Genomic DNA, 123,748 nt, shown 5'->3' on the forward strand with positions numbered 1-123,748 from the left:
TGAATCACAGTGCAGGGCCTTAGGATTTTGAAGCAAAATCTTGCTATCCTCTTGTTAACGCTCTCTTTTTGACAGCTTTTGGCTGCCACCAGACCTTAGTAGAGACTAAATGCTTAACCACGGGCCACCCAGTTACCACATGACCCAACCTGCCTATGCACTGGGGAAAGAGAAATACAGCCAGACCTTTTGGAAGTTACTGGACACAGGCTCTGCACACTGACAATGATTCCATCATGGACCAGGTACTAACACACCAGGTCCCAAAACCAGGCATACACAGCAACCCTCCATCATCAAATGGAAGTGGTAAGTTATATGATCAAGCCTCACCGGGCACTGAAGGCACAAGCGGTACATAAAGAAGGGGCCCAAATGTCCATGCTCCCACTTCTGCGACACTGCCTTCTCCCTCCCAGCCACACCTGTGGCCTCATGGCAAGTTGTCTATGATCGACTGATGGAGGAAGAGAACACTTGGCTGGGGCTTACAGATGGTTCTGCATGAATGGCAGAAACTGCTCCAAAGTAGACAGCTGTAGCACTGCAGCTGGAACAATCCTAATGGACAGAGGTGAAGGGAAATTCTCTCAGTGGGCAGAGCTTTGGGAAATGTACCTGGCTGCTCATTTTGCTTGGAAGGAGAAATGGCCTGATGTAGGATTATATTCCGATTCATGGGCTGTGACCAATGATTTGGCTAGATGGCCAGGGATTTGGAAGTATCGTGGTTGGAAAATCGGTGACAAGGAAGTCTGGGGAAAAGGTATGTGGATAGAGTTTCCTGAATGCTCGCCATGCACTTCAGTACAGGAGGATTTTAATACTTATGTGGATAGGTGACCTGTTCTGTGGCTGTCAGTCAGCCAGCCTCTTTCACTAGCCAAGCTGTGATTGCCTGGTGGGCTCATGAGCAAAGTGGCCATGGCAGGGGTAGAGATATGCATGGGCTCAGCCATATGAACATCCACTCACCAAGGCCAACCTAGCTAAGGTCACTGCTCAGTGCATGATCCACCAGCTCAGAGACTAATGCTGCACCCCTGATATGGCACCATTCCCTGGGGCCTGACACATCACAGATACCCAGGAAATACTCCTTCAGTGCATGAGGGAAACCACACAGTGGACTCCAGACAGCTCCCTGCTGGCAGGCTGATTACACTGGACCACTTCTACCAGGGAGGGAGCACTGTTTTGTTCTTATTGGATAGCCACTCAATCTGGATACAGATTTGCCTTCCCTACACTCAAAGCTCTTGACAAAACTACCATCCATGGATTCACAGAATGCCTTATCGACTGTCACATATTCCACACAGCACTGCTTCTGATCAAGGGACTCACTTCAGAGCAAATAAAATGCAACAATGTGCGTGCTCACTCATTGTACAATTCTGAAGCAGCTGTCCTGATAGAAAAGTGGAATTGCTCTTTTGGGCACTCAGTTACAGCACCAGCAAGGGCTGGAGACAGGAACTCCAGGAGGCTGTACCTGCTCTGAATCTGTATGCAGTCTGTGCTGTTTCTCCCCAGCCAGGGTTCTCGTGTCTACAAACTAAGGGGTAGAAATGGGAGTGACAGGGGGGTTCCCGGGTGGCCCAGCAGTTCAGCGCCTGCCCTCAGCCCAGGGCGTGATCCTGGAGACCTGGGATCAAGTCCCACATCGGGCTCCCTGCATGGAGCCTGCTTCTCCCTCTGCCTGTGTCTCTGCCTCTCTCTGTGTCTTTCATGAATGAATGAATGAATGAATGAATGAATGAATGAATAAATAAATAAAATATTAAAAAAAAAAAGAAAGAGGGGATCCCTGGGTGGCTCAGCGGTTTAGCACCTGCCTTTGGCCCAGGGCACGATCCTGGAGTCCCGGGATTGAGTCCCACGTTGGGCTCCCGGCATGGAGCCTGCTTCTCCCTCTGCCTGTGTCTCTGCCTCTCTCTCTGTCTACATCTATCATGAATAAATAAATATAAAAAAAGAAAAAGAAAGAAAGAAAGAAAGAAAGAAAGAAAGAAGAAAGAAAGAAAGAAAGAAAGAAAGAAAGAAAGAAAGAAAGAAAGAAAGAAAGAAAGAAAGAAATGGGAGTGACACCGCTCACTATACCTCTCGGGGTCCACTAGCAAACTGTTTCCTGTCCCTGTGACATTATGTGCTGCTGACCCAGAAGTGTTAGTTCCAAAGGGAGGAATACTTCTACCGGGAGCTACAGTAATGGTTCCACTGACACATCTCCCCAGGGTGTCCAGCACCTGGGAGAACCTGATCTCAGCTTCACCCCTCTTCCCTCACAAATGACAGCTAGTGGGCCCAGAGATCGTGAGGGGCCAGCACCACAGGAGCAGCTGCCTGGAACAGAAGCAGGTGGGGCCCCTGGCCAAGGCTAGCCACAGAGGCTCAAGCAGCATAGGACAGAAACGCCAGGGATGGGGGGGTGGGGAACATGGGCCTCAATGTGGGGTCCTCCTAGGTGCTGGTGAGACTGTGAATGTGAAGCCATCTCAGCATTGTGAGGCCCAGGAGGCCCAGGAGGCCCAGGTCCTGAAGAACAGGAGGGAAGCAGCTTCCATCTCACCCAGGGAAACAGAGAGGTGTGTGGTGCTATGTGTTCCCAGGGTCAAGGACTCTGTGCTGACGCCGGGTCCTGGGAGTTAGAAGAAAGTTGACTTGTCCATCCTCCTCCCTCTGCCCTCTTGACACAGACCTTCTCCTCCTGACACACTCAGCAGCCTGCTCCTCCTTCTTCTCCCCACAGACCCACCACCTAGCATTCCAGCCACACACCACTGCTGCCGAAGGGCACACGCAGTGTAACTTCCTAGAGACAACACACATTGATACACATTCCTAGAAATCTGAGTTTCATGACATTTTATTGAGGGAAGAGGCAGGGACAATGTACTTATAGTAACAGACACTGGGACTCACAGAGCTGGAATATGATGGAGCATGAACATGATATGTGATGCATGTGAAATGCCTACAGATGGACCTTGAAAGACATTCAGAATGGCTTGGCACAGGACTCTGCCTTCCACACTTCCCCCCATGTCCACCAGATGGGGGAAGAGCTCCCCCCGCAGGCCGGAGACTTCTTCAGGGTGCCCACAGCCCAGCAGGCTGACTCTCCTCAGCCTAATGCAGTCACCATCCTCCTGGCCCCCAGGCTCCCCCCAAAGCACTAGTCAGCCCCTCTGGCCAGCCAGGCCTCTGCCGCTGAGACTGGTTCCTCTATGGGCAGCTCATCCCTCCACAAACTCTGTCCTTCCAGGGGTGAAAGTCCACTCATGCTTCCTGCTTCGGCCAAAAGATCACTTTCCCAGGATTCTCCATTTGACCCTCCATCAGCTGAGACCCCTTCCATGCTCCAGACTCACCAGACTCTTTCTCTTCCTGGCCCTTCTCTCAACTATAATTGACTCCTAAGTGCCTGTGGTCCTGTTACAGGATAAACCCCAGGAGTCCAGGGCCCAATTCTGTCCTGTTGTCTGTGCAGTTCCCTGGACTCAGCCCAAGGCCAGACATGTCACAGTTACCCCGTAAATACTCTCTAAATGCAAGAGGGAAACCACACAATGGAAGCACGCTCCCCCAGGCAATAACTGGGCTCAGAGTCTGTTCCCTATAGACACAGGGAATCAAGATGAGGGGAGGCGAGCAGGTGCCCAAGATAGTGTGTTCGAGGCTGTGGGGCCTCTACCCCTCCTAGATTCAGGAGAGAGGACAGGGGCCTCCTGTAGTTACAGGCCAGACATCTATTCATTCCAGAACATTGACATTCCCTCCCATCTCCATCTTGTGAATGAGTCCTCTCCCCAGAGGGCCTGGGTGGGCAGCCTGTGTGTCCATTCTCTTCTCTCAGAGATCTGACCTGGCACAAATTCTAGATCACACCCCAGGTGGGCTTACCACCAGGGGAGGTCAGGTGGCAACTCCTCATCCTGAGGGCCTCTGGTCTGTGGGGACACCTGCTATGTCTCCCTAAAGATTTCTCAGAGGCCAAGGAGTCCTGGGGAGCAGGGGATGTTCCCACGCAGGTGACACAGGAGAATCCGGATTCTGCCTTTGTTTTCAGGGGCTGAGGGTCTCCTCCCCTCTCCAGAGGCAGCCCTGGGATCCCTCAGCTGAGTCTCTGTTCCAGTTCCCGATTTCTGTGGGGGAGGCCTAGACAGGAGGACAGACAGGAACACAGACAACTTGGAGGCAGTCCCTCCATCACCTGAGCTGTGATGGGGAGACAGGGCATTGTAGTGTCCAGCCTCCCAGGCAGCTATGGTTTCTCCAAAGTCTCAAGAGACGCCTGCTAGCTCTTTCATTGAAATCTTCAGGATTGATAGATCCTCCTGTGAAGCACATCCTTGAGTGGATAATTCTCCTGACACATGATCAGGACTCTTCTGGACAGTGCCTGTCCTCACCCCAGGCTCACCCTGCCCTGGGATGGACTCAGGCAGTCTAGGACCCACAGGGACCAGGACCCAGGCTAACCAGTCCTCACCTCTGCCCAGGGCTCAGGGCCACTCACATCCTTTGGAGCCTGGTCAGCATCCCAGATGCAGTCCCCGGCAGTGCCTCCAGGGGATGACATAGGAACATGCAGACAACATCCAGGAAACCAAACCCTAAAGCTGACTTGGCTAAGGAGGTGGAAGAGGAGCCTGATTTCCATCCCTTTCTCCAACAGACCCTCAGGTCCCTCCCACGTGCCTGCTCTGTCTAGGGCCCTAAGAGCACCCAATTTGTCAGCAGTCCCTATGTACCTCCCTATTGCTTGCCTGACTACACCCACGAGAGAACCAGGGTGAACACAGGAGGGTTCCCCAGGCAGATGACATGTGCTCCTGAGCTACCCAGGACACCCAGGAGCGAGTGGACAATCTCTGGGCCACAGTTCAGCCAAATCCTGAGAGGGAGGGTCTCCCCAAAACCTTCCCTTGGGATACAGGGACCCTCAAGTGACCCAATCATTATCTCTTCCCAGGACGTGCAGGAAGTCTTCTTCACACCTGGGAACTGAGCTACTCAGACACCTGGTCCAGGGTCTCTGTCCTTGGAACCAGGAGCCAGGCTGCTGACACCCAGGGATGGACACTGTCCCTCACCAGTCATCACCCAGCATACCCCTTTCTCACCCCCAGAGTCCTCTCTGTGACCTTGCTGCCAGGAGGAAATCCATCCTCCCCAGAGCAGGTGAGATCACTGGGGAGACCCGGGCCCAGCTGGGCTTCTCTGTTACCAAGGGAAACGATCCCCTGGACCTGGGGACCCTGGGCTGTGTGTGTGGTGCCCACAGACTCAAGGCCAGGACACAGCACAGGCCACTGAGGGAAGGGACAAGGGTCACCCTCTCAGGGAGCCGAGTCCCCCTCAGCCCGGCTCTTCAAAGCCTGCCCCCCGGGCCAGGAGGATCCGCGTCCCCTGGGAGCTGGTTAGATGCAGGCTCCGGGGTCCACACCACACCTGCCGAGTCAGATCTGCTTTTCCGCAGGATCTGCGGACCCTCCCTCCGTGGGCGCAGAGCAGAGGCGGCCCCGGCGCCACGTCCCGGGGTCTCAGCCTGGCTGCGCATCTGCTAAAGCAGCCTGTCCAGGGGTCACCTGGGCCTCCGCAGTCTTGATGACGTTCCCCAGGTGATCCCCAGGCCCGGTGGGGGTGACGTCCCGGGACAGGCTCTGGAGGCGGCCGCGGGCTCCCGCTCTGCAGGGGGAAGCCCCAGGGCCAGGAGGGAGGGCTGTGGGGGCGCGGACCCTGCACCTCGCCCCCAGCTGCGGGGCGCGCCCCGGACCCGACGCCCCGGGCTCGTGCTCGGGCCAAGCAGGCCGTGTGCGCGCGCTCGCGTCTGCCGGGAAATCCCCGCTGAAGACCGGAGGCCTCAGCAGCTGCGGGGACCCCCACGGGGACAGAGGAAGGGAACCCCGGGACCTGCCGTCGGGGAGGGGGGCCGGCGAGCCCCCGCCCGGCCCGCGTGACCCGGCCCCGCCCCCAGAGGCGGCCCCGCGCGGAGGGGGAAGGACGCGGCGCTGTCGGGCGGACCGCGGGGCCCGAGCGTCTGCGCGGCGGCAGCTGCTCTCACCCCGGCCGGACGGAGCGGGCAGCGGGCACCATGGAGCCCCCCTCGGCCTCTCCCCGAGCAGGGCGCGGCCCCTGGCAGGAGCTCCTGCTGGCCGGTGAGGGGGCCGATCCCCTGGGAGGGGCGGGAGGACCGGGGGAGCGGCGGCCTGGGGCCTGGGGCCTGGGGGGGCGGACGGGGCTCCGCGGGGGACGGGGCGGCGGGCGGGGCGGGGGAGCCGGCTCAGCGACGGGGCGGCCTCGGGATCTGCAAGTGGGGAGTGAGGGGCTGGGTCCCAAGGGCCTCCTCACCGGGGACTCAGTTTTGCAACCTGACGGGAACCACACCCAGGGATCCTAAACCCTGGCCTTGCCACCACCCTGGGGTCCTGACCGATAAGCGCCAGACTCAGAGGGCCCTGGGGACGCTCAGCCCTGGTATTTGCAGCCGGGCCACCCCGGGGGACAGCACAGAGCAGACCAGTCCCTGCTCCCTGAGCTCACTTCTCTGGGAGGAAGACAGACCCGCAGAGACATCTAGAAAGTCATGTCAGGTAAGGACAAGCCCCCTGAAGGGAACAGAGCAGGGAAAGGTCAGGACATTAAGACAGAAGGTCGTCAAGGAGGTGGTCAGGACAGGCTTCTCCCAAGAACCCCTGAGTGTGAGCAGGTATCTGAGGGCAGTCCGAGCCACAGACATCTGAGGGAGAGCATTCAAAACAGAGGAAATTACCTTCAGAGGCCAGGAATTAGCATAATCATTCCACTGACTTTGACCAGCAGGAGACATAAACAGTCACCCAGGTATGTGTGCATGTTTACACACCCACACCAAGAAGCTGGGGGATTAGAATCTGCTCCATGTCCAGGGCCCCAGCTCTCTATCCCAAAACACAGGTCCAAACACTGATCCGTCTCTTTCCTCCTAGTCTCACTCTTAGCCTTCTGGAACCCGCCCACCACTGCCCAAGTCACTGTGGAGTCCGTGCCTCCCAATGCTGCTGAAGGGAAGGATGCTCTTCTGCGGGTCCTCAATCTGCCTGGGGATACAGCAAGCCTTACCTGGTTCAAAGGGGAAACTGTATTGCCGACCCATAAAATTCTATTATATGTAATAGACACCAAAATCACTACCCCGGGGCCTGCATACAGCGGCAGAGAGACAATATACCCCAACGGATCCCTGCTATTCCAGAACATCACCCTGAACGACACTGGATCCTACATCCTACAAATCATAAACCAAAAATTTGAAACTGCACTAGTACGTGGACAGCTCCAAGTATTCCGTGAGTAATTCCTCTCTCACCTCTGGTGTCGGCTGGGGGGAATTCTACTTCACACACACAGGATTCACAGGCCTGCACTGGGCCTTCATCCCTCTCTGCTTTATGTCCGTGTAGTGAGTGGTTCAAGTATTTAGTGCAGGACACACAGTGGAGACACATTTCCAAAGATCAGAATTTGACTCCTGGATTCCAACCCAGCAGACATTCCCTGCAAAGAGAACAAGCCTGACAGGTGTAACTCAGCAAAGGGAGACAGATTCATCCAGCCCCTGGAGCTCCTCCCTGTGATCATGACTCTGAGAAAGACCGAGTGGGGCTCAGTTAGCACCAGGCCTAAGGGGTCTCCTGGGATCCTCAAGAGAAGCTCAGGCCAGAAAGCTCCTGTCTAGACCCGTTTTAGGACTTCTGACTCCTGTGACCAAGCTAGGGGAGTCTGTGCTAGGCTTGGGTTTTGGCTTCCTGGCAGGGCTGACTGGGAGCAATGATCTCCTGGTGCCTGAGTCCTGAGGTTCCTGAGCGGGTCACCCGCCAGGGCTCAGCATCTGGGGAGGGGCAGAGCCTGGTCCCTCACCTGAGAAGTGGGGCAGAAAGCAGTGATAGGCAAGGTTCCTGAGACACTGTCTGAGCGCCCTGGAGGACAGGAGACCCTAGAAGAAGGTCAGCACCCCCAGAGAGGAAGAGGAGAGAAGATGCTCCTGGTAGTAACTCCTGCACTTAGGATCCAGCCCAGGGAGCTGTGTCTCATGGAGGCAAATAACAGATGTTTATTTGGGCAGCTCCTCTATAGCCAGCCTTAGGTCAGGTAATTGTGAAAGATTTCAGGTTAATGACAGAGAACACAGCTAATCAAAAGCCATTACTTGATTTTGATTGAGGGGAAATGGAGGCAGAGGGCGATGCAGACACTGAATCAGAGTCACACAGACCAGAGCAGCAGACAGATCAAAATCCCACAGGGTCTGTCTGCAGCCACGGCCCCATCTCCTCCTCCTCCACCCAGGGGGCCTTATTAGGCATCTTGGACCCTGAGACCAGCTGGTGGATCAGATCTTTCTTCTTAGGGATCCACAGCTCAAGGCAGGTTTTCTGGTCTGGGAAGGGAGAGCAAATGGAGAATTCATGGTTTTACTCAAGAACTAAATTACCTTCATCAACGATCAGAGTCAGTGCGGGGAATGCCCAGGCCTCCCCTCAGTGGCCGATCCACAGCTCCTGCACTGGACCTGGACTCACTGTTTCCCGATGTGTTGGTGTGATCCCACGGGCGTGTAAGGGAAAGGACTCCGCCCTCTCCTCCTGACCATGTACCCTGAACCCGCACAGGGCCCAACATCTCAATTGCTCTTTCATGAAGGAGGAAAGGAATGAATGAATGATTCCCAATCTCTTCAGAGTCTGGACCCTGGATGCAGAGTCCTAGGAGGTCCTGGCCACACCTGTTCCCTGTCCATCCAGGGGCTGAGAGCCATGTTCTGTCCCTCTGACCAGCAGCCCCTGAGGCCACTCCCAGAGAAGAGTCTCCTGATGCCTGTGGTGTTGCTCAGCCATGGGAGGATTTGCAGGGGTGCCCTGGCCCTGCCCCTGGGTCAGCTGTTAGCTCTCCTGCCTGGAGTCTTTGAAGTCACTTGTAACCCCCCCTGCTCACAGCCTGGGACATTTCTGGCTCCCTGTTCCTTCCATGTCCTTCATCTTCCTCCCTCTCCTCCTCCTCCTCTTCAGCTGGGACTAGTCCTGCTCTGTGTAGCTCCCTCAACCCTTAAGCCTTCCCTGGATTCTTCTGCTAAGCCCTGTGACCAGGCCCACCCTCCCAGGCTATTGCCTGGAGGACACAGAAATCAGAGCAGCAGTGTCTGCTAGGTTCCGTGAGGAGCCAGCTTGCCCAGGTCACCAGGAGAATGAGCTTTCACTGTGCCCTCATCCAGGGCTCTTTCCCTCCGTGATGCTAACAAGTGGAACACACCTGACAGGGACATGTGATCCCTTGATCTACTCTCTACGTGACTCATCCAGGGAGTCTAACGCAGACCTCTGCAGATCCTCAATCCCCAAAAGCTCATGGGTCATTTCCTGCCTTTTACTCCTGACTCACAACATCATCCAGGTAAAATTCTTCCTTACCAGTGGTTCCCCTGCCTTCCCACCATGGGACTGGCCACACCCTATACCTTCTGGCTGCTTCACTGCCTATATTACACACACACACACACACACACACAGGTGCTTCTGAGGCCACCTTTACCATAGGGTGGGATCCTCTCACTCGGTGAGATCCATCAGTCACTGTCTTTTCAAACAGATGCTGCCCAATTTGGATACATTTGATCAAACTTGTGTTTCCTGAGGTCAAAAGAAAGCTACATGCAAGCACTCAGTTGCATGTCCCAGTTGTCCTGTCTGTAGAAATTGTTGGCAGGGACTTTCTTTCCTAAATTTGCTAACATAATGCATTTCTACTAATTTGGTATCATTCCTCCCTTTATATAATAACTGAGGCACCTCAGACTTTACCCCCAATTAATTCTCTTTCTTAACAGAACTCCTATGTTTTTCTCTAACCAGGGAGCCACTAATTTCAAACCCACTATAACACCTTCCTTCGATCATAATGTGATCCTGGTTGGACTGCAGAACTTGGTCTACAGCGTATAGTGCTCTCTAGAGAGATACTCCTCCAGAAACTGGTCTTAGGTTTCTCGGGTATTAATGCTGATTTTCACAAATGTACACAATTTAATTTCTTAAATTTCTATCTTACAACTGTGTTTACAAATGACCCACAAGGGCAGATACACCCAACCTGACCCAGCCTCCTCCCACAAGTCACCCTTTCCTTTTTAAAAAAAGATTTTATTTATTTATTTATTTATTTACTTATTTATTTAGAGAGCAGGAGACAAACAGAACAGGAGCAAGGGAGAGGAGTAGTAGGGGAAGCAGACTGCCCACTGAGCAGGGAGCCTAATGTAGGACTCCTTCCCAGGACCCTGGGATCATGACCTGAGCCAAAGGCCGACACTTAACCTAATGAGCCACCCAGACACCCCACTACCAGTCACCCCTTCTGCATTTGAAAACATCCATTTGTATTTCCGGAGAGACTAGCATGGTCCTCACTGGCCTCTGCAGTGGGAAAAGAAACTTTAAAGACTGAGGGCAGAGCACATAGTTCTCTGCCAAAGCCAGCCCTGCCCTGCCCATCCCCCTCACTCATTTCTGGATCATTTCTACCCTTGACTCTGCTCCACCCTGTGTGGAGTCATTGTCTCTTTTCACTCACCATGGAACACCTGGCAGATGCCCTACTTCGAGGCCTGAAGCCTGAGTGCTGTAGGTAGACTGGTGTAGGTCCGTACCGGAAAAAAGGCCTCAGCACCTGCACTTTCAAGTTGGTCTGATGGTCAGTTGGTCAGGGAAGAACCAGGAGAGATCTGTTCTGTGTCTTCTACAACCAAACCCTGATGCCTATTTGACCCTAGAAAGCCCATGCTTGCTCTCGGATACAGAGTGGGGGCCTGTGTTCTCTGAGCGCTCAGATCCTCTCACATTTGTCTTGAGATATATACCTGCCTTATTCTTTGAAGGATTCAGGTTGGCTGAGAGGTGAGAGATGCCAACTCTGATTAAAGATGTCTGCCGAGGAATCACAGATACCACACAGGGCAATGTTCTCTCTGTTGTCTGCACAGCGGAGTTACACAAACCCAGCATCACAAGCAACAACTCCAACCCCGTGGAGAATGTGGATTCTGTAGTGTTAACGTGTGAATCTCAGACTCAGAGCACAAGCTGCCTGTGGTCAGTAAACAGTAAGAGCCTCCCGGACAGTCCCAGGCTGGAGCTGTCCCTGGACAACAGGACTCTCACTGTACATGGTGTCACAAGGAATGACACAGGACCCTATGAGTGTGAAACTCGGAACCCAGTGAGTGCTGATCGTAGTGACCCATTCACCCTGAATGTTCTCTGTGAGTAATTTCCGTTCCTACCTGGCCCGGGCTGCCAGCTCAAGTCCACACAGCCAAAGGCCAAGCCACATCCCTCCTTCTGGGGTCCATGTCCATGACCCTCAGCTGGACACCCAGCCTGGCCATGGCTTCTTGTCCTGCGAATTTGGGCAGGCTCAGCCTAAACAAGAGTAGGAGGGGATGAGCTGCTCCTTCCTGAGAGGGTCAGCAGCCTGGGAGGGGAAACAGCTTCATGTCTCAGATCCAGGCTCAGTGAACACAGGGGGCTTCTGGTTGGGACATTTTATCATTCTGTTTTTTTAATTTAATTTTATTTATTTGAGAGAGAGAGACTAATTGAGCAGTGGGGAAGGGTAGAAGGAGAAGCAGACTCCCTGTTGAGCAGGGAGCACCACACGGGGCTTGATCTCAAAACCCTGGGATCATGACCTGAGCCAAAGGCAGATGCTTAACTGACTGAGCCACCCAGGCACCCTGGTTGGGACTTTTTAAAACAAGGTTGGGACCCAGAGGGACACTGTGGCCCTTATACAGGCAGGAGCTTCCGCTTCCCTGGGATTACATCACCTGTGGCTTTATTCTGTTTGCTCCAGATGGCCCGGACACACCCACCATTTCCCCCCCAGACTCCTATTACCGTCTAGGGGCAAACCTCAGTCTCTCCTGCCGCACAGCTTCTAACCCACCTGCACAGTATTCTTGGCTTATCAATGGGAGGCCCCAGCCATCCACACAGGAGCTCTTTATCCCCAACATCACTGCGAAAAATAGTGGATCCTATACCTGCTCCGTCTATAACAATGCCACCCGCCTCAATAAGACCACAGTCAAGACTATCACAGTCTCTGGTAAGTGCATCCCTGGAGCATCTGCACTGAGCACTGTGGTGAAGGTCTGTCTGCCTTTCAGAATAGAATCTAGAAGTTCTTTCCCAGTTTCTTGCCACAAGCATATCCCAGAACTGTCTCTCAACTCTTCCATTACATGTCTGCACCTCCTCCCCTTGCTCTCTGATTCATGGCCCTGTGGGTCCAGCCTGGAATGTGGGGAGAGGGTCTGTTAGCCCCAGGAAGCCCCATGTGGTGGAGGGACTCACAAAGGGAGAAAGAAGGTCCTTTTGTTCCTGGCTCGCCCTATGACTGACTGTTCTGCTGTCATCTGTGGTAGGACAGAAACATATGGAGAAGGTCCAGGAGAAGCCTGTCTTCAATCTGGCCAAACTATCCCACCAGTTGTACCAGAGCCTCCTTGTGGTGAAGCCACTGGGAAATGGGAAAGAATGAGCCCTAACTCAAACCCCCTGATTGTGTCCTGGCTCTGCAGTCTCCCAGTTCTCTAACACTGTGTGACCCCAGCACATGTAATCCACCACTGAGGAAAACACTGCATAATGGTGCCCAACTGCAAAATAGGTAGATGCCCCCATGACGTCCCTTCATGGCACAGAAGGAGCAATGCCAAAGTACATATTTATACCCACAACTAAGAATACCAGCCTTCTGTGAAAACTGTGACCACTACTCTAAAGATTTCCTCCTTGTAATAGTCAATCCACAGGCAGGAAGTAAAAGTCTTACTCAGATTGAGAAACCCTTTAGATTGGGACTTCTCGTCTAAAGCCACAAAGACTGGCTTGGCCATTCTCATTTTCTAATAAATTATTTCACAAAAGAGAAATGCTTTCCCTTTCTATGTAAAGCTATTATACTAGAGAAGGGGCCTGATCTTTTCAGAAAGCTCCAGGAAAGGGTCCCACAAAAACCACTGGGTATAAAATTCCCTCTGATGATGGGGATGCTGTAGATTTAGAAGAGGTTCCTGGTGCCGATACTACAGAGATGTCCAGGTAGAGAAGATGCATGATGGAGGGGAGGGACAGCCCTCCCCTTCTAGATTGTCACCTGAACAAAGACATTCATCCTTCTGCAGACAGCCGGGCCATCCTCAGGGACACCTTGACAGAGCTCCGTGGGGCCCTCCGAGAGGCCCAGATCTCAAAAGAGGGAGTGTGGCCCCAGGCCCCACTCTCATTCTGTCACCTCCTCTGTTTCTCCACAGAGCCAGTGTCCCAACCCCTTCTCACTGCCAGCAACACCACAGTCACAAAAGATGACTCTGTGGTCCTGACCTGCTCCTCAAATAACACCGGGGTCTCTATCCAGTGGTTCTTCAATGGCCAGATTCTAACGCTCACGGATAGAATGAAGCTGTCCCAGGACAACAGCACCCTCACCATAGACCCTGTCAGGAAGGAGGATGCCGGGAAATACCAGTGTGAGGTCTCCAACCCAGTCAGTTCCAACAAAAGTGACCCTGTAAGGCTGGATGTGGAAGGTAAATGACACCTTGCCCCATGTTACATCTTCCTGGGAAGATTACCAGTGGTGTGCAAAATGGATAGAAGTCCCAGAGGGCAGAAGAGCAGAATAGAATCAAGTGACCATTTCAGTAAACAGAATGGGAGTGTGGTGAAGACCTAAGTCTCTGAATCAAATACACTTAGTTTCTTAATTAGGTCTGGCATTTACTGTATGACCTTCCACAAGATTCCTTTTTTCCTCAGATACCATTTTTTGTGTGGTAAAATGTATATAAGTTTTATCATTTTAACCATTTTAGGTATACAGTTCAATGGTATTAGTATATTAGCATTTTTGCACAACCATCACCACCATCCATTAAACACTCCTGCCCCTAAGCCCAGTAACCAGCAACCTACTTGCTGTCTCATATGACTGTGACTATTCTAAGTACCTTGTATAAGTGGAATCCTAATAATATTTGTTTTGTGTGTGTGTCTGGATTTGTTCACTTAGCATAAGATCTTCAGGGTTCATCCATGTTGTAGTATGCGTCAGAATCTCACTTCTTTTAAGGCTGATTATTCCCTCGTGTGTATGTATCACATTTTGCTTATCATTTATCTGTCTATGGACTTTTGGGTTTTTCCACCTTTTGGCTGTTGTAAATAATGATGCTAGAAACATGGGTGTACAAATATCTATTGAAACACCTACTTTCAGTCCTTTGGGGGCAGAGACCCAGAAGTGGAGATGTTGCATCAAATGGTAATTCTTTGTTCAATTTTTTGATGTTCCGCTGTACCATTTCTACAGCAATTGCACCATTTTGTACTCCCACCAGCAAATGCAAGGAACTTCCAGCTTCTCCACATCCTTACTAACACTTGTTTTCTGTTTTGTTTTGTTTTGTTTTGTTTTAATAAGAGCCATCCTAAGGGGCATGAGGTGATATCTCATTGGGTTTTTATTTGCATTTCCCTGATGGTGAGTGATGTTGAGCATCTTTTCATGTGCCTGTTGGCCATCTGAATGTCTTCTTTGGAAAAATGTCTGTTCAAGTCCTCTGCCTATTTTTGATTAGGTTTTTTGTTGTTGAGTTTTAGTTCTCTATTATGGATATTAACCCTTATGGGATATATGATTTGTAAATATTTCCCCCTCTCTGTGGGTTGTCTTTTCACTTTGTTGATAGTACTCTTTGATATACAAAAGCTTTTCATTTTAACTGAAGCCCAATTTATCTTTTGTTGCCTCTGCTTTTAGATTCATATCCAAGAAGTCGTCGCGAAACCCAAAGTCATGAAGCTTCATCCTGTGTTTTCTTCTATGAGTTCTTATAGTTCTCTTACATGTAGGTCTCTGATCCACATTGAGTTAAATTTTTATCTATGGTGTTAAATAAGGATTCAGTTCCTTTACATGGACATCCAGTTTTCCCAACATCCATTTGCTAAAAAGACTGACTTTTCTCCATTATGAATGGTCTTGGCACCCCTGTCAAAAATGGTATGACCATGTATGTAAAGGTTATTTCTGGGATCTCTATTCTATTTCATTGGTCTATTTGTTTGTCTTATGCTAGTACCACACTGTTTTGATTACAGTAGCTTTGTAGTAAATTTTGAAATCAGGAAATAAGAGTCCTCCACCTTTGTTGTTTCTTAAGATTGCTTTGGATATTTGGGATCCCTTGACATTCCATATGAATTTGAGGATAGATTACTCTATTTCTGCCCCCAAAAAATGTCATTGGGATTTTGACCAAGATTGCACTGCATCTGCAGATCACTTTGGGTGATACCATCATCTTAACAATATTAAGTCTTCCAACCCATGAACATGGAATGTCTTTCCATTTATTTATGTCTTTAATTTCTTTCAGCAATTCCTTTGTAGTTTTCAGCGTCTAAGTCTTTTACCTCCTCAGTTAAATTAGTTCCTAAGTATATTATTCTTTTCAATGCTGTGGTAAATAGAATTTTCTTAATTTCGTTTTTGGACTATTCATTGTTAGTGTATAGAATTCTAACTGATTTTGCATGTCGAGTTAGTATCTTGCTACTTTGCTGAATGTATTAGTTATTATAGGGATTTTTTGAGGGGGTGGAATCTTTAGTGTTTTCTATGTGTAAGTTTATGTCATCTGTGAACAAAGATCATTTTCCTTCTTTCTAATCTGGATGCCTTTCATTTCTTTTTCTTGCCTAATTATTGCTCTGGCTAGGGCTTCCAATGCTATTCTGGATAAAAGTGGTAAAAACAGACATCTCTATCTTGTTCCTGATCTTAGAGGAAAAACTGGGTCTTTTAACATTAAGATGTTGGCTGTAGGTTTTTCATCTATGGCCGTTATATTGAGGCAGTTTCCTTCTATTCTTACTTTGAGGGGTTTTATCAGGAAAGGATGTTGACTTCTGTTGAATGTTTTTATTGATTCAATCTCCTTACTAGTTACAGGTTTCTTAATGTTTTCTATTTCTTCATGATTCCATCTTGGTTGGTTTTATGTTTCTAGGAATTTGTTATCCATTTCATTCTAGTTATACAATTTGTTGGCCTACAATTATTCATAGTACTTTTATAGTATTTATTATTTTTTAATATTTATTATTTCTGTAAAATTGATAGTGATTTCTCCCACTTTCAATTCTGATTTTAGTAATTTTAATCTTTTAAGTTAAAGATTTGTCAATTTTATTCATCTTTTTTTAAGAGTCAATTTTTGGTTTCATAAGATTTTCTCTATTGTTTTTCTACTCACTATTTTATTTATCCTCACTGTATTATTCTCTTCCTTCTGTTAGGTTTGGGTTTAGTTTGCTTTTCTTTTTCTAGTTCATTACAAAGTTAGGTTATTGATCTGAGATCTTCTCACAGATTTTTTTAAAAGATTTTATTTATTTATTTATTTGAGAGAGAGAATGAGTGAGAGAGCATGAGCAGTGTGAGGAGAGGCAGAGGGAAACAGACTCCTTCAGGAGCAAGGAGCCAGATGTGGGACTCGATCCCAGCACCCTGGGATCATGACCTGAGCTGAAGGTAGATACTTAACCAACTGAGCCACCCAAGCGCCCTACAATTACAGATTTCTTGCACAAGATTCTTAACTTCTCTGAGCCTCAAATTCCTCAACTGAAAATTGTAATAAGAGTACCTGCTTCATGATACCATTTTAAAGATTTAATGTAATAATCAATTAAACTCAGCAAAATGCTACACACAGAGGAAATGAAATGTTCCATAAGTGTTAGCTGCTATTATTACTATTATTATCATTAGCTTCTATGAAGTTGGGTAGTACTAGAGTCAAATCTCAGATCCACCTTTTACTGGCCATATGACTTTGGGTAAATTGTTCACTACTCTAATTGTTTTCATCTGTAAAATGGAAATAACGTCTATCTGAAAGGGTTATTATATGAATCGAATGAGATATATGTGAAGTATTTACCCCAGAGCTTAGTACATATTAAATACCCCATAACAGTAGCTAACATTAATACATCAGGCTTCAGTTAGCTGGTGAAAGCAACAGAAATAAAAAAGAAACAGATGGAAACAGTATTATATACAGGTGTGGAAGGCATTACACAAAAAGCCACTGGGACATAGTTATTGACTGAACACGAGAAAGGAAAAAAGGGAATAGAATGCAAAGCTTCAAGCCTAGTATGTTAGTTTTTATCCCCTGAGATGCAATCAAAGTGGAATTACTTATTTATTTATATTTATTGAGAAAAATCTTTATTTATTTATTGGGAAAAGTGCCTGTGAGGGAAAGTAGGACAGGAGTGGGAGGAGCCTGGGCGGTTCCTCAGACCATGGTATAGATGTGACAGAAAGAAGTTTTATTTTATTTTTTTTAATTTTTATTTATTTATGATAGTTACACAGAGAGAGAGAGAGAGGCGCAGAGACACAGGCAGAGGGAGAAGCAGGCTCCATGCACCGGGAGCCCGACGTGGGATTCGATCCCGGGTCTCCAGGATCACGCCCTGGGCCAAAGGCAGGCGCCAAACCGCTGCGCCACCCAGGGATCCCAGAAAGAAGTTTTAGATGGAAGTGCAGTTCTATGAGGGTGTTTGCAAGGGGTCCTCGGAGGACACCCATGAGAGGAAACAGTTTCTCAGAGTTAGGGTTATTTCATATCCTTGCTGGGAGTCTGTGGGCAGTGTGGTCTCTGTACAAAGGAGATGGTGAATTCAGAATGCAGTATCCAGGGGCCTTCCATCACTTAAATCCTCACCACAGAAGACTTGAGAGGCACATATTCATGGCTGCTGTGCCTGGCACACAGAAAAACATGTAACCATGAAAAGGTGGGAAGTTATAGAAAAATGGCAATCAGCCCTTCTCACATATCCAAAGCCTTCAAAAATATCTGAGTGCAGAAAGACCAACATGGTATTGAGGCAAATCTGATCAACAGCCTAAAAACTGAGAGAGAAAAACTGAAGGTTGAAGTCAACTAATCACTTCACAGCAAATTTCCCATAGAAAATGTATTCCTTGAAGGAACAAGTAGAGACTATTACATGTTCAGAGATGTCCTCCAGGAGACTCCCACCATAAAATAATGTCACCTTCATTCATTTTTCTCTCTGCTTTCCATGACAGATGATTCCACAGAACAAAGTTCTGGCCTTCCACCTGGGGCTATTGCCGGCATCGTGATTGGAGTTGTGGCTGGGGTTGCTGTGATAGCAGCCCTGGTGTACTTACTGTATTTCAGAAAAACTGGCGGGTATGATCAACTTTCCTCCAGTTCCACTTTTTCCAAGACTAACTGCCATGCTTGGGAGAGGGAAGGAGACTTTGCCCCAGTCTTTGCACCTGGATCTGCTCCTCTTTCTTTCTAAACTCCTGCTTCTCAGCACTAATTCCTGTGGATCTCTTCTTCATGCTGTCTGGACCTCACTCTCTCAGACATGGTTATTCCCGTCTCCATCTGGTTTAGAGGGACAGATCTCATTACGTTTCTGTCTCAAGTCAGTGAATCCAAGTTCCCAGAAGGAAACAAATGAGGAAATGAGAGAAAGAGCAGGAGAAAGTGAGTCGCTTGCTCTTTTGACAGGAGTAGGAGGGAGGGATAAGACAGGAAGAGAACCTAAGAAAAGGCAAAAACAACCAAAGCCTCTTGGGCAAATAAGTAAAGTGAGACAAAAACCAGCATCTGCCTATAAAAGGGGAAAGGTGTCAGGGTACAAGTAGGCTCAGATGTAACTGATAAACATTGGACCCAAATGTGAACACCCAGCAAACAGGAAAGGAGTAAAGCCTAGAGGAGATCATGAGTAGACTGAAGAAGGAGGCCCTAAGAGGAAAGGCAGTACCAACAACGTATAAGTGAACACTGAGGAGCCCCAAGGAATTGCCTGCTGACAATGTCCTTCCTAATTCAAGGAACAAAAGATCCTGTGCTTGGGAATAGCAGTCACAGTGTCTGATATTTATTTAGGGCAAGTGACCTGCGTGATGTCACAGAGCACAAACCCTCAGCCTCCAATCACAGTAAGTAAAGCCACTATCCCAGTGAGACTTGGTGTGTTCCACCATGTGTCCTGCCCTAGCAGGGAATCCTGGATTCCCAAGCTACTTCCTACCTTCTGAATTTTTGGAGGGGGATCTCCATTTTCCAACCTTAGGTTGCCATAGGGTCCTCATGCCTTTCTAGCCACAAAAGATGCCCCTCAGAGAGACATTCATTCCACCTGGGCCAGGCAGGCCTGAGCAAGATGGACCTGTTTCCAGGAGCCATTTCCTCACCTATACTTCCTCCCTCCTGCCTCTGTGATGGATGTGGGCATTCTCCTTTGGTGAGACTTTCCCTGTCTTGTGGTGCTCTGGGTACTGTGGGCCTAAATGTCCATCCTTGCCACTGAAGCCTGTTGCTGAGAAATATATCTGGGCAAAAATCAAAGCCTTGTGGACTAGACGAAATTGTCAGAAGTGGACTGAGGCCTCCTCTGGTACCAATGCCCAGGGTTTGGACCATAGACTCTGTGGAAAGTGAATTCCTCAAGCATTCACAGGCCACTTCTTTATCCATCCTCCCACTAACTGCCACCTCCTTCAGCTAGAAATCACAACAGCTTAGGACCCACCTCCCCACCCCCACTCTTACCCCCTAGTCCCTATTTTAAGGCCATAGAGCTTTGCCTTTTCATGGATTGGTAACTCTTCTTTTGTTTCACCAGGTCAGGACCAGTCTGACAATTTGTCTAACAAGGTAAGCATAGCCAGTTTCAATGGCTCATTTTCTCATGGAAATATTTCTGTGTAGAATGGGTTATTCTTGAAAATACAAACATGGGATCAAGTTTGGGTCAAAATTTCTCAGTGCAGCAACAAAGGAGTACTGGTTAATGACTGCCTCAGTCTACCTCATTGCAAGAATGTAGACTTTGGAATTAACACCATCCTGGGTTTAAATCCTGGCTGTGACTCTCAATAGCTCTGTGATGTTCGACAAGTAATTTAAGCTCTTTGAGCCATGGCTTTGTCATCTTTGTAAAATGGACATGCTGCCAAGTAAGAGAAGTTGAAGGAATTAAATGAGACAACAAATGGAAAGCACCCAGCACAATGCCCAGCATAAGGCACCAGATCATTCTCCTTTCTCCACCTTTACTGACCCTGCTCTTACCAACAAATGATGATGTCCTTCTAATAGTTCTGAGGTCTTGATTCCTTTACTTTATGATAATTTTACCAAATTTTTCTCAGCCTTTCAGTAGAATATACATATATACGAAAAAGTACTTAAAACATAAATATATTTTAACAATGTATAAATTTTCATGAGTTGAACAGACAAAAGGCATCCAGGTCAAGAAAACATGTCATCCCCACCCCCCAAAAAAACCCTCCAGTTACCTCCTTCCAAAGAGTAACCACTATCCTGACTTCCATTGCACTAGGTTACTTGTCTGTTTACGTTCTTACATAATGAAATACACAGTACATCCTTGTGTATATCTAGCTTCTTTCATTCAAAATTGTTTTGTGAGGTTCATCCATGTCCTTTTATGCATTTGTAGATTCTCCATTCTCATTGCTGTATCATTGTACTCCAGTATGAATAAATACTATAACCTATCTCTTGTAATGATCATTCAACAGGATGTTAGCAAACAGAGTAATCATGGCTAATAAAAGCCTTTCTCCAAAGCTAAAAGTTTCCAAGTGGTGATAGGATATGGTGCTGAATCAGAGCACACAGGTGAGGGTCTGTCCTATGACTCTGATTTAACTAACCACACAGCTCATACCTTTCAGATTGAAGAAGTTGCATATTCTTCCCTGAACTTCAATGTCCAGGAACCAAAGAAATCAACTTCAGCCTCCTCATCCCCAGCAGCCACAGAAACGGTGTATTCCGAAGTACAAAAGAAGTAATGCAACCTGTCCTGCTGGCTGTGCTACTCTTTCCAAGCTTCTCGTTCCTATCACTAGGAGATCCCTTTACCCTCAGAGAAAAGGGGAAGAAGCCTATTTCCCCACTTCCCTTCCTAAGGAGATACCTCCAGGATGTCTAGTCACAGCCCTTCCCTTCAGTGTCAATAGATAGAAAGATACATCTGGGATTCCTAGGGAACCCAACCTTCCTTGTCATTGAAATTTGGCAAAGCAGACCTTGAGATGTGCCACAACCTCTACCCCTCCTCCTTTTCTTGTTTTAACCTTACCTACTCAGAGCACAGTCATTCCTTCCTGCCCCCATCCTATCCTATTGGAGTCTAACTTGAATTTGCCATAACCTTCAGAGTCAGTTCCTGATCCACGACTGAAATGCATGTGCCAGAAAAGAAGAGAAAGAAGTAAAAGTAAAAGCTTCTATCTCTCCAAAGTCCAGTGTGAATCCCACCATGCACAGGAAAACAAATATGCTGAATGAGGATGCTGAACTGGGAAATTCTACACCTTTGTCCACTGTCAGAGTTGTCTACCAGGGCCTAAACTTTGCTGCTTAACTAGAAAGCCACCTAAGCCATTTGGCAAGCCTGTTTTCAGAGAACCCACTAGAAGCAATTCAGAAAATTATTCGTGGAGGCCCACAGGTGATTCCTAATATAAAGTGCAAAAAAATGCCCGTATGTTTCATAACTTTATGGGATTTTATTCAAGAAAATGCCCACAGAAGGATGGCTTACTGCTTCAGGAAGCAGTCAGCTCTTAGTAGAGACAATCAGCAGAGAATTTGGGAAAGAAGTCAGTCCCTTCAGAGATTATTTAAATAATTTTTAAGAATGCACAACTTGATGCATTGGCTTTTTTCCCCCTGAGATAGTCTGCCATTTTAGTTCTGCAGCTGCTTGTTTATGTGAAAGGGGCTCTTTTTATGTAGCTATGTAAGCCAGTCTGACTGCCTTAGGTAAAAGAAGCCCCAGAAATCCCTCTAGCCCTCTAGGCCAGGAGTTCCAAATGAAGAAGCAGCAACAGCAGTTGTCCTCTTTTGTAGCTAGAAATGGGTCCAAATCAGTTTCCCAGCATCTCAGGCCAGTCTTCAACCACCATCCCTTTCCATGTCTCTACTGTGCATGGTGTCTGCCCCACTCACTTTCTCAGGAGACCTGGCCTCTGCTAAGGTGTGATTGGTCCTTGAGAAATGGGGGTGCCCTGAGGGGAACACACTCACACCCCTGTTAACACTGCTTACACTCCAGAAAGCTACCCTGGTGCTGGTGCTCTCAGGGAACCACAGCCGTGAGGGAACAGGGGAGGGTAATAACTGGGCTGGAGGCTTCTTGAACCACCTCTGAAATGTTTTCTCCCATGGGGGTCTATGAGCCCCAGTGTGCAGAATAGAAAGGAAGAGTAGGAGAGGAGGAGGAGAGGCAATGTACTTCCCACCTAGCCTCGTTCTACATAGACAGAAACTCTTTGGGGCTGCTGAGAAGAGTTTTATTCTATATTATTTGATGTCATGCTGTGTCTAAGAGCCCCTCAAAGAGGGTGAGTTGGGGATTTTCTGTACTCAGGTACCTCTTTCCAGGGTTTTCTAACCCTGACACAGTAATATATACTTCCTCTCATCCATGCTATTCTGTGTTATTTAATTTTGCCTAGCTTGGGCCATTTCTGAATTATTTGTAAAATTTGCTCTATATTTATAATAAAAATTCTAAAGTGGACATGAATATACTGCCTCGTGGTTGGTGTTACTTTATTTTATTTTACTTTATTTAAATATTTTATTTATTTATTCATGAGAGACACAGAGAGAGAGAGGCAGAGACATTAGCAGAGGGAGAAGCAGACTCCCCCTGGGGAGCCTGATGTGGGACTCCATCCCAGGACCCTAGGATCATGACATGAGCCAAAGACAGATGCTCAACCACTGAGCCACCCAGGTGCCCCCGGTTGGTACTACTTCAGACAATATCTTCTTTACAGGCAGAAGAAAGAGAACTGGCTGAACTGGAAGTCACAGTAAGCCTAAGTCTACAGATATTTAACCCAGTGATCAGAAAGTTAGTTGAAGGGCAGGCCAGATGGCTCAGCAGTTTAGGGCCGCCTTCAGCCCAGGGCATGATCCTGGAGACCCAGGATAAGGTTCTACATCAGGCTTCCTGCATGGAGCTGGCTTCTCCCTCTGCCTGTGTCTCTGCCTCTCTCTGTGCATCTCTCATGAATAAATAAATGAAATCAGAAAGAAAGAAAGAAAGAAAGAAAGAAAGAAAGAAAGAAAGAAAGAGGAAAAAGAAAGAAAGAAAGAAAGAAAGAAAGAAAGAAGAAAGAAAGAAAGAAAGAAAGAAAGAAAGAAAGAAAGAAAGAAGAAAGAAAGAAAGAAAAGGAAGGAAGGAAGGAAGGAAGGAAGGAAGGAAGGAAGGAAGGAAGGAAAGAAGGAAGGAAGGAAGGAAGGAAGGAAGGAAGAAAGAGAAAAAGAAAGAAAGAGAAAGAAAGAAAGAAAGAAAGAAAGAAAGAAAGAGAAAGAAAGAAAGAAAAAAAGAAAGAAAGAAAGGAAGAAAGAAAAAGAAAGAAAGAAAGAAAAGAAGAAAGAAAGAAAGAAAGTTAAAGTCATTTGCATGCCTATTAACAAAGTGAGTCTATCTAGAAACAACAGGCCATAGTTTCAACCTACTTGGAAGAAAATGACTATTTTCTTCTGGGACAGAAGAGGATTTCATGAGTAAAAGATCTCTGGGCTTGTTTATTATAGACAAAGGACACTTCCTGCACAGGTGGCTCCCGTGAATCAGACGCAGCAGCACAGCTCTGGCTCACAAAGCCTCCACAGGTCCAGTAACACAGACCACTCCCCTCTCTAGCACCTTCTATCTCTTCCTTGTCCCCAGTTTTTTTTTTTTCCTGCCCTCGTGGGGGTTAGATCTCTTCTAAACTGAATACCTTCATTTATTAATCCTACTAAGTATTAGCCTATTCTCTCATTTCCTTCACTTCCAAGCCATAGAAACATGTGTGCTGAGTGCCCCCATCCTCATCACCTGGTTTCTCCTGGCCTCTCTGCAGCGCTGCCTCTGTGCTTGAGACTGCCAGATGCAGCATGAAGTCAGTATCCATCCTCGGCCCAATTCAAAGATATTTTCACCATCCTCACGTTGTTCACTTTTACAACATCTAAAACCATGGACAACTTTTCCTTCTTGGACATTCTCTTCCTTCCACCCATTGACCTATGCATTGCACCCCACATCAGATTTAGTAGTGACACCTGGACTGAATACTTCCTGCACCACTGTCTTCCACAGCTTCAATGACCTCTCTGCAGATGGCTCCTACATCTGTATCTCTAGCCTTACTACTTCCCAGAACTCCTGAGCTCACATCCAAACACCTTCTGAAATTCCTCCTCATTTATATTGCCTCCCACCCTGACCCCACAGGCTCACCCAGCAGTTCATTCATCTCTTTCCACAATACCACTGTTTCATCCATGTTGCTCTTTGGTTTCTGGGATTTGACACATCACAAAACCTGATGGTTCTTTAATACCTCTCATACATTGTTCTGTTCATTCCCATGACGCTAAATAACCCAGGCCCTCAACAACTATTTTGGAAGTACAACCTGACTCCTTGTCTCTGGTCTCTCTACTGCAATCTTCCTTGCTTACTCTTGCCTCACTACCCTCCAAAAAATTGGTTCACTCTCTGCTCAAGAATCTGTACTGGCCTACTCTGGCCATTAGGTAAGCTTAAATTTCCCCCTCTTTACTAATACTTCTTACTTTCTTTATCACAACTCTAATATAACTCCTCCATTCTAATTAAATCTGTCTCCTTACCCGACCCTGCTCCTCTACCCCATATACACATATAATCCTTAGTCCCAGTGATATGCCTGAACACAAATACCAAACAGGGCAAGGTTCACTCTGTAATCTCACAGGAGTTACCCCACACTGGACATCACAACTCCAACGCCAGGGAGGACGGGGACCCTGAGACTCAGGATACAACCTACCTGTGACTGCGATCTTTTTCTGATGACCAATTCATATGTTCGTGAAATGCTTGTTGAGCACCTACTGTGCTACAAGGGTGAATGTCAGACTCCATGAAAGACACAGAAATGAGAAAGGCTAGGAACATAATGCCTAAGAGATAAGACATGAAGAACTATCATAATTTAAAGATCGAAAGGAATAAATGCCACAAGAAAAGACTAAGAAATCCAATGGGAAATGTGGCTGCACATTAGAATGATGGGGAAATTTTTAAAAAATTGACACTTGGGCCCCACCCCTAGAGAACTTCATTGGTTTGGGCTGGAACCCTGGCTCTGGTGAGTGTTGAAAGCTCCCCCAGATCCTGTTAATGTATAAGCAGGATGAAGAAGCTCTGTTATCACAAGTAGGCCTTGAGCCTCGAAGCAGTGGTTTTTAGCTAGGAATATAAATTGGAATTACCTAGGGAACTTTTCCAACATACATATTGAGCCCATGAACAATCCCTGAGAATGCAGCTGGTACAATGTGTCTGCAATGAGACCTGGGCTATTTGGAAAGACTCCCAGGTGATTCTCACATATATTCCGTGTTGGGAAATACTGACCTAAAACATAAAACATAAGTAAGCTGAAAAACTGAGGAGTTGGGAGAATACTCCATGTGATGAGCATAAAATGAATATTCTATTCTGCAAGGCACAGAGAAGTATTCAGAATAAAATGATTGGCAAGTAGCTAAACTTTGAGAGACTGCTGATACCACCTAATGTGAGGATGGGAAACAGCTAATAGTCTTCATATTGTTGGTGGAAATATAAAATGACACAATCACTCTGGAAAAGAGTCTGGCATTTTCTTATAAAGTTAAATATACTTATATAGTCCAGCAATCCCACTTCTGGGTATCTACCTAAGAGAAATGAAAATAGATATCCACACAAAGAGTTATACATGAGTGTTTCCAACAGCATTATTCACAATTGCCAAAAACCACAAATATCCATCAGTATATGAATGGGCAAACAGACTATGGTATATCCATACAAGGGAATACTAATCAGGAATAAAATGGGCACAAACTACTGCTAAAATGAGATACATGAATCTTTTGGAGATAATGTTTTGGACATTATGCTATGAAGAAGCTAGACCCGAAGGAGCACATACCATATGATGCCATTTAAATGAAGCTCAAGAATCGGCAATAATAATTAATGATGTTGGGCAGCCCGAGTGGTTCAGCGGTTTAGTGCTGCTTTCAGCCCAGGGCGTGATCCTGGAGACCTGGGATCGAGTCCCACGTCGGGCTCCCTGCATGGAGCCTGCTTCTCCCTCTGCCTGTGTCTCTGCCTCTCTCTCTCTGTGTCTCTCATGAAGATATAAATAAAATCTTTAAAAACAACAACAACAACAACAATAATAATAATAATTAATGATGTTAGGATTCACCATAGGGGGTGGAATGGACTGCAAAGGTGTACAAGGGAGCTTTGTGGGCCATTTTCGACATCTCAATTCAGGTGGTGATTATATGGATGTATACATTTACTAAAAATCAAATGGTACACTTAAGATCTGTATGCATTCCCTTTAAAAAAAATGTTTTATTTATTTGAGAGAGAAAGAGCACAAACACAAGTGGGGGAGGGGAGCAGAGGGAAAAGTAGACTCCCTGCAGAGCATGGAGCTTGGTTCAGAGCTGGATCCCAGGACCCCAGGATCACAACCTGAGCAGAAGACAACAGACAGCTAGCCAACTAAGTCACCCAGGCACCCCAGATCTATATGCATTTCAGTGTATTTCAATTTTATCTCAATTCTTAAAAATAAAGTGAAGGAGCATCCGATTCAATCTATCAGGTACAAAATCTACCACCAACAATGTGAACTCTGTTCATGCTCTCAAGGAGCTCCTCCAGGGTCCTTGTTTTAAAGAAAGAACAAAAAAGCCAAATGTAGTCAGTCCAAACTCAAAATGAAATAACAAGAGACTAAGGACAAAAAACAGAGACAAGAAAACCTGGCCTATTTCCTTCTAGCACATAAATATCTGAGTCACAAACACACTCACTGTCATCAAAACTTTAGTAATGTTCACAAGCACTGACAGTAGCCAGCACCTAAGTTAATCCCTAACTAAAGTACCACAAACCAAAAGCCATCCCAAGAAACCAAACAAATATGACAGTAAGGCTACACTCATTCAACTAGGCCATTTTAGAGATTTCTAATGAGTCATTTACTAAACATTTACTGAGGATTTCTATAAGTCAAGCACTAAGCCAGGTGCTGATGAGAACATGAAGATTAAAAAAATAAAGCTGTTAAAGAGTGCCGGGGTGGCTCAATCGGTTAAGCCTCTGTCTTCACTCAGTTCATGATCCTGGAGTCCTGGGATGCAGCTGCATCAGGCCCACTGCTCAGCAGGGAGCCTGCTTCTCCCTCTCCCTCTGCAGCTCCCACTGCTTGTGCTCACTCTCTCTCTGTCAAATAAATAAATAAAAATTCTTTAAAATAAATAAATAAAGCCCTTGAATTTTTATTCAAACAACTCTGCTTTTTGAAAAAAAGGGGGGGGAGGTAAGCAAAGAAAGAAATAAAGGAACAAAAAGGTGGGAAAGAAAGAGAAGGGAAGGGAGGGGGAAATCATGAGATAACTGAAGACATTAAAGCAGTTAATGTCAAAAAAAAAAAAGCAGTTAATGTTTTATAATATTGAGAAATATTTTTAGTGCGATGATGGTATTGTTATGTTTTTTGTAAAGATACCTTGTATTTAAGTAATACAATTGAAATCTTAAATTATTTAATGTCTTGGGTGTCTGGTTGGCTCAGTGGTTGAGCGTCTGCCTTCGGCTCAGGGCATGATCCCAGGGTCCTGGGATCAAGTTCCACATCAGGCTTCCCTCACGAAACCTGCTTCTCCCTCTGCTTATGTCTCTGCCTCTCTTTCTGTGTTGCTCATGAATAAATAAATAAAATCTTAAAAAAAAAAAAAAAAGAAATTATCTGATTCTGAAATTTACTTCAAAATAATCCAGGTTTGAAGTGCCTGAGTGGCTTAACCAGTGAAGTGTCTGCCTTTGGCTTGGGTCACAGTCTTGGGGTCCTAGGATCAAGCCCCACGTTGGGCTCTCTGCTCAGCAGGGAGTCTGCTTCTTCTCTCATTCTCCCACAGTTCTCTCTCTCTCTCTCTCTCTCTCAAATAAATAAATAAATAAAATTTTTAAAAAATAATCCAGGTTTGAGAAGGAGAATATATGAAACAATACCGGCCACAAAATAATTGCTGAAGCTGCGTGATGAGCACATGTAGAATCATTTTATTATTAGCTTAACTTTTATAACTGTTTGAGATTTTCCAGAAAAAAAAAAAAAGCCCCTGCTCTCCAGAAGCTTAGAACACACAAGGAATCAGATCTTCCGACAAATACACTACTATGTAGTTTACAAAATTTGATAAAGTGCTAGTCAAGCTCCAAGGACAGTGACTGCCCCTAGGATAAGCAAGAGAAGTCAGAGAAGATGTTAAAGGAGAGTCTTCCTGTGGATGGAACTGGAGGGTATTATGCTGAGTGAAATAAGTCAATTGGAGAAGGACAAACATTATATGGTCTCATTCATTTGGGGAATATAAATAATAGTGAAAGGGAATAGAGGGGAAGGGAGAAGAAATGGGTAGGAAATATCAGAAAGGGAGACAGAACATGGAAGACTCCTAACTCTGGGAAACGAACTAGGGGTGGTGGAATGGGAGGATGGCAGGGTGTGGGGGTGACTGGGTGGCGGGCACTGAGGGGGGCACTTGACGGGATGAGCACTGGGTGTTATTCTTTCTGTTGGCAAATTGAACACCAATAAAAAATAAACTTATTATTTAAAAAAAAAGGGGGGAGTCTTCCCCTTGACCAGAGTCAAAAACGTATTATAGGCAAAAGGGCAAACAAATGGTACAAAAGCACGCAGATGTGAAGCAGCAGAGTTCCTGCATATGCTTTGGATGACTTACCAGAGATCACGTTATTTAGGAGCACATATTCTGGAGCCGGACTACCTGCTTTGGAGGTCCTGCTATTAAGGTAACTACTCCGAGACTTGAGGCAAGTTACTTCACAGGACTATTGTCAGAAGTCAATGAGTGGGCAGCTCCGGTGGTGCAGCAGTTTAGCACCGCCTGGAGCCCGGGGTGTGATCCTGGGGACCCCAGATCGAGTCCCACATGGGGCTCCCTGCGTGGAGCCTGCTTCTCCCTCTGCCTGTGTCTCTGCCTCTCTCTCAATCTGTGTGTCTCTCATGAATAAATAAAAATCTTAAAAAAAAAAAAAGTCAATGAGTTAATACATGGGTAAAATGCTTAGAAGACAGTAGACAAACAATAAATGTTAGCTACAGGATATAAAATTAATATATAAAAATATGTTGCAAAAAAAAAGAAGGAAAGAAATCTGTGCATTTCTAATGAATAATAATACCAGCAAGAGAAATTAAGAAAATAATAATCCCATTTACAATTGCATCAAAAGGAATAAAATACCTAGGAATGAATTTAACCAAGGAGGTGAAAGACCTATATTCTGAAAACTGTAGACATTGATGAAAGACACTGAAGATAAATGGAATAGGTGGAAAGATATATATACCATGCTCATGAATTGGAAGAATTAATATTGTTAAAATGTCCATACTACTCAAAGCAATCTACAGGTTCAATGCAATCCCTATCAAAATACCAATAGTATTTTTCACCATGCTAGAATAAATGTGTACAGAACCACAAAATACCCCACATAGCCAAAGCAATCTCAAGAAAAAACAAAGCTGGAAGTATCATAATCCCAGAGTTCAAACAATACTACAAAGCCAGAGTAATCAAAAAACACGGTACTTGCACAAAAACAGACACATAGATCAATGGGACATAACAGAAAACCAAGAAATAAACCCAAGCTTATATGGTCAATTACATACAAAAGAGGCAAAAATATGCAATGGGGAAAAGGACAATGTCTTCAATAAATGGTGCTGGAAAAAACTGGACAGCTACATGCAAAAGAATAAAACTGGACCACTTTATTACACAAAAATAAATTCAAAAGAGATTAAAGACCTAAACTTGAGACACCTGGGTGGCTCAGGGGTTGAGCATCTGTCTTCAACTCAGGGTGTGATCCCGGGGTCTGGAATCGAGTCCCACTTCAGGCTCCCTGCGAGGAGTCCACTTCTCCCTCTGCCTCTCTCTCTCTCCCTCTCTCTCTGTGTCTCTCATGAATAAATAAATAATTTTTTAAAAACAAAAAAAAGTCCTAAGCTTAAGACCTAAAACCATAAAACTCCTAAAAAAATATATAGATACTAATCTGTTGGATATCAGCCTTTAGCAATATTCTTCTGGATCTGTCTCCTTAGGCAAGGGGAACAAAACAAAAAATAAACTATTTTGCACAGCAAAGGAAAACCATCAACAAAATGAAAAAGCACTGTACTGAATGGGAGAAGATATTTGCAAATGACATATCTGATAAGAGGGTTAATATCCAAAATATATAAAGAATTCATAAACTCAATACCAAAAAAAAACCCAATTAAAAAATGGGCAGAGCCTGGCCAGCTCAGTCAATGGAGCATGCGACTCTTGATCTCAGGGTCCTGAGTTCAAGCCCACACTGGGTGTAGAATTTACTTATTAAAAGAAAATTAAGGCAGCCCTGGTGTCACAGCGGTTTAGCACCACCTGCAGCCCAGGGTGTGATCCTGGAGACCCGGGATCGAGTCCCATATCGGGTTCCCTGCATGGAGCCTGCTTCTCCCTCTGCCTGTATCTCTGCCTCTCTCTCTGTGTGTCTCTCATGAATAAATAAATAAAAATCTTTAAAATAAAATAAGAAAAGAAAAGAAAATTAAAAATAAACTTTAAAAAAAATGGGCAGAGGTTCTGAATAAGTACTTCCCAAAGACAACATATACAGATGGCCAAGAGTTACAGGAAAAGATGTTCAGCATCACTAATCATCAGAAAAATGCAAATCAAAACCACAATGAGATATCACCTCATACCAGTCAGAATGGCTAGTATCAAAATGACAAGAAATAACAAGTACTGGCAAGGATATGGAAAAAAGGGAACCCTTGTGCACTGTTGATGGGAATGTAAATTGGTTCAGCCACTATGGAAAACAGTATGGACGTTGCTCAAAAAATTAAAAACAGAAATACCATATGATCCAGCAGTTCCACTTCTAGGTATTTACCTGCGGAAAACAAAACACTAATTCAAAAAGATAAATGCACCCCTACATTTATTGCAGCATTATTTACAATAGACAAGATGTGAAAGCAACCTAAGTGTCAACTGATAAATGAATAGATTTAAAAAATATGGTATACACACACACACACACACACACACACACACACACACACACTGGGATATTACTCAGCCATAAAAAAGAATGTAATCATACCAGCATGGATGGACTTAGATGGTATTATGCTAAGTGAAAAAGAAAGAAAACAAATACCATATGATTTCACCTATATGTGGAATCTAAACAAACAAAACAGAAATAAACTCATAAATACAGAGAACAAGTTGATAGTTGCCATAGGGGAGGTGTGTGAGGGGGGATGGGTGAAAGAGGTGAAGGGATTAACAAGTACAAACTTCCCAGGACCCCTTGTGGCTCAGTTGGTTAAGCAGCTGGCTCCTGGTTTCAGCTCAGGTCATAATCTCCTGGTCATGATCTCCCAATCCTGAGGTGAGCCCCATATCGGGCTCCATGGTGAGCCTGCTTAAGATTCTCTCTCTCCTCTCCCTCTAACCCTTTTCCCACTTCCCACTACCACACCCCACCCGACTCCCACATGCACGTGCTCTCTAAAAAAAAAAAAGTAAGTATAAACTCCCAGTTATAAAATAAAGTCATGGGCATGAAAAGCACAGCATAGGGAATACAGTCAATAATACTGTAATAACTTTGAATGGTGACAGATGGTAACTACACTTGTAGTATGCATTTCATTATGTATATAATTGTTGAATCACCACATTGTACACCTGAAACTAATATAATATTGTATATCAACTATACTTCAATTTAAAGATTTTATTTATTTATTTGAGAGAGAATATGTGAGCACAAGCAGAGGGGAGAGTCAGAGGGAGAGGGAGAAGCAGGCTCCCCACTGAGCAGGGAATCTAACACAGGGCTCAATCCCAGGACCCTAGGATCATGACCTCAGCTGAAGGCAGATGCTTAACCGACTGAGCCACCCAGGCACTCCAACTAGACTTCAATTTAAAGAATGTGTTAACTGCTGGTAATGGTAGCAGTAGCTCAGCCCACAATACCAAACATTTTGAAACTCTCATCTAATTTGGATTGTTGGGGTTTTTTTAAGATTTATTTATTTAGTTAGTTGGTTAAGAGAGAGAGAGGGAGACCTGGGGGAGGGGCAGAGGGAGATAGAGAATTCCTGCTGAGTGCAGAGCCCAACCCAAGGCTCCATCCCAGGACCCCAAGATCATGACTCGGGCTGAAATCAAGAGTTGGTCATTTAACTGACTGAGCCACCCAGGCACCCCTAAATCTCATCTAATTTGTACTTATTATTTATCCTCTTTTTGTTAAACTGTATACTTGTAAAGTAGGGACTATCTATATCTTATTTATCTCTATATCCCCACAACCTACCCTAAGGCCATATCCACAATAGCCACTAATCAAGCAACTCTTCTTTCAGGCACTAAGGAAGGGACCACCCAAAGCCTTCACCTAGCCCCCTTTATTGCTCTGGATTATACCCTTAATTCCTACAATTCTTTGGCTTCCTTTAGCTCCTTTCTTTGTTTCCACCTCCTCCCTTACTCTCCTCCAGAGATGTTCATTCACTAATGGTGCTCTCTGGTATCTTCCCTGGCAGATGTTCCAATGCCTCCTTTTTTTCTCTCCCCACAGCTGTATTATCTAAATAGCCTGTGCATCATTTATTCTGCAATTCATTAGGATGAAGGGAGGCTGAATTTCTTGATCATTGGTCTCATACCTATTTGTGAGAAGTAGAATCTTCTAGAAAAGAGAAAAGCAGGTAAGACGGTAACATTAAAGCCTTCAAATATAGCTCCATCATTAAGAAAATCCTGTAGATACATTTGTTCAATCAGCTAACATCTCACTGGGGTTTTGAGAGGGTCAGAAACTGCTGGGGAGTAAAGGGAAACGTGAAGGGCAGGAAGTTCAGCTATATGTTCATTTTTGTTTTGCAAATTTCAGCGTTCCCCACTGCCAATAAACATCTTCATTTTTCCCTATAGCAGAGACTCAAAGAGAAAGAGAATATGAATATCCAGAGCTTAAGAACTAAAAAGATACAAGACTATTGATAGCTACAGACTCTACAGATGAAGCAGGAAGAGGGTCAGATGCAGGCTTCCCTCAAATCACAGCTCTGTACAAAGTGCACTCTGCCCTGGGCAGTGTCTCCCCAACAGTGGGAAATGCTGGTAGAACATTAACTACCAGGACCAGAAGGAAACGGAGCCCTCTGAAGTACCTCTCCTTACTCATTCTCCCCGGGCTTCCACTGGCATAACAATTCAAGGCCAGATTTCCAGCCCCAGTATTTAGTGGGTTTTTTTATTTTGGGGGGTTTATTTCCTGTAAAAAAAGGCTGAGGAGGGGATCACAAAGCAGAAAATGGGACACTGGAGAAAGTCCCATTAAAAAGAGCACTTGAAAAAATTTTAAATTAGGGATCCCTGGGTGACGCAGCAGTTTGGCGCCTGCCTTTGGCCCAGGGCGCGATCCTGGAGACCCAGGATGGAATCCCACATCGGGCTCCCGGTGCATGGAGCCTGCTTCTCCCTCTGCCTGTGTCTCTGCCTCTCTCTCTCTCTCTCTCTCTCTGTGTGACTATCATAAATAAATTAAAAATGTGTGACTATCATAAATAAATAAAAATTTATTTTAAAAAAATTTTTAATTAAATTTAAAAATAAAAAAATAAAAATAAAAATAAAATAAAATAAAAAGAGCAGCTTAGGGCAGCCCGGGTGGCTCAGCGGTTTAGCGCTGCCTTCAGCCCAGGGCCTGATCCTGGAGACCCAGGATCAAATTCCATGTCAGGCTCCTTGCATGGAGCTTCCTTCTCCGTCTGCCTGTGTCTCTGCCTCTCTCTCTCTCTCTCTCTCTCTCTCTCTCCCCCTCATGAACAAATAAATAAAATCTTAAAAAAAAAAAAAGAGCAGCTTAGACATGAGAAAATGCTCCACATCACTTGCCCTCAGGGAAATACAAATCAAAACCACAATGAGATACCACCTCACACCAGTAAGAATGATAAAAATTAACAAGATAGGAAACAACAAATGTTGGAGAGGATGTGGAGAAAGGGGAGCCCTCTTGCACTGTTGGTGGGAATGTGAACTGGTACAGCCACTCTGGAAAACTGTGTGGAGGTTCCTCAAAGAGTTAAAAATAGAACTGCTCTATGACCCAGCAATTGCGCTGCTGGGGATTTACCCCAAAGATACAGATGCAGTGAAATGCCAGAACACCTGCGCCCCAATGTTTATAACCGCAATGTCCACAATAGCCAAACTGTGGAAGAGGCCTCGGTGTCCATCAAAAGATGAATGGATAAAGAAGCTGTGGTCTATGTATACAATGGAGTATTACTCAGCCATTAGAAACGACAAATACCCATCATTGGCTTCAACGTGGATGGAACTGGAGGGTATTATGCTGAGTGAAGTAAGTCAATCGGAGAAGGACAAACATATGGTCTCATTCATTTGGGGAATATAAAAAATAGTGAAAGGGAATAAAGGGGAAAGGAGAGAAAATACTGGGAAATATCAGTGAGGATGACAGAACATGAGAGACTCCTAACTCTGGGAAACCATCAAAGGGTAGTAGAAAAGGAGGTGGGCGGGGGGTTGGGGTAACTGGGTGATGGGCACTGAGGGGGGCACTTGATGGGATGAGCACTGGGTGTTATGCTATATGTTGGCAAATTGAACTCCAATAAAAGAATTTTTTAAATAAAAAAATAAAATTAAAAAAAATTTAAGTTTACAAAAAAAAAGAGCAGCTTTTATATACAAAAAATATATATATATCCAAAATAACAACAACAAAAAAAAGGGCAGCTTAGGGGTGCCTGGGTAGCTTATTGATTGAGCATCTGCCTTCGGCTCAGGGCATGATCCCGGGATTGCCGGGATCTGGGATTGAGTCCCGCACTGGGCTACTTGCGGGGAGCCTGCTTCTCCCTCTGCCTATGTCTCTGTCACTCTCTCTGTGTGTCTCTCATGAATAAATAAATAAAATCTTTAAAACTAATAATAGGGGAGCCCTGGTGGCACAGCCGTTTAGCGCCGCCTGCAGCCCAGGATGTGATCCTGGAGACCTGGGATCAAGGCCCACATTGGGCTCCCTGAATGGAGCCTATTTCTCCCTCTGCCTGTGTCTCTGCCTCTCTCTCTCTCTGTGTCTCTCATGAATAAATAAATAAAATCTTTTTAAAAAAACAAAAAAGAAAAGCTTTTAAAAATAAATAAATAATAAATAAATAAATAAATACATACATACATACATACATACATACATAAATAAATAAATAAAAAGAGCAGCTTAGAAGTACCTGGGTGTCGCAGTGGCTGAGCGTCTGCCTTGGCTCAGGTTGTGATCCCAGGGTTCTGGGATGGAGTCCCACTTTGGGCTCCCCAAAGGGAGCCTGCTTCTCCCTCTGCTTATGTCTCTGCCTCTCTCTCTGTGTCTCTCATGAATAAATAAATAAAACCTTTAAAAAAAGGGACACCTAGGTGGCTTAGCAGTTGAGTGTCTGCTTTCGGTTCTGGGCGTGATCCCGGAGTTCTGGGATCGAGTCCCATGTTGGACTTTCTGCATGGAGCCTACTTCTCCCTCTGCCTAGGTCTCTGTCTCTCTGTCTCTCTCTCTCTCTCTCTGTGTGTGTCTCTCTCTGTGTCTCTCATGAATGAATGAATGAATGAATGAATAAATAAATAAATAAATAAATAAATAAAACCTTGAAAAAAAAATGAAGCAGCTTAGGGACTCCTTGATGGCTCAATCAGTTAAGCCTCTGACTCTTGGTTTCAGCTCAGGTCATGATCTCAGAGTGGTGAGACTGAGCCCTGCATTAGTCTCCATGCTCAGCAGGGAGTCTGCTGGAGATTCTCTCTCCCTCTCCCTCTGCCCCTCCCCCCTGCTCACTCACTCTTTCTAATAAATAAATAAATCTTTAAAAAAAAAAAGAGCAGCTTAAGCATGCTTTGTTTAAAGGTCAAAGTCTTGCGCAGTGTGCCACTCTCTCTTTAAAGCCTCTCTGTGTCAATGAGCCTTGCCCTATCTGACCCCAGAACTCCTCTTATCTGGAGACTAGAGCAAGGGAGGAAAAGGGGAACTGGGAATAGGAAGACAAATAAATTAAAGCAGAGTGGGAGGCCCCCTGTAATACTAGGTGTGATTACTAAGGAAGTGAAACTGGTCTTATGTAGGGCTCAGACTAGTTTTGAAACTCTACATGATAAATACCAAACTGTTTTGAGTAACAACTCAAAGTTAGAATAAATGTATAGCCACCCAGGACAACTACTTTTTTTTCTTTCCAGGACAACTACTTTTAAAGTGCCAGTATTTATTGGATATGTTATCCAAACTCATGTGAGTCTCATAATTTTCTTGTCTTAACTTAAATAGGACCAAGGAACAATTTGATACTACCAGGAGGTTGAGGAGAAAGGAAAGAGCAGGGAAGACAGGAGTGTATATGGTAGCAGAGATGATGGCCATGTAAAGAGAAGAGCCAAAGAAGGTGTAATAAAAAAGAAACAAAACATTCCTATTGTAAATACAAAGAGGGAAACATGATTTAATTGTGGCTAAAATCAGGGCACCTGGGTGGCTCAGTGGTTGAGTGTCTGCCTTTGGCTCAGGGTGTGATCCTGGGGTCGTGGGATTGAGTCTCACATCAGGCTCCCCAGAGGGAGCCTGCTTCTCCCTCTCCCCATGTCTCTGCCTCTCTAAAATGGGCCTTTCAAAACCCTAAGTATTTGCTAACTTATAAAGATCCAGTGGAGATGCAAACAGTTGCCCTTTCCTCTCCCTCTCTTTTTGTGCCAGCAGCAGAGTCTCCACCCCAGTTTCTCTCTGTGGGAGTGCTCACTTGTTATTGTTCTTAGAGAAGCTGTGGTTTCAGAAATGGAAAAGGGAAGAATCTGCCTAAGCAGCAAGTGCAAAAGAGGTCCTGACCCTAGGACTGACGGTCAGGAAGGCTGTCCTGCCTGCCCCCCGGGGCAGTTACTCAAAAGTATCATCTCCACACTGCCTAAAAATTTCACCCCACTTTATTAAATTACTTGATATCTCACCCAGTTGATTTAGCAAATGATTATGAGATTAGAGGGCTTTTAGCTACACATGTATCACTTGAATGGTCATGCTGCTTTCCCCTCAACCACCTACCTCAGACCTACCATGGGGCTCTGATGGAGCAGGGTTGGGAAGAGGACTCAAAAGCAAGGAAAATTGGGGCCTTCCATGAGGAGCAGGGTGGACCTCAGTCAGGTACTATAGCGGAGGGCTGATGGAAGCATCCAAGTCCTATGTGCCTGAAATCTCAGAAAAGAGAGAAGCTTTACATGAGAAGCATTTGGGAGATGAAAGGGTATCAAAGGTAAGTATCATTTTAAAAGTGTGCCCCATGTTAATTCAATTCCAGGAAAGGTAGATCAAACTATTTTCCTTTCTCTGAATATTTCTAAAATTCAGGACCTAAGTATATTAGTCAAGGTTCTCCAGAAAAACAGAACCAATAGGATGGATATATATTGAGATACAGAGATTAGATAGACAGACAGATACAAAAAAAGAGATTTATAAAGAATTGGCTCACTTGATTAAAGAGGCTGACAAGTCCCAAGATCTTCCGGGTAAGTCAGGAAGCTAGAGACCAAGGGAGCCAAAGGTGTAGTTCTAGTCCAAAAGCCGGCAGGCTCCAAACCAGGAAGAGCCAATGTTTCAGTTCAAGTCTGAAGGCAGAAAAAAGCTGATGTCCCAGACAGCCAGGAGGAATTCTTTCGTACTCAGAGGAAGGTCAACCTTTTTGTTCTATTCGAGCCATCAACTAATTGGATGAGGTCTACCCACATTGGGGAGGGCAATTTGCTTTACTCAGTTTACCAATTTAAATGTTAATCTCATACAAAAACCTTCAGAATAATGTTTAACCAATATCTGAGCACCCCACGGCCCAGTCAAGTTGACATGTAAAATTAACCACCACATTACACCAGTAATATAGTTCTGTCACATGGTTCATTCAACATTTACAAGGTCCTGTGCTATGAAATACATAAAATTAGATCCTTTCCTCCTAGGGGGAATAAGAATGATAACTCATATATAATTCTAGTAATAGCATTAAGTACTATGAGGGGGTCTAAAAGCTGAGATGTTCAGGGTAGCAAGACTATTTCTTCCACAGGGTTTCAGCGAAAGAGGGTAGCATTTCAGCAGGGAACTGAAGGATGATGGTAATGGCATAAAGGAGGAGGCATTCCTAATGAAGAAAAGAAACCGAAAGACAAAGAATCAGGAAAACATGGTGAGTCATCTAGTCTAACTGTAGTTTAAAATATGTGAGGAGAGGGCGCTTGAGTGGCTCAGTTGGTTAAGCCTCTGCCTTCAGCTCAGGTCATTATTCTGGGGTCCTGGGATTGAGCCCCACACTGGGCTTGCTGCTCATTGGAGAGCCTGCTTCTCCCTCTGCCCCGCTGGTGTTTGTTCTCTCTCTCTCTCTCTCTCTCAAATGAATAAGTAAAATCTTAAAAAAATAATAAAATATATAAGGAAAAACAAAAGCAATTTGTATAATGGTAGGTGGTAAAGGAAACCTAGAGGTTCCCAATCACCCAATAGGACTTTCTAAGAACCTACAGCTTTTGGCCTAGAACCTAGAACCATTCTGAATTGTTTCAGTTCAGCTTTTAAATAGTTGTGAGAAGTAACTTACTTCCCATGCTGCTAACTTCTCCCATCTCTTAGAGTTCCTCTCCTCCAGGCCTCGGTATGCCTAGTTACCCACTACACTACAAATTTAAAAGGCTTTTGAGGGGGTCAGCAAGCAGGGTGCTGCCAGTGTGGAAGGGGAGTAGGGCCATGGAGAAGCTGTCCTGAGGGCCCAGGACAACTGACCTCACAGGTCCTGGATGCCTCATTCCTTAGTGTCAATACCAGGTAGAAGTAATTTGTCTTCTGCTTCGTGTCTGGCATTTTCTTCTCTATCCTTAGAACTGGATTTCTGTGAGGGGCACCTGGGTGGCTCAGTTGGTTGGGTGTCTGCCTTTGGCTCAGGTCATGATCCTGGGATCCTGGGATTGAGCCCCACTTTGGGCTCCCCGCTCAGTGGGGAGCCTGCTTCTCCCTCTCCCTCTGCCCAGCTGGTGTTCTCCTTCTCTCTCAAATGAACAAATAAAATCTTAAAAAAAAAAAAAAAGAACTGGATTTCTGTGGCTTCCTGGTGGCCTAAAGCTTTCTGCAGCATTTTATACCCTTGGAAATACTGCTGCATTAGCCAGGGCATGCTTTTTAATGGGACCCAGGAAGCAACTCAAGAAAATGTTTGAAACAACAAGATTGCTTGCAACAATTATGCTTTTGTGTTCCATATTTATCTTGTATGCTGCTCTCTGTGTCATAAGAGGAGACTGGCCCTATTCTGCATATTGCAGTTCTTGTCAATAACCTGGTATAGTCTGTCATACAACCCATATGCAACCCATATGGTTGAGTTCTGTCTTGCCATTTCTAGTCCTCTAAAAATCTTTAAACGTGAACATTAAAATACCAAAAACCTTTAGTACATGTACATTAAAATATGATATAAAAGGCAAAATAAATAAATATAAATAAAAGGCTTTTGAGGAGGAATAAGCACCTAATCAACATTTACAATATATTTCATGAAACATATTTAAAGTACCAAAAAATGAATTTCAAAATCACGGAACAAATGTCTACCATCACCCACAATATATCATGCACTGTGGTAAGTCTTAGTAATATAAAAATTAATAAAAATATGCTTAGGTGCCAGTCTCGAGTTGCTTCCTGTCCCTCAGTCACAACACTTGTCATTCTACTCTGTTAACTGCCTGTTTATCTGATTCTCTTATGAGACCATGAGCTCCTTAAGGACCACTAAAACCTTTAGTTTTTATTTCCAGTATATGCCCAATATAATGCTTACTATTTAGTAGGCATTCAGGAAACTAAATACTTATTAAGAGATTGATTGAATGAATGAATGAAAAATATCAAGCATTTATGAGAATCTGTGTATGAGGCACATGGAAAAGCCTCAGATTTAATGAATATTTATTAGGTACCTATAATGTCAGTAGTTCTTGGCAGTTACTTTAAAAGTCAGAAGCAGAAGTGTTCTATAGTTTTTAGGGTATAGATCCTTTACCTCTTTGGTTAGGTTTATTCCTAGGTATCTTATGCTTATTCCATGCTCATGAGTTGGAAGAATTAATATTGTGAAATTGTCTGTGCTACCCAGGGCAATTTACACATTTAATGCAATCCGTATCAAAATACCATGGACTTTCTTCAGAGAGTTGGAACAAATCATCTTAAGATTTGTGTAGAATCAGAAAAGACCCTGAATAGTCAGGGGAATATTAAAAAAGAAAACCAGAGCCAGGGGCATCACAATGCCAGATTTCAGGTTGTACTACAAAGCTGTGATCATCAAGACAGTGTGGCCTGGCACAAAAACAGACACATAGATCAATGGAACAGAACAGAGAATCCAGAAATGACCCTCAACTCTATGGTCAATTAATATTCGACAAAGCAGGAAAGACTATCCACTGGAAAAAGGACAGTCTCTTCAATAAATGGTGCTGGGAAAATTGGACAGCCACATGCAGAAGAATGAAACTAGACCATTCTCTTACACCATACACAAAGATAAACTCAAAATGGATGAAAGATCTAAATGTAAAACAAGAATCCATCAAAATCCTAGAGGAGAACACAGGCGACACCCTTTTTGAACTTGCCACAGCAACTTCTTGCAAGATACATCTATGAAGGCAAGGGAAACAAAAGCAAAAATGAATTATTGGGACTTCATCAAGATAAAATCTTCTGCACAGCAAAAGAAACAGTCAACAAAACTAAAAGACAACCTACAGAATGGGAGAAGATACCTGCAAATGACGTATCAGATAAAGGGCTAGTATCCAAGATCTATAAAGAACTTATTAAATTCAACAGCAAAGAAACAAACAATCCAATCATTAAATGGGCAAAAGACATGAACAGAAATTCCACAGAAGAAGACATAGACATGGCCAACAAGCACATGAGAAAATGCTCCACATCATGTGCCATCAGGGAAACACAAATCAAAACCACAATGAGATACCACCTCACACCAGTGAGAATGGGGAAAATTAACAAGACAGGAAACAAATGTTGGCCAGGATATGGAGAAAGGCCCTCTTGCAGTGTTGGTGGGAATGTGAACAGCCACTCTGGAAAACTGTGTGGAGGTTCCTCAAAGAGCTAAAAATAGAACTGCCCTATGACCCAGCAATTGCACTGCTGGGGATTTACCCCAAAGATACTGATGCAGTGAAATGCCGGAACACCTGTGCCCCAATGTTCATAGCAGCAATGTCCACAATAGCCAAACTGTGGAAGGAGCCTCAGTGTCCATCAAAAGATGGATAAAGAAGATGTGGTTTATGTATACAATGGAATATTACTCAGCCATTAGAAACGACAAATACCCACCATTTGCTTCAATGTGGATGGAACTGGAGGGTATTATGCTGAGTGAAGTACATCAATCGGAGAAGGACAAACAGTGTATGTTCTCATTCATTTGGGGAATATAAATAATAGTGAAAGGGAATAAAGGGGAAAGGAGGGAAAATGAGTGGGAAATATCAGTGAGGATGACAGAACATGAGAGACTCCTAACTCTGGGAAATGAACAAGGGGGTAGTAGAAAGGGAGGTGGGCAGGCTTTGGGGTGACTGGGTGACAGGCACTGAGGGGGGCACTTGGAGGGATGAGCACTGGGTGATATGCTATATGTTGGCAAATTGAAAAGAAAGAAAGAAAGAAAGAAAGAAAGAAAGAAAGAAAGAAAGAAAGAAAGAAAGAAAGAAAGAGAGAAAGAGAGAAAGAAAGAAAAAGGAAGGAAGGAAGGAAGGAAGGAAGGAAGGAAGGAAGGAAGGAAGGAAGGAAGGAAGGAAGGAAGGAAGGAAGGAAAGAAGGAAAGAAGGAAAAGAGAAAGAAAAAAAGAGAAGTAAAGACACAGCTTCCAACCTTAAGTTGCTTTCAGAGGACTGAGGGAAGTTAAATATATACTCAGTCAGATAAAAAATAGGTCATAATGACAATACAATCATGCTATTAAAGTTATCAAAAGGGCAACGGGAAGGCCATGGCCACAACCACATTGTTTTCCAGAGCTGTTCTTACAATCACCCTAGTTATTCTGGCTAGGTAAGAACAAACCTTTTCTACTTAATTCAGCCAAGACTAATTTTTCAGTAGGAACTATGAACAGAAACAAGAAAAGAAAAAATACAAAAAAAAAAAAAAATTTTTTTTCCAAAGAAAAACATTTCCAGCCAAGGATAGCCAGAGCCTAACCAGGGAATTCTCACTGGATACCACATGCCAAAGTCTGAACTTCCTAGATTAACAGATCCAGTTCCTCAGGCCCCTGCGCCAAGGATTTGACCTGACTTTGTTTTCACTCCCTTTTAGGAAAACCTGGGTGGCTCTGTGTATAAACTGGCAGGTCCAGATGGGGTGGGGGTGGGGGAGTGGTTTACTTCTCTTTCTGCCCTCTAAGTATGTCTCTTGAGCTTTAATCTGGACTGAGCTTACTGGCAGCCAACTCTTTTGTCCTACCTACAGACCACTCTAATTTTGAAACCCTGGAATTTCTTCTAAAATTTTGCCTGAAACTCACCTTTCTCTGTCTTTTTTAAAGAACCTGTTTGGGGTAGGGGGGGCCTGGGTGGCTCAGTCGGTTGAGCATCTAACTCTTTTGGTTTGGGCTCAGGTCATAATCTCAGGGTGGGGGGATCAAGCCCTGCATTGGGCTCTGCACTCTGTGTGGAGTCTGCTTCTCTCCCTCTGCTCCAACCCCCCACTTGCTCATCATGTGCACACACTCAGTTTCTCTCTCTCTCTCAAATAAATAAATAAATAAATCTTTTAAAAAATCCTATCTGGAATATCTGCCTTTGCCTGAACTTTGTCAAGGATGGATGGTTCTATCCTTTAGGGGTATCCAACTGGTTTCCTCTCCTTCCTCTAAACTTACGCTGCTTGGTCTCCTCTCAGATACTTTCTTCGAATGCCACTCTGTCATCCTCCCAAACTTTGCACATGTATACAGTTCACTTGTTTAGGAAGCCTTCTCTGAGCAGCCTAGTCCAGGGAAGCTCTCCTACATCTGAACCCCAAAAATTCTCATGTCTGTTATACTTGGGGCCCTGTGTTACATTATATGCTGCCCCTATGACATTGTGATTTATGTTTACTTGTCTCATTACCGCTGACCCCGCCCAGACTATAACTTCCTTAAAGGCAAAAAACCGTATGTTATATTCCCCCACCCCTCAACTTCACCCAACCATGACTGAGAGCAGTTACTGAGCACCTACAGTATGTGAATTGTTGTTCTGGTGCTTTATGTATGTTATTTCCCTTGATCCTCACAATTTTCTCACAAATGAGAAAATTGAGAGTCAGAGAACATGAATAAAAGGCCAAGGCCACCCAGTTAAAAAGTGGCAAAGCCATGAAGGAAATCCAAAGCCTTGTGGCCTCTAAACCCCGCTGGCACCTCAAGTGGAGTAGGTGTGCCGGAACCGTTCATTGCTGACCAAGCCGTTCCCAGGGCCAGGTGGAGAGCCAAGGTACACAACACCAGGTAGCAGAGCCAGCTTGATACCGCCCTCCTCTGAAGCCCACATATGGGTCTCTCTGGCTTCCAGGCACAACCCCTTCCCCTGTGCCAATTTAGGCAGTAGCCTCACTCTGTTCCACAGGTGGCTTATTTGGAAAACCTGGGTGGCTCTGTGTGTAAACTGGCAGGTCCAGTTTACACACATTAAACGCATTAGATGTCAGGAAGTGAGAGGTCAAACTCCTCTGAAGCAGAATCAGAGAAGTGATTCTCGAGCATTGGCTTGCAGGGAGGGAGCCCCTCCCTATGGCCACCCAGTTTCAGCTTCTGTGTTTTCCTTTCGGGGCCTGTTGGGCAACTTTAGGATTACAAGGACAAGACTTTTGCCAATAAGCCCTATCTAAAAGAGACAGATTGGTAGGAGCCCTGACACTGTGTAAACTCCATGTCAGCAGGAGGACTCCTGTGCCTCCCTTTTGACCCGGACTCAGGGCCACATCTTCCAGCTGCCCATGTGTTAGCAGGCTCCTCCACTCTGGTAGAAAGAGGTACCATTTACGGAGCACCTAGTATGCGCCAAGCACTATACCCAGTGCTTTAAATGTTGGTCTCTATGAATTCTTGTTAACATACTAGGAATAAAAGGTCTAGTACAGTAGTTAGGGACACAAACTCTGGGGTCAAACTGCCCAAGTTCAGAATCTCAGCTCCACCACTTACACATTGCATTAACTTGGTCCTGCTACTTAACTTCTCTGTGCCTTCATTTCTTCATCTGAAAAATAGCAATTACATTAGCACTTAATTCCTAGAAATGTATGAGGATTAATTGAATTAATAAATAGGCACTCAATGCATATTTCTCTTATAGTAAGTATTACGTAGGTATCATCTCCATTTGAAAGGAGTGTAGCAACTGGGTATTAAGAGAGCTTAAAAATAAAAAAACAAATAAATAAAAATAAAGGGGATCCCTGGGTGGCGCAGCGGTTTAGCGCCTGCCTTTGGCCCAGGGTGCGATCCTGGAGACCCGGGGTCGAATTCCACGTCGGGCTCCCGGTGCATGGAGCCTGCTTCTCCCTCTGCCTATGTCTCTGCCTCTCTCTCTCTTTCTGTGTGACTATCATAAATTAAAAAAAAAAAAAGAGAGAGAGAGAGAGAGAGAGCTTAAGCTACGTGCCAAGGTCACACAGTTAATAAAGAACAAAGTGTGAACTTAAATCCAGGTCTGGTCTACCTGACTCTAAAGGCACATGGACATCTAAGAAATCCCAGCACTTGAAGTCTTGCATAGGGAACAACTGGGCTGGCGTAAGAGCTACAAAAGGACCCCCGCTGGAATGAAGCTCCCGGCGTCAACCTGGAGAAGTAAAAATGTGCAGGCCCAGAGCTGATCACAAGAATGTAGAGTAAAAATTTTCACTCACCCTACCCCAAGTAATTTTACACCAGTGACCTCAAGCTGAAATGAGTTTCAAAGGCAATACTGGTCTTCCTCTTCCCCCGAGCAGCCTAAGGTGACCTCCGGAGATGGTTGGCTACTCGCTGGACCCAGAAAACCCTACAAAATCATGCAAGTCGAGAGGTTCAAATCTTCGTGTTCACTTTAAGAACACACGTGAAACTACCCAAGCCATCAAGGGTATGCATATTCAAAAAGCCACCAAGTATCTGAAAGATGTCACTTTGCAGAAGCAGTATGTGCCATTCCGTCGCTACAATGGTGGAGTTGGTAGGTGTGCACAGGCCAAACAGTGGGGCTGGACACAGGGTCGGTGGCCCAAGAAGAGTGCTGAATTTTTACTGCACATGCTTAAAAATGCGGAAAGTAATGCTGAACTTAAGGGTTTAGATGTAGATTCTCTGGTCATTGAGCACATCCAGGTGAATAAAGCCCCCAAGATGTGATATAGAATCTACAGGGCTCATGGCCAGATTAATCCATACATGAGCTCTCTCTGCCACATTGAGATGATTCTTACTGAAAAAGAGCAGATTGTTCCTAAACCAGAAGAAGAGGTTGCACAGAAGAAAAAGATATCCCAGAAGAAACTGAAGAAACAAAAACTTATGGCCCGGGAGTAAATTCTGCATAGAATAAATGCAAAAAAAAAAAAAAAAAAAAAAAAAGGCAATACTGAAAAGGAAAAGAAGTCACAAAAGGACATCACGGAGTCTTAGCGAAATGTTTTCCATAGGGAGGGGAAGTACTACCCCAGTCAGAAGAAGTTTTGGCACCAGTCAGTCTGAGCATTTTTAGTGCATTAGCTACTGTCAATCTCTAGGTCTGAATGGAGTGAAGTAACTGTAATTCCCTAAAGATAATTCTGCAAGGCCTCAAATTGCCCTCCCTTCTCACTACTGATGTTCTTTTTTCTTTTTTTAAGATTTATTTATTTGAGAGAGAGAAAGAGTGGGAGGGGCAGAGGGAGAAGGAGAGAGGGAAAATTTTAAGCAGTCTCTATGCTGAATGCAGAGCTGACACAGGGTTCTATCTCAACCCTGAGATCACAACCTGAGCTGAAACCAAGAGTGGGAAGCTTAATCGACTGAGCCACCCAGGCGCCGCTCACTGCTGATGTTCGCTGCTCACTGCTGATGTTCTTAAGAGTAGCTAACCAATCTTGCTTCCAAGGCCTCACAGAACAGGCACTCACTGTCCATCTCTGGGATTGCTTGAGGGCATGTTCTTGAGTCGTGAGGAGCTGAGAGACAAGGTGAGGGACAACTGGAGCTGCCATTCCCACCATCTTACCTATTGCAACGTTTCTGAAGGAGCCTAGTTTCCTATCTCCCACAGTCACTGTGCTCCTGAAAAAGATAGACGGCACAGGAAGCTGGACTCCTGCCCCTTTCTCCTGCATCCGCCATTCTAGCATTGACCTCTCCTGTCTGGTCCTGAGAGCTCCCAAAGGCTTTCTGGTGCAAGAATCAGGTACTGAGGGAATTGGGCCCAGAAAGTCCTATCCAAGGAAAGGTCAACTATTAACAATTCAGGACAGGGGATCCCTGGGTGGCTCAGTGGTTTAGTGCCAGCCTTTGACCCAGGACGTGATCCTGGAGACCTGGGATCAAGTCCCACATCAGGCTCCCTGCATGGAGCCTGCTTCTCCCTCTGCCTGTGTGTCTGCCTCTCTCTCTGTGTGTTTCTCATGAATAAATAAAATCTTTTAAAAAAAAAAAAAAAAGGACAGGGAGCAAATTTCATTTATCTTTGAAAATTCAGCACCTGACAGTTGGAGTAGGTGACAGTATTAGTGAAATTAAATTATTCTTAAAGGTTGGAATTAGAAACAAGCCACAAACTTGACCTGTTTCCTGCTTGTCAACTTGTCTCTAATCATCCCAAAACAACATAATACCTCTGTCACCAAAGCTCTTCAGTCCTCTGGATCCTGCTCACAAATCCAAGGACAGAGAGAGTTAAATAATCAACATCTAATTTCTGAGAACCAGCCTCAACTGCTCAGGAAGGCCCGGTGTTTCATTCTCCACCTCTCCACACCCTCACACATTACATACCCGAGAATAAAACAATGTGAATTTCAGACCAGATTAAAGAAATTTCTAACACCTTTTTAATTAACTATCTGACAGCATGTTAGTAGTATTTTGCAAAAAAGAGCAGAAACAGAACAAACCAGCTCCTGAATCACTTCCTCTCAGCATCAACCAACCTAGACCCCACACTCTGAACCACAAGCACACTCAGGCACTTGTAACAGGCATGCACATTCTCAGCACCTGCACTAAACTAAATGACAGTGACACACAAGCCATCAGGATGCCACATGACTCAAATAAGTGTGCAGCGAGCCCCCAGACAATATTAAGAACATAACCCCATCACACTTCAACACAGATGAATGCTGGGAGCTAGAGCATGCACTCGTGTCTCTGTGCCTTGTATGTTCTGTTCGCTTCTGTGGAGAAAGAGGAAAACACGAAATGGAAGCCCTGATGGCTATGAAAAGAATTTCCTGCTATTTGTTTCAGGGAACCACAGGCAGGAAAGAGCCCGGAAAGTCATCCAAACATAACCCACTCCGGAAACTGAATGTGATGCTCAAGGTAAGGCTGTGAAGGAGGTGGAAGAACAGGAAAAGAAATAATATCAAACCAAAACATGAGTATTCTGTGCAATGGCAGAGAACTGCAACTAGGCCCTCCTTCCCCAGGGCCAATGGGGGCACCTGGCTCCAAAGACTCTCCCCACCACACCCACGGTGGACGTCTTCAGGCCACTGAAATAAACACAGAGCAGTGCAAGAAGAGACACCAATAGAATTGCCAACTTGCTCATTTGGGGAAAGGGAGGCACACGTGACAGAAACAGCATTCAAGGTTCTGCCTTTCTGCTACTAATCATAGAATCAGAGCTTGAGGGCAAGAAGGAACAGAAAACATTATCTCAAGGAAATTCAACTTCAGATAAGAAAACCCAAGTCCAGGGTAGGCTAGTGACTTTCTCAGGTAACACTCAGTTCACACACTACTAAGAACCAGCTCTCCTCACTCCCAGCCCCGGGCTCTCCCCCTACCTCTACAACTCCTGGAGGAGGAGGCTGCTGTGGGAATATCCCTCAAAGTGAACTGTATAAAACTCCCTTGTCCTCACTCAAGGTAGGGGTGTAACTGGATCGGCCCTCCAAATTCAGCAAGGGGTGAAATGAAGACTGTTATTTCCTCCCATTTATCTGCATTGCCTGGCTTGGAGCCCTTAGGGAGATTAACCCTCCATTTCAGAAAAGCCCACTGCCATGGGTGACAGGGTCTCTACCCCACATCCCAGGCTGTGGCTCCACTGTCCCCACTCTCACAGGGTGAAGCAGCTAAACTGCATGGAAAGCTCCACCTGCAATGCCATTGCCCCTCTCAGCATGGCCCCCACAGAGCCTGAACCCCTCCCTTGTTCCTCTGCCCTCCCCTAGTCTCTGTATCACCCAGATGGTAAGCTACACCAGGGGACAGGGAGAGAAGTGAAACCCACCTTGAGTGGAAAGAGGCAAATGAAGGGTGAAAGGAAAATGTGAATAAAGGACGCTGCCTCCAAATGCCTCCCTATCATAAATGTCAGCATGATTTCATACATTCTCGGGAAGGAATGTATCCCTCCAACAGCCCAGAGGAAGAAAACAAGCGTAGACTGCATTGTTGATTCACAGAGGGACCAGACCCAAACTGTGGGTGACTAAAGAAGCCAAGATTCCACTGCCTTCCGGAACCCAGACATCCAGCCCCCTCTCAGTAGTCTCAACTATCCATGTTAGAGAAATTCTGCTTTTGGTTGCTGCAGGGTGAGACCTGTGGATCTCAATTTTTAACAAACATCCCAGATAATTCTGATACAAATAATCAAGGACCATCTCAGAAAGTCCTACCTTCTCACTGCCCCACCTGACTCTGAGTAGCTAAGAGCACAGGTTGTGAAGTCCCCAGACCTGGCTTCAGACTCTGGCTCCTGTGCAAGAGCTGCAGAGAGCTGAGCAGATGACTGCAGTTGAGCCCCCGCATCTATAAAATGGGGTTCATAAAAGTACCCACCACATGTGTTTATGGGGAGCTCATGAGGTGATCTAGTTATTTACCATGTTTAGCACACTGCCTGGCAGGTAGTAAGTGCACAGTATTTGCTGGGTACTAGCTGTTCTACTAGTTGTCAGTTGTACTATAATTAGTAAGTACATCATGTTTTATATTGTAATATGTACATATAAAACTCATCACTCCCAAGAAACTGACAGGTCAAGTAACTTTTAAGCTAAGGATTTCTAGAGCAAGTTGCTTTGCTAGCTTAATCCTAAATTACCTCTGCCCTGTGCCCTGCTAATCTCACCACCCTTCTTCTGCCCCTGGATGCCAGGCTCTCAACGAAAGTTTAAATTTACATTGTGCTTTATTTTATGATGAATGTCAAGTGTTTTGTCAGTGTGTTCTGATTGCCTACTCTTTTCTATTAACTTTCTCCAAAGCCCTTGCTTGTCTTCCCTCCTTCCCCTCTCTTCCCTCATCGACCCACAGCCCCCATTTTCCAAATGATTTATAGACAGTTAATAAGTGATCCCTAGGCAAAGAATATCCATCTGGCCGAAACCCTGAAAAATCACTTTGATCAACAGAAAAGGTGGACAGAGAGTAGAGCTCAGGCCTGCACACCCATGGCCTTGTGCTGAGGGGACCAGGCCAAGCTGAGACAGGTTCTGGGCACACTCCCTCTTCTCCATCGCTTCCTCCACCACTTCTTCACCCCAGCCTGGCCTCCTCATAGAGCTTCTCCCCACTGTCCATACAGTATTTCCACCAGGACAGTCCACAGGCATCTCATACAAACATACCCAAAGCTGCGTTTAGCATCTCAGTCCCAGGCCAACCTATCCCTCATCCTTACCTCAGGGCAAATGGCACCTGACCCACCCAGGAGCCCAAACCACACACAGCTCCAAGTCATCGTCAGCCCCCAACCCACCACCACCCACACTGGTCACTCACCAAGGCCTGCCAGTTCTTCAAATGGCTCTCCTGCCACTGCTCTCCCAGCTCAGATCTGACTCCCAGGCAGACTCCCCGCAGCTGCAACAAACCAGATGCCAGAGCGTATGTCCTGAAACACAATCTGACCAGGTCACTTCCCACTGAAAGCCTCTGGTAGTTAGTTCCCCACTCACAGGACTTCAAACTCCTTAGGCTGGTTGTCAAGACTTTCACAATTTGGGAGAGCCCTGTTCTTCTTGCTACCAAAGAGAGCCCCAAAATAAGACCAGGCCAAAAATATCCAGTACTCCACTCTAACCTAAGAGACCAGCCACCTAGGGAACATGTCATCTCTCACACAGACATCAGCCAAAATTATTTTATATAATGGTGGATCATTGGGCCCTGAAGGGATGATATGGACTTTAATGCGGAAGATAAGGGAAAAGCATAGCCAGGATGTTCAAGCCGCAGGGCCTGTGCTCTTGTAGCCAAAGCCCCTCATTGTGCACATGCCAAAACTAAGGGCTAGAGAAACAAATCTCCTAATTCAAGGACAGAGTTTTAGTCACCAGCACCAGGGCCGAGGTCCCCTGGCCCACAATTCTGCTTCTTCTACCAAGAGGCCTAGAAGACTCTCCCAAGAACAACCATGTGGGATTCCCATAACCTTCCTTTTTTCCTGGACATAACTCAGGACTCCCCAGCACACCCCATAAGCCTGCAGATTCTCAGATGACCTGGGAGGAACAGAACAGGAAGTCTCGAGCTTTGGCACCAGTTCAGAGTGGAACTCCTAAGGCCAAACACAAGGGCCTTTGACTCTAGGTGGAAAAAAAGGCCCATTGTCTTGGTGGGTGGAATCAAACCATAATAGGAGCAAGGAAACCAGTTTTGTGCCTAGAGATGGGGACTTGGCCCTCAAACATCAGGGTGGAGAGGGGCAAGGGAGAAAGGAACACATAACATACCTTAAGAAAACAGAGGCAACTGCAACAGTTCTTACTCATTCCTGGGTTTTGTTTTCTGTTGTGTGTTTATTTGTTTTCCCTCACAGAGAGTTCTGCATGCCCTCCGAGTCCCCCAGGATCTAGGAGGACCAGGAAAAGGTGTGGCTCCCTGGAGAGTAGAAGAATCAAGATGAAATTTCGATGACTCCATAATGAGACTGTTAGTGGAGAAAGGAGCCACTCTACCATTTCCTTAATTGCTGGTGAAACCCCCCCCCCCACCACACACACACACAAAAACAACTCAGAGCTCGCTACAGATCAACAAAGGCAACAAACTCTTCCTGCAAAATACCAGGGACATATATACAGGACAGGGGGATCCTGCCCACCCCAGTACTGCAAGAAACAGGAGGGAAAGAGTAGAAAAGCCAGAGCCTTAAACAACAAATATTTCTTTCTCTTCTTTTCTTTCTTTCTTTCTTTCTTTCTTTCTTTCTTTCTTTCTTTCTTTCTTTCTTTTTATCTATCTTTTTATTTGAGAGAAAACAAGCTGGGAGCGGAACAGAGGGAAAGGGACATGCAACTCCGCACTAAGCGTGGAGCCCAAGTTGGGGCTCAATCCCACAACCCCGAGATCACTATCTGAGCCAAAATCAAGCATCAGTCATTCAACCCACTGAGCCACTCACGCTCCCCTAAACAACAAATATTTCACGAGCACATTCTCCCTGGACACCAAGTCCAAAGCTACTTGATACAATTCAGTTGTGAGAGTGTCTTGGTTTGCCCTATAACAGGTCTCTGATCTTATTCCTTGGTGCCTAGAATCTCATTCCTTTGGGTTTGATCCACTGGGGTTATGGGCCATTTAGATTTAAGAACAAAGTCTACTGTTCCTAGGCCGCGAAGGGGGAGGAGGAGGGAATCTACTGTTTCTCCCTTCCTGCCCTTGCAACAGCTGTTCCTCTGCCTCTAACACCCTTCCTTCTCCTGCTCTTGCCCTCAGCAAACTCAAAGGGCATGCTCACTCAGCAATCTTGAAGGGGCTCCCGCAGGCAGATGAGAGCTTCCCTCTCCCTGCTCCCACAGAACATTAATTTCTTAGGGTTTTGGCCATATGGATATTCTTTACCGGGGGACAGGGGTGTCACATATAACTGCCTATTTAGTCTTCTGGAAAATGGGGGCTGTGAGTAGATGAGAGGAGAGGTGAGAAGGAAGGAAGGGCTTTGGAGAAAGTTAATAGAGAAGAGCAGGCAATCAGAACACACCCTATAAACCAAGCAGCCCTCACTAATCCATTCCGTGCCCAAGTGCTATCTATGTACAGAGGTGAGTCGGTTTCCTTTATTTTTTTTTAAGATTTTATTTATTTTTTAAATATTTTTATTAGAGTTCAATTTGCCAACATATAGCATAACACCCAGTGCTTATCCCACCAAGTACCCCCCTCAGTGCCCATCACCCAGTCACCCCAACCCCCCACCGACCTCCCTTTCCACAACCTTTTGTTCATTTCCCAGAGTTAGGTGTCTCTCATGTTTTGTCACCCTCACTGATATTTTCACTCATTTTCTCTTCTTTCCCCTTTATATTTTTTTTCACTCCTTTTATTTATTTATTCATGAGAGACACAGAGAGAAAGAGAGGCAGAGACACAGGCAGAGGGAGAAACAGGTTCCATGCAGGGACCCTGACTCAGGACTCGACCCCAGGACTCCAGGATCACGCCCTGGGCTGAAGAGAGATGCTCAACCGCTGAGCCACCCAGGTGTCCCATGAGTCAGTTTCCTATTCAATGAACGCTTTTCTCCCTTTTCTGCTCTTTCCACCTGCACAGCTCAGTGCTGGATCCTCTGGTTTGGCCCCAATCCCAGGTCTCTAGTATTAGTCTAAGAAGACAAACTCAGGAGGGGCTATTTATGACATTCTGGAGTAATGATACTTAATGTTTTTATTTTTGAAAATTAAGGTAAAGTATGAAAAAGAAAATACCTATCATCTACTCAATTTTCCACCTGTAATCTAGACCTAATCATTGTTTAATATTTGGCCATATTCTTTCCAGTCTTTTTCCAGGTGGCAGATTGTAACCATCCAGAATGCAAAGATCAAATACTTTCTTTTTCCAGTTCTTACACTTCTGGAGGTCAGAAGCCCAAAATGGGTCTCACTGGCATTAAATCCAGGTGTTGACAGGCTGATATTCCTTCTGGAGGTTCAGGAGGCAGATCTGCTTCTCCACCTGTCCCCATTTCTAGGGGAATGTGTCCCCATTTCCCACATTCCTTGGCTCCCAGCCCCTCTGCCTTCAAAGCCAGCAATGGCCAGTGGATGGCCTTGCTCAACCTCACTGCTATTCTCCAATCCTGGCTCTCCTGCTTCCCTCTCTCACTTACAAGGGCACTGTGACTGCACTGGGCCCTCTTGTATAATCCTAGATGCTCTTACCATCTCAAGATCCTTAACTTCATCACATCTGCGAAGTTTCTTTTGCCAAATTAAGTAACATCCACAGGGGTTAGGATGTAGACACTTGGGGGAAGCCATCACTCTAGGTACCACAGGTACCTTTTCTGAACTCTACAACAGAAATTTCATTAGCCTTCCTTCTCTTTTCTTCTGACACACAGGCAAGAGCACAAGCTTTGAGGTGAAACACCATATCTCTCTCATGTTAACTGGCTGGATGATCCTGGATCAATCACTTCACCTCCCTGCGCCTCTTTTTCTCTCATCTATAGCACAAGGTTAATGCTCACTGCATCAGGAAAAGACAGTGAAAGGATAAGGTAGGCTGTCTGAAGCATCACACACAGTGCCTGGAGTGCAATGTACCCTTGCTAACCATCCCTTCCACCCTTTCCCTCACTGCCCCCATTTCTTTCCCCCTTTTCTCTCCCCCTCCCACCCTCATTTCCCCCTTTGTCTCCTTTCTCATCATTTAGCAAAGAATGCCCTACTACCCACCTCTTGTGACTCTGCTTCAGTGTTTCTGGTATCTGATATCTATTCAAGGCCACCACTGTATTTATATGAAGAGGTCTGGGTTTTTTATTTATTTTTTTAATAATAAATTTATTTTTTATTGGTGTTCAATTTGCCAACATACGAATAACACCCAGTGCTCATCCTGTCAAGTGCCCCCCTCAGTGCAAGTCACCCATTCACCCCCATCCCCCGCCCTCCTCCTCTTCCACCACCCCTAGTTCATTTCCCAGAGTTAGGAGTCTTTATGTTCTAGGTCTGGGTTTTTAAAAGTCCTTTTATGTTCACTTAAAACTTATATAGACTTCCTCATAACTTACAGGCGCCAGTCCCAATTCTGCGCTGTGAATCTATACATTCATTTCTTTATTTCATCCTTCTGTAGTCCTCTCTCTACTCCTTCTAAATAACAACAGTGCAGAGAGAGGAGCAGTGCCCAGACATCCCAAGGAACTCCTTTAGCAGGATGAATGCTGTTTGCAAAGATGTCCCCTAAAGCCCACTTCTAGGCTCAGCTTCCAGCAAGACCACTGAACTCTGGGACACATTTCCAGGCCCCGCCCCCAGGAACAATAACTGTGACAGAAGCCACACACTCTCTGGGAATCCTGCCATTGGATTATGACATTTTCCAGAATGTTGTTCATGAGTTACTGTGACCTAATCCTTCCACTCCTAGAAATTAACTTCTCCCTATCATTTTCATGTCCAGCTGGTCTGCCAGGACCCTGGCTTAAACGTACATCCCCACTCAGGTGACCAGCATCTCTGCCTATTGCCATTACTGTTAGAACTCACATCCACTCAGCGCTCGCTATGTGCCAGGCACCATCCTAAAGGCTGTTATGTAGCTACAGCCTCCACAAAAAAAAAAAAAAAAAAAAAAAATCCCATGAATATTATCATCCTTGTGTTAACAGATTAAAAAAACTGAGACAGAAAAGTTAAGTAATTTACCCAATATCCCACAACTCATAATCTAACTTCATCTCCCACCCAAATATTAATAATTTAATCTGGGAGGAGAACATCCTAAGATTTTGGAGATCTCCTAAATGAAATCTGTCTTTCAAAATGATTTTTGCTCCCCAACCACATTTGCAGGATTCAACAGTCAGCATTTCGTTTTCCGTCTTGCCTTTCACACATGCACTTGTTTCCTCACACCACACTCACAATTGCACATCCCTCATAAAAGCTTGCCTTTATGAACCTCAATCTCTTTTAGGAAAAATCTCCTTTGGGAAGATCAAGTTCCTAGTCTCCATGAAGTCATTCTTACTGAACTGTCAACTATTTGCACAGCCATTCTCTGGCCACAAAAGAGGTATACTAGTGAAAGATGTAATGAGAAGCAGGAGGCTGGGAATGGTCATAAAGGGGCGGAGATTGCAAATGCAGAAACAGTCATAAAACACACCCAGGTTTGTGGCCTTTGTACAATGGCAGCCCCACCTGTCTCTTTCCATGCCTGTTGAATCTGACTTCCTTCTCAGCTTGCCCCTCCTGGGCTTGTCTTCTTAGACCAATACTAGAGACTTGGGCCTGGGGCCAAACTTGGGCACTGAGAGCTGTGCGGGTAGAGAGAACAGAAAAGGGAGGAAAGCATTCACCGCACAGGAGACCTGACTCACCTCTGTACATAGCACGGAATGGATTAGTAAGGGCTGCTTGGCAGGACTCATGGCTTAAGGACATTAGTAGGGAGTTGTACTTCCTCAATACTGTCTGAGAGCAAAGGGGAGGGTGTGGGAGGCATCACAGCGCTCTCCATTTAGAAACCCATTGTCCCTCCCTTCTCCCTCTTTTGAGTTACATTCTTCTACCCATAGGTCACTTATTCACTGAGTTGGGTTCCAGGAAAAAGTAATCTCAGTTGAATTTCTTAAAGCCCCAGCCACTCAATTCATCTCAGGAGTGTCTATCATTTTAGTGATGACCAGAAGCAATTATATTTTATTAAGGGACCAGCAGGTAATCTTGATGAGTGCCTTTGTTCCCACAATCCCTCTGAGGCTACAGAGGAAGAATGGAAGGAACCTCCTAGGTCCTGGGGAGCTTTATGTTTACACCTCACCTAATGCCCTTTGAAGCAAGTGCTATTATCCCTATTTTGCAAATGAGAAACCAAAACTCCAAGAAGTCTATTAACTTGTCTCCTGCAAGAACTTGTTAAAAAAATGGAACCAGGACTAAGATTCACATATTTCTGAATCTAAAGCTCATGTTTTCACTCCACAGCATCCTACCTGCCAGAATTCAAGGAAAGGAAAGATGACTGCTTCTAACAGAGGTACTCACAAAGGGCTTCAGTGAAGAGACAAGGTCTGAGATGGGCTTTAGAGTGAACAGTAATTCAGGAGGCTAGGCAGGAAGGCAGGGGCATTATAGGAATAAGGGAAAGAATTAAAATAAATTCTGACACAAGAAAGTAAACTGTTGGGGCGCCTCCGTAGCACAGTCAGTTAAATGTCTGATTCTTGGTTTCAGCTCTTCATGATCTCAGAATCATGAGATAGACCCCTGAGTCAGGTTCCGCACTCAGTGCAGTGTTTGTTTGTGTTTCTCTCTCCCTCTGCCACTCCCTACTATGCGCTCTTTCTCTCTCTCTCTCTCAAATGGATAAATAAATCTTTTAAAAAAAAGAAAAAAAAGAAGAAAGAAGAAAGAAAGAAAGAAAGAAAGAAAGAAAAGAAAGAAAGAAAGAAAGAAAGAAAGAAAGAAAGAAAGAAAGAAAGAAAGAAAGAAAGGAAGAAAACGAAAACTGTAAGTTGAGCAAGGCAGCAGATCGGGGCCATGCTACGGGAGCTCTGAATGGCAGCCTGAGGAATCTGAGCTTATCCTACAGATAATAGGAGTAACGTAACTGGGAAGCTTTAAGAAAGTCAGAAACATGACAGAACAACATTGTCAGGAAAATAACTCTGATAATATTAGGCAAGATGACTCAGGGAAGAGATTCTCAACTCTGGCAATTCATTAATTCCCTGTAAGCCTTTTTTCTTTGCTTTTCAGACCTTCAAAACTATTCCAAAAATAGTCCAAGTTGCCATATACCCTTCACTCAACTTCCCCAAATATTAATGTTGTAGATAAGCACAATTACCAAAATCAATATATTATCATTTATATAATACAATGAACTAATCTACAGTTCTTGTTCAAATTCTATCAACCTTTCCACTAAGGTCCTTTTTCTGGACTAGTAACCCATCTAGGATGAAAAATTGTATCTGATGCCTTTATATTCTTAGTCTTCTTTAATCTGGGCCAATTCCTGAGAATTTCTTTTACTTTCGTTAACTTAACATTTTTAAGAGCATTGGCCAATTATTCTGTGAAATGACCCTCAGTTTGAACTTATCTAATATATTCTCATGATTAAACTTAAGCTATGCATCTTTGGCAAGAATACCACAGACATGATGCTGTGCCTTCTCAGTCCATCATATCAGGCCTGTGACACTGATATCTCCCATTACTGGTGATGTTAACTTTGACCACTTGGATAAGGTTTCTCTGTAAAATAACTATTTTACTTGGAAGCTTTTAAAAATCACAAATAGGGATCCCTGGGTGGCGCAGCGGTTTGGCGCTTGCCTTTGGCCCAAGGCGCGGTCCTGGAGACCCAGGATCGAATCCCACATCGGGCTCCCGGTGCATGGAGCCTGCTTCTCCCTCTGCCTGTGTCTCTGCCTCTCTCTCTCTCTCTCTCTCTCTCTCTCTCTCTGTGACTATCATAAATAAATAAAAATTAAAAAAAATAATAATAAAATAAATAAATAAAAAATAAAAATAAAAATCACAAATACCTGGCCCACACCATAGACCAATCAAATCAGTCTCTCTGGGGATAAGGCACAGACACTGGTAGGTTTTATTTTTTATTTTTTTTTTTTTGTGGGTACTTTATTTTTTTTAATTTATTTTTTATTGGTGTTCAATTTACTAACATACAGAATAACCCCCAGTGCCCGTCATGCATTCACTCCCACCCCCCGCCCTCCTCCCCTTCTACCACCCCTAGTTCGTTTCCCAGAGTTAGCAGTCTTTACGTTCTGTCTCCCTTTCTGATATTTCCCACACATTTCTTCTCCCTTCCCTTATATTCCCTTTCACTATTATTTATATTCCCCAAATGAATGAGAACATATAATGTTTGTCCTTCTCCGACTGACTTACTTCACTCAGCATAATACCCTCCAGTTCCATCCACGTTGAAGCAAATGGTGGGTATTTGTCATTTCTAATAGCTGAGTAATATTCCATTGTATACATAAACCACATCTTCTTTATCCATTCATCTTTCGTTGGACACCGAGGCTCCTTCCACAGTTTGGCTATCGTGGCCATTGCTGCTATAAACATCGGGGTGCAGGTGTCCCAGCGTTTCATTGCATTTGTATCTTTGGGGTAAATCCCCAACAGTGCAATTGCTGGGTCGTAGGGCAGGTATATTTTTAACTATTTGAGGAACCTCCACACAGTTTTCCAGAGTGGCTGCACCAGTTCACATTCCCACCAACAGTGTATGAGGGTTCCCTTTTCTCCGCATCCTCTCCAACATTTGTTGTTTCCTGCCTTGTTAATTTTCCCCATTCTCACTGGTGTGAGGTGGTATCTCATTGTGGTTTTGATTTGTATTTCCCTGATGGCAAGTGATGCAGAGCATTTTCTCATATGCATGTTGGCCATGTCTATGTCTTCCTCTGTGAGATTTCTGTGTTACCCAGGGCAATATACACGTTTAATGCAATCCCTATCAAAATACCATGGACTTTCTTCAGAGAGTTAGAACAAATTATTTTAAGATTTGTGTGGAATCAGAAAAGACCCCGAATAGCCAGGGGAATTTTAAAAAAGAAAACCATATCTGGGGGCATCACAATGCCAGATTTCAGGTTGTACTACAAAGCTGTGGTCATCAAGACACTGTGGTACTGGCACAAAAACAGACACATAGATCAATGGAACAGAATAGAGAATCCAGAAGTGGACCCTGAACTTTATGGTGAACTAATATTCGATAAAGGAGGAAAGACTATCCATTGGAAGAAAGACAGTCTCTTCAATAAATGGTGCTGGGAAAATTGGACATCCACATGCAGAAGAATGAAACTAGACCACTCTCTTGCACCATACACAAAGATAAACTCAAAATGGATGAAAGATCTAAATGTGAGACAAGATTCCATCAAAATCCTAGAGAAGAACACAGGCAACACCCTTTTTGAACTCGGCCATAGTAACTTCTTGCAAGATACATCCACGAAGGCAAAAGAAACAAAAGCAAAAATGAACTACTGGGACTTCATCAAGATAAGAAGCTTTTGCACAGCAAAGGATACAGTCAACAAAACTCAAAGACAACCTACAGAATGGGAGAAGATATTTGCAAATGACATATCAGATAAAGGGCTAGTTTCCAAGATCTATAAAGAACTTATTAAACTCAACACCAAAGAAACAAACAATCCAATCATGAAATGGGCAAAAGACATGGACACTGGTAGGTTTTAAATGCACTCCAGGAGGGACGCATGGGTAGCTAAGCGGTTAAGTGCCTGTCTTTGGCCCAGGGCGTGATCCTGGAGTCCTGGGATTGAGTCCCACATCGGGCTCCCTGCCTATGTCTCTGGCTTTCTCTCTCTGTGTCTCTCATGAATAAATAAATAAAAATCTTTAAAAAAAATAAATAAATGCACTGCAAGTGATTCTTCAGCATCCAGGGCTGGAAACCACCAGCTTAGACAGTGAAGATTAGAGTCCTGGAAATCGATAAGGAAGCCATTCCTCAGGCCTCTTTCTAAAATAATAAAATAACAGCCAGTTCCAGGCACAATATAAATATTTTTGGACTTTGGCATGGACCCATGGTAGGGGAAAGGAAAGACCAAAAATCCCCTGATTGAGAAAGTGACAACTGAGTAGACTGCTGTCCAATAAAAAAAAAAGAAGGCAGGATGCTAAGTAAAGGGTCCAGCCCTGCTGGTCTGTTTTCTCTCCAGACTTCAAGGAAACCTTTGCTGCAAAGAAGGCACACACCATATAATTTTACTGTCATGAGCCTGATGTGAGCTGCCACTGAGGGAGAGTTATAAATCATGTGATATAAATATATGAACATATGCAAGAAGAGCACTACCAGGTACAACTGAATGAACTATTCACAGAATCTAAGTCAGAGCTACACAACCTGCCTTAACCTTGCTCTCTCCACTTGGCCTTTGTCTCTTCTGAAGTAAATAAGGACCCTGTTGTAAATTTCATGAAATAGGAAAGTGTACACATCTCCTGTCACCAGGTTATTGAAGCAATGATACCATGCTCAACTTCCTTAGCGTTATTATCTTGAGGTTTCCATAAAGAGATTTCATCAACCCTTCCCTTGCATCTGATAACATGCAAAAAGGAACACCAATTTAACCCAAATCCAGAGGCAGGAAGGACCCTGATGAGAACTATCCCTAAAGTATTCACAAATCACCAGGATCTGGTGCTGCTGGTGCAGAGGAGCTGCTGCTAGGCAGTAAGTGACAAAAGAGATGGTAGCTATGACACTCACAGAGCACTGAAAAAAAAAATGTAACTAAATTTCCCTCAACTATTACAAATCCAAGTAATAGAGGCAAGCCTCTCTACTGGGTCTCACTGAGAGCCTGGCACATAGTTAAATGCTAATACTTAGGTGAAATAATTTACAAAAGGGCAGGGTCACCTAGATCAGGAATGGCTGGGAAAGGTTTCACAAGAGGTAGGATTCAGGTTAGGCCTTTGAATCGTTAAGCCTTAGGGACACAGAGACGATGAGAAACACCAGCACGGGGAACCAGGTGTCAGGCACCACTGTAGAAGCTAATTTTGAGGGGGATTTCAGGAATGAGAAGGGGTTTGCATGTTATTTTATTTATCCCTCCCAACCACCTCATGGGGTTATTTCAGAGGATGCTGATGCTCAGGAAGAGAAAGTAACTTGACAAAGTTGGTGTTGGATCTAAGATTATTAGAAAGTAGGTGTGTCTCACTCCAAAGCCCATGCCGAGAGGACCTCCACTGAGAAAAGACTGAACGTGGTTTAGGGAACAGGAAGAGCAAGGAAGAGCAAATCTGGTGGAAAATAAGTTTAAGAAACAGGGGGGGATCCCTGGGTGGCGCAGCGGTTTGGCGCCTGCCTTTGGCCCAGAGTGTGATCCTGGAGACCTGGGATCGAATCCCACATCGGGCTCCCGGTGCATGGAGCCTGCTTCTCCCTCTGCCTATGTCTCTGCCTCCCTCTCTCTCTCTGTGACTATCATTAATTAATTAATTAATTAATTAATTAAAATAAAATTAAAAAAGAAAAAGAAACAGGGAAGTTATGTAAGCTTGCCAAAGTGGGACTATACGTTGTACAGCGATGAAAACTAGACAGAGATATTGGAACTTGATCTTGTAGTTACACAAGAGCCACTGAAGATTTTGAGTAACACAGTAACCAAAGCAACGCCCTGAGCAAAGACCAAAGGGGATAGTGGCGAAAATCGAGATTCTGCATTCCTATACCAAAGAGATGCCACTAACAACAGCAAAGAGGGGCCACACGATACAGTTCATGAGAAATAGACTACGAATCATCTTGGGTTTAAATGCACAAAGTTTTGTGCTAAAGTCATGACTTTGTTAGGCAACTCACATACTCTCTCTGGACTTCAGTTTCTCCTTATCCATAAGTTAGGTGAAGTGAGACTTAATCCCTAAATAACTACTAAAGCTTTGCTACTCAAAGTGTGGCCCACCAACCAGCAGCAACAGCATCATTCAGAAGCTTATTAGAAATGCAGCATCCGGGATCCCTGGGTGGCGCAGCAGTTTGGCGCCTGCCTTTGGCCCAGGGCACAATCCTGGAGACCCAGGATCAAATCCCACGTCGGGCTCCCGGTGCATGGAGCCTGCTTCTCCCTCTGCCTATGTCTCTGCCTCTCTCTCTCTCTCTCTCTGTGACTATCATAAATAAATAAAAATTAAAAAAAAAAAAAGAAATGTAGCATCCCAGGCCCAACCAGAGGAATCTGACCTGTACTTAAACAAGGTGATCTGTAAACACATTAAAATTTGAGACACTACTCTAAGGTGTGTTCCAGGGGCCTGAGTGGTTCAGTAGGTTAAACATCTGACTTTGGCTCAGGTCATGATTTCAGGGTCTTGGGATCCAGCCCTGCCTGGAGCCCCGTGCTCCCTCTCGCTCTGCCCTTCCTCCACTCCTGTGTGCTCTCAAGCTCATTCTCTCTCTCTCTCTCTCTCTCTCTTCTCTCTCTCTCACAAGCATGCTCACCCTCTCAAATAAAATCTTTATTTTTTAAAAAAGTATGTTCCAGTTCTAAAATGCAATGGTTTCAGACTCACCTCAATTCTGTCACTTGACAGGGGGAAAAAATTACCTATTCACTTCACTTGTGTCTGATTTATTCATTTTTCCCTCATCCCAACACCGCTGGCCCAACACCACAGACTTGCTCAGGCCTGGGTAGCATTCTTAGGAAACACCAGTGGGGCAGTGCTGCCATCTTGTGGCCATAATCCGTAAATGCACTTAACCTCCCTAATAAAATGTGATATTAGTCGGGAACCTGAGTTCCAAGCCAAGCTCTGCCCTTATAACCTTCATAAGCAACAACAAAATCATTGTGATACATTTTCAGATTTCCAGTCCCTGCGTGAACTCCCTCAGTAAACTTGTAATTTTCCAAGGAAATTTACTTGACTGTGACAGCTCTTTCTCATCCTCAGCTAGATGTGTCTGCTGCATACTCACCAGTCAGAGGCCTACTCTCTATCAGCCCTGAAATATATCTAGCACCTTTTCACAAAACAGACCTCCCCCAAATGACAATCCTGAAGTCCCTACACTCTCCTAACCCTTCCCTTTCCTGTGGGCCAGGGAAGTGTGTCTGGCAAAATGGAAACTTTGTATTCTAGGAATACAAAGCAGCAGAGCCACAGAACTACCTGCTTCCCCATTCTGGGCACTAGACCTGTATTAGAAAGCCACATCAGCTGATTTGATGACACTGGTTTTTCCTACTTGTGCAGCGGCTCAGTCACCCCACACCTCTGTTGGCATATACCTTTTATTCAGGTTTAAAAAAAAAAAAAAGATTTATTTTGGGGATTCCCTGTGTGGCTCAGCGGTTTGGCACCTGCCTTCAGCCCGGGGCGTGATCCTGGAGTCCCGGGATCAAGTCCCATGTCGGGCTCCCTGCGTGGAGCCTGCTTCTCTACCTCTGTATCTCTCATGAATAAATAAAATCTTTAAATAAAAAAAAAGATTCATTTTGAGGGCAACTCTCTCCGGTCCCCTCCCTTTTAGGAAGCTTTGTACTATCACTTTGCTATCATTCAATAAACCTTACTTTGCTGCCCACCACTCTTGTCTGGTCTACCTCTTCACTCTTTGAAGCAGCGTGACCAAGAACTGTAGGCACTGATGCAGAAAAAAATCCTGCAACATTTATGAGGGCTCATCTGGGATCTCCCCCATTGTTAAAAACAACTAAATGTGAGTAGTGGGCAGCAAGGGTCTCTCACACACGCACTCTCTCTCCCTATTTTTTTTTTGTTGTTGTTGTTGTTGTTGAAACAATGGGCACCCGCCAGCCATGTAAGAGCGATTAGCACAGCTGCCATTTTCAAGTCTCGGGTGACAGGTTCTCTGAGCCCCTTTCTGACTGATGCCCCAACAGAAGTTGAGAATGTCAGTTTGGTGAGGACTCAGAACTCATTTCGGGGCAGATGACTGGATGTGAGGGACCTAGGGAAAACCAAGCAGGAAATGAAGGGCCTGACCAAAGCTACTCTTTGGTGGACACTTGAAGGCTGTCACAGGGATCTGGTACCTTACTTGCCTGTCCAGGCATCTGAAGAGAAACTCCTCTACTACTCTTTTCTCGGCTGATTCCTCCTCTAGGAAAATGAGTGGGAAAGCCCAGAACAGTCCTCCAAACATTCTCTTGAGAGTGGTTTGGGTGGCCTCCACGAGGTCACACTCACAGTTCCATTACTGTGAGGAATGGTCTCCTATTTCTGGCTCCTATTCCAGGTATTACCAGGACTCCCCCTCCAACTGGCTACCCCACTTATGTGAAGGAATGGCCATGCAGAACAAAAGAACTAAGGTGTATCTAAGGGATCTCCTGATCTTCAGTTCCATCAGGGGTTATCCCAGGTGGATTTCCCCTCCTTGGGTGCCCCACCTTGTCCCTCCATGTGGCTATGCCAGACAGAACAAGTCTACTAAAAGAAATCTAGTATATCCATTGACTTCTAAAGGAGTCTTAAGGGTGGGGAAACCAGAGTTGCTCTCTGGAGGCAGGGCCAAGCCTGGGTAAGCACGACTACTTCTAGCACCTCACAGAAAGGGCAGGGGCTCTGGCTGTCAGTCTCGTGAGAAGTTAGAGCCAGATTATCAGGACAAGATGAGGAGGAACTAAGATGAGGGATGCCTTTGCCTCTCCCCCCACATCTCCCTGATCAACTATTAGAAATTGAGGTAAGGAATACCTTTATCTCTCTTCTTGCAGATGGGTAATTCCCTGACCAAGACCCTTACTCCTTTAGAGTCCCTTCCTGGCATTATAGGCTATCAGAGGAGTATCAGACCTATAAATAGCTCAATATTGTTTACTTAGATGCTTTCTGGGTTTTTTTTTGTTTGTTTCAAGATTTTATTACTTATTCATGAGAAACACAGAGAGAGAGAGAGGCAGAGAACCAGGCAGGAGAAGCAGGCTCCATGCAGGGAGCCCGATGTGGGACTCCAGGATCACACCCTGGGCTGAAGGCGGTGCTAAACCGCTGAGCCACCCGGGCTGCCCAGTCTTCTTGGTTTTAACCAGGCAAAGCTGCAATTCATTTTCTTTTGTTCTGGGGCATGATCACAATATAAGTTGGAGAATGAGACATGGCCACCTGAGGGACTTTGCCTTCCTAGTTTTAACTGGGAAAAAGGTGGCTCATTTTCTTTTGTTCTGATATCAGCAATGTAGGATTGATCTCAGGCTCCTGGCTACTCTATTCTGGCCACCGCCCCCCAACCCTGGGGTGGCAGTACAGTGGGGGATGGGGAGGAACAAAGGAACACCACACTCACATCAAAAGTAGATCCAGATTAATTTATCCAGATTTAAGATCAGGTCCCCTTCTCCATATCATTTGTCATCAGGGAAATACAAATCAAAACCACAATGAGATGCCACTTTACACCTGAGAATGGCTAAAATTACAAGACAGGAAACAACAATGTTGGCGAGGATATGGAGAGAAAGGGGAACCCTCTCACACTGCTGGTGGGAATGCAAGCTAGTGCAGCTACTCCGGAAAACAAAGTGGACGTTCCTCAAGAAGTTAAAAATAGAGCTACCCTATGACCCAGAAATTGCACTACTGGGTATTTACACCCAAAGATACAGATGTATTGAAACAAAGGGACACTTGCACCCCAATGTTCATAGCAGCAAAGCTCACAATAGCCAAACTGTGGAAGGAGCCACAATGTCCTTCGACAGATGAATGGATAAAGATGTGGTGTATATACACAATGGAATATTACTCAGCCACCAGAAAGGACGAATACCTACCATTTACATCAACATGGATGGAACTGGAGGATATTATGTTGAGTGAAATAAGTCAATCAGAGAAAGACAATTATCATATGATTTCACTCATGTGTGGAATATAATAAATCATGAAAAGGACCATAATGGAAGGGGGGCAACTGAATGAGGAAAAATTAGAGAGGAAGACAAACCATGAGAGACTCCTAACTCTGAGAAGTGAACAAAGGGTTACAGAAGGAGAGGTGGTGGGGGGATGGGGTAACTGAGTGACAAGCATTAAGGAGGACATATGATGAGATGAGCACTGGGTGTTATATGTTGGCAAATTGAATTTAAATAAAATAGAATTTTAAAAATAATTAAAAAATAAAAATCTTTTTTTAAAGATTTTATTGATTTATTCATGAGAGACACAGAGAGAGAGAGAGAGAGAGAGAGAGAGGCAGAGACACAGGCAGAGAGGGAAGCAGGCTCCATGCAGGAAGCCTGATATGGAACTCGATCCCGGGACTCCAGGATCACGTCCTGAACCGAAGGCAGACGCCCAACTGCTGAGCCACCCAGGCATCCCAATGAAATTAAAATCTTAAAGAAAGCTAAAAAAAAAAAAAAAAAAAGATCAGGTCCTCTTACCTGTCCACCCTAACCCTTACCTGCCTGCACTTGAGGGCTTTACAGGTAATGCTTGGAGGGGGGACCAAGGGGAAATGCTGCTACAAGACCTGAGACAAAGGGGGAACCTCAGAAAATTTTCCAAACCTGGAAAGATGTAATGTTTCTGTTAAAACAGACCCCCTCCGAGACAAAAATGCATGGGGTTCTGGTCACTGCTGAAAGATATGGAGATCAAGGGATGAGTGAGCCCAAGGGTAGCTCTAGTTTCCAACTGGAGCCCAGGCTCTACCTCCTCAAGACCCCATTTGGGATCCTCTCAGGATCTCAGCTGGGATTCTAACAATCCCCTTGGAAACTGGTATTGCCATCACTTCCAAGCCTGCATCATAGAGGAATTGAGCAGTACATGGGAGCTTCCCCCTCATTCATTTCCTGGGTTAATGGCTATAATTGGAGCCAACTGTGGTTAGTCTACCTTGGGACAGAGACTTTAAAGAATATTCCAAAGCAGCTACCAAAACTCCTTTTGTTTCAGGGAAATTTCCCTGCCTTCTCCAGCCCAATATGGACTGCATATTCCCACTTCAGTAGGGGGGAAAAAAAATAGCGTCTGTTCATCTGTCCAGCTGATAAGGTTTAGAACCGGGAATGAAACTTATTCTATCTAAGTTGGCTGAAGGTCAAATAAGCTCACATTAAAATGTCAGTTACATCTGTCTCAAAGTTTTCATGGGTAATTGTTAAGAGAGCTTTCAAAGTCTCTGGTAAAGGATATCTGGGTCTATTGGTAACCCAAACTCAGGAGAAAAACCCAAGAGCAAAAGTAAAAAATAAAAAAAGAAAATATATAAATAAATAAATAAGAAAACACAACAGTTTTCTTAGATTGAGAGAGGCTCTCATTGAATACACAGCTATCTCCCTTGGTTCTCCTGAGGCTGGTATCATTCTGAAAGACCCAATCAGCCCCAGATATTTGGGAAAAAATTGCAAAAGTTGGCTGTTGGCCTCAAAGGGACCCTCTTACAAACTGCCAGCAGGTCTTTTACAATCGGGACCAAGAGGAGAATAAGGAACAGAAGCTGAAGATGCATTCTGAGGCTTTGGTTGTGACCTTGCATGACATTGCCAACTTGGCCTCCCAAGGTTCTGGCACCAAATGCCATCCTTGTAGCTTCCCAGGACACTGGAAGTGAGAACGCCTTCAAAGGCAAACATCAAGGCCCTATAACCCTTGTCCCACTTGTGGAGAGGGACACTGGAAATTCGAATGTCCTTGGGGACCTCAGTCTGCAAGGGCTCAAGTGGCCAGTGCCCCTGATCAGGACTGATAGTGCCTGGCTATGTGGTGGTTCCTCTGAAACAGCTCACTCAAAGAACCCAGAGCCTCAAGTAATTCTGGAAATAGAAGGAAAGCCAGTCAATTTCCTTCTTGATACTGGAGCCACATTTTCTGTTCTACTTTCCACCCCAGGCCAACTGTCCAACTGCAGTGTTGTTGTTAAGGGCATCACTGGGCTACCCATGGTCATATTTTTTTCTCACCTTCTGGGATACAACTGGGAAGATCTAATTTTCTCTCACTCTTTCTTAATGCCTGAGAACCCCACACCTCTCTTGATAGCCCCTGGGTAGACTAGCAGTTGCCTCCCCTTTGTGGAGGCTGATATTAATCAGGTCTGGGCAACTTGGGCTAAAGTGTGTCAGGGCTTAACAGCAGTGCTTGTTCCCATACACCTTAAGGAACCCAGAACTTTCCCTTGTTGGAAAGGTTTTTTGGGCATAACAGGATACTGTTGCTCATAAATACCAGGATATAGAGAATAGCATGCCCCCTCTACAGGTTGATGAAAGACATCCAGACAGCCGGTACCCACCTATTAATGTGAGATCCAGAGTCAGAAAAAGCTTTTTAAAAAATCTCGAGAGAGCCTGACTCAGTGCTCCAGCTTTAAGTCTTCCTACCAGGAGGGCTTACAACTTGTATGTGACAGAAAAGGAATGGCCCTGGGTGTTCTAACACAGGCTCAAGGTCAGCCTAACAGCCAATGGAATATTTAAGCAAAGAGCTAGATCTGGTGGCTTGTGGCTGACCGATATACTTTAGGGGCAGCGGTGGCATTCCTGCTCTCTTGATTTCCAAAGCTATGAAAACTAACTCTAGGACAGGAAAAACATGAATAATAACCCATTCTCCCATCTGCAAATCCCCAGAGGTATACAGCGAGTAGGAAGTTACCCTGGGAGAGACTGGCAAATGGACTTCACACATGCCTAAAATGCATAGGTACAGGTACCTTCTTGTTTGGGCAGATACCTTCATATACTGGGTTGAGGCCTTCCCCTGTATAACCTAAAGAGCCTCAGAAATGATAAATGCACTAGTAAATCCTTCAGTTTGGACTCCCCACCTCCTTCAGAGTGATAACAGAAGGAGTATCTAAGGTTTGGGGCATTATCTATTACTTACACTGTGCCTGAAGACTTCAATCCTTGGAAAAATGAAGTAGCACAAGAAACAAGTCAAAATTGGATGTCTCTACTCCCTGTTGCCTTACTCCGAATTAGGAATACCCCCATGAAAAAGGAGTTGAGCCCCTTCGAGATCTTATATGGGAGACTCTTCCTTGTAAATGACCTGCTGATAGACAAGAGTCTTTGATTTGATAAATCATTTCATCCCTTTTGCAAGGAGCTTCCCAACTCCCAGCCCCAAAATAACCAACCTGTCCCATTTTACCCTGGGGACCAGAAGCTTGTTAGAGCCAGTCAGGGAAGGCCTGCATACAATGTTTTACCTACTTTAATAGCAGTCAAAGTGCCTGAATTTGAAGCCTGGATCCACCATTCCAGAGTCAAACCCTGCTCCCCAATGGGGCCTAACAACAAGGAACCAAAACCCCTCTGTGAACACAGAGAGGACCTCAAACTAGTCTTGAAGTGACAAGGCACAGATAATGTTACTCTTCCTATATCCCATCAAAACCATATTCCTTATTGCATTCCTTTCACCCTCACAGTACATACAGTGGAGTACAGTAAAACATCCTCCATCTCTCACGGGACCCTTGGCTGTACTCAGTCTTGCATTGGTGCTTTGGGCTTTGCCTCCTAAATGCCCCCAACTTGCTTTATATCTTCCAGAATAAAGGTCATCAAACTCCAAATGATGATTCATATGGAGCTTCATATGGAAGTCAAACCAGATATCGACAGGGGACCCGTTGATAGATCAGAATGAGAGGAACTGACTGCCACCCCATCCAATGCCCCTGACCAACAGGAAGTAGCTAAGACCGGTCATTGCCCTTTTTCCCTAACAGCAGTTAGGGTTACCTCTTCAGAGTGGAGAATGATGAACAGCTAGAAAGGCAGGCAGGGACAAGGGGTCCTTGCCTTAAGAGGAAACCACCCTTAAAAGAATTTTATACCACCCTGGAGGAAGCCCTCCACCCTTCCCCATGTGATAGGTAGATGACAAAAACCTGATTGGATGACAGACACAGGGAGGGTTAATTAGATTAAAACAGCCTGTCAACAAGCCCATAAAAACCCCTAGACTTGGGGATCCCTGCGTGGCGCAGCGGTTTGGCGCCTGCCTTTGGCCCAGGGCAGATCCTGGAGACCAGGATCGAATCCCACGTTGGGCTCCCGGTTCATGGAGCCTGCTTCTCTCTCTGCCTGTGTCTCTGCCTCTCTCTCTCTCTCTCTGTGACTATCATAAATAAATAAAAATTAAAAAAAAAAAACCTAGACTTAGAAACTCCCGTGACAACCTTTTCGGGTCCCCTTCTTCTTTGGGAGCTTTGTACTATCACTTTGCTATCGCTCAATAAACCTTGTTTTGCTGTCCCCAACCCCCACCCCCAAAAAAGATTTCTTTATTTTGAGAGAAAGAGAGAGAGTGGGGGTAGGGACAGAGGGAGAGAATCTCAAGTAGACTCCCCACTGAGCATAGAGCCTGACGCAGGGCTAGATCTCAAGACCCTGAGATCAGAACCTGAGTCAAAATCGAGTTGGATGCTCAACCAACTGAGCCACCCAGACCCCCCCATATTCAGTTTTATTTTTAAGAAATATTTATTAGAGCCTGCTATGTACTATGTGCCAGAGACACAAAGATGAACCAGATGGTCTCTGCCTTCACTGAGCTCTGGGCTATGCAGGGAACCCAGTTCAAAGTCAGAACATCACAGTACAGTGGGAAATACCTCAATAGAGGTAGACACAGATTTTTAAGGGCCAATCCCCTGTGAAAATCTTCCACTCTTGGTTTCTGGGCTCAGTTTTCCTCATTTCAAGTTCAATGTGAAAAAAAATAAAATAGTAATAATGCAAATGTCCCAGATGGTCATGGTTGGGTCAGACATTTCCTTCTGGTTAATCCAAGGCATTTGTGGGCTCATTCTGAATGTCCACTCTCACCTACAAGAGCTCACCACACCTACAGGTATGACAATGGGCAGCTGCACACCACAGAAATTCTAGCAGGTCAGGAAACTTGAATGTTAGTCCTGTGGCTTTGTGGCTAACAGAACTGTATGCTGTTGCACAAATCATATAACTTCCCTGTGTTTTAATTTCCGCTCTGTGAAACGGAGCAGTTGGGGCAGCCCTCAGGCGGTCTCCATGTCTAGTAAGAGTCCCTCAAAGACAATTTCAAACCTTCTTCTTCTCGGTAGCCACTACCTAGCAAACCCTGGGCACATATTCAGTGCTCAAATGTCTACTGAATAGGTGTATGAATAAATAATTATTAGGGCAGCATGAATCATGGAATCAGTCAACAAACGTTTTTGAATGTCTACTAAGTACTCTGTGGAGTGAGGAAACCAAATAGGGGCAGAATGGTATTTTCTCCCCACTTTCCCCTTACCTCCTTCCTGAAGAGGGAGCTTTGTAAAGCAGAGACTGTGTTGAAACAAATAATGTTCTTCAGATGGGCTCTAAGTAGTTGTCAATATTAACAAGAAAAAAGTCTGTCCTGGGGGTGTTTTAGATCAATGGATCCAAAGGGACACAAAGCCCCCTCCTGTGGTACCCAGGACCCAACACCCCACCTCAAGTCCTTGGAGGAGAAAACCAGACAGAGGGAACTGACTGGGAGCCAGCACTGAGGGGACCCAGAGAAAGGGCTAGGAGGAACTCACGGACCCTACAGCAGCCTGGGAGTGGGCTGGCTGACAATTCAATGGGGAAAGGAAAGCACTCCCCCCAGGTTCCCTGTGGTGGGTGACCATTCATCAGTGAAATTTTCTTTCTGATAATGGACTGCACTTTTCACATGCTTCCTAACATACCAGGCCTAGTTAAAGTGTTACAAGAATATCACTTAATTCAACAAATATTGATAGAGTACTCCCAAAGTGCCAGGCCCTGCATAAGTTCAAGAACACAAAAATGAACAGTAACACCCCCCCCTTGCCCTCAAAGATCCCCAGCCAGTTAGCTCCATGCTCCTTCTCTGTGCTTCCCTCCTTTCCACCTTCTACCAACGCAAATCCTACTCTACCAGCAAGACACCACCCAAGCTCCACCTAACCCAGAGTTCCCTGAGTGACTCTGAGCCTACCATGCACTCCTGCCACTTCTGGTATTTGGTTCCACTTCCATTTCTAGGTTTTATGAATATATGTCATCTTGCTTTAGATTTGAGCCTCCAGAGAACAGAGACCATTGTTAGAATTTTCCAGAGAAACCACATCAATGGTTTATATCAGACCTAGCTTTATCAGACCAAGCTTTCAACTGGAGGACAATCCCCATTGTACCTGCCCCATGCAGGTGCTTTATAAATTCTATAGTAGCAAAATCTATAATCAACACTCCAACATGTCCATAAGCGGCAATAATTTGAAAATTGACAGGGTAAGAATAAATAGGGTTTGACTCATGACTTGCCTCTTCCCTCCTCTTAAACAACCAAGCCACTGTTCTCACTCCTGTCTGGAGACTACCTGGGAGGACTTCCTTGTTAACCTTCCCTTCAGCACCCCCCACCCCTGCAAATATCACTCAGCATTCAAGCCCAGTATCTCCTCTTCCTTTGAGCACATTTCCCAAAGTCTCTGAAATGAGTCAAGTTTAGTAAGTACTAATGTTCTGTAACCCTTCATGGTTACTCTAAATAGTATTACCTTCTTCCTTTGCCTTGGGCTGTTTCCAAACAAGGTCCAGAGCCAACAAACACCCTTTAAGGGCTCCTGCCCTCCTGTGGTTCCTGTTTCTCAAACCCTCTTGGACCTGAAGCCCTAGGGTCTTGCACCAGCCCAGTTCCCGCTCCTTTCGGCTGGAGCAACTAAGCCCCAGCCACCTTCCTGACAAACAAGGGGTCCCAGTTTCAGAGCCAATGTTCTGAGCAAGAGAGAAATAGCCTCTCCTCTTCAGGACTCTCTTGCTTCCCACCTTACCCATGTGGCCATAGAACCGGGAGGAAATTGTAAATGGAGTGAGGACAGGGCAACTTCACAAGCAACACTCTGGATGCAAATATTGTGCCAAGGCCATAGGCCCAGAGGATGGACCCTTAGTACTCCCTTTCCTGCCCAATATTAAGCTAGAAAGTATCACCAAAGGTATAAGGAAATTCAAAGATTAAAATGATTTGGGAAAGAAATCATAGCACCCTGGGAGGGAAGGAGGGAACCAGTACTGCTGCCAAGTTGTCAGTCACCTTCCTGTGTTCTTAAGAATGCTTCACTTCTTTTGTTTGGCCAGTTTTTCCTCCTAGATTCCTGTAAACCTGTTACCTAACAAGGTCAGCATCACTTAGCTGTTCTCACCCTCTAATGGGAACACTGGCCAGGGATTAAAGCCCAGACCACCATCCCAAGGAAGACAGGAAGACATCCGGAGCCTCCAACTAGGAACCTTCTGCACTCTCTTCAACCAACTCACAGCAGCACCAACAGTTGCAATGAAAATTCTAATCTCTTCTCTCCTTCTGTTGCTGCCACTAATGCTGATGCCTGTGGTCTCTAGCAGCCCAAATCCAGGTAATGAGATTAATTTTTTATAAAGGGAAACAGGGGGGGATCCCTGGGTGGCGCAGCGGTTTGGCGCCTGCCTTTGGCCCAGGGCGCGATCCTGGACACCCGGGATCGAATCCCACGTCCGGCTCCCGGTGCATGGAGCCTGCTTCTCCCTCCGCCTGTGTCTCTGCCTCTCTCTCTCTCTCTGTATGACTATCATAAATAAATAATAAAAAAAATTTTTTTAAAAAAAAGGGAAACAGGGGGGAGAAAAAGTGGAAAAACAGAAAAGAAAAAGTGGCAAAAAAAAAAAAAAATCATGCATTGAAATATAGCCCCTTCCACCTACAGGGATTTGGGGCAAGTTAGCTTCTGCCAATGCCCGCTTCCTCACCCACAAAAAGGAAAAGACTATACTTATATCCAAAGAGTGTTGTGAGGGCAGCCCAGGTGGCTCAGCGGTTTGGCACTGCCTTCGGCCCAGGTGTGATCCTGGAGACCTGGGATTGAGTCCCACATCAGGCTCCCTGCATGGAGCCTGCTTCTCCCTCTGCCTGTGTCTCTACCTCTCTCTGTGTGTGTCTCTCATGAATATATAAATAAATTTTTTTAAAAAAGAGTGTTGTGAGAACAAAATGAGATGGTGGGTATCAAAATGTTTGAAACTGTAGCTAGCAAAACATATACATATACTGGCTCAATAAAAATCTGCTCTCTTACCTTCAGCCCCTAAATCCTTTTCCAGAAGAACCAGTCTTGGTGACAGTGTATATTCATGGAGGACGAGAACTCCTTGCTTATATTTTCTTTATAGTGTACCAGAATGCCACCAATAATTTTTTTAAAGATTTTGTTTATTTATTCATGAGAGACACACAGAGAAAGAGGCAGAGACACAGGCAGAGGGAGAAGCAGGCTCCATGCAGGGAGCCTGATGTAGGACTCAATCCCGGGACTCTGGGATCACACCCTGAGGAAAACAGAGACGCTCAACCACTGAGCCACCCTGGCATCCCGACACCAATAATTTTTAATGGTAAAATAATAAACTAGGGACTCCTGAGCGGCTCAGAGGTTGAGCGTCTGCCTTTCGCTCAGGGCATGATCCTGGGATCCAGGATCAAGTCCCACGTCGGGCTCCCTGCATGGAGCTTCTCCCTCTGCCTATGTCTCTTCCTCTCTCTCTGTGTCTCTTGTGAATAAATAAAATCTTAAAAAAAAAAAAAAATAAATAAATAATAAAGTAATAAACTAGAAAAATCATATCACCAGATAGTATCCATGTTGGAAGCTTTAGCCATACTCAGCTGACCTTCTGGGAAGCAGGCCTTAGGTTAGAGACTCCAAATCAGCTCCAGCTCTCACTACATCTCAGGTGGCCTCACCGTTAGCAGAACAACCACACAGAAGAGAGCTCATCCCATATATGTTTCTGCTTGAGAGAACCAACTCCCCAAGGGTTACTTTGGGGGTTTTTTTGTTGTTGTTGTTTTGTTTTTGTTTGTTTATTTTATTTATTTATTAGAAACAGAGAGAAAGAGAGAGAGAGAGAGAGGCAGAGGGAGAAGCAGACTCCATGCAGGGAGCCTGACATGGGACTCAGTCCCGGGCCTCCAGGATCACACCCTGGGCTGAAGGCAGCGCTAAACTGCTAAGCCATCGGGGCCTCCCCCAAGGGTTACTTTGAAGTAAAATAACTTTGTTACATATTTAAAATCAACTTGATCCTTAAAATCGGAAGTTCACTTTACCCCAAATTCGAACTTCCCTTCCCTAGTAGAGAGAGGTCTCTGGAAGGTGCTGGGCCTCATAGCACTAGGGCTTAGGCTGCCAGTCTTGAGGGGAAGGCTTTTCCATCATTATGACAGACACCAAGGCCAGAGTCCTTAGCCTCGATTCAAACCTCTAACCACAACCTGCCTTTCCAATCCACCCCTCCACTCACTAACAAATGCTCTATGCTCCCCCTAAATTAGATTGTTGGCTGTTCCCTGAATGGGTCTCGTGCTTTCACACTAGCTTAACCTCACTCATACACTCAGCTCAGAAACCACCTCCTCCTCAGAGCCTCCCCGATTCTTCTCACTACCAGGTATGAGGCCTCTGTCCTGTGAACATACTTAGCCCTAACTTGACTCTCTCTTTGCACTTGTCATTTTCTATCTTATATTGAAGGGATTGGTGTGCCTTTCCTATCTCTATCCCCTGCCCTTCTAGACTATAACCTCCTTGGTGGCACAATCTGCTATATTGTTTCCATATCTCTCACACTATCGAGCATAGTATTCAGTAAATATTTGCTAAGTGAAGAATAAATGCTCAGGTTTCTAAGTTCAAAATGTTGCCCTTGAAAGACTCTACACCTTGGTTTAATAGCAGTTCTATTGAAATTTGGATCAGGGCAATTCTTTGCTGTAGGGTGCTATTCTGTGCATTGTAAGATATTCAGCAGCATCCGTGTGGCCAGTACCAACTAGATGCCAATAGAAGGCTCTCCACTTCTTCCTCCAGTTAAGATAGACAAAAGTTAACTCCAGACGTTGCCAAATGTCCCCTGGAGGGGGAAACCACTCCCCAGCTGAGAACCCCTGCTCTATATCAATAGTTCTCACACCTGGCTATAGGTTTAGACTTACTTAGACCTGTAGACTCAGCCTTGAAGTCCAGGGAACCTAGATCCAAATCCTCACTCCACCACTTACTCTGCATCTTTGAACAAACTACTTCACTTTTTGGAGCCCGTTTTATCATCTTAAAATGAGTAAAATACCACTTAAAACATATAATTGTTGTGAATGTCAAATGACCTATAATGTGTACATAACAAGGATTCAATAAATGGACTGAGTAAAATTTCTCAAGTAGCTTCTCAAGCACAATGCCAATGAATTAGGGAAGGCTCACTGTGCTGCCAGTTGGCACTATTACAGCCATATCCAGCTCAATCCAGGTCACCCAGCCAAGCACAGTTTTGGAGTGCCCAAGTCTGACTGGAGGAACAATTCCCCTCACTTTCCCATCCCCCAAATTCTCAAAATAAAATCTGATCTTACTTTATCTCTTAGAATAACAACATACATGCACAGTGTGTTTTTCACAGAGAGGGAGGAGAATAGATAAGAATATATGAGAATGCCAGGAAACAAATCACTTATAATAATAGATTAATTACTTATAATATCATTATTAACTACAAAATTATCTACAATAATAGCTGAAATGTGTTAAGCAATCCTATGTGGCAGGCAATGTTCTAAGCACTTCAAACATATTACCTCATTGTGTCCTCCCAGAAATATAATGTATTTTTTAATTCACTTTTTATTTTTCAGACTTAAAAAATGCTGTAAAAATAATCATAGTTCCAATATATCTTTCATCCAGTTTTTTTCAAATAACATCTTACATAACTATGATTATCAAAACCAGGAAATTAGCATTGACATAATATTAATTATGAATGTACTAATATTCACAGTTTTGCTGATCACTCTCATAATGTCCCTTTTCTGGTCTAGCATCTAATCCAGTATGCTAAACTGAATAAAGTTGTCATATCTCCCTGGTTTGCCCCAAGCTAGAGTAGTTTCTCAGTCTTCTTTGTCTTTCATGATTTTGACAGGTTTTTTTTTTTTTTTTTTTTTTTTTTTAATTCATGAGAGACACAGAGAAAGGCAGAGACAGGCAGAGGGAGAAGCAGGCTCCCTATGGGGAGCCTGATTCAGGATTCGATCCCAGGATGCCGGGATCATGAACTGAGCCAAAGGCAGACACTCAAGCACTGAGCCACGCAGGTGCCCCAATTTTGACAGTTTTGAAGATACTAGTCAGTTATTTTGTAGAAAGCGCCTCAGTTTGGGTTTGTCTGCTGTTTCTTCATGATTAAATTCAGATTATGCATTTTGGGCAAGAATACCACAGAAGTAATGTGTGCCTACTCCATGCATCACATCAGACAGCCCATGATACTGATCATTCCCAACTACTGAGGATGTTAATTTTGAACACTTGGTTAAGGTGGTGTCTGCCAGGTTTCTCTACTGTAAAGTTACTCTTTTTCCCATTGTAATAAATAAGTATCTTGTGGAGAGATAATTTAAGGCTATGCAAAAAGCCTGTTTCTTCTCTTCATACTTTTGCCAACTAATTTTTAAAATCCATTGACGATTCCCATCTTCAACAAGTGTTACTGTGGTATTAGCCAAATGGTAATTTTCTATTTCCATCATTCCTTCTACATTTATTTTTTTTTAAGATTTATTTATTCATGAGAGACACAGACAGAGAGGCAGAGACACAGGCAGAGGGAGAAGCAGGCTCCATGCAGGGAGCCTGATGTGGGACTCAATCCTGGGACTCCAGGATCATATCCTGGGCTGAAGGCAAGCACTCAACCACTGAGCCACCCAGGAGTTCCTCCTTCTACATTTATTAATTGGGATTCTACTATAAGAAAAAGCTTCAGGGGATCCCTGGGTGGCTTGGCGGTTTAGCGCCTGCCTTTGGCCCGGGGTGTGATCCTGGGGTCCCGGGATCAAGTCCCGCGTCGGGCTCCAGGCATGGAGCCTGCTTCTCCCTCCTCCTGTGTCTCTGCCTCTCTCTCTCTCTCTCTCTCTCTATGTCTATCATAAATAAATAAATCTAAAAAAAAAAAAGAAAAAGCTTCTCCTTCTCTCCCATTTATTTATTGACTTATTTATTTATACACATAAAAACTCATGGACATTTATGGATTATAATCCATCACTATCATTATTATGTTGTTCATATTGTCTCAAAATGGAACATTGAGAGCTCCTGCAAGTAGACTTTTATGTCTTTTTAACATATCATTCTTTAGCAATTCCAGACTTTCTGATACCATAAGATGCTCCAGGCTCATCTGTACTTCCCTGGCTTGCCCTGGAATCAGCCATTTCTCCAAGGAGCTCTGGTTCCTTTTCCTGGAGAATGGTATTCACAAACCCTGGGCAGTAAGGTATTGCAAGGTATTGCCCATGGCTACCAGTGGCTAGTGCTTCTGGGCCCTCTAGTGGACAAAGCAAGGAAATAGACACATGCACACACATTAGTGGACTCTTATTAGGCTCATTTTACAAATTAGGTAAATGAGACGCAGAGGTTAGCAACTTGCCCAAAATCATAAAGTTAATACGTAATGGAACAGGGAAGTGAAAATAATGACCGATCTACCACAAGTCCTAACAAGAGGGAGTAACTTCTTTACACATACAGGTCAGCAGAAAGCAACAAACCTAACACTCCAGATACCCTCTTTGGGACCAAGTAACAGAAGTCTGCAATAATAACCACAGTAATAACCACCAGGTAACTGAACACCTACTTGGACACTGGCTATTGGGCATCCCCAGTAGCTCATTTATTCCTAATTCTGCAATGTGGATATTCGTTTTATAAACCAGAGAATCAAAGATCAAAGCCAAGACTACATCATTAAGTGATAGAGCAAGTAGTTGAGCAAGTAGTTGAGCAAGTAGTTGATCCAGGTCTGCCTGGATGTAAAATTCATGCTTATCCCACTATATCAATATTTTCCAAAATTGATTTTCAGTAGGACATAAATGAGCTTTAACTTTATTTTTTTAACGTATTTATTCATGAGAGACACAGAGAAAGAAGCAGAGACATAGGCAGAAGGAGAAGCAGACTCCCTGTAGGGAGCCCGATGTGGGACTCAATCCTGGGACCCCAGGATCACACACTAAGCTGAAGATAGATGCTGAGCCACTGAGCTATCCAGGTATCCTGAACTTTTGTTTTATAAATTATATGTTTATGTTAATGAATGTTAGAAAAAAATCTAAGATGTACCAAACCCCTAATCTCACAGATAATATTGCAGAGGATGACGCTGTTTTGTAAACTAAATTTGTTTAAAGAAAAATGGGGATCCCTGGGTGGCGCAGCGGTTTGGCGCCTGCCTTTGGCCCAGGGCATAATCCTGGAGACCCAGGATCGAGTCCCACATCGGGCTCCCGGTGCATGGAGCCTGCTTCTCCCTCTGCCTGTGTCTCTGCCTCTCTCTCTCTCTCTCTCTGTGACTATCATAAATAAATAAAAACATAAAAAAAAATAAAGAAAAATAAAGAAAAAGTAAGCAGAGTGCCTGGGTGGCTCAGACGGTTAAGTGTCTGCCTTTGGCTCAGGTCATGATCCCAAGGTCCTGGAATCAAGTTCTCCCTCTCCCTCTGCCTGCAGCTCACCCTGCTGTGCTCTCTCACTCTCTCTCAACTAAATAAATAAATCTTATAAAGAAAAAGTAAGAAGTAAATAATAGTAGAGGTGGTACAAGCTACAGCAAGAATCATAAAGGTCATCCAGAAATATCTGAGGTTTGGGAAACATAATACTATAGACATGTGCAACTTATTCTAGATTATACTATGGAATTAGAGGCTACAAAAAGAACAACAGATTAAGAAACTTTGACCTGCGTTTTAGCTTCAGATGTGTCACCATTACCTTGGTGAACTTGGGTATTTCATTTGCTCTCTCTGGGCCTCAGTTTCCTCATCTGAAAAAAAGGGGGGGGGTAGTGATTAAGTTATTTAGTACAACCCTTTTAAAAGCAATTTAGTTATAATATCAAAAAATATAAAACTGTTCTTAACTTTTGTTTTATTTTTTTTAAGATTTATTTATTTATGATAGACAGAGAGAGAGAGAGAGGCAGAGACAGGAGGAGGGAGAAGCAGGCTCCATGCTGGGATCCCGACATGGGACTCGATCCCGGGACTCCAGGATCGCACCCTGGACCAAAGGCAGGCGCTAAACCGCTGAGCCACCCAGGGATCCCCTGTTCTTAATTTTTGACCCAGTAATTCCACTTTGGGAAGAAATCTTGCCCAATAATTTAACATTTGGAAAACAGTTACAAACTTAAAGAAATGTATCAATATTCAAAAATAAAACAATCTAAAAATTCAGCATGGGCGAATAGTTAAATTATCTGGAGCACTCAGGATCCCTGGGTGGCTCAGCGGTTTAGCACCTGCCTTCGGCCCAGGGCGTGATCCTGGAGTCCGGGATCAAGTCCCACCTCAGGCTCCCTGCATGGAGCCTGCTTCTCTCTCTGCCTGTGTCTCTGCCTCTCTCTGTCTGTGTCTTAAATAAATAAATAAATAAATAAATAAATAAATAAATAAATAAATAAATAAAATATTTTAAAAATAAATAATAAAATAATCTGGAGCACATATACTTGTTGGGAATATTATGCAATCTTTAAAAATGTCTCTTATGGGGGTACCTGGGTGGTTCGGTTGGTTAAGTATCTACTTTCAGTTCAGGCCATGATCTCAGGGTCCTGGGATAGAGCTCTGTGTGGGTTCCCTACCCAGAAGGGAATCTGTTTCTCTTTCTCCCTCTGCCCCCCTCCACCTCTCATGCTCTCTCTCTCTCAAATAAATAAACTTTTTTTTACAAAAGGAGGGAGCACCAGGTGGCTCAGTCATGTGTCCAACTGAGTGTCCAACTCTTGATTTTGGTTCAGGTCATGATCTCAGGGTCATGAGATCCAGCTCTGCCTGGGTGTGGAGCCTGCTTGAGATTCTCTCTCTCTTGAGATTCTCTCTCTCCCTCTGCCCCTCCCCATATGCGCTCTCTCTTTCTCCAAAAAGAAAGAAAAGTTAATAGAAATGTCCATTATGAAGATGACATAGCAACATGCTTATAAAGTGAACAAAAAGAAACTTATTCACATAGTATGGTTATCAATGTATAAAGAAAATCATACGCAAGAAACACACCCAAAATACCACCAGATGGTAAGAGCAAATATTTCTTTATCTGTACTTTCCAAATTTTCTCTACTATAGCTATATTACATTTAGAATTTTAAAACTTCTCAATAAAGAGATTCAACTAAGTAACCTCCAAGAGTCCTTCTGGCTCTAACATTCTGTGGCTTTCCTCTGGAACTACAAGCAGAGGTCAGGTGAGAGTAAAATATTAGAAAAGTTTAGATGGCAGGAGCTATGTGTGCCTGTTTAAATTATTTTAATAGTACTCAAAACAGCACATGAGAACAATTTGGAAACTAGAACTTGGGGAAATGATGCAACACCTTCCATCTATGTGGCAGAAAGGGCACAAGTCTGGGAAAGAGCCCTTGGATTGAACCAGAGGACCTCTAAGGGCCCTTTCTAGACAAGTTGTTCATTTGCTTATTGAACAAACATTTACAAAGCATCTACCATGTGTCAGCTGTATGCAGCTGAATGACTACTGAGCCATCGATGGGAGAAAGATTTTTAGTTTCCTAGGACAGTCCCAACAAAATAGCACAGAATGAGGGACTTAAACAACAAAAATTTATTTTCTCATATCTCTGGTATCTCTTTGCCCAAATCTCTTCTTCTTAGAAGGACTCCAGTTGGACTGAATTTGAACCCACCATATAACCACATTTTAACTCAGTCATCTCTTTAAAGACTCTATCTTCAAATACAGTCATTTTGAAGTACTGGGGGTTGGAGCTTTTTTAAGCAACAAACTATATGTATAACTGCATTGAGAGCTGCATTCAAATACAATGAGGAACCATGTGAAGGCATAATTAATTCTTATGGGAACTATCAGAAACTGCTATACAGACAAAGCATCATCTAGGCCCAGTTTTAGCTCCAGAATCTCAAGTCTAACAACCATCATTCTTGATTGTCATAGAAATATTTTAGGATCACAAAACAGGGATCCCTGGGTGGCGCAGCGGTTTGGCGCCTGCCTTTGGCCCAGGGCGCGATCCTGGAGACCCGGGATCGAATCCCACGTCAGGCTCCCGGTGCATGGAGCCTGCTTCTCCCTCTGCCTATGTCTCTGCCTCTCTCTCTCTCTCTATGTGACTATCATAAATAAATAAAATTTAAAAAAATTAAAAAAAAAAAAAAAAAAAGGATCACAAAACAGGAATAAGACAGCACCAAGAGATAAAACAGACTTGACTAGAAGCCAAAAGAAGATTGGCTTTGTTCCAAAGCCAAAAAAGTAGAGACCATCCTCTTATAGCTGAACTGGGATTATGGATTCAAATACAGGAAACTTGAAGGTCAGGTGAAGATCCTGACTAGTGTATGGAATAATCTGCTCCTTGTTCCCATTTCTTAAGTCATGAGAATTTTAATGTGTGCTGGGGCTAGGGGGTATTGTCAGGTGTCTTTTCCCCCCACTAAAGGTTTATTTATTTACTTGAGAGAGAGAGAGAACACATGCACAGGGGAAGAGGGGGAGAGAAACCCAAGCTAACTACATGCGTAGCATGGAGCCCAACACAGAGCTCAATGCAGGGCTTGATCCCACAACCCTGAAATCATGACCCTGAGATCATGACCTGACCTGAACCAAGGGTCGGATGCTTAACCAACTGAGCCATCCAGGCGCCCCATCAGGTCTTGATTAACACCCACCTCTTGTCCCTTCTTCCATCCAGAAGTCATTCTTTTCCCACCTACCTCCAGCTAAGCTTTTCTCTAAGCCAGATTTTTTTTTTTAAGATTTTATTTATTCATGATAGAGAGAGAGAGAAGCAGAGACACAGGCAGAGGGAGAAGCAGGCTCCATGCTGGGACCCTGACGCGGGACTCTATCCGGGGAATCCGGGATCACACCCTGGGCCAAAGGCAGGCACTGAACTGCTGAGCCACCCAGGGATTCCTCTAAGCCAGATTTTAAACCTCAATTCCTTATCCATTTAAAATAGTCCTGTGAAATGTTGGAGAGGTGTGGAGAAAGGGAAACCCTCCTGCACTGTTGGTGGGAATGTGAACTGGTGCAGCCACTCCGGAAAACTGTGTGGAGGTTCCTCAAAGAGTTAAAAATAGGGCAGCGGTGGCGCAGCGGTTTAGCGCCGCCTGCAGCCCGGGGTTTGATCCTGGGGACCCTGAACGGAGTCCCACATTAGGCTCCCTGCATGGAGCCTGCTTCTCCCTCTGCCTGTGCCTCTGCCTCTCTCTCTCTCTCTCTCTCTGTGTGTCTCTATGAATAAATAAAATCATTAAAAAAAAAAAAGAGTTAAAAATAGATCTGCCCTACGACCCACCAATTGCACTGCTGGGGATTTACCCCAAAGATACAGATGCAATGAAACACCGGGACACCTGCACCCGGATGTTTATAGCAGCAATGTCCACAATAGCCAAACTGTGGAAGGAGCCTCGGTGTCCATCGAAAGATGAATGGATAAAGAAGATGTGGTTTATGTATACAATGGAATATTACTCAGCCGTTGGAAATGACAAATACCCACCATTTGCTTCGACGTGTATGGAACTGGAGGGTATTATGCTGAGTGAAATAAGTCAATCGGAGAAGGACAAACATTATATGGTCTCATTCATTTGGGGAATATAAAAAATAGTGAAAGGGGGGATCCCTGGGTGGCGCAGCGGTTTGGCGCCTGCCTTTGGCCCAGGGGGCGGTCCTGGATACCCGGGATCGAATCCCACGTCGGGCTCCCGGTGCATGGAGCCTGCTTCTCCCTCTGCCTGTGTCTCTGCCTCTCTCTCTCTCACTGTGTGCCTATCATAAATAAATAAAAGTTTAAAGAAAAATTAAAAAAAAATAGTGAAAGGGAATAAAGGGGAAAGGAGAAAAAATAAGTGGGAAATATCAGAAAGGGAGACAGAACATGAAAAACTCCTAACTCTGGGAAATGAACTAGGGGTGGTGGAAGGGGAGGTGGGCGGGGGGTGGGGGTGACTGAGTGACGGGCACTGAGGTGGGCACTTGACGGGATGAGCACTGGGTGTTATTGTATATGTTGGCAAATTGAACACCAATAAAAAATTTATTTTAAAAATAAATAAATAAAATAAATAAAATAAAATAGTCCTGTGACACCTCGGTGGCTCAGTGGTTGAGCATCTGCCTTTGGCTCAGGGCATGATTCTGGGTTCTGGAGATTGAGTCCCACATCAGATTCACTGCAAGGAGCCTGCTTCTCTCTCTCTGCCTGTGTCTCTGCCTCTGTGTGTGTGTCTCTCTCATAAATAAATAAAATCTTTTTCAAAAATAAAATTAAGTAAAAAATAAAATAGTCCTCTCTTGGGGCACCTGGGTGGCTCAGTGGTTGAGCGTCTGCCTTTGGCTCAGGTCATGATCCCACAGTTCTGGGATGGAATCCTGCACAGGGCTCCCCACAGGAAGCCTGCTTCTCCCTCTGCCTATGTCTCTGCGTTTCTGTGTGTGTCTCTCATGAATAAATAAATCTTTTAAAAAAATACTCTTCTCTTGAAGTACCCTAGATCCCTGAATAAAAAAAGGAAGGAAAAATTGCTCTGATGTAGGTAGCACAATGCTGGGGGATCATTTCTGTTGGCCCCTTCCCTTTCCAGTGCCTGGCCATGACCTGTTGCCTTCCACCAGGGGTCGCCAGAGGCCATCGGGATAATCGCCAGGCTCCTAGTAGGAGGCTCCAGGAAGATGGCCAAGAATGTGAGTGCAAAGGTCAGTATCAACAATAGCACTCCACGTCAGGATCCCGCTCTCACCCCTGAGTTCCCTTCATCTCCACCCCACAGACCTGTTCAGATGTTTTCTGAGCTGACTTCACCCACTGCCCTCTCCACCGGCCCACCACGCAGTACCAACGCTCGTCTTCTTCCTGAACCTCCGCAGTTGACCCCTCCCAGGTCCAAGGGGAGTTGGCTGAATCTCTAGCTGCCCCTTCCCCTTCACTCTTTTCCCCAAGAACCCAGGGCTGACTCCCAAAAACTTCCTGGATCTTGGTTTTGACCTTCTTTTACTCATAAATAAGACTGAAATCTGGGAGGCAAAATGGTTGGCTAAGTTACGGCAGCCAAAGGCAGATGCCTAGATCTTTTCTTCATTTTTTGGTCTCCTTAAATGATATCCTGATGCCCCCTCCAAACCTGCTACCAAATTCCTGGCAATACAGGTCAGGCAAAACAACTCAGAAATCCTGGTGCTCATGTAACTGGGTATCCCCTCTGTTCTCTGCTGACTCCTTTCCTAACTTCCAAGGCAATCTGAAAAAAAAAACTGGAAGGCAAGGAGGATAGCAAGTAAAGCCCTGTCCTACTCCCTACTCTCTTATTAACCTTCCCCTCTAAGTACCAACCCTGTTATTTCAGACTGGTTCCTGAGAGCTCATAAAAGAAAACTTATAACAGTGCCTGGGATGCCAAAGAAGCAGTGTCCCTGTGATCATTTCAAGGCCAATGTGAAGAAAACCAGTAAGTGTCAAAAGAATGACCTTCCTTAAACCAGAGTCGCTCTATTGAATCAGTGAGGGATAGACCAGGGTTTGAGAATAGACAAGAGAACAAAATGAAGACCAAGATAAGCCCATCTCTCAGCCCTTTCTACTCAATGTCAACTTAAAGAAATAGAAAGAGGAAGGAAAACAGGATACAATTTTCCTAATACTAGAAAGGTTCAACCAAATTCTTAGATTTTAGAAGCCCATTGCTTATCAAAGTGGAGGGAGATGGAGCTATTGGGCGCCTGGTCATTAATCTCTTAAGATGATACCAGTATCAATGTCAAATAGAATTTGGTTCCTCCCTTCAGCAGTTTTTAAATGCCATATAAAAAATAAATTGTCAAATTAAAAATGATTGATATTATGAAGACTGAGGGATCCCTGGATGGTGCAGCGGTTTAGTGCCTGCCTTTGGCTCAGGGAGCGATCCTGGAGACCCGGGATCGAATCCCACGTCAGACTCCCGGTGCATGGAGCCTGCTTCTCCCTCTGCCTATGTCTCTGCCTCTCTCTCTCTCTCTCTGTGACTATCATAAGTAAATAAAAATTTAAAAAAAAAGAAATCGATATTATGAAGACTGAGATAAATGAGGATCCTCATCACTGCTGGTAGAAGTAAAATAGGAAGTACCTATCAAAAATGTATCTATTTTTAAAAATTTTATTTTGGGGGGCTCCTGTATGGGTCAGTTGGTTAAGCATCTGGCTCTTGATTTTGCCTCAGGTCATGATCTCAAGGTCCTAGGATTGAGCCCTATGTCAGGCTCCATGCTCAGAGGGGTCTGCTTGAGGATTATCTCTCTCTCTCTCTCTCCACTCTGCCCCTTCCCCCTACTCGAGTTATATCTTCTGTCTCAAATAAATAAATCTTTTTTAAAAAATAAAATAAATATTTTATTTTTTAAGTAACCTGTACCCCCAGTGTGGGGCTCAAACTCACAACCCCAAGATCAAGAGTTGCATGCTCTACCAACTGAGCCAGCCAGGAGTCCCTCCTATCAAAAATTTAAGTGTGTGTACCTTTTATTCCAGTAATCTCACTTCAAGCAATCTCCAGCATAGGATATTAGCATGGATACTCAAAGATATACATAAAAGAATATTATAGCAGTATTTGTATTAACAAATAGATTAAAATAGAAACTATGCATCAAAAACAAATTGGGTAATTCTGTAGTTGTCAAAAATGATGAGGTAAATCATTATGTGTTGATTAGAAAGATATCCACAATAGATAAAATAAAAAAGAGAGGCACCCGGGTGGCATGATCAGTTAAGCGTCCAACTCTTACTTTTGGCTAGGGTCGTGATCTGGGGATAAGATGGAGTCCTGCATCAGGCTCCATGCTCAGCACAGAGTCTGTTTGAGATATTCTCTCTCTCTCTCTCTCTCTCTCTCTCTCTCCTGTCTCTCCTTCTCATGCTCTCTCTCTCTCTCTCTCTAAAATAAATAAATATTTTATAAAGAAAGAGAGGGTTGCCTGGGTGGCTCAGTTAGTTAAGCATCTGCCTTTCGGCTCAGGTCATGATCTCCAGGTCCTAGATCAAGCCCCACTTTGGGCTTCTTGCTCAACAGGGAGTCTGCTTCTCTCTCTCTCTCTCTCTCTCTCTCTAATAAATAAAATCTTTTTTTTTAATTTTTATTTATTTATGATAGTCACACACACAGAGAGAGAGAGAGAGAGAGAGGCAGAGACATAGGCAGAGGGAGAAGCAGGCTCTATGCACTGGGAGCCCGACGTGGGATTCGATCCGGGGTCTCCAGTATCACGCCCTGGGCCAAAGGCAGGCACTAAACCGCTGTGCCACCCAGGGATCCCTAAATAAAATCTTAAAATAAAAAAAGAAAGAAAAAAAGAAAGAGATGCCAAGACCTTACTTTACACTCTTCATGAAAATAAATTTCAAGTCCATTGAAGAGCTAAATTTGAGAAACAAATTTATAAGGGAACATGAGAGAATATAATCACGATCCTGAGGTAGGAAAGGATTTCTTAAATGAGATTTAAAAAAGATAAGCCATGGGATCTCTGAGTGGCTCAGCGATTTGGTGCCTGCCTTTGGCCCAGGGCATGATCCTGGAGTCGCGGGATCAAGTCCTGCATCGGGCTCCCTGCATGGAGCCTGCTCCTCCCTCTGCCTGTGTCTCTGTCTGTCTGTCTCTCTCTCTGCCTATCACGAATAAATGAAAAAAATTTTTTAAATCTTAAAAAAAAAAAAGATAAGGGGGGCACTTGATGGGATGAGCACTGGGTGTTATTCTGTATGTTGGCAAATTGAACACCAATAAAAAATAAATTTATTATTTAAAAAAAAAGATAAGCCATAAGATAAAAGATTAATAAATCTGATTTCACTGAAATTAAGAAATTTTGGTCATCAAAAGAATGAAATAACAATCTAGTATATGTGCTGCCGAAGCGAGCACTGAAATAACAATCTAAAAGTAGATTATATCTGCAGCATATGAAACGGACAAAGGATTAGTATTCCCAATATACAAAGAATTCTGACAGACCAATGAGAGGAAGTCAGGTAACACAACAGACAAATAGGCAAAAGTTGAATTGGCATTTCAGAGATAGGGAAATCTGAAAGGCTAATAAACATATGAAATGGCACCCACCCTTACTAGTAATTGGAAAAATGTGAATCAAAACCAAATGGAGGGATGCCTGGGTGGGTTAGCGGTTGGGTGTCTGCCTTCAGCTCAGGACGTGATCCTGAAAGGCCTGTATCGAGTCCGACATCGGGCTCCCTGCATGGGGCCTGCTTCTCCCTCTGCCTATGTCTCTGCCTCTCTCTGTCTCTCTCATGAATAAATAAAAAATAAAATAAAACCTTTAAAAAATAAAATAAAATAAAACAAAACAGATAGCCCTATACATCATTAGATTGGCAAAAATTTTAAAGTCTTACAATACAAACTTTGGCAGAGTAGGACAGAGAAACTCTCATCCTGCTACTGGGAGTAATTAATTAGTAAATCACTTTGAAAAGTGATTTTAGCAGCTATCTACTAAAGTTTAAGTTCTTTGACCAAGAAATTCTACTCCTAAAAAAAAAAGAAAAGAAATTCTACTCCTTGGTATATCCTCAAAAGGAATGTATTCCTATATACACCAGAACACACATACAAAAATTTCATAGCAGCATTCCTCATAACTACCCCAAGCTGATCATTGACCAATGAGTAAATAAATGGTGGTATCTTCAAATATTATGTATCAGTGAAAATGAATGTATAACAATGTAAATGAATCTGACATATATAACAATGAATTTTTTAAAAAGATACAAAGAAATAGCTATAGTATGATTTCATATACATAAATTTCAAAAATAGGCAAAACTAAACTAAATTACTTAGGAATACATAATTAAGTAGTAAACTAATAAAGAAAAAAGTCAGGGATCCCTGGGTGGCGCAGCGGTTTGGCGCCTGCCTTTGGCCCAGGGCGTGATCCTGGAGACCCAGGATCGAATCCCACGTCGGGCTCCCGGTGCATGGAGCCTGCTTCTCCCTCTGCCTGTGTCTCTGCCTCGATCTCTCTCTCTGGTGACTATCATAAATAAATAAAAATTTATAAAAAAAAAAAAAAAGTCAATGTTTACTATAAAAGTCAGGATTACCTCTGAGAGGGGGGAAGGGAAGTATAGAGATCAGAAAAGGAGAGGAGTAGCTGGCAATATTCCTTTTCTATTTTTTCTTAGGCCTGGGTATTAGTTTTTTGGACAGCTGCTTTAGAACTATTTATTGAAATGCACATACAAGTTTTTATGGACTTCCATTGATGTAAATGTAGTATCTAGCAATAATGGATGATTTGTTAAAGGTGCAGAGCAAAGCAATATGTATAGCATAATCTCATTTTTTTGTTTCTTCAAGTAAACTACTATGTTTACATACAAAAGGATATGGAAGGCTACAAACTATTAACAGTAGTTAGTTCTGAGGAATGAAAATTGAAGGATTTTAATTTTATTTTTTTTTAATTTTACTGTTTTCCATTGGACAGGTCTCACTCCTCTATCATTTTGAAAGCATTCATAAAAATTAAATTTTTAAAATGTTTTTAACATTAGTCTTTATTGTCACCCTAGGGAACCAAAGGCACCACAGGAAGCCAAACAAGCACTCCAGAGCCTGCCAGGAATTTCTCAAGCAATGTCAATTAAAGAGCTTTGCTCTGCCTTTATAGGAGCTCTGAGGACCTGCTCTCTCAATGCAACATTCTCATCAAGAACGTAGTGAGCGCACCTAGAGGATGCTCTTCTCCCACTTCCAGCTCCCCCTCCCTGTCCCCACTCCAATTGTTCTCACAAAGCATTTTGCCCAAGATTATTGCTCCCTCTAGTGCCCGATTCTCTTTTCAAGTGCGCCACCACCCCTCCCCCCCATCAATCCTTTCCCAGGGCTTAAGTCTAATTACCCAAAAGAAATCTGGAAATCCTGGTTTCTTAGCTGGTCCCAAATGACCTTAAATATAACCATGCAAGTAGCAAACAGAAGTCAATAAATATTTTTAAATGTAATAAGTCTAAATCATTTCTTTCAAATGGGGTCTGGCAACTCATTAATCCCCATTTTACCCTGTTTACCGCAAACTCTACCCAGATTCTACACACACTTCTCCCTACCACCACCCTCACTCTTCCACTCCACTGCTCAATTTTTTTATTATTTTACTCATTCAACAAACCTTTTTGAGGTAAGAGCTAGTGGGGGCAAAGAAACCAAGTATAGGGATCCCTGGGTGGCACAACGGTTTAGTGCCTGCCTTTGGCCCAGGGCGCAATCCTGGAGACCGGGGATCGAATCCCACGTCGGGCTTCCGGTGCATGGAGCCCGCTTATGTCTCTGCCTTTCTCTCTCTCTCTCTCTCTCTCTCTGTGACTATCATAAATAAATAAAAATTAAAAAAAAAAAAAGAAAGCAAGTATAGCAATGAACCTGACATGATCTTACTAAAGATAATGTTGATTAATTTTTAAAAATTAAGAAAAAGAAAACCCTGGCACAGTTTCCCAGCACATAAAACGCCTTTAGTATTTATGATTCTTCATATCATCATCATCATTAATGGTCATTGTACTCCATGAGTTTCCAATCTAGTACAGAAAATATATATCCACGACCATAGTTCAAGACTAGGGAGATAGTGTGGAAGATCTCAAATGCCATTGAAAACGGCTTCAATAAATAAATAAATAAAACGGCTTCAAGCCGTAAAAATGTAGGAAGTCATTTCTTTTTTAACATGGGAATGAAATTATCAAAGCAATAATATAAGGAAATTAAACTGGCATCCATTTGAAAGAATGAATAAAGAGGAAAAGATTATTACAACAGTATAAAGACTGCCTCCCCTCTGACCTTTTCTTGAAACATCAGAAGAGGAGAGGGGAAAAAAGGAACACTCATCTAGAACCTGGCTTCTGTCATCCCAAATGAAACAAAGAACTAAACTGGGATGCTTACCTTAAGAGAAAAAAACACTGAGTGGCAAGTGGGGTGGGGTCCTATTTATGACACAAGAGGGTAAGCCCCTCCCCTCTTGTAGGAGAGTACTGGGCACACAGCCTCCCCGTTCCTAATCCCTCCTTCCATGGCAGAGGGCACAGAAGTGCATCACTTGGCATAGGAGTGGAGGTCAGCAGTGCCACTTGCCAACTGCCTAAAAAAAAAAAGACCAGGGATGCCAAGATGAAGTAGTGGAATCCAAAGGGAGGTATCATCAGGAGGAATCAATGAGGGATCTGTGACAAAGGAGGCCTTGGGGGCATAGAAAGATGAAACCTGGAAGAGCAACACCTCCTGAGAGGGAAGTAACAACAGTGGAGCCAGACTCTAAGTCTCTGTCTAGGCCTGACTGGGAACCTAAGCCACACCAGACACCTATCACTCAGCCAGAGCCTGAGCCAAAAGTGACAGCCACAGCCCAGGCAGTATCTAAGACTCATCAGGGACCCAATACTCAACAGGAACCCACTCTGCAGCAAAGACCCCTCACTCAGCAGGAGCCTCTTGCCCAACATGACGCTGAATCCCAGCAGGAACCTAGCACCCACCAAAATTCAGCTTTGCAGAAGGAACTTCTTGCCCCACAGGAGCCTGCACCACAGCAATCACCTCCCATCCACCAGGTGCCCTTTTCTCAACAGGAAGTTGCCTCACAGCAGGCACCTGGGTCAGGAAAAGAGCCTGAAACTCAATGGGAACCAGAACTGAGAGAGGCAAAGGTTGCCCAGCCAGGACCTGGCCCAGAGCAGAAACCTCCAGCTAAGCAAAAAGATGGAACAACACCTCCAATCCAGCCTAGACCCAAGATTAGATCACCTGCTCAGATTGAATCTATATCCCAAGAGAGAATGGGACATTCAGACCCTAAAGCCCAGCAAACAGATCCAGCTCAAGGAGCCAAATCCCAGCAAAGATCTCCGATCGAGTGGGGATTTCTATCAAAACTGCACCAGCTATCCACACAGGGCCCAGCTTCAGAGTGGAGGACATTGTTTGAGTGGGTCACAGATTCTGACTCAGAATCAGATCTGAGGTCTCCATTAAAGAGCAATTCACCAGCCAAGAGGAGTGGAACAGTGGCCCAGGGAATGAAGCTGGCCTCCAAGGGGAAACATGAAGTGGCATTGGGACACGGTGGGACAACGGCACACGGGAAGAAAACTGGCAGCCAGAGTCAAAGACACTACAGGGACACCGGTGAGTCTGAGGCCAGAGGAACAGGAGCCTTCCAGGGACAGTCATTTATTCAGTTGGGAGGAGGTAAGGACCACCAGTGCGTCAGGCTGGCTCAGGGGATCCCTCAATGGTTCTTCCAGACAAAGATCAACAGCTTCATTTGATAGATGCCTCATCTGAAAGCTGAGGCATGGACACATCAAGGCCCTTGCAGGAGGTGGGGCAGATATAGGGACTGGCACTTCTTCCCCTGCACCGGGCTGCCTCTCCACTGGGAATTTGGGGGAAATCAGACAGAAACGGGACAGGGCTCTGGGTTAGGGAAGGGGCCAGGAAATGGAGAAGCTGTCCCCCCACCCGACGCCAGTATTCACCCATCAGTCCCCAAACTCACAGCCCTGCGGCACCCTTTGCCTTAGGCACCGGCCACCTGGTGCTGCACATACACCCTTACCCTCTCGGCGTTTCCATCCCCACTAGGTGGAAAATCCAGGTCTCAGCCAGTGACCCTTGAGCTCTCCTGGTCCCCCGGGGTGGGCAGGGACACGCTTCTCTGCCAGGCCGCCCCTCAGAGGAGCCCCGGTCCAGCCAGCACCGATGGCCTGGGGGTTGTCTTCTCAGGAAGGGCGGCGTAGGAGAGGGGCTGCGGGGTCTGCCAACGTCCTGGGCAGGGCGGAGGCTGGGCCAAGGGAGAGCTGCGGGGAGCAGCATCGGAGCGGCCGGCCCCTGGACCCCGCTGGCCGCCAGGGATGCCGTCTCCTCTGACGCAGGCAATGGTGTCCCTGGGGGGATGGGGGGAGGCGGGGGCAGGCTCCAGCTCCACGGCGCTCAGGCGAAGCGGGCACGGAATGCGGGGCTGCCGCCGAAGAGGCTGAGAGGAGGCAAGGCAGCCCCAATCCAGAAGCAGAGGGCTCCCGCACAGCCGTGGAGTCCGAAGGGCCGGCAACGGCGGCCTTGGCCCGGAGGCCAGTCCCTCTCCGAAGGGCTGGGCCATCTCTCAGGGCCGACGAGACTAACGAGGTCTCAGGGTCAGGGCTCCTCATGCGCTTCAGGAGGGAAGGCGGGAGGGCAGGATGGAAAGGGAGGGCCCGAGGTCGGCTATCTCTGCCAAGGAAGACGAAGAGCTGTTTCTCCAGGCTCCTGAACCCAGTCTTAAGGGACGCCCTCCCCACACCGCCGCGGCGGCCCGGCCGCCTCTCCTCCCACGCTCCGTCGGCGGTTGACTGCGTGCGCATGCGCGAGCCTCGAGCCTCTCCCGTTTCCCGCCTTTTCCCAGGCACCCGCCGGCACTCCACGGTAGCTCTCGGCTGGCGGAGCCTTGGCTTCTGGCCAGTGCGCAGGCGCCGGGCCTTCTCCTTCCCCCGCCCTTCCATTCTCTCAGAGACCGGCCAGGCAGAGCAAGGAACCCCCGAGAAAGAGAGCAATAGGACGCAGAGGTCGGGGGAAGAAGACGGGGCTTCCTTCTCCAACGGCTCGCCGGCGGAGCCCCGCCTCCAGCGCTGTCGCCCCTTCCCGGCTTTGAATTGCCGGAGGACCTGGCCCGCCTCGCCCCCCCAGCCCCAGGCGGAGGCTCAGAGGCGCCCCGCTTTCCCCTCCAGCAGGCGGGCCGGGTCGCGTTCTAGGGGATCCCTACTTGGGAAGGTGAGTGGGAAAGCGAGGCTGAGAGCCAGCACGTGAGAAGATCGAGGCTTCCCTTCTGGCGTGACCCCCGCGGGACTCCCCATGAGTCCTGTCCGAAGGACACTTTTCGCCGCCTCCAGGGCTGCATTTTCGTTAGTCACGGGCCCTTTAAAGCGCGTGAGGAGGCGGGGCCAGGCTTGAGGCCCCGGGCTAGGGGGCGGGACCCGGCAGTGGAGAGCGTCCCGGGTTGCTCAAGGGGCGGGACCCAGAGAGGAGCAAGCCCAGGATTGGCTGGCAGGGGGCCCGATGGCAGTGTGCGGCGAGGATTGGCCATCCGGGCGGGGCCTGGCGACTGGAATCGGCCCCCGCGTGGGGACGGCGGAGAATTGATGGAGTCTGTCTGGGGAACCGGGGCAGCCAGGGCCGACGGGGCCCTGGCCTCGAAGAGGGCCAAAGAGGACTCCAAGAGCCGTAGCCGCCGGCGGTGGCGAAAAAGCAAAACCAAAGGTGAGCGCGCGGGGGCCGGCAGCAGAACGGAAGGAACCTTGGACATCCTGCGGAGAACTGGGGACGAGTGGACTGACCCACTGCCACGAGAAGTGGGGGAGCCCGTGGGCTGGCCCATTGCCGCCCTGCGAGGGGGTGCGGGGCTGACCCATTGTGAGAATGGGTGATGTGAGAGTGGAACATTCCCCTCAGCATAGAGACCACCGTTCGCCCTGGTGCCGACTTGGGAAGAGTGGCCTGAATGCAAGTCTCCTAGACTAGGGTTCCCGGGCAGGCTTCGTGCTCAATGTGTGACCCTGGGGTCAATTCCTGGCCTCAGTTGTTTCCTACCAGTTTTCAGGTCCCTGGTGCTCATGAGAGGATAATGGAGAGGTTTAGAAACTGTTGCTCAAGGAGGAAGTTTAGAGGGCATTCACTGTCAGAGAAAGGTAGGAGGAAGGGTGCCTCATAGTGGGAAATGCCCCAGTATGGCTCAAAACAGTCCACCATCCCATCCTTCATTCGATCCATGCATCCATTCCTTGTCAGCCACCTGCTTAGCCCAGCACCACTGGAGCCTAACTTCCTGACCCCCATTCTTTTTAGGACGAGGAGGCCCTGGGTAGGCTTCAGACTACCACACCTTCCCTAGGGCAAAGAAGAGAGGGCTGTCAACTGGGGTCCTAAGGTGTCACATTATTTACAGATCTCAGCAAGCTGGAGAAAGACAGACCAACAGATGCTGCAAGCCTCAGGCAGGGGCACACATTAAGTTCTCCTTAGGTTATGGGTATTTGTGAAGCCAAGGGAGGACCTATGGGAAGTTCAGGGGAAGGAAAGAAACCGAGGTAGCCCCCCAGGCCCTAGAGACACCAGGCCTATTGTTCTCTCTGCTTTAGGCAACATCATCAGCCAAAGATAGAACTAGAGTTGGCTACACACAAGCATGTGTGCATGTGCACACACGCAGGCGCAGACAGGCTCGGAGCTCAGACTGGGACCTGAGGGCATTCACTGTCATACTGCCAGACACAGCCTCAGAAGCAGGACAGCATGCCCAGAGGCAGTACAGACCAAAGTTAAGAATGTGGCCATTGGGGGCCTAGTTCCTGGGTCATAAACTGGCACATTGGGCAACAGGTTTCTTCTTTCCCTGTCTGAACTTTCTGAGCTGTAAAAGGGGCACAATGATAAGAATCCCTGACTTGTGGTGCTGTTGTAAGGTTTGAATGAGTGTAGCATATTTGGCACTGGCACACAGCCCGCCTGCATGAGGGGTAGAGGTTATTATTACTGTTACTCCCCATTAGAGAGTGAGTTCCCTAAAACAGGGACTGCATCTGCCTTGTTTATCCCACATTTTCATAGCCTGATATACCAGGCACAGAGGCACTCAAATATTTATTGAATTAGTAAGTGAAGGAATGTGTGAACTGTAACACTGGGATAATAATAATCGTGCTGCCCTTAGGGTTGTCATGAGGAATCAGAATCCTCTTGGGTGGGGTGCCTTGCACGGGGCTGAGCCAGTCCTACCCACAAACCCATGGGCCCACCTACTCACAAAGGCTCATTCCACTAAGCTCTGAGATTCACCTGTCATTTCCTGAGGCTCAGGAAGGGTGCCACACCTCAGCAGGGTGAATCAGACCTTGCCCCTCCCCTGAGGGCATCCAGGCTGGCTGGAGCTGTCCCTAGTCATCAATTTGATCTTGCCAGTAACCGATGACTCTAGTGTCATTATGATCACCCCATTTCCGAGATGATAATGCTGAGGCTCTGAGGGAGCACGATCACCTGAGCTTCCTTACCTGGCCAGTGAGGGCAGAGAGATGGCCAACCCAGCCTCCTGAGGGCAGGGTGTGTGAACTCAAAACTGCTCTGTGCCCCAACCTTAATTATGAACCCAGAAAGCTCCAGTTACACAGATTCATTCAGCAGACATTCACTGAACATTTACTTGAGTCAGGCCTGGACTCTCTGTGGTGAGGACAGACTCACATTTGACCTGGGGACACAGACATCAATCAAATAATCCCACAAATCAGATATAATTATAAACTGGCAAATACAAGAGGGAAAGTCCTGAGAAAATGTAAGAGGGAGGCTTCCCAGGAAGGTGACATTGGGCCCAAGGATGAGCAAGTGTTGACTACTGGGCAAGGGGGCAGGGAGGCGAAGGGGACAGTGTGGGCAGAGACCTTGAGGCCCAAGGAAGTGGCTCATTACAGCACAGAGGGAGCTCAGCAAGGGAGGGGAGGGCGAGGGGGGCTGGGTGGCAGGGAGCCCAGATAGCACCTGGTTTAGGAGGCCATGTCCAGGATTTGGGGCTTTATCCTGAGAGCAAGGGTGGGGGTGTTGCAGGGTTAGGAGTGTGTGACCGGATTGAAAGTTCTAGAAAAATCCTTTAGCTGCTATGCGGAAAAGAAATTGAAGGGGGCCAAATCAGAAACACGGAAGGACTTGTTACAGTTATCTAGATGCGGGGTCAGTGGAGGTGGGAGAAAAGCCAGATTCCAGAGGTTTCTGTGGGGGCAGAGGGGAAGAACTTTATGATGCATTGAATGGGAGTGGGAAGTGGCCACACACACACACACACACACACGACCACAGTGCACACAAACGGGAGTATATACGTCCATACACATACAAACACATGCCCGTGCAATCTCACAGGGCAAGGAAAACACACAGATACACTCAGGCCAAGAAGCACAGGCCATGACACATACGTACAAACATGCCTTCAAGCAGACCGAGAAACAGACAAAAGCACAGACTGGGAAAAAATGTCAACACACCCACCCACAAACATCCCGGCCGGCAAACACAAGGCATGACATGCACCCACATATGTATATCTGTGTGAGCCTCAAAGACACTCACACCTGACCACCCAGAGAGCTGCCAGCTTAGACATGATGGCGAAGAGACAGACAGACACACAGACACACACACACACACTCTCTCTCTCTCTCTCTGCAGAAACGCTGCAGGGACCAGCTGAGCCATCCCTGCCGGCCCTGTGACTGTGGGCAGTCCCATCCTCCTCTGCCTCTCACTTTTCTCTTCTGCCAAAAGGGTGATGATGATGATGATGACGGTCCCCACGATGAAATGAGTTACTTCCCGTGAAGCCCGTACAGAACAGTGCCTGGCCTTGGCCCACAGGGTCGTTAGAGCAGTGTTTGCTTTTTTTTAGGCAGACACACTCAGGGCTCCGGCTACACTCACTGTCCCCAACCCAGCAGCCTCCTGGCAGGTTCCCAGGCCTCAGACCTGACCCTTCCTCCCCCATCCTCCCCGAGTTTCCTTCCCTACCACCCTTCTCACCTCTGCTCAGTCCTCAGGGGCCAGAATCCAGGCTGGATCCAGCTGTCCTGTGGCTCTTTAGGGCAAAGGGCTGGCGCCAGGCAACAGGACCCCTTGGCCCCACCTCTACTCCACTTGTTGCCCACGGGTCTTAGGCGCCTGCCTCTGTCCCAGTGCCCTCTGCCTGAGATTCTTGGCAAGTTTCTGGCAACTTCGACATCCCTTCTGGTCTCCACCCAACACCCCCCAGGGACCTGCCTATAACAGGGCAAAAGGCAGGGCCTGGAATCCTGAAGGCCTCGGATTCAGCCTCTTCCTCACTGCTGCTCACCCAGGCCCATCCAGGCTCCCCCGGCCACCAAGCTTAGCACCGTCTCCACAGGCCTCTGTCTGTTCATCAGGTTGCCTGCCCTGGGGAGGGGTGGTCCTCTCCCAGGCTCCCATTCACCTGCTTCTGCCCCCACTCTGACTCTTTACTCTTCCTTTCCATCGTCAAATATTTGCTGAGCACTACTATGTGCCAGACCCCATGATGAGCACTGGGGCCACCCCCTGCCCTAGGGGGCATGATAATCAAAGACGAGAAACAGGGACGCCTGGGTGGCTCAGTCGGTTAAATGTCCGACTCTTGGTTTCCACTCAGGTCCTGATCCTGATCAGGGTCTTGAGTTTGAGCCCCACATTGGGCTCCCTGCTCAGCACAGAGTCTACTGGAGATGCTTTCACCCTCTCCTTCCCCTCCTGCTTATTCAATCTCTCTCTCTCTCTCTAAAATAAATAAATAAATAATTTTTTAAAGATTTTATTTATGTATGTATTCATGAGAGACAGAGACAGAGAGAGGCAGAGACACAGGCAGAGGGAGAAGCAGGCTCCATGCAGGGAGCCTGATGTGGGACTTGATCCCAGGACTCCAGGATCATGCCCTGAGCCAAAGGCAGATGCTCAGGTGTCCCTAAATAATAAATTAAAAAAAAAAAAAGAGGAGAGACAGGATTCACCCATAGCCAAGCCAATGACACTGAGGTCTCAGGGCCTCTCATTCATGCAGACCCCTTCCAAAGCCTTGACCCTAAGTTTGTATTTGTAATCTTATATCTTTTTTCCTAAAGAGCTCTACCTCTACACATATAAGCTTCACAGCTCCATGAAGTCTGGTTCTGTCCCAGGGAACGGGGAGGGGGGACAAACAAACATGTAAACAAATGCATATAATTACAAGTGTGTAAAATTCTAGGAAGAGACACAAGTATGATGGCAGAAAGTAATTGTAGGCGTATGTATCTTAGGTGGGGAGGAGTAGTTAAGGAAGGCCTCTTTGAGGAGGTGACAGGCTGAGCCCTGAAGGGTGAGAAGGAGCTGGCCAGGTAGGAAACACGTGGAATAACATAGGTAAAGTATTTCTTAGAGCTTCAGTTTCCCATATGTGAGGCAAGGATGACAGTCACAGCAGGATGGCCTGTGAAGGGTAAGTGGCAGGTGCCCAGTATGGGAACACCACACAGTAGGACCTGTGGCTCAGAACCCCCAGCTGAGCTTGGCACCACCCTTAATCGGCTTTTGTCCTCTCGGGAGGGACAGGCAGGGCTGACTACCCTCTCTCTCCCCCCAGCAGCTGGGGCCGGCTGTGCCAGGGCCAGCCTGGGGGCCCAGGAGCTGAGATCACTGGGCCTAGGGAGAGGGAGTTGCAGCAGGACTGGGTGAGCAGGGACAGTGTGTTCAGAACTGAGGGTAAGGTTCCTGGCTGCTAAGGGAGAAGAGGGTTGGCAAGCTAGATGCCAGATGCCTCAGTTTCTGATTGTTGAGGAGGGAGTTGAATGTCTGGACTCCTAGACCCAAGGGAGGAAGGGGCTGGGGCCCAGACTCCTGGGTTCTAAGGCAGAGGAGCCTGGGACAAGGACTGTCATTGGAGCGGGAACCGGCAGAGGGGGCTGGGAGTTGGGCTCGCAGCTCTGTTTATAGCACATGGTTTCCGTGTCCTTTCTGGCTGGGAGGTGGAACCGGGTGGCCACACCCTGGGCAGGCTCTGTCCCTCCCCCTGGTTTATCGCCCCAGGACTCTACTGGCACTAGCCACACTGCACAGCCTGCAGCTCAGCCTAGGGGAGCTCAGAAGAGGTCTGGGAGGGGTGAGTGCACTGTCTGCTGAGAGACAGGAATGGCCACGCTATAAAACCCAGGGCCTGGAAGGGAGGGGGAGAAGACACCTTCTGGGGAACAAGGCAGAAGCCAGGCAAGGTCCTGAGTGGGCTTCAGGAGGAAAGAGTCTCCAGAGCACAGAGCGCCATCTCCACCAAAGGGGTGCAAGAGTGGCTTGTCCAGGACCTGGGTGACAGTACAGGGATCCTGGAGGGACGCTCACCAGGGACCCTGAAGTGCGGGAAGTCAGGCCTAGTCCAGGGCAAGCCTTTGAGGGCCATAGCTAAAGGTGCAGCCTCCAGAGCCCTCGGAGCGAGGGAGACCAGCGTAAGTAATGGCTCTGGACCCAGAGATCTGGGTTTGAACTCTGCACTTCCACTTTCAATGCAAGCTTTAGCTCCTTACTGAACAGTCCTGAGTCTCAGTTTCTCCTGTAAAATGGGGATGCTACCGGTAATAATTGAAATGTGAACAGAAGCAGTCTGGTTCTCAGGGTTAGCAAGCACTAAATGAGCAAACACACAGAAAGTTCTTAGCGCAGGTCTGGCACAGAGTGAGCTCAAGGCTAATGGCAGGGATGAGGACAGCTGGCCCGTGCAATCCAAACCAAGTGGAGAGGCCTGAAGGCCAGGGGATCCAGCTGAGGAATGGTGGAACCAAGTTTTGGGGATCCCACAGAGGAGCAGGGAAGCAGCCAGAACTTAGGGGGGTGGTTCCACAGTCAGATATGAGGGACCAGGAGGGGGCAGGAGTGACTCCTCGGTTTTAAGTAAGGCTAGAATTACAAACTGGGATCAGGGAGAGAGTTGGGCTTGAGACCGGGGTCCTAGGACACCACCAGGTTGATGGGAATGGATGGGCTATGGGCTGAGCTCTCCCAAATACTGGTGGAGGCGAAGAGCCTGTGGATGACGCCTGAGGCCTGAGAAGGAGATAGGATGGGGGCCTGAACTGGGTCCTGAGAGAGGGCATCGGGTAGGGTTCCACACCTCTCAGAATCTGAGTCCTGGGCCCCAGGAGAATAAGTGGAGATGGATACCTGAATTATTGGGTAATTCTGGAAGGAAGCAGAGAGTTGGATAGACTTCTGGGTTGTAGATGAAGCATGGAGTTAGGAAACCAGTAAGCGTCCCACACAGGAGCCGGCAAAGAGAAGAGGGGTCTGGGGCCTGGACTCTTGGGTCTGAAAAATGAAGATCCTTTTCAGGGGCACCCTTGGTCCACTCCTGCCTAACCTAATAGGGGCTCCCCACTTGCCCGCAGCCTCGCGGCTCACACAAAACATGGACCTGCGCACGATGACACAGTCGCTGGTGACTCTGGCAGAAGACAACATGGCCTTCTTCTCGAGCCAGGGCCCTGGGGAGACTGCACGACGACTGTCCGGCGTCTTTGCGGGTATTCGGGAGCAGGCGCTGGGACTGGAGCCAGCCCTGGGCCGCCTGCTGAGCGTGGCGCACCTCTTCGACCTGGACGCAGAGACGCCGGCCAATGGGTACCGCAGCCTGGTGCACACAGCCCGCTGCTGCCTGGCACACCTGCTACACAAATCCCGCTACGTGGCCTCCAACCGCCGGAGCATCTTCTTCCGCACCAGCCACAACCTGGCGGAACTCGAGGCCTACCTGGTCGCCCTCACCCAGCTCCGTGCCCTAGCCTACTACGCCCAGCGCCTGCTTGCCACCAACCGGCCTGGGGGGCTCTTCTTCGAGGGCGACGAGGGGCTCATTGCTGAATTCCTGCGCGAGTATGTCACTCTGCACAAAGGCTGCTTCTATGGTCGCTGTCTGGGCTTCCAGGTGAGCCCCCCGCCCCCCTCCTCCGGGCCAACAGTGAAGGCACGTGGTGGACCCTGACCTGTCCCGACAGCATCACCGAATAACCACAGTGATCAGTATCACCAAACTCCAGAAAGAGTAGATTCAAGAAAGGGGAAGCGGTCTAGGGCTCAGACGGCTGCACCGGGGGTCTCAAACTTGTGGCCCCTGGGTCGATTCTACTTTGTAATAAGAAATCTGTAACTTGGTAGCTCTTTCCGCCAGGATCCCCACTGCTCCCTTCCATCCTACACTCAGGGGAGAGTCGTTTACCCTTTGCCATGACCTCTCTGGCCCCTGAAATCATTTGAGACCCCTTAGGAGGGGAGTGAGTATTTTCTCAAAGACCCATTTATAAGAGCACACCCCATCTAGTCATCCGCACTGAAGGCGTGGGCAGGAGGGAGGGTGCCACCGCCACTTTACAGAGGCTCAAGGGGCTCAGGCCACAGCTGCTCAGCTAGACCCCAGTCGGCCTGGGCTTTCTTCTGGCTCACCTAAAGAGCTGTAGAATCAGGGTTTTCAGGCCACAGAAAAGGCCAAGGAGCACTTCTGAGTTGGTGAGAGCAAGGAAGACCTAGCGGTGGCCCCTCTCCTCCCAGACTCAGGGCCCTGGCTGCCGGGTGCAGGTCTTCCACCCTCTGCCCATCCTAACCACCCCCAGGGGGTAACTGCTCACCTTAGCACTGAGAGGAAAGCAGCCTCGGAGCCTTTGGACTCAAAGTAGTTAAGGATCTCAGAACTGGGGGGAGGGGGGTCCTTGGACTCAGAGCAGAGGCCGAACTTGTTCCTGTGTGAGGTCAGTGCTGGGTCACCCAGGCCCCAGCCACATCAGGGAACCCCCGCAGGAGTATCTGGACCTGCATGACACTGCAACCCTTCAGATCCTCTCTGGGCCTCCCCATCCCCACTCCAGGTGAGCTTGGCAGTTTCTCAGCCTTCATCCCACCTCACCTTTCCACACTTCCCTACAGAGCAACCTGTCCTCACCAACCCAGCCTGGGAACTTCCCTTCACCTAAGCTGACCCCACAAATATTGATCAGCCCAGCTGGGCCAGCTGGCTCCTCCCTGTGTCCGGGCCATGACCTTAGAGTCACGGGAGAGAGATCCTGGGGCCAGAGAAGCCAGCATTCCAGTCAAAATGGCCAGGCACCGCTGTGCTCTCTGGCCCACTGGGCCCCTGGCCAGGGGCAAGGTCATGCTTGACAGCTATTCTCTGAGGGCCCAGCTGCTATGCTGCCAGACAGCCCCCGCCCCCAAAATGTCAGCTCCCATAGGCAGAAGCCTCTGGTATGTGGCTCCAGCTCAGCCCCCTACTCCGCACCCCCCACCCCATTCAAGCCTCCTACTGAGCACACAGTAGGATATATAGGCCTGTTGTGGACTGAACAAAGCTGGCCCTTGCCCAGCTTCCTGTGTTTTTTTTCCCCCTCTGATCTGGTCTCCCTATTGTCTTTTCTTAGCCTGCTGAGCTCCTCTCTCAGACACAGTCTCCCCTTTAACTGTCTTTCTGCCTCAAGATCTCTGGCCCTGTCCATCTTAACCATCTCCTGTCTGTCTTCCTGCTGCCCAGGAACTGGTCCCCGTCCGTCTGCCTGGCCTCATCTCTGTCCTCACTGACTTTCAGGAAATCCCTGCACCTTCCTCCCAGCCTTCTATGGCTCCACCCACATCTGGAATAATATATCCAAATGCCTCAGGGCTTGTGAGAGCTCCCTCTGCTTCTCTGACCTTGGCCGCTACCCCTTCCCCTGGCTCAGTGCTCCAGCCACACGTTTTTCCCCCCCGCCAAGCACAGGCTGCCTCAGAGCCTTTGCACTTGCCATGTCCTCTGCAGGGAGCAGCCTTCCCTCCCTTCATCTGGACCCCTCCTCCAGTGCTCCCCAGATAACCATCTAAGCAGCCTGACCCGAGTTGCCAGTCTATGTCCCTTCCACTTACTGTTTTTCCAAAGCATTGGTCATGAAGCATCATATAATATATGCCTTTATTTGCCTATTGTTGGTCTCCCCTTTGACATCAGCTCCCCGAAGGTGCCTAGAGCAATGCCTGGCACATAGCAGGAGCTCACTAAGTGTTTGTGAATGACCATGTCTCCCCCCAAAGCACGTCTCTGCCCCTCATTCCTGCCTGCCTCCAGTCCCTCCTGGGCAGTGGGTGACCTAGCAGCATCTCTCCACAGTTCACACCGGCCATCCGGCCATTCCTGCAGACCATCTCCATCGGGCTGGTGTCCTTCGGGGAGCACTATAAGCGCAATGAAACAGGCCTTGGTGAGTCCTGGCCAGGTCCTGCCTGTGGCCTCACCTCCTTTCCTGTCCCTCCTCCTCCTCTGATTCCCACCCCCTCCACCCCGCTGGGCTCCCTGACATCCCTCCCAACCCCTAGGTGTGACCGCCAGCTCCCTCTTCACCAGCGGCCGGTTTGCCATTGACCCAGAGCTGCGTGGGGCTGAGTTTGAGCGGATCATACAGAACCTAGATGTGCACTTCTGGAAAGCCTTCTGGAATATCACCGAGATTGAGGTGCTGTCGGTAAGCATGGGGCCTGACGAAGGCCCTACCTGTTACAAGATGGGCACACAGAAGACCCAGAGACCCAGCCCAGCCCATATCAGGCATCTGCAGGGCTCCAGGCCCAGGGACAGCCTGTGATGGCAAAGAAGGGATGAGGGTGGGGAGGAGGGCGGGGAAGGAGAGAAGGCTTGAGGGCAACCCCTGCAAGCAGCTCCTCCCAGCACCCCTCTGTTCCCTCCCACCAGTCTCTAGCAAACATGGCATCAGCCACCGTGAGAGTAAGCCGCCTGCTCAGTCTGCCACCAGAGGCCTTTGAAATGCCATTGACTGCGGACCCCAAGCTCACAGTCACCATCTCACCTCCACTGGCCCACAGTGGCCCGGGGCCGGTCCTTGTCAGGCTCATCTCCTATGACCTGCGTGAAGGACAGGTAGGAGACAGCCCTCCCACAAGTGCCCTCCCACCTCCCACCACTTACACCTGCCCCCCAATCCTGTCTCTCTGAGCACATCCCCTTGGTGGGGTGAGCCCGGCAGGCTGCCCTGGCCTCACCCATACCCTCCTCCCTCACCCCCCAGGACAGTGAGGAGCTCAGCAGCCTGGTGAAGTCCGAGGGGCCCCGGAGCCTGGAGCTGCGGCCACGCCCACAGCAGGCACCCCGCTCACAGTCCCTGGTGGTGCACATCCATGGTGGTGGCTTTGTGGCCCAGACCTCCAAATCCCATGAGCCCTACCTCAAGAGCTGGGCCCAGGAGCTGGGTGTCCCCATCGTCTCCATCGACTACTCCCTGGCCCCTGAGGCCCCCTTCCCCCGCGCACTGGAGGAGTGCTTCTACGCTTACTGCTGGGCTGTCAAGCACTGTGCCCTCCTCGGTGAGCCCCCGCCCCTCACTGTCACCCACTCCCTGCTCCTGCCCCAGCCCACTTCAGCCCCCACCCCGGGACTTCAAGGGGGGTGAGCCATGTATTCCCTCAGGCCTTGGCCTTACGCCCCTAGGGCCTGCCCTCCCATCTCCTACCACCCAGCGCTGCCATCTGTTCACCCCCTCTTGCTCCACTGCTCCCCAGATCTTCTGTCCCAACCACTTCCTTCTTTTGCTTCCTGCTCCCCAACTCTAGTCCTGATGCCCCATCCCCCCATCTCTTCAGCACCTCTGACCTTTTGTTTCTCCTCCTTTTTCCACCCTCTTGTCCGGCACCGCCAGCCTCCTGGCCCACGCACGCCCCAGCTCATTCTTTCAGCTCCTCTGACCTCCTGCTTCTCCTTTTTTTTTAATCTAGATTTTATTTATTTGAAAGAGAGAGACAGAGATAGCCGCAGAAAGCACAAGCGGGGAGGAGAGGGACAAGCAGATTCCACGCTGAGCAGGGAGCCTGACATGGGGCTGGATCCCAGGACCCCGGGATCATGACCTGACCCAAAGCCAGACGATTAACTGACTGAGCCACCCAGGTGCCCCTGACCCCCTGCTTCTGACCTCTTCAGAGGCAAAGGGCAAAGTGGCAAGGCGGCACAGAGCAAGGCACAGGCCACATCCCTGGGGCACAGGGATGTGGCTTTTTCGCATGGTCAGCTGAACCCTGCCCTTCCATCCCCAGGCCTCAGCTGCCCCTGAAATGGGCCCTGGTTTCCCCTCTCCCACCACCTGTCCCCCTAAGCTTCTGACCTCCAACCTTCCCAGAGCTTCCTAATCTCCACATCCTCAGTAGGCTTGATCCCCTTTACCATTGTCCCCCAAGCCCCTCCCTCAGTTTGCCATCTCTAAAATTGCAGTTGGCTAGACCTTGGGCTCGGGGGGCCCCCATACCCCACCTCTGAGAGTCCAGTGCTCCTGGCTCAGAGCTTGAGTTCCTCCCTGCGAGGCTGATCAGGCCCCCTCCAACCCAGGCTCGACAGGGGAACGGATATGCCTCGCAGGAGACAGCGCAGGTGGGAACCTCTGCTTCACCGTGTCCCTTCGGGCAGCAGCCTATGGGGTGAGGGTGCCAGATGGCATCATGGCAGCTTACCCGGCTACGATGCTACAATCTACCGCCTCACCCTCCCGCCTTCTGAGCCTCATGGACCCACTGCTGCCCCTCAGCGTGCTCACCAAATGTGTCAGCGCCTATGCTGGTAAGGCCAGCACACACAGAGCTGGGGGCCCGGGGGAGGCTTGGGTGCTTGAGTCCTGCAGGGACGGGGCTAGAGCCCAGGCCCCTGGGACTCAGGAAAGGAAATCTGAGACTCCTTGTCCCTGCTGAAGCCATCAGATCTTCTTGGGTCCCCAGGGGCACAGATGCCTGAAGTTTCGGGTGTTGAGCTGGGCCTCAGCCCTCCACATATATTCCACAGGTGGAGAGACAGAGGACCGCTCTGACTCAGACCAGAAGGCACTGGGCATGATGGGGCTGGTGCGGCGGGACACGGCCCTGCTCTTCCGAGACCTCCGCCTGGGTGCCTCCTCATGGCTCCACTCATTCTTGGACCTGAGTGGGCACAAGTCCCATACGAATTCAGTGCCCACGGCAGGTGAGTGAAGCCCCTCCCCTCACACACCATTCCAGGTAGACAGCAGGGAGGGCCTGGCGCACCTGAAGTCCTGGGTGAAGAAAGGGACTGTGCCCTGGGGTGCTCATGGGAGCAGAGATCACCTGGCTCTAACCCCTTATTTATCCCCAGCAACTTCGGCACAGCCTTGATTTTCCACAATGCCCCTCATCCTAGAATTTCCAGGACTTCCAATCCACCAGCTCATCTCAGAACTCCCAGAACTATACGAGTTAACCTTCCAAACAGCCCATCCCACAAAAAGAGTGTAGAAATAACTCAGAAGGCCTATGACATGTGCCGATTTTCAATCCCAAGAATGCCACTCAAATCCAGCCCTCCCAGATTCTTTCCAGACTTTTTTTTTTTTATGAGGGAGAGAGAGAGAGAAAGACAGGCAGAGGAAGAATCAGGCTCCAGGGAGCTGGATGTGGGACTCGATCCCGGGTCTCCAGGATCATACCCTGGGCTGCAGGCGGCGATAAACCACTGCGCCACCGGGGCTGCCCTCTTTCCAGACTTTTAACGTGGGGGGAACACCCTACTCTGGGGCTGGCCTAGGAACCTGGACTTACAGAGATCAGCAGATTGGATAGACCTTGGTGAGTGGAAGAGGTTCCCAGCCTGGGGCGGGTGGCAGGATCCTCATGCAGCCAAAAACCACTAACAGCCAGGGATCTATTATTTTTCCCCACCATTTTTTAAAAACATCTTAATGATTTTAAAGTACAGCCAACTCATTTTCTATCTCCAGCAAAGCAACAGTATTTTCTGAATAATAGTGCATGTTCAAAAGTAATACCATTCCTATTCAGAAAATTATTCCAACTGAATATGTTTTACTTTAACTTTTTTAATTTTAGGGTATTCAAATGGATGCAAATAAATACAAAAACAATCAAAAGGGATTTGAAACATGGGCCACTGAACACTGGAGCTTTCCTTGTACAGGTTAGAGGTGACAAGTGTAGCTCCTAGAGGCACATGGGCCAGTCTAGCAACTTACTGTAGTAGAAGTTCCCTGGTTGCCAGGTGACAGGGGCCAGGTACATATCTGTGAGCCTTCTTTGCTCCTCCATGAAATGAGTACAGTAAGAGTACCTACCTACCTCATGAGGTTGTTGTAATGATTTCATGCAACTATTTGTGCCAAGCACCCAGCACAAACCTGACACAGAGTAGGTGCTCCTAAGCAGATGCCAGCACCCTGACAGGCTGTGCCCCGTGACTCCAGTCAGTAGTTCTCTTCCAGTGACCCTCTGGGTCACAGAGCACTTATACAGTTGTTCTCATATTGTCTTGCATCTTACCTTCATGAATTTATAAAGATAAGTTAAAAAAAAAAAAAAGTGAAAAAGGCAGGGTCCTGGCCCTAGTGGTAAGCATCATGGATCTGATAAAATTAATGGAGCTGAGACCAAAATGAGCGTTCCATGTGGGACAAGGCACATCTTTAGCATCATTGGAGTGATAACAATATGCCAGATCACTCAAAGGGAAGGGATAAAACCCAAGAACACAAAGGAACTGTGGGGAGATCTATGTGGCTGCAGGTGTGGGATCCCTGAGGACTGAACAGGCTCCCTAGACTGTCTTTAGCTTCCCACGAACCTGGCCTTGTTCAAGCTGTGTGGGCTTGCTCACCCCTCCACTTGGATCTGTTCACACCCTCTGTATTGAGTGGCCCTAACAGGTTGGCTAGCCGTCATTGCTGGGGTCAGGAGGCAGCCAGAATGTAATGTTACTAGGCACCATAAAACATGATAGCATGTGACTTCCCAGGGGGCAGCAGTACTGCATCCCACCCAGTCCTACATTTCCTATGAGGTAAGGACTATTTTTATCCCCTCTTTGTACAGAGGAGGAAACTAAGGCTCCCAGAGGTAAACTGACTTACATTTAACCCTCCCAGTGACCACACACACCCTTCCACCTCCACCGCCAGGTGACTCCTCCCACCTCCCCCTTGGAGTTGTAGCCTGGGGCACTTGGGGCTCCCCTCCCCTCCCCAAGGATGGATTCTGGGGGAACACTCTGGCTCCGGAGCCCTAGGACACAGCTCCTCCTGCAGAGGCCACTGCCCTTCCCGTGACCTTTCTTGCCAACCACCCTCACACCAGCCCACAGAGCCAGGCTGATCTATGGCCCAGCCTGGCCACCTGACCCTGCTCCTCTTGCAGAGCCGATGCGTCGCAGCGTGTCTGAGGCAGCCCTGGCCCAGCCTGAGGGCCTGCTGGGCACAGACTCCCTCAAGAGCCTGACACTCCATGACCTGAGCCTAAAGGGCAGCTCTGACACATCAGAGACCCCTGAGCTGTCGCTGTCTGTGGAGACACTGGGCTCCTCCACACCCTCCAACGTCAACTTCTTAGTTGGCCCAGAGGAGGCCCCCGAAGAAGCCGCCAAGACGCAGGAGTTGAGCGCCAAGGACAGAGGCTGTGGCGCGCGAGCCGCCTTCCCTGAGGGTTTCCACCCCAGGCGCTCCAGCCAGGGCTGCACTTGGATGCCCGTCTGCTCCTCGCCCATCGTCAAGAACCCCTTCATGTCGCCGCTGCTGGCGTCTGACAGCATGCTACAGAGCCTGCCGCCCGTGCACATTGTGGTGAGCGCTTGGGTGGGGCGGGGAGCGGGGGCACGCAGGTGCCACCGGGAGGAACGGCCCACAAGGGGAGGGCTGGGGGCACAGGGGGGGCGCATCGGGGAAGGGGAAAGGGGCGGGATGGTGGGTTTGGGGCGGGGGAGAGGCTAGGCTGAGGCTCATTCTCCGCCATCCCGCAGGCGTGCGCGCTGGACCCCATGCTGGACGACTCGGTCATGTTCGCGCGGCGGCTGCGCGGCCTGGGCAAGCCGGTGACGCTGCGCGTGGTGGAGGACCTGCCGCACGGCTTCCTGAGCCTGGCCGCGCTGTGCCGGGAGACGCGACACGCCGCCGCGCTGTGCGTGGAGCGCATCCGTCTCGTCCTCACCCAGCCCGCCGCGCCCTCCTCACCGCCCCTCTGAGCCCCAAGCCCGAGCCGCGCCGCGCGGGGGATGGGGCTGCGGGGGGCGGCACTAAAGGCCTCTTGTTCCCTCCGAGCCGGCCTCCGTGATGAATGCGCCCCGGGGTGGGCGGCGGGGACCCCCGCGAGGCTCCCGGCCCGTGCGGCCCCTCCCTCGGGCGGGGCGGGAGGGGCAGACTGTGCCTTAAGGTGGGGGGCGGGGATGGTCGCGGGGTGGGCGGGGGGCGGGGCGGCCCCCGAGAGCCCAGACCCCGGCCTGGGGGAGGGGGCGCACACCGACCAGTCTCCGAGACAGCTGGAGCTACACTCCACCATTGCCTTCTACTGCTGCTGCTGTGACCGCCGCGGGGTCGGGGGCCTGGCCCTACCCGGCAAGTCAGTTGTTTTGTTCCTTTGTAAATAAAAGTATTTAATTAGTTTGGCCTCTTGCAAATAGGGACGGGTGTCGTCCACGTCGTCCACCAGGGGGCAGCATCAGACTCTGCTGCTGGGATCCGAGAAACCCGGCCGGCCCGTAGAAAGCTGGGAGCCCAACTTCTGGGTCTTGAGGAGGGAGGGGACTGCGGCCCCAGATTCTTGGATACAGAGGGATTGGACTCCCCTCCTAACACAGACCACCTCCCTTTCAGACAATCCAGGTGACTGCCAGAGGGCCCTGGGTTCTCAGCTATTTCCCTTTACAGACCCAGCCCCAGCACCCACCCACCCCCAAAAAACCAAACTCCCTAGAGAACTGGAGCAAATATAACAGGAAACCAGAAGCAAAGCTGGTCACCCCAAATACTGGAAGCCCAAGCTCTGCCCAGCTGTGACAGTCACTCAGTCCCTCAACCGAGACTCTGCAGCTCTTGCCCTTTTGTAGACCTGGGTTTGGAGCAGAGATGATTTTTTATCCAGGGCCTGCCCTCAAGGGACTCAGGGAGCGTGGGCAGAGCGGCTGAGACACAGCCAGTCACAGTCCCCCCAGGCTCCATCTGTGGTAATCAAGGAGGGCTTCAAAGCGGAGGTGATCTGAGCTTGACCTTAAGGATAAGCAGAAGTTTGCCAGGCAGAAGAAACATGCAAAGTTGTGAGAACCAGTGGGCAGTTAAAGCCTCCACCTGGCCAAGAGGTCTGGTGTAAAGTGGGAAGTGGCCTGAGAGGCCTGGAGCAGTCAGCAAGAGCAGATCCTGAAGGGCCTGGAGTACAATCTGGGCTATAATGAGAACAGTGGGAGCCACAGAGGAGCTTTGAACAGGAGAGGGCCAGGATCAGTAAAGGTCCTGAAATGGCCTGCTGGGACACTGGGGAATAGACCAGAAAGGGCAAGACTAGAGGTAGAGGAAGCCAAGGAGGCTGGGGACAGGGAAGACAGGCCTGAGCTGGGGAATAGGGAATAGGAGTAGGAGCCATAACTGAGGTTGAAGAGGACTCCTTGAGGGCAGAGCAGATGTTACAGGAGAGCAAGGGGGTGAAGGGGGCACTCGGGCCTAGCCACGGAAGCGTGTAGACAGTGAGCTGTCTTTACTGGGAAGAGGCTCTGGTGTGTACAAGGTGGGTGTTGGGGTTCTGAGAGCTGTTTTGCACATGGAGAGATCAAAAGGTCTCTGCGAGACAATCCAGGGGGACATCTGGGAGGCAGCAGGGGGCAGGAGAGCAGGCTGGGTGCTCACTTCTGGCTGAGGGACTAGAACCTTTCCAGAAAGAGTAGACAGGTGGGATGAGCCAAGGGCCAAGACAGAGCCGTGAGGATGACAGCCCCCAGTAAAAGGATGAGCAGCAAAAGGGGACTCAGTCCTGGAAGGTTCTAAGGAGTAGCCGGAGAGAGAGGAAGCTAACCATGAAACAAGAAAGATGTAAGTAGAAGGGATTTCAGGTGGGAGGGCGGGTCTGGGTCAGATGAGGATGGAAATGTTATCCTCACCAGGGAGCAGGTGGGACCTTGGTGACCTTGTCCAGAGCCATTGCAGGGCCATGGCATGTGGGCAGCCAGGCATGGAGGGCTGAGGAGGGAGCGGAAGGTAAGATATTTAGCCAGTGGGTAGCACAAGTGTTCAGCTGTAAAAGGGATGAGAAATAATGCAAAGGGAGCTTGATGTAGTTGTGTGTGTGTGTGTGTGTGTGTGTGTGTGTGTGTTTAGAGATGATAGAATATGTTTTAATGCTGCCAGGAAAGGAGGGGGGAAGAGGGAGAGGCTGAAGATGCAGAAGCACAAGAAAAGTCTCCTGAGGGGCTAGGAACAGAGGGACCCTCATCTCAGAGGCCCTCTTTCACCCAGCAAGTGACTTCAGAGCCAGGGCTGTGATAGGGGACGGAACCATGGCCCAGAACTGTCCCTGAAGGTCCTGTTGCCCCTGAGAGCTCATAGGACCCCTTGTTCATCTCTCCCAAAACAGTATCCACCCACGAACCTGCCTCTTATTTCCTGTCCCCATCTCAGGGACGGCTCTTCTACCCCTGTACCCCAGGCCAGAACTCTGGGTCTTGTCCTGGACAGCCCCTCGTCCCAAAGCCCATCAAGCCCCATATCCTGTTGTTTCGGCCTCCTGAACCCTCTGCCTTATTCCCTCAGTCTCTGTCCTAATCCAGGCTTCATCTTCTCCTGCCTGTATCCCTGCCCAAGCCACCTTCTGGGCCACTGGCATCCAGTCTCACTTCTCCAGTTCTGGCTCCAGCTCTGACCTGGCTTCCCACTACCACCCTACCCCAGGACAAAGCCCAAGATGCCAAGGCTGCCCTTGTGCACTTCTTCATCCTCTTCCAACCTTACAGTTACCCCATCACAACATGGACGTGACGGGCCTCCTTCTTGGGCACCTACACACAGTAATACTTTGCTTGTGCCGAAACACCCTCCCACGTGCTCATCTCCTTTGCTTGGCACCTCCTGCCCCTCCAGGATCCGGTCCCAATGTCCCCTCCTCTGGAAGCCCTTCCCTGTCCCAGCAAAGCCAAGGACAGCGATTGGCTGGGACACACCCCTGCCCATCAGCGTGTCTGTCCTCCCGTCTGACCCGGGATCCTCGAGGGCAGGGCCTCGATCTGACTCATCTTGGTCACCACCATCGCCCGGCACAAGGCCTGGCACACTGGAAGCCTCGAGAAACGTTTAAGTAATAAGTGGCTGGGTGTGCGACGAGCGAGCGAGTGGCAAGAGAAGGAAGTGGGAAAGCCAGTGAGTGGGAGAGACAATGAGGCCAAGCGAGACTGAACGGACGGGTGTGCAGGCCGGGAAGGGGCAGAGAGAATGAGGCTCGGGGCGAGAGGCAAGGCACGGAGAGGTGGGTGTCTGGGACTCCGTTTCTCCATCAAAGCAAACGCGCGGTCGCCCGGGCTCAGCGGCCCCGTCCGCCTCCAGCCCCACCAAGCCTCGCCGTTTTCCCTCCGAACTGTCTCCAGAATCCCAGTACGGGGCGTGCTGGAAAGGCCTTACCCACCGGTCCCGCGGAACCCGTTTCGCTCACGAGCAGCTCCAGCCTCTGCGGTGCGCCGCCGGAGTCCCACCCCGCAGGTCCCCGCCTATTGGCTGGCTGGCGGAGACTGGCGTCTTCCAGAGCCAATCGATGCCCGACATAGGCCGTGGGCTCCGCCTACCGGGGAACCTGCTCCTATTGGTCAGGGCGGTAGGAGGCGCAGCGTCTATTGGCTGGACGATAGTGATTGACGTCATGGGTGGCTTATCCCAGCTAGCCGCCGGAGGACCGTGTCACGCCCGCCTCTGGAAATACGCCGAGCGCTGCGGGCGGAGGGCGTGGTGGGCTGCGCGGGGTCCGGGAGCGGCCGCTGGCCTCGTCCCTGGGTGTTGAGGGAAGATGGGGACCTGAGAAGTCCAGACTCCTTGGTCCCGAGGGAGGAGGGACGGAGGAACCTAGACTTCAGGGTCCCAGGAGCATCTGAATGGTTGGATCTTGAGGGAGGTGGGAACTGGAAACCCTGAAAGGTCCGCGTGTAGGGACGTAGGGACGGGGACACCCAAGAGGCACTGCCCTGGCCAAGGATGACAGATTTGAGGTTTAAGATTTTATGGGATTGGAGCCAGGCCTTGTCCCCGAGCAAGGGTTCTGGGTCCCGAGGTGGGGCTTAGAAACAGAGATGAAGAGGCAGCGGCTGAAGGGGAAGGTCTGGCCTCCATGTGCCCTTTCCACCTCCCCTAAAAGGGAAGCCAGGGTGACGTCTGCCAAGGGCACCCAGAGCGGGAGGAGACTTGAAACTCTCACGGAGACAAAGAGAAAAACATTGATACCAAGAGAGATTAAAATATTGAAAACAATAATTAAAATAGAGCTCTCTTGTATGGCGTGTACTCCCGCCCCGGTTCTACGCAAAAGCATTTTACATAATTATCGCGTGTCTTCCTCATTACAGTTCTAAGAGATCAGATTATTATTATTTTAATATCCATTTTACAAGTAAGAAAACTGACGCCCAGTGAAGAAGGATCAGATGCAGATGTAAAGAGACAGGAGAGACACAAAACACAGATGGAGATAAAGACAGGCCCAGAGAGATTAGAAAAGACAGAGGCAAAAGGAGAGGGGCTGCAAAGGGGGACTCCTGGGTGGGGTGGGGAGGCCTAGGATTCTTGTGTCCTGGCATTGGAAGGACCCAGGACTCAGACTTTCAGGTATCTCCTCTCCGGATCCTAAAAGACCAGACTCATCCAACCCTTCTCACTGTGGGCGTTGGACCTAGTTGGGGCCAAAAATAGTGATTAGGAGGGGGCAGGTGTGTCATTATCCTATTAGGAGATGATAAGAAAGTGATTCATGGGGGTGCCCCCAGCCCAGAGGGACCTTCCCCCCATGGCCTCTGTTCTTTCATCTGGACAGATAAGGCCTCAGGAAGGACTGGGGAGGGGCAGGGTCCTCTCTGTCCCTCTCTACCGCTGCGTCTCCATCACTCAGAACTGGCACTAAGCCCCACAGTGGAGATGAACAGGCCCCCCTGGGCCTGCTTTCCTGGTAGGTCTTCCTCTCTCTGGGTCTCTCTTTTTTCCCCCAAACCTTGAAGCAATGCCCACCAGAGGTCCTGGCCCATCGCAGGAGCTCAGCAAATGCTTAGTGAGTGGATAGACAAACTCTCTGTGCAGTTCCTCCTCTGTCTCCATCCTGACCATCTCTCCATGTCCCCATCATGTTTCTCAGCCTCTCCTTGGCCTCACCCATCTCCTCCCACCTTCCCTTTCACACAGATGTTTCTTTCGAGGCCACTGTTCCTCCACCCCCAATAGGAAGATACTGAGGATTTGGGGCACCTGGCTGGCTCAGTCGGTTGAGCATCCGACTCTTGATTTCAGCTCAGGTCATAATCTTGGAGTCCTGGGATCCAGCCCTGTGATGGGCTCAGCACTCAGCGGAGAGTCTCCTTGAGATTTTCTCCATCTCCTTCTGCCCCTCTCCCCCCAAAGTAAATAAATAAATCTTGAAGAAGAAGGGGGAGGAGAAGGGGGGGGAGAAGAAGAAAAAGATGAAACTGAGGCTCATTTTGGAAGGAGTCACCTTCCCAGGGTCACCTGTGGGACATATAAGGAGTAGCTGAGAGGGGTTCTCAAGACCCCAAATACAGACACACCCCTGGCACCTCAGAGTCAGAAATGAAAGATCACACCAAACACATGCCCTCAATACCTGCTTAGTGCGATCCTCATTTGCACCCACACAGAGAATCACATGCACCACTCGAAGTCACCTACAAACACAAATATAAACACAAGCACACAATCACACAATCAGCGTCACCGACAGCACACACAGAAATATCCTATTTCATATGCAAAACAGACACCCCAGGTATGCAATTACACACCCAGCCACCAGCAGGCCACTCATTCATCCCTACCAGGACTGCGAGCAGAAACGAGAAGATTTGGTTTCATTCACGACTGTATCTCCGGCAACTAGAACAGCACCTTGCCAACACTATTGGCATAAACATAAAATGTTTGCTATGTGCCAGGCACAATTCTAAGCACTTTACATGAATTAACTCATCTGATCCTCTCAACCACCATGTTGTTGTTATTTGCAACAACTCATTTTGCAGATGGACAAACTGAGGTCCAGGCAAGCTTCATGATTTGCCAAAGTTATCACAGCCAGGAAGGGGCTGCAGAATTTGAATTCGGGGGCGCTTGGGTGGCTCAGTCAGTTAAGCATCTGCCTTCAGCTCAGGTCACGATCTCAGGTCCTGAGATTGAGCCCCGTGTCAGGCTCCCTACTCAGGAAACAGTCTGTTTCTTCCTTTCCTTCTGTGTGTTCCACTCTTGCTCTCAAATAAAAATAAATAAAATCTAAAAAAAAAAAAAAAAAAGGAATTTGTATTCAGGCTTTCTGGCTCTAGAATCCATCACACAAGGCTACGCTATTCAATAAAACACTCCTGGGCAGCCCGGGTGGCTCAGCGGTTTAGTGCCACCTTCTACCCGGGGCGTGATCCTGGAGACCCAGGATCGAGTCCCACGTCGGGCTCCCTGCATGGAGCCTGCTTCTCCCTCTGCCTGTGTCTCTGCGTGTCTCTCTCTCTCTCCTCTCTATGTATTCTCATGAATAAATAAATAAAATCTTAAAAAAAAATAAAACACTCCTGACCTAATCCAATCAGAATTATAGAACCATGACAACTGGCCACACCTGAACCAGATGCAGAGTAGGTTAAAAAAAAAAAATTTACATGCACAGTAGGGAGAATCACAGAAAGGCGATACAGACACACAAATAGAAAAGACCCCCTCATGTGTCATCATGTGTCATCCCCCAGAACACAAGAGACATCGTGACAACCCCTACAAAGACACACAACACCCAGAGAGAGGCACACACCACACGCACACACCACATGCAGAGACACAACACACCCAAACCCAGACACAGTGTCCCACCCAGAACACTGAGCTCCTATTCTGCTCCCAGCCTCACTGGGCTGGCCCTTGAGGAAGCAGCAGGCTTGGGATGGGAAGAGGGGGCAACCTCACTTGTCCGCTCTGCTTGACTGGTTCCACCAGGGTCATGGATGGCACCACCCGCCTTATGAAACCCACATTGGGCAACTGGACCCAGACTTGGCCTGGACGCTTAGATTCTGGAGAGAAAGGGGATGGGAGCCTGAACTCCTGGGTTCTGAGGGAATAGGAGCTGAGTGCCCAGTCATGGATTCTAGGAGAGAGGAGGATGGGGGGGGCGGTGAGGACCTGGACTCTCAGCTCCTGAGGACAAGGAGCTGGGGGCCTGGGATCCTTGGTTCTGGAAAAAAAAAAAAGGTGGGGGGCAGGGACTTGGATTCCTCTCCTTTGTCTTTAAAGGCAGAGTTCCAGGTTTAGCAGATAAAATACAGGACAGCCAGTTAAATGTGAGTTTCAGATGAACACCACATACCTTTTTTAGTATAAGTATATCCCAAATATTGCATGGAATATACTTATGCTAAAAAAATTTATTGTTTACTTGAAATTCACATTTAACTGGGCATCCTATATTTTATCCAGCAACCCTATTGAGGAGATGGATGTTGCTGCCTGGAGACTGCTGTGGCCACCGGTCAGGCCCCAGGCCCCTGCTCTTCCTGCTGCCCTCCTCCTCACCCCTAAGCAGGCCACCTCACAGCTTCCCCACCCGATTTCCTCATCTACATGAGTTGCTGTCTAATTGCAGCCCCCAGGCTGTGTCAGAGTGGAGAGAGGAAACCTGAGGACAACTCGGGTTGTCATCCATCCTGGGAGCCGTGGGGTCCTCAGAGATAACTCACCCTGAATCACCTGCAGCCCATGGTCTGGACAGCTGGGGGATGGGGCCCTCTGGCTGCCTCCGCAGGAAGGCCTGGAGATGGGGATGTGGGGATGGGAGGCAGAGACCCCAGGATGAGGGCAAGAGACACACAGCTTGGGGGGGCAGAGACTCAAAGAGGGGGAGCCAGAGAACCAGAGCAACCTGAAAACAGATTGGCAGAGATAAGGAAAGAGATCCAGAGCTGGCGAGGCAAAGATTCCAGAGATGGGAGCACAGGGACACGACACCAGAAGCGGAGAGATGTTCCTCTGAACACTCAGGCTCCTGGACCAAGTGATGGACACACACCAGCAAAATGCTGAGTGCCACCCATCAGTCCGGGGACGAGGACAACAAGCCATCCGGGTGGTGCTGGGAGACCAAGGCTTGGTCCTGGTGTGTTGGATCAGGAAGGAGGCGAGGGAAAAGCTGGGATCCCAGGCAGACAGGGTAATCCACCTGCCATCGCCCCATACCCATTCCCAGTGGGGTGACAGCACCACCTTCTCTGCAGGTGACACCTCAATTTTCTAGTGCCTCCTACATTTTTGGGGTGACACCCGTGTTGGAAACCCCACCCGGCTCTAATGCTGCTTCCCTCACTGAGTCACTTCCAACCCTGCCAGGCCTGTTGGGGGCAGACTTTGGTGACTCAGGCTTCCAGGCCCCTTGCTCTTTCACACCTCAAGAGCCCAGCAGCCAAAAATTCCAGGACCCTTGCACACTCAGGGGCACAGCCTCACCTAGCCCAAGAGTCCACACCCCCGGCCCTCCCACCTCAGACGGAGAACCTGAGCCCTTCTCCCTCCTCTATTAGAGGCCCACATGAAGCCCCAGTCTCTCCTCCCTGGGATCCAGGAGTCCAGCTGCCACCCCCCATCTGCTCTGTTAATCACAAACCACTGCCCACCACCACCCCGAGTCCTTAGTCCTGGGCCACATCCACCTCCTCCAGAACTACAGCATCTCAATTCCCAGCCTCCTCCCTTCCCAGTTTGAAGGTAGAGTGAGTTGCATATATTTACTTTGGTTTCAGCATGAGTCACCCCCAAAACACACTGCCCCCCCACGTGCCTGGTGGCCCCAAATGGGAGGGAAGTGGGAACCTCACTGAGGGGGAACAGGAGAGGCCCTCGCAAGGGCACCCCCATCCCTTCCTTCACTTCCCTCCTTTGTGTCTCCCCTCTGAACCTAGCTCCCCTGTGCTGTTTTTCCCCAGATCTTTGTCTTCTCTGTCTCACCCAACAGCACTCCCTGCACCGCATCCCCTGCCCCCCCCCAACCCGCTACTCCCATCAACATCCCTGGCCCCCTCCCTGACTTCCTTGGTCCCACAAGAGCTGGAGTGTAAAGGGGGGATGGAGGATGGAGCCAGGAGAGAGGAATTCCTGCGGGGGGGCGGGGGGGGGGGCGGGGAAGGGAAGAGGGTCAGCCAGACCGGCTGGGCTCCCTGGGTACCTCCGTCAGAGCCCCGCCCAGGGCTGAGTGGCCGCCCCAATATAAGCAGCTCCTGGCCAGAGACAGAACTCAGTGCCTGGCTCACCCACACCTGCCTGTATCATCGCCATCGCCGTCCTGCAGGTAGGAGCATCTGCCCACAGCCCTCTGCTCTGTGCACCCCCACCTCGCTCCACTGACATCTCTGTCTCCTTGCATCTGTCTCTGTGAACATCTCTGTCTTTCTCAATGCCCTCCGTGTCCACCTTCTCAACCTGAGTGGTGTGGGGTTGAATTTGGAAGTCCTGGGGCCCCGTACTGCCTCTATTAACTCCCTTGGCTTGGGATGTGGGGCATTTCTCTTCACCTCTCTGAGGCTCAGTGTTCCATCTGGGAAATGGGCTTGCAGAGAAGGCAAAGCACCGGGCAGGTGTGTTACTGATGGCATCTTCTATGGGCACCTGGTTCAGGTGTCTTTCTCCCCGTGTCTCTAACTCTGCCTGTCTCTGTCTCTTGGTCTCTGCCTCCAGCTCTACCTCTGGTATAAGGAAGGTCCTCTGGGGTCTGTCGGGCAGCTGTACAGAGATGGGCGAGTTTCTCGCCCCCACTCCATACACCCCTACTCCATGTTTCTCCGAGCTGGCAGGCTGACTTGGCCTCTTTCTCCCCAGTGCCCTTCCCCCTGAGAACCCAGCCCCCAGTGCCCCTGCTCCTTGCCCACCCCTCCCCAGTATCCAGCATCCCTTGGACAGACCCGCCACTGTCACCGCCGCCACCTCTGCCGTCCCCAACGCCACATCCTCAGGGCCAGCAAGATGCAGTTTGAGATGCACGACAACGTGAAAGGCAAAGGTGGGATCTCTGGATGGACCAGCAACCCTTCCAGTCCCTGGAACCTCGCTGCTTCCCTCCCCTGGGCGCCCTGGCTTTGAAGACAGATGGCACCTGATTGCACCCCAGAGGTCCCTGGAAATGCGGGAACCCAGCACCCCAGGCCCAGACGTGGAGGAGGCAGCAGCACGTCTAGGTCCTGCCCGGACCACCCTTCCCCAGACGTGCAGGAGTTCCCCACTCACAGCTCAACCAGATGTGTAGGAGGCAGTGGCGATGGGGACACACTGGGGTGTCAGCACCCAAACATGGCAGAAAGGAAGGGGGGTGCAGTGGTGTCCCCTCAGTGGGCGGCCTGGTGGCCCTGCCCAGACCTGCCCGGCAGGGGAAGGGGCAGCAGGGAGGTAGGGTCCCCGAGAGGCTGTCAGGCTGTCCCCTGACCCTGGCCCACCACCTTTGCAGCCATGTCCTACCCAGTGACCAGTCAGCCCCAGTGCGCCAGCAGCTGCTACCAGACCCAGCTCAGTGACTGGCACACGGGCCTCACCGACTGCTGCAATGACATGCCCGTCTGTGAGTACCTGCCGCTCCCAGGCTGGGGGGGGGGGGGCTCACTGACCTCACTCCCCTCTCTTCCTTGGATTACCCTGAATTTCCACAGTCTAACCCCCCCCCCCCGCCCCTTCCTCCCACCTCCAAAGCGCCCTAGAATCCTGACCTCACTCCCTTCCAGCTCCCCCCTCAGACCCTCAACCTCCCCCGTGCACCCTCTATCTTCCTCGTTGTGGCCCCAGCTCCCCCTCCCAACCCTACCCCCCAGCCTCTAAACCACCCGCGCTGGGACCCTTAATTCCCCCCGGACTCTGGACTGGGCGCTGCGCTGCCTGCCTTGGCCTCTCCCCGAGGGGGAGCCGCCCGGCGCCCTGGGTGCGCCCCTGGGGTCCGCCTCTGACCGCCCTGCGCCCGCCCCAGGTCTGTGCGGCACCTTCGCGCCCCTGTGCCTGGCCTGCCGCATCTCCGACGACTTCGGGGAGTGCTGCTGCGCGCCCTACCTGCCCGGAGGCCTGCACTCCCTGCGCACCGGCATGCGGGAGCGCTATCACATCCAGGTGCGCGGCGGGGCCGGGCCGGGGCCGGGCGGGGGAGACGGGCCTCCCGGGCCCAGGCCGGGCTCCTGACCTCTCTCTCCCACCCTCTAGGGCTCCGTGGGGCACGACTGGGCGGCCCTCACCTTTTGTTTGCCCTGCGCCCTCTGTCAGATGGCGCGGGAATTGAAGATCCGAGAGTGAGGAGGCTCCCCCGGCCTCCTCTGCCCCCTCCTGGGAGGGCCTGCCCCCACGCCCTATCCCGCTACCAGAAATACACCCACAATAAAAACCTGAAAACCAACTCCGCCTACATTCTTATTGTCCCAGGGAAGGAATCTGGGTGGAGGAGGAGGCTTGGTGAGGGGTGTGGGGACACAGGGAAGATGCCTAGGTGTGGAAGGAGTTCCAGAGTCAGATCCTTGACCCCAACCTGCTGTGTAAGACATTGGCAAGTCTCTTACCTCTCTCAACCTCATTAAGTCCTCATTCACAAAGTGAAACCACTAACCTCTTAAGCTGCCCAACCGACGGTCTGCGTGGACCCTGAAAATAGGCAAAACCAGAAAAAGCTGTCTTGGTAGAGTTTAGACACTCCAAGAAAAAAGTTTAAGAGAGCCCCTCCCCCACCCCCTATCTCCACTAAGTCAATACTTACTGACTCTTGACCTACACACAATGGTAACAGGTTTGGGGAGGGAGGGTCCTTTGTCTCTAAAGCAAAGAACTGCCAGGTTTAAGGCTCTCTGGAGCTGAAACTAATCCTTAAGGATCACCCAGTTTTCTTTATTGCAAAAGCAACTAGCAGATTAGAAAATCTGGTCTCAAAATTGGGCAGACCTAAGATCTGATCTTGAATCTTGCCACTGACTACACGTGTTATCTTAGTGAGTTAGTTAGCCTCTCTGAGTCTGTTTCCTCCTCTGAGGATAATCCCTAATATGTCATATGGCTACTGTGTGAACAAGAGATAGAACAGATGGAAAGACCAAAGAGTGAGCTTAATAAGCTTGTTAATAGAGGATCCCTGGGTGGCTCAGCGGTTTGGCGCCTGCCTTTGGCCCAGGGCGCGATCTTGGAGTCCCGAGATTGAGTCCCATGTCAGGCTCCCGGCATGGAGCCTGCTTCTCCCTCCTCCTGTGTCTCTGCCTCTCTCTCTCTCTCTCTCTCTATCATAAATAAATAAATCTTTTAAAAAATAAGCTTGTTAATATTATTATGTGTAATAATATTATACTATTCTGTTATTTGTATTATTTGCTGGTATTCTCTCTTTCTTTCTGTGTATCCAACCATCAAGTGGTATCTTCACTCGGAATATTTAATGGGCATCTCAAATTTACTTATTTATTTTTAAAGATTTTATTTATTCATGAGAGACACAGAGACAGAGAGGCAGAGACATAGGCAGAGAGAGAAGCAGGCTCCATGCAGGGAGCCTGATGTGGGACTCGATCTCGGTCTCCAGGATCATGCCCTGGGCTGAAGGCAAGCACTAAACCACCGAGCCACCCAGGGATCGCTGCCATCTCAAATTTAAAACCTAGGGGCACCTGGGTGGCTCAGTGGTTGAGCGTCTGCCTTTGGCTCAGGTGGTGATCCCGGGGTCCTGAGATTGAGTCCCGCAGGGAGCCTGCTTCTCCCTCTGCCTATGTCCCTGCCTTTCTCTCTCTCTCTGTCTCTCATAAATAAATAAGTAAAATATTTAAAAAAAATAAAAATAAAAAACCTAACTCCAAAGTCACCTGATGGGTCAGTTGGTTAAGCATCTGATTCTTGATTCTGGCTCAAGTCGTGATCTCAGGGTTGTGAGGCTGAGTCCCCACCAAAGGCTTTGCACTGGGCATGGAGCCTGGTTGAGATTGTCTCTCCCCCTACCTTCCCTACCCTGCAAGTGCACCCCCTTTGCAAAAAGAGAAAATAAAAATAAAACCTAACCTGATTCCCCACCCATAACCTGCTTCTCCCATTTCCCTCTCAGGACATAGCAAACCCCATCTTTCCAGCTGCTCACTTTGTTACCCCAGGTCCCAATCTGTCAACTAATTCTGTTGGTTCTACTTTCAGAATATATCCAGAACCTTACTTCTTCCTACTCTGCTGCCCCCACCTAGTTCCAGTCACCCTCCTCTTCAGCCTAAACTAATGCAGTGGCTCTTCACTGGGCTCCCTGCCCTATATTCACATCTTTAGTTTCCTCCCACAGAGAAGCCCCATGAATACCTAAGTTAGGTCACATCCCTCCTGTGCTCGCAACCCTCTAATGTCTCCTCCTGCACAGAGTTTAAGCCAGAGTCTGCACTGTGGCCCAAGGACCTGCTTCCCCTGTCACCTTATCTCCTCCTTATTCCCTCAACTCCAAGCATAGGAGTCCCTTGGTTGTTTCTCTAAAATGCTAGTCGTGCTTTCCCCTCAGGGCCTTTGCACTAGCTTTTCTGTCAACCTTGAATTCTCTTCCCTAAGTTGTCCCTATGGTTCATTCCTTCACTTCTGCTCATACATCATCTTGAGAGGCCTTCCCTTCCATCTTATATTACATAGCAAGTACCAACCCCTTTTCCTTCCTTCATCACCTTACTTTTCTGGTCACATATCGACATACCACATCATTTATTTATTTATCATCTGGCTTCCTGCTGGCTTGTCAGCTCCATGAGGGCAGGGATCTTGATCACTGCAGTGTCCCCAGCACCTAGAACAGTGTGGAGCCCACTGCAG

At 47.4% G+C, this 123,748-nt stretch overlaps 4 protein-coding genes and 2 long non-coding RNA genes across 31 annotated transcripts; 4 read left to right on the forward strand and 2 right to left on the reverse strand.

Moving 5' to 3' along the window:
• Positions 1–2,853: 2,853 nt before the first annotated feature.
• On the reverse strand, positions 2,854–113,452 carry LOC144284823 (uncharacterized). Of its 15 annotated transcripts, none has more exons than XR_013353255.1 (10): positions 92,971–94,294; positions 80,059–80,110; positions 51,426–51,573; positions 50,473–50,553; positions 44,704–44,758; positions 37,930–38,065; positions 37,511–37,645; positions 31,228–31,262; positions 29,024–29,323; positions 25,854–26,404 (listed from the first exon to the last, which is right to left on the reverse strand). It is a non-coding gene; the product is annotated as an uncharacterized LOC144284823 (long non-coding RNA). The 15 variants fall into 15 exon arrangements; XR_013353266.1 differs by lacking the exon at positions 25,854–26,404 and adding an exon at positions 91,194–92,699 and having other exon boundaries at positions 28,331–29,323; positions 92,971–94,434; XR_013353252.1 differs by lacking the exons at positions 25,854–26,404; positions 29,024–29,323; positions 31,228–31,262 and adding exons at positions 2,854–4,161; positions 7,355–8,425 and having other exon boundaries at positions 92,971–94,416.
• On the forward strand, positions 6,004–22,742 carry LOC144284780 (cell adhesion molecule CEACAM1-like). 3 transcript variants are annotated; one of them, XM_077849827.1, is made up of 9 exons: positions 6,004–6,164; positions 6,975–7,334; positions 11,021–11,299; positions 11,893–12,147; positions 13,358–13,633; positions 18,220–18,346; positions 19,061–19,113; positions 19,800–19,831; positions 20,881–22,742. In XM_077849827.1, exons 1-9 carry the CDS (start codon positions 6,101–6,103, stop codon positions 20,998–21,000), a joined length of 1,566 nt encoding a protein of 521 aa, XP_077705953.1. In that variant the 5' UTR covers positions 6,004–6,100; the 3' UTR covers positions 21,001–22,742. The 3 variants fall into 3 exon arrangements, with proteins under 3 accessions (XP_077705953.1, XP_077705964.1, XP_077705971.1); XM_077849838.1 differs by lacking the exon at positions 19,061–19,113; XM_077849845.1 differs by lacking the exon at positions 11,021–11,299.
• CXCL17 (C-X-C motif chemokine ligand 17) lies at positions 73,309–90,355 on the forward strand. 2 transcript variants are annotated; one of them, XM_077849886.1, is made up of 4 exons: positions 73,309–73,599; positions 84,927–85,038; positions 85,686–85,787; positions 89,921–90,355. In XM_077849886.1, the coding sequence occupies exons 2-4, from the start codon at positions 84,936–84,938 to the stop codon at positions 90,016–90,018; spliced, it is 303 nt and encodes a 100-aa protein (XP_077706012.1). In that variant the 5' UTR covers positions 73,309–73,599; positions 84,927–84,935; the 3' UTR covers positions 90,019–90,355. The 2 variants fall into 2 exon arrangements, with proteins under 2 accessions (XP_077706012.1, XP_077706001.1); XM_077849875.1 differs by having other exon boundaries at positions 73,312–73,599; positions 84,958–85,038.
• Positions 91,382–110,353, forward strand: LIPE (lipase E, hormone sensitive type). Of its 7 annotated transcripts, XM_077849747.1 has the most exons (11): positions 94,493–94,643; positions 97,608–97,704; positions 101,336–101,871; positions 104,074–104,164; positions 104,280–104,425; positions 104,653–104,838; positions 104,987–105,281; positions 106,297–106,524; positions 106,744–106,920; positions 109,119–109,540; positions 109,717–110,353. In XM_077849747.1, the coding sequence occupies exons 3-11, from the start codon at positions 101,356–101,358 to the stop codon at positions 109,936–109,938; spliced, it is 2,283 nt and encodes a 760-aa protein (XP_077705873.1). In that variant the 5' UTR covers positions 94,493–94,643; positions 97,608–97,704; positions 101,336–101,355; the 3' UTR covers positions 109,939–110,353. The 7 variants fall into 7 exon arrangements, with proteins under 7 accessions (XP_077705824.1, XP_077705815.1, XP_077705851.1 ...); XM_077849698.1 differs by lacking the exons at positions 94,493–94,643; positions 97,608–97,704 and adding an exon at positions 91,382–92,537; XM_077849689.1 differs by lacking the exons at positions 94,493–94,643; positions 97,608–97,704 and adding an exon at positions 91,385–92,600.
• Positions 103,860–109,564, reverse strand: LOC144284854 (uncharacterized). Its single transcript, XR_013353273.1, has 2 exons — positions 106,222–109,564; positions 103,860–105,685 (listed from the first exon to the last, which is right to left on the reverse strand). It is a non-coding gene; the product is annotated as an uncharacterized LOC144284854 (long non-coding RNA).
• A 5,684-nt stretch (positions 113,453–119,136) lies between the features above and the next one.
• CNFN (cornifelin) lies at positions 119,137–121,334 on the forward strand. 3 transcript variants are annotated; one of them, XM_077863355.1, is made up of 5 exons: positions 119,203–119,258; positions 119,786–119,966; positions 120,408–120,518; positions 120,918–121,054; positions 121,145–121,334. In XM_077863355.1, exons 2-5 carry the CDS (start codon positions 119,930–119,932, stop codon positions 121,232–121,234), a joined length of 375 nt encoding a protein of 124 aa, XP_077719481.1. In that variant the 5' UTR covers positions 119,203–119,258; positions 119,786–119,929; the 3' UTR covers positions 121,235–121,334. The 3 variants fall into 3 exon arrangements, with proteins under 3 accessions (XP_077719645.1, XP_077719481.1, XP_077719560.1); XM_077863434.1 differs by having other exon boundaries at positions 119,213–119,258; positions 119,846–119,966; XM_077863519.1 differs by lacking the exon at positions 119,786–119,966 and having other exon boundaries at positions 119,137–119,258.
• The last annotated feature ends 2,414 nt before the right edge of the window (positions 121,335–123,748 follow it).

Source organism: Canis aureus, chromosome 1, assembly GCF_053574225.1.
Source record: "Canis aureus isolate CA01 chromosome 1, VMU_Caureus_v.1.0, whole genome shotgun sequence".
NCBI lineage: Eukaryota > Metazoa > Chordata > Mammalia > Carnivora > Canidae > Canis > Canis aureus.

Bases quoted from the DNA above. Each gene is read 5' to 3' on its own strand.
- LOC144284780 (XM_077849827.1), top strand. From the start codon at position 6,101: ATGGAGCCCCCCTCGGCCTCTCCCCGAGCAGGGCGCGGCCCCTGGCAG. The intron at 7,335-11,020 runs GTGAGTAATTCC...TTGTCTGCACAG, and splicing joins TGGACAGCTCCAAGTATTCC to CGGAGTTACACAAACCCAGC. The intron at 13,634-18,219 runs GTAAATGACACC...TTTCCATGACAG, and splicing joins TGTAAGGCTGGATGTGGAAG to ATGATTCCACAGAACAAAGT.
- CXCL17 (XM_077849875.1), top strand. From the start codon at position 73,521: ATGAAAATTCTAATCTCTTCTCTCCTTCTGTTGCTGCCACTAATGCTG. The intron at 73,600-84,957 runs GTAATGAGATTA...GCCTTCCACCAG, and splicing joins CTCTAGCAGCCCAAATCCAG to GGGTCGCCAGAGGCCATCGG. The intron at 85,788-89,920 runs GTAAGTGTCAAA...TTGTCACCCTAG, and splicing joins GGCCAATGTGAAGAAAACCA to GGAACCAAAGGCACCACAGG.
- LIPE (XM_077849689.1), top strand. From the start codon at position 91,610: ATGAAACCTGGAAGAGCAACACCTCCTGAGAGGGAAGTAACAACAGTG. The intron at 106,525-106,743 runs GTAAGGCCAGCA...TATATTCCACAG, and splicing joins ATGTGTCAGCGCCTATGCTG to GTGGAGAGACAGAGGACCGC. The intron at 109,541-109,716 runs GTGAGCGCTTGG...GCCATCCCGCAG, and splicing joins TGCCGCCCGTGCACATTGTG to GCGTGCGCGCTGGACCCCAT.
- CNFN (XM_077863355.1), top strand. From the start codon at position 119,930: ATGCAGTTTGAGATGCACGACAACGTGAAAGGCAAAG. The intron at 119,967-120,407 runs GTGGGATCTCTG...CCACCTTTGCAG, and splicing joins CGACAACGTGAAAGGCAAAG to CCATGTCCTACCCAGTGACC. The intron at 121,055-121,144 runs GTGCGCGGCGGG...CCCACCCTCTAG, and splicing joins GGGAGCGCTATCACATCCAG to GGCTCCGTGGGGCACGACTG.